Source organism: Anguilla rostrata, chromosome 4 (assembly GCF_018555375.3).
Source record: "Anguilla rostrata isolate EN2019 chromosome 4, ASM1855537v3, whole genome shotgun sequence".
Lineage (NCBI taxonomy): Eukaryota > Metazoa > Chordata > Actinopteri > Anguilliformes > Anguillidae > Anguilla > Anguilla rostrata.
This window is the reverse complement of record NC_057936.1, coordinates 22,626,868-22,744,900: the sequence shown is the minus strand read 5'-3', so window position 1 is coordinate 22,744,900 and position 118,033 is coordinate 22,626,868. Positions and strand designations below refer to the sequence as shown.

The 118,033-nt window shown below is 40.5% G+C and overlaps 7 protein-coding genes across 15 annotated transcripts; 5 read left to right on the top strand and 2 right to left on the bottom strand.

Moving 5' to 3' along the window:
- The first annotated feature begins 9,930 nt into the window (after window positions 1-9,930).
- Window positions 9,931-18,961, top strand: pgpep1 (pyroglutamyl-peptidase I). Its single transcript, XM_064331451.1, has 5 exons — window positions 9,931-10,155; window positions 13,285-13,337; window positions 15,935-16,051; window positions 16,395-16,627; window positions 17,396-18,961. The coding sequence occupies exons 1-5, from the start codon at window positions 10,122-10,124 to the stop codon at window positions 17,580-17,582; spliced, it is 624 nt and encodes a 207-aa protein (XP_064187521.1). The 5' UTR covers window positions 9,931-10,121; the 3' UTR covers window positions 17,583-18,961.
- Window positions 18,962-21,848: 2,887 nt separating this feature from the next.
- On the top strand, window positions 21,849-38,107 carry LOC135252855 (regulator of nonsense transcripts 1). 5 transcript variants are annotated; one of them, XM_064331445.1, is made up of 24 exons: window positions 21,849-22,215; window positions 23,537-23,679; window positions 23,839-23,928; window positions 24,256-24,423; window positions 24,923-25,103; window positions 25,519-25,680; window positions 25,830-25,914; window positions 26,154-26,252; window positions 26,424-26,532; window positions 26,647-26,806; window positions 27,456-27,574; window positions 27,671-27,835; window positions 28,184-28,298; window positions 28,660-28,803; window positions 29,154-29,367; window positions 29,468-29,585; window positions 29,681-29,837; window positions 30,195-30,337; window positions 30,785-30,959; window positions 32,790-32,871; window positions 33,035-33,196; window positions 33,784-34,004; window positions 34,539-34,661; window positions 34,791-38,107. In XM_064331445.1, exons 1-23 carry the CDS (start codon window positions 22,045-22,047, stop codon window positions 34,656-34,658), a joined length of 3,303 nt encoding a protein of 1,100 aa, XP_064187515.1. In that variant the 5' UTR covers window positions 21,849-22,044; the 3' UTR covers window positions 34,659-34,661; window positions 34,791-38,107. The 5 variants fall into 5 exon arrangements, with proteins under 5 accessions (XP_064187515.1, XP_064187514.1, XP_064187513.1 ...); XM_064331444.1 differs by having other exon boundaries at window positions 26,421-26,532; XM_064331443.1 differs by having other exon boundaries at window positions 25,830-25,917.
- Window positions 38,108-38,205: 98 nt separating this feature from the next.
- On the bottom strand, window positions 38,206-44,616 carry ddx49 (DEAD (Asp-Glu-Ala-Asp) box polypeptide 49). Of its 4 annotated transcripts, none has more exons than XM_064331446.1 (14): window positions 44,484-44,616; window positions 43,306-43,389; window positions 42,782-42,905; window positions 42,568-42,653; window positions 42,337-42,458; window positions 41,918-42,105; window positions 41,208-41,348; window positions 40,989-41,064; window positions 40,716-40,792; window positions 40,467-40,564; window positions 40,286-40,360; window positions 39,679-39,767; window positions 39,279-39,350; window positions 38,206-38,514 (listed from the first exon to the last, which is right to left on the bottom strand). In XM_064331446.1, exons 1-14 carry the CDS (start codon window positions 44,581-44,583, stop codon window positions 38,335-38,337), a joined length of 1,512 nt encoding a protein of 503 aa, XP_064187516.1. In that variant the 5' UTR covers window positions 44,584-44,616; the 3' UTR covers window positions 38,206-38,334. The 4 variants fall into 4 exon arrangements, with proteins under 4 accessions (XP_064187516.1, XP_064187520.1, XP_064187518.1 ...); XM_064331450.1 differs by lacking the exon at window positions 44,484-44,616 and adding an exon at window positions 43,761-43,779; XM_064331448.1 differs by lacking the exon at window positions 43,306-43,389.
- A 2,827-nt stretch (window positions 44,617-47,443) lies between these two features.
- homer3b (homer scaffold protein 3b) lies at window positions 47,444-74,488 on the top strand. Its single transcript, XM_064331437.1, has 10 exons — window positions 47,444-48,031; window positions 49,835-49,884; window positions 57,231-57,387; window positions 58,687-58,818; window positions 58,944-59,051; window positions 64,108-64,244; window positions 65,968-66,124; window positions 67,971-68,081; window positions 69,530-69,610; window positions 70,113-74,488. The coding sequence occupies exons 2-10, from the start codon at window positions 49,862-49,864 to the stop codon at window positions 70,296-70,298; spliced, it is 1,092 nt and encodes a 363-aa protein (XP_064187507.1). The 5' UTR covers window positions 47,444-48,031; window positions 49,835-49,861; the 3' UTR covers window positions 70,299-74,488.
- A 365-nt stretch (window positions 74,489-74,853) lies between these two features.
- On the bottom strand, window positions 74,854-76,763 carry LOC135252854 (ubiquitin-ribosomal protein eL40 fusion protein-like). Of its 2 annotated transcripts, none has more exons than XM_064331438.1 (5): window positions 76,568-76,763; window positions 76,096-76,207; window positions 75,699-75,785; window positions 75,451-75,553; window positions 74,854-75,009 (listed from the first exon to the last, which is right to left on the bottom strand). In XM_064331438.1, the coding sequence occupies exons 1-5, from the start codon at window positions 76,661-76,663 to the stop codon at window positions 74,916-74,918; spliced, it is 492 nt and encodes a 163-aa protein (XP_064187508.1). In that variant the 5' UTR covers window positions 76,664-76,763; the 3' UTR covers window positions 74,854-74,915. The 2 variants fall into 2 exon arrangements, with proteins under 2 accessions (XP_064187508.1, XP_064187510.1); XM_064331440.1 differs by having other exon boundaries at window positions 76,595-76,754.
- Window positions 76,764-77,517: 754 nt separating this feature from the next.
- On the top strand, window positions 77,518-81,607 carry LOC135252852 (uncharacterized). Its single transcript, XM_064331436.1, has 8 exons — window positions 77,518-78,079; window positions 78,259-78,362; window positions 78,546-78,634; window positions 78,882-78,988; window positions 79,168-79,286; window positions 79,444-79,633; window positions 79,940-80,028; window positions 81,031-81,607. The coding sequence occupies exons 1-8, from the start codon at window positions 77,761-77,763 to the stop codon at window positions 81,169-81,171; spliced, it is 1,158 nt and encodes a 385-aa protein (XP_064187506.1). The 5' UTR covers window positions 77,518-77,760; the 3' UTR covers window positions 81,172-81,607.
- A 1,797-nt stretch (window positions 81,608-83,404) lies between these two features.
- Window positions 83,405-88,217, top strand: arrdc2 (arrestin domain containing 2). The gene is made up of 8 exons (XM_064331435.1): window positions 83,405-83,842; window positions 84,755-84,824; window positions 85,035-85,182; window positions 85,286-85,388; window positions 85,515-85,771; window positions 86,015-86,177; window positions 86,300-86,454; window positions 86,662-88,217. Exons 1-8 carry the CDS (start codon window positions 83,569-83,571, stop codon window positions 86,713-86,715), a joined length of 1,224 nt encoding a protein of 407 aa, XP_064187505.1. The 5' UTR covers window positions 83,405-83,568; the 3' UTR covers window positions 86,716-88,217.
- The last annotated feature ends 29,816 nt before the right edge of the window (window positions 88,218-118,033 follow it).

Sequence of the window (118,033 nt, the reverse complement as noted above, 5' to 3'; positions counted from 1 at the left end):
TAGTGCAGTCATTTCCGAGATTTTATTGATTATGCAGATGAGAGTGACACCTGTTTAATAATGGAAAAGGCAGGTTTTGTAAATTATTTATTCTGCCTTCTTAAATCAATGCCGGGGATCATTATTGTAACCTACATCAATTACAAAGGGATATGTCATTGCTGAATAAAAAATAATATTGTTTAGACGAACCAATAACCAGTAGTTTCTAAGACAAATCTGAGATGTAAACCCTAGCAACAGCGCGCTCTCCCGTAAGTTGGAGAAAGCGACTCTGCGGCTCGGCAAGGGGTGAGAGCGCGGAGCTGTGCTTGAGCGTGGGAGTGTGCGTCACAGGTAGGACCATCTCTGCAAGGCGCAGCGTGGGCGGAGCGCGTCTGTCTGTGATGTCAGAACACGGAGCTGATTCTTGTGGTGTTTTAGCGGAGGAAGTAACGAGTAAGACGCGGGGGGGGGGGGGGGGGGGGGGGATCAGGAGAGAGACGTATTGTGTGAGAAGCATGAATGAAATTCTGGCGCAGAAGGCGTGTGGTGGGGGAGGTCTGTTCTTGCCACGGAAAATAGGTTGCCACGTTATTCCTGTTTCGTGTTTCCTACTTACAATATAAAATGAATAACAGGCGTATCTGTTAACGTCTGACATATTTGCCATTTGTTTCGCTGTATAAAATACCTATGTTTTCATTTTGGATTATTCAAATGTGCATCTCACTAAAATAATGAAACACCATCAAAAACTTTTTTTGTCTTGTTGCAATGCAAAGAAGGGAGCTTGGTCAATTGATCAGATCAGAAAAGACACATTCAAAAATATATTTATCATAAGTCAAAGCCATGCACCAATGATTTGCTGTGGCAGTGCAGTTGGAAGTGACAAAATCTTTTGTGAAAATAATAGAAGTGAGGTCTAGTGCCATCTCTCTACACCCAAAGATTCCCTGCCAAGTTGGAAGGGTATTTCATTCATTCAGGTGAAAGAAGGCATTGATATTTTATTTTTTTCTCCTATTTAACAATACTTTATGAATCATTTCAGGAATTTATATTGCCTGTACTGTGATTTCATGATACAATATATCTATCTGTATTGTGATTTCAAGTTATATATATTAACCATGGTCATGTCATATTAATCATGGTCATGTTTTTTAAATTGTTTTGACAATCTGAAAAGTTTCCTTCTCAGATAAGTGGAGCATATGATAATTATAAACTGCATGATCATTTCCTATGACAGACTGAAGTAGAGTACATTTTGCTTTAGTGATGTCATACTGTAGATAATAATTTGGGGGATGGTCAGTGTCTGATCTGGGAAAATATGATAAAGATGACCTCAGCAGGCTAGCCAAATGACAGTGAATTATCCCTCTTTCTCTCCAGTTCCATACACCCAACAGTCACATTTCAGGGTCACACTGGCCCTTGGAGAAAAAGTGCTCAATGGTGACTAATAGACTATTTCCCACTTGAGGCCATGGAGTACAACAGAATAGGTAACACTTGGCTGGAGGAGAGGCATTATCTTACAGAAGCTGCAGTGACTACCGTTATACTATACTGTCATTTATGCTATATATCTTACTTTAATTCTGTAAGAAAATGATGTAATGAATTTCATTTTGTATTTTTATTTATGTATTTTACAGATGGGCACTATGGAATAAAATATGTGTTGTCAAGCTGGACTCTATTTTCGTACTCTAGCGCCTTTCTTTAAAGATGTCTGTGACCCCCTCCCCCCAAAACAATAAATAAATCGACAATTACGGCACCAGTAATACCCACAACAGACTTTGTAGGGCATATTACTGAGGTCCCATGACGTAGTTTCAAAGTGTAGGTGAAGTTCTGGTATAGAGTGGAGAGGGGAATTCCTGCCTCTAGGAGATCAGTGCAGGGGCTCACCTGATAGGCCACAGGTATATCACCACAAGGCTAACTGCGACGCATCACTCATTTGCAGAGAGATGCAGCCTACTCTCTTTCCTCCTCCAGTTGTTTTGTTTTAGGTGCTTGAGTGTGGGACTCTGCGATCGAAGAAAAATATAGGACACTACATTTTGCATGAACTCCAAATTTGCATGTGTGCAGTGGAGCATCTAGGATAAGTGGGTGTTCAATTTGTTTTATGTAATGTAGCTGTTAAGCTGCATGTCCAAGGGCCTCTGAAGTGCACACTATAGGTTTTCTCATTTACACTTTATGGAATGCACTCTATTGTCATGCTCATTGGACTCATTGGACACAAATCAAGTTTCACAGAAATCATTAAGACAAGGTTCACTTTTAGCCCCCATTTTATTTTCGATTTTTTTAAAGGACATTGGGAAGGACATACATAAAGCCAAAGTACACCTTCACGCAGATGATGCAATGGTCTTTTCAGTCGCCTCCACTCTAAGTCAGACTGTGAAGGAACTTCAGACTGCATTTCAACAGCTGCAGTCCTCACTGAATGATCTTAAACTGGTTCTTAATGTAAAGAAAACCCAGTTTGTGATCTTTTCTAGAGATTGCTTCCAGACCGTAGATAATGTGAGCATTAATTTAAACAGCATCATCCTTTGAGTATTTTCATTTATATGTGTATGACAAGGTTTCATTCTGAGTCCACATTGATGACATTTGTAGAAATATGGCTTGTTTTACTGAAGAATCTAATAAAAACTTGTACAGGCTATGTTTTTAAATATTTTATACTATGGAGACATTATTTACATGCATGCTGCCTCCTCAACTTTTCATTGTCTAGTCTAGTCTCCTGACATCCTCTACCAACTTATCAATACTCTCGAAGAAGATGATATTTTTGAAAGATTAGACAAGATAAACCCCAATAAGGGTACTGGACTCGACTTCATTCCTGCAAAATTTTTGAAGGATGGTTCATCAGTTTTAAAGATCCCTATTACCAGCATTATTAACATCTCAATTAAGTCCGGGGTTTTCCCCAATGACTTTAAACATGCTAAGGTTAAACCCCTGTACAAAAAGAATAGTAGGAATGAGGTAGGGAGGTTTAGTATTTTACCATGTGTGTCTAAGATCCTCAAATCTGTTGTAAATGATCAACTACAAAACTGAAGTGAGCAAAGGCAATCTCACTGGAATGGTTCTTGTCGGTGTGCGAAAAGCCTTTGATACTGTTAACCATGCTATCGTTTGCGATAAATTTAAAGAAATAGGTGCTAATCCTAATTCAGTTCTGTGGTTTAGATCCTATCTCAGTAACATGAAGCAAGTTGTTGAGGTAAATGGGGTTCACTCGTTGCCACTCGGCATTGATTGCGGTGTTCCCCAAGGAAGCATCTTGGGCCCAACATTATGTCTGTGTTATATAAATGATGTGTCTTCTAGTGTAAATTGTAAAGTTCTGATGTATGCTGATGATACAGTTCTGATTGTTTATGGGAAAGACTCAAAGGTTATTGCCGAAATACTTACTCATAATCTCCAGCTCTGTAACCAATGGTTCATCGACAATAAATTATCCAATCATCCTGATAAAACTGAATCTATTCTCTTTGGAACCCATAAACAACTTTAAATTCACGTTTCAACGACTTGAAACGTGAATTTAAAGTGATGTTCCATGGTAAAGAAATAGCAAACACAACAAATGTTAAATATCTTGGATGCATAGTTGATAACGAACTTAGTGGTAAATTTTTATACCGAAATGCAAGTTTTCTTGATCAAGCTACTAGAAAAACACTCTGTAATGCTCTTATACAAAGCCACCAAGATTATGCTTGTACTTCATGGTTCCCTGGCTTAAGTAAAGAAGTTGCAAATCATCCAGAATAAGACAGTCCGTTTCATTTTGAACCTTAATCCACAATGAGCTTGATAAGGTTAGCTATATTAATGTTGAAAGCAGAGTGAAACTGCTGCAGCTTTCACAAGTTCATAAGATATTCTAAAATAAGTCTGTTCCATACATGCTTAATCACTTTGAACGAATCAGTAGTTACCATCAATACCACACCAGAAATAGTAAATTAAATTTCCGGGTACCATCCGCTACTGGAAAGTGCAATACAACATTTTATTACTGCGGCATCAAATATTGGAACGGCTTGCCAAACGATATCAAGAGTACAAATAACTTGAATTGTTTAAAGTGTAAAGTTAAGAAATATTTTTCTGATCAGATTAATGTTTGAACACAGTGTTTTATCATAGCTATATTTTGGAATTGTTTTTATTTTGGAGTACAGTAGTTTAATTGTGTGCGCAATTTAAGTTTGTAGCTCTATGGTTATGGGACCCCATTGGAAATAACTGATATATTTTTGACTTTATGGGTTATCCTGGTCTCCCTGGTTGCTATGTTCTTAAGTTGATATGATTTAAATTTTGTTTTGTGTTGTGTGATGCATTGTTAATGTTTGTTTTTGAGACCAAATAAACTGAACTGAAAAATGTATTAGCTTTCCAAGAGGCTGCCCACATAAGTGTTGCTATTAGCAAAAGTTGTCTCTTTTGTGCTGACGATTATCTTCAAACTCTCATCTTAATATTTTTATTTGGGCAAGTTCTAAACAGTCAGACTGTGGAACTGAAAAATGTACTTGCTTTTCCTGAGCTGGATCTAGTATTGTATTGTATGTCTGCTTTGTGTATTCCCAATACTTATTTTATTTCATTTTAATAGAATAATAATAAAAAGTGCAGCTGACAGTTTTGTGGAAGCACAAAGACATCAGTCAGGTAGACACCTCTGAGCAGCATAGCAAGTGATGCAAGTGACTGCATAATGTCTGTATCCTAATATGCTTTCATTCCTTATGGAAATAGGTAAGAAAATGAGCAGAAATTAAATGGTCAGAGATGGCAACAATTGCTGTTGGTCAAAGTAATTGGTGCTGACTCCTAATCAAGAGGAAAGGACTAAGAGAGAGAGAGATGCTGGAGAGATGCTGGAGTGCGAGGGAAAATGTGAGGGAAAATGAGAAGCATGTGGAAAAAGCTTTCTTTTGAGGGAAAACTGAACACGCTATAGGTTGCTGATATTTTGAGCAGTTTATCTATAAATACACCAGCCTGCTGGTCAATTTGTGCCGGCCTATTAAAATAACCAAGGAAGTGATGACATCAGCAAGTGGCCAGCATCATCAGCACAGAATTGGATGGGTATCATCAGTGTTGCTATGGTAACACTGACATGGACTGTGACGCAGATGAAGTGCAGGGAGATGGTTGTCGGGGCTACACGGTGCACAGGAGGCAGAGTGTGTGGGTGGCTGAGGCAAATAGTCTTGTGGGTGGAGGGCGGGGGATGGGGGGGGGGGCGGAATCATTGACTCCTGGAAACGACTCAAGTCAAACACCGTTAATTTTCTGGAAAAGCAGCGTATAAAGAGTTTGTGGTTACACCTACCAGGGTTTCATTTAGAGGCATTACTGTGAGAGTTCATTTAAAAATCTTTAACAGTACATTAAACATTCTTTCACAAAGGAGTGTGGTGGTAAAAAACTGGTGTGGTAGTACCGTACAGAACGTGCAGAACATGTTTTCATTCATGAAAGCAGGTAAAGTCAGAACAGATAAGAGGAACATAACTGTCCTCTGAGTAGTTATCTCATGTAACACGTTTTTTCATTTTTAGAAAATGTAATTTTAAATAATATTTATGAAATTTGTATAGGGCGGCAGTGAAATGGTGCAAGTTGGAATCCAAGCTGGAAATGCTTTAACATCACCCGCAAGACAAAATATGTTGCTAGTTAAATATGCAAATAAAGATCAATTACCATCACGCCCCTTCTTACCACCACACCCATCTTCTGTCGCCATAACCCTCTCTTACTTCCTGCTCAGAATTATGCCAAGAAAATGGGGAGTGGGCAAAAGTAAGAGCCCAGCAGGGTAAGGAGGGCAGTGCACCCCTTGTGATTTCACACATGTGAATGAGGCAGCTCTGGCAGCTGGTAGGACAAAGTACCATAGAGCAGCACCTTTCTGCGCTGATGATGATGATTTATTTATCCACTTCTCTTTTATTGTCTTAATCTTTTTATTGTGTTTCTTGTGTTTGTGCCCTTTTTTCAGATTGTGTTAAGCACTAGGGCGTTACGGTGGTGCAGTGGGTAGTACTGTCACCGCACAGCAAGATTAGTGATAGCGTGGCGACTTGTCCAGGATGTATTCCTGCCTCTCACCCAATGTATGCTGGGATAGGCTCCAGCACCATGACCCCCCACCCCCCCCCCCCCAACTGCGACTGTGCTATAGGAATAAGCGGGTATAGATAATGGATAGATGATGGATGGATGTTAAGCACTTTTGAATTGCATCTTTTGGATGAGCTGCACTATATAAATTAAGTTTAATTGGTTGGTTTGATTGATTTATCACCGAGAGCACTCATCACAAAAAATGCAGTACACTACAGGTACATAATTATAACAACATTGTAACTAAATCAGAAGTCCATAATTCCTGTTATGTACCCATTTGCACACACACACACATACACACACACAGAAACAACTTCTTTTCTAATCAAACTTGCTCAGAAATCTCTGTTCTCCCTCCCTCTCCCCCTCAGTATAGTGCATACTTCACATTATAGTAATGTTGTACTCAGTGACTTGGCTCTGACCAGTACAGGGCTATAAAGAACACATCTACTTTAAATTAGCTGCCCATCAAAGCGAAGTTTCATTATCATGTCTCCTACAAAGAGAAATATTGAGCTGATTATTTTGAAAACATCCTCAGGAAATCTTTCACACGGTCTCCAAAGCACTGTTAAAAAAAGAAATAATGTGAGAAAAACTTGGACAAATAACTTTCATGGCAGAGTGCCATGATAGCATGGCTACAGAATTCTAAAAGTTATATACCACTAATGATTTTTTCAGACCACCACAAATGTGGGAATTGTTTGACTACAAATCTAAAATTGTGGAGTACAGAGCCAAATTGAGAAAAAAAATGTCTTTGTCCCAAATATTATGGTCACTGTGTATATTAATGGGGAATATAGACACTACTCAAAATTGAAGAAAAAAACATTTTTTCTGCTGGCAGCATTTTATCATCAAAAAATCCTCTGTTTTACCCCTCCTTAGCAGAATGGGTGAGTCAGACAGTATCACCCCAGGGATTTAAAAAAAAAAGAAAAAAGAATTTTGAATAGACAAGCGCAAGCGCATACGGTCACCTTCAATGTAAATTAGTTGTTCTTATCTGCATCTGGGTTCATCTCAAAGTCAACCAGCCATGTTAAAATGTTCACCATCACATTACTATAGGAGTAGCAGGAACACAAAAGAACCCAAGCTAGTTCCTCACACAGCAAAACATTTAGAGCAGTGGTAACCAACCCTGTTCCTGGAGATCTACCATCCCGTAAGTTTCCATTTAAACTCTAATTTGGCACACCTGACTCCACTAATTTGCAGCTCAATGTAGACCTTTAGCTGTTGAAAGAAGTGTGCTTTGTTAGGGTTGGAGTGAAAACCTACAGGATGGTAGGTCTACAGGAACAGGGTTGGTCACCACTGATTTAGAGGGTGTTTTGCTCTGTATGATTGTTCTAGGACACCACCCTCCCTCCCTCCCCACAGCCCATGACCTCTGGTATGCATATGTACCTCATGGTACTCCTTCTAATGTAGGGCAATGTTGACTATGCAACCCAGAAATTATTGCAGTCTTTGCACAGTGAGGACCACAAATACACTGATGCACCTCAGGCCTTCTTTGTCATGTACATCCCTTTCACACTCATAACCTAGAGTTGACACAGGATATTGAACATGGGTTCAACCTGTGTTTGACCCATTCACACCATACCATGGCCACAGCTTCGGTGTGAAAGGGGTATTGCTGTGGAATATTGGTTTCTTCTACTCTGGATGACTCAATGGTGCCATCTTGTGTATACATACTTCAGCAACTTCCAACGTTTGTATAAGGCTGACTGAAAACAGCATTCAGTCATTTAATTAAGTCCTGTTTTTGAATTTGGGGCATTTGTGACCTTTCTAGTGCAGATTGAATGACATTGAAGCTGTCCTAATTGCACCAAGGTGTGTTGATTCAAATCCTTCTCTTTTTATCTATATATTGTTTCCAAGTGGTGACAACTTGGCAGACCGATTTATATCCTGGCTTTCCCTCTCATACTCTGGGTCAACATCACTGGCTTTGTGTTACTAATAGAACAGACTTCCCCCATGTTTTTGTTAATTGTGCTGTCATCACTTACACTCCTTTAAACTTTACATCTAACATTTTGTCCTACGCTCCTCCAAGCCCAATACCATTTACTAGGAATTTTCAATTTCAGACACTGTAGGTTGCACTCTGGGCTGTGTGTAGTGTGCATGTCACAAGATATTTCATTTACACAGCCTAAATGCCTAAATGAGCCATTCATATTGTCAACACCATTGTCAGAACTGTACAATAAGAAGTCATGTGAAAGTAGTCACAACACATTTTGTCTCAGTAATTTTGGTTCCACCGATGTTTCCAAAATGCCAGATTGTATCATTTAGGCAATCATAATATATATGTTGGATATTTCTAATATTATCCTATTGTTGATGGTTTGACATTCAAGCTCTCAATTCAATGTGCAAACTATTTTGTTTTTACAAATTTTTACAAAATTTATTTGTAATGGTGAGAGGTGCTTGCCATAAAATATATGTGATTTGCACTTTGTTTCAGTATATTTGCTAAGGGAGTTCCTGTCATAATTTCACTTCATTACAGGGCTTGTGATGTGTCAGTCTTACCGATAAGTGATACACAGTCAAGAAGGCCCTAATTGAATTTCAACACTGGCACATTTTAAGTTATGCCTACCTGTTGCACTGTTTATTTTTGCATTTTTTAAAGGAATATTTTCCATAAACTTAAAACTATGAGTGCTAATTTATGGCGAGAGACTTTGGGTTGTTTTTCATCTGTAAACTCAAAAAGAGCCAGGAGGAAGCATGATCAAACCCAACCACCTTTCCTGTGGGTTTTAAATGACAAAAACATTTTTCATGGTTGTAGAAGACATCATTCCAAGAAGAAAAAAAATCCAGTTACACAGTCAGTTTGATTCTATAATCTTTCACATGTGCTTTGTAGCTAGTTAGCTATAAGCACACTGACCAGTAGTGAAAAGTCTTTGTTTTTCTATTTGGTGGAGAGGCTTACCATTGCTTTTGTTGCCACTTGGCAACCTACTCAGGTCTGAGAGAAAGTATCTGGGTCATCCATCTTATTTCTTGTCTTCTGCAGTATTTCTGGCAAACATAGTTGTGCAAAAATTGAATAGCCTACCTCAACACTAATGGCTGCCAGACAAATGTTTAAAAGATTCCACACTTAATCCTGTGTATGTGCCTGTGCTTATGATGGCGCTTTTCAAATACCCGCCACAAGACTCACAATGTAAATAGCCTAAACATCGAAAATATGTTTATTTAATGTTTATATCAATTTATGGTTGACAGATGAATATATTCTCCCATTTATTATTCATTAACTCGGTTCCGTCGGATATCATCGAGGATACGTAAATAGCCTATGAGCGAAAAACGTTATAGGGAAGATTACAAGCACCTGTTGGCAGTCAATTTTTTTTTTTTTTTACTTTGAGTTGAGTCTTATGTTTAATGCTAAATTATATTCCGTTTTTGTGAGCTTGTTTGCGATCATTTGTGCTGCTGCGCTAGTTAGCACACCAACACGACAGAGAAAGTTGTGAAATTGAAAGAGCTGTCAAATATTATGAGTGAGAGTGCAGTTATTTTATAAGAATTGTTCGATGTCATTTTATAGGTCTATTCTTAGCAGATTTCCTGCCAGTGATTGTTGTTAACGGGGTACGCGCTGCGCGTCACAGAATCATTCACGGGCAGTCGAATGTTTACGTATGATCAGCTGATGCAGGTGTTTTACGCGATTACGTCACACGCAGCCTATCAAGGAAAGAGCGAGGAAGACGGAGAAAGAGAAGGGGCAAGTGGAACTAAACCGGTTGCCGTCAGAAAAAGTGAAGAGACAGGGCGAAACCCTTTGCACGGGCGGAAGGACGGGCGGATCTCCTGTTACATTATTGTAGATAACGCAGGTTATTCGAAACAGTTACCACTGGACGACCATGAATAATAGTAAGAGGACTGTTATAGTGACAGGTAAGTGTTGTCAACTTTTCTCGGTTTGCTTTGTATGGTCCGTTGCATATTCTTGCTATCTCTCGAAGTCCTGCGTTGAAACTGGGAGTGACAAACAATGTATCGATGTAGAATCCAAACGTCACATGCTTGACCTACGTATTTTCTTAATTTTCCACACGTCACACTAATAAATACTGAAAAATCTACACCGATTTTTGTTTTGTTTCGCGTATTGGTGAATACAATTGCAACGACAACAACATGTCTCTGAGAGCTGTAGTTGCCTACTTCATGTTTTTATTTAAAGTAACCAGTGGTAGTTTATGTCCATTTAGACTGACAACATGCCTATAGAATAGAATTGTTTTATTTTAATCCAGTTTTTCACTTGAATGATAATCTGTGTTGAACGTAACGAATTCTATATTCTAGGCCTTATGATTGACATAGATTTCTCTTTGTTCACGATAAAGAAAGTAAAGTTACTGAATGTTTAGGTATGACAATAGGCTAACTCATTTCTTCCCATTACGATGGCTCTGTTTCTTCAAGGGAAGTTGGAAAGGTCGTAAATGCACGAGGTCTTGTTAAACCTTTATATTACAGGCATTGTCGCCACAGTTGCGTATTCGTTGGAGCCTGTAATATTTAAAATAAGAACTATTCGACTGTAGTTGAAAATGAGCCAGCTGCCTGCTCTCGAAGTATCTCTTCCAGACACAAAGCCCTGTGGAAATCTCGGGTCAGCCAGATAAAAGATGCAGATTGCCTGGGAACAGCGTTTCACACAAAAGAGAGCTGACAAGCAGCTGCCGACCCTTCTCCCCCTTCTAGCCTCCCCCTCAAACAGATAGTCCCAAGAGAACAGAATGGACGATTAATTCTGGGGCCAGTGTTATGGCATTCTATAAAGACACCGTTCCAATCCGTCTATTATAATAGTTTCACAACTTTTTTGACGGAGTGGAGTGCCAGTGCTTTGGTTATCATTTTTCATCTGAACTATTTTTGGTATTTGCATGCTCTAGGCTATTCTTTGACAAGCTAGAAGCATTTAAATTGCCCATGGAAAGAATACTTTCTGTGTATGTAGTATACTGTATGTTTAGACGTGCCTCTTGGAAAACAATTTGATGTTTTAGTTTTTTATTTTTTTTATTTTATGTGAATGAAATACTAAGGAGATTTGCAGCGGTGTACATCATCATAACTTCCACAGTTGGACTGTTAACCAGGGAACAATTAGATCTGTGCAGACTTTACTTTCGTGCCCTTCTGGAATGTGTAAACAATATTGAACGGTGGCTGTACTAAAGTGACTTCAATAAATTCAAGCAAAAGTCAGATGTTCTAACATGAAATTCACCATGGCTGTGAAGTAGCTTGTGGAGAATGTTCTGGCTTGGATGCAGCAATAGTGCTATACGAGAGTCACTGTTTTGAGACAGAAGCAGGAGCTGTTCAATCTCTTCCCAGTGTTTTGAAAGATGAAGTTCAAAAGGTGAAGTGCAGGCTGTACCACTTGTGATTTTGCAGAATAAGAGAAAATCAGACTTGCATTTTAGATGAATGACAAGTATACTTCTGAGAACATGTCAGTCTACAAAGCCCAAAATTGTTTTGCTACTGTTTCAGGCTCAGTGTGTTTTTCTTAGAATGTTGAATAGAAATCTCCCAATAAAAATGCAATACATGTATGCCATCACTTTAAACAATACAGTCCTTAATAATCAATTCTGTTGATCCTATTATTAGAATCCTTTATGCACCTCATGCATGGGGCCATCTTTATTTCCCTGCAGCTACTATATTTTGTGTAGTCCAGCAGTTTTACAGTTCACTAGAATTATGGTTCTGTGTAATTCAGCTGTTAACTAAATCACCATTAAGATATTGCATTCTACATTACAGAAATTAAAATGTTAGCACAATGTTGTTACACAACCATTGCTCTTTGGTATTCAAGTTAAGAATCTTAACTTAAGATCTAACATGTATGTTTTACTTCTTTGTTCTTTATACTCAAAGCCCAGTGGCCAGAATCTATGATCACTTTTACGATGACTATGGCATTTTAACATTGATGGGGTTCTGTCCTCAGGGAGAGGCAGAATCTTTCACTGCTCTTGAAGGTATGAAGTGAAAGCCAGGAAATGTGCTTGCAGTTGCTGGTGCTCCAGCTGGAAACCGTCAGTGTAAACCGATGGAGATCAAAAATGCTCCCGAAGAAGATGATGGGCATAGCTGTGTTTCTCCGCCCTGTCCTTGTCACAGCGTCATTTGGCTCCTCAGGATGGCAGGACAGAAGCTGTGTTCTGTCTGAACCTCACAGGAAGCACAGTGAGATAAGAAAGTATGCTGATGGAGCACAGTCACTGCTGAGCAATGTTTTGAGGTAGCAAGCAGCATGTGCAAGGTGTAGCTGATGGTGGATATAGGATGACAGTTATATACATACTGTACTTCCCATGGATTGTAGTGTAGTCCATAGTTTTAGAGTTATGGAGATGGTGGTCTCTTATGAAGGAAAAATCCAGAGAAACTCCTTATGGATACAACATAATCTTCTGTTTTTTTCAGATCAATGTTTCATTGGGACATATTGCTGAACCAGATGTGAGGCCATGAATCTATTGAGGTCTTGGGTGCTTCTCCACACTGCTGCTTTACAGCATATAGTGGCTGTCAATTTGAAAGTAGTCCAGGTGGAACAGTGAGGGAGTGTATGCTGGCTTTACTTCCTTTCGAGCTCTCAGTGAATTGGATTGCATGATTGAGCTATTGAATTTAATACTGATCTGAAACTTGACATCCCTTAACTGGAGTGGGGCTAGCATATATGGAGTGCCCTGAGGGCTATGGATGGGAAGCACTGATTTAATTCATGGATGGTAATCTTTAGTCCTTGAGAGATGTAGGACCTGCTCACTTTAAGTCAGGGAACTTGATAGGAAGCCGATTAATATGGGAAAGATGTATCAGTTTTTAGGAACTGCTGCAGTCCATTCCTGCTGACCTGTCCTGATGTGTGCCATCAACTGCACCTGGGTTATCTCTCAAGCTTAGTTCATGGGAAGTCATATAATATGGAGATGGTCATATACCACTCACAAACAAAGTATTATATCTGCTCTGCTTATTTTACAGGTTTTGGGCCCTTTGGAGAACACTCTATCAATGCCAGCTGGGTGGCAGTACAGGTAGGAGTCACCTCAGCACATTTCACCAACTGTAGAGAACCCGCTCTGCAACTCCAATTTCACACATTAGGATGACCGTTTCGCTTCCAGTGCAGCGGTGTCACGGAATCCTTTTTCCGCACCATTCGGAACTCACATGACTGACCCGCACAGAACAGATCAGGGATTTCAGTGCATACATGGTCAACAGTGCTTCCAGAGAATGCCGAGTGACACCCTCTGTGCCACCAGCCCCGGGTCTTGCCTGAAAGAAAGTAGTTCACCTTGCCCTCCTCATCTTCCTCGTCATCCAGTCTATTTCTGAATCGAGTCTTTTCTGTCAAAGCACCTCCTCCATTGACACAAAAGTGTCAAAAGTGAAAAGCTTTTTCAGGGCATGAAGCACACTGATGCAGTTTGTGAAACGTGTGTCAGTGTGGCTCTTGCTCTGATAAATCATCCCCTGCTTATGTATTTCCTGCTGAATGCTAAGGTGAGTGGCAGTCATATAGCAGGCAGGTTGAAGACACTCTGTATCAGGTGAAGCTTTTCCGGTGAAGCGGGCTGGCTATGTTGCTTCCTGCATTTGGGCAGCCTTGTGGCAGTGTTGAGATATGCATGTAGTTCTGTTCTTTTTAAAGGCTCAGGGAATTGCAACACAAACTGAAATCTTTGAGTCTCTTTCCCATCCTCCTTCACTTGTGTGACCTGCATCTCAATGAGGAGAAGGAAAAAATCAATTTAAAGCAACTTAACTAAGTGCCTGCAGTGCTGCTAAGCAGAGGCTGAACGGGCAGTAAATTTAGTTGGAAATTGATAAATGTATTGGTTCTTTCTCTGACCGCCGGTTGTTTCTTTTACATGAGCTAATGCCCAGGCTGTGAATCACCATTTTACTGCTCAAATGTTGGGGAGAGTAACTGGAATTCAGGTGTAGATTCTATCCTTGTTTATGACTGTGTTAATTTGCTGTGTCTCTCATTGACAGTGTGCCGCATAAGTCACAAGGTTAAAGAAAGAGCATCAATTAATTCTCAACCTTGTGACCGCATTTTAGTTGAACGCAGTCTTTATGTCATTCCACTCTTTGAGATGTTGCCTACATTTATTATTTGAAAAAAATAAATGTATCACTTTACTAGTTTAATACTGATATCTTATGCTTCCTACTATTTTATTCTGGTTGCAGCTGGGTGTCATACATCTAAAAATATTAATATTCAAATGGTTGTTAGTCTTGTATCAACAAGCACAATATCTGAAATAGAACCTGGGAACAATTTCTGAAGATGAATGGCTCAATTAATCATATTGTTATTATTTTATTTTTTTATCTGCTTAACAGAGCAACTTAATTAGCCTCTATTTTTATTTTAAAGTTACTGAATTATCATTCAAGACACACATAGAGATGTCATGAATGGCCGGAAATATCATGTGTGCAAACTCTCCAGAGTATCAGAAGAATCATCTCATGGGTCCCTGGGTAATCTCACCAGCAAAGTCCCAGAAATCTTTCCAGAGGAGGAAGAATCTATGCTGGTCTGCCGTTTGATGTTAATTAAAGTGCTTCCTTTTGGTGTGGAGGAAGGCGGTAGTTTTCCTCCTGGGTGGGGGGGGTAAAAGAAGTAGTCCTAATTGAAGCCAAATCTGATTTCATTGGAAACATGTTCTTATCTGAGGTCTGAGTCATGGTGCCTTCGTGAGTTGTGAATTTCAATTGAGGTCCGGAGCAGGAGCGAGGTTAATGTGTGGACTATGCTGGGGGAAGGGCGCTGGGCTTTATTGGGAAATTAGAAGGGGACAATGGTTGTCAGGGTGTCTAGACAGACCTGATAAGGATATTAAATGCAAACAATGGGCTGCTTTGTGTAGGGGTCAGGGACTTGGTCAAACAAGACTCCTTTCAATATTTATGGGGACCGGCGGCCGAGGTCTTTGCCCCCGGTTGTGGGGGGATTAGGATTGGATGTGGGAGAAGTCACACTGAATGGACACTTGGGTACACTCTTCCCATCTCCCCCATTTTCACCCAAAATGGCTGCACCTCTGTTTGTGTAATTATCTGTTATGGCTGTTGTCTGCCTGTTTTTCATTTGTTCTTTCTGGGTGTATAAAATGATTAACAATGTACTGGACAGAGCCAATTCTGGACAGATTTATTTTAATTTCAAAGAACCTGTGCTTTTTCAGTTGGGTCAGCTGTTTTGAATTATTATAATTGTTATAATAATAATAATAATAATAATAATAATAATTATTATTATTATTATTATAAATTATAATTATTAATGGTGGAAAAAAGATTAAATGAGACCAGTGTAGTTGAGGAAAGCACACGCACAGTATCTTAAACCGCATGATAAAGCAACCTTTTCTGTTTTATCTTCAGCCTACCTCTTCCTGTTCTCTCTTGGCTGACATCTGTGTATTTAAAAAAAAAAATTATATAGTTGTGCATTTGTTGAGGAAAAGCTAAATTAAACGCTGATACAATGCTAAAGCAGTTCCCAGTGAATCATACATGTGTTCATAGCTAGAGCTATCTGGCCATGCTGGCAGTTAAAATACAGAAAAGCAGGTGCTGAATGAACCATGTGCACCTGCTCCTCTCCCAGGAACTGAAAAAACTGGGGCTGGGCCATGATGTGGACCTGCACGTGTACGAGGTGCCTGTAGAGTACCAGACCGTCCAGAGCCTGGTGCCATCGCTATGGAAACAGTACCATCCACAGGTATGGTTCATCTCGCGGCTGCTCTTTTCCACACCATTACTGTGTGGGTCAGGGTTCAGTCGTGCACAGACATAGAGCGTTTTACTGCATTCTGGTCCACTTCCACTGTACATTGAAAGTTGAAAAGGGAATCTAAATGATTCTTGATCTGATGGAAGGGCAGGCTCAAACAAACTCCTGCTGATCCAGCCTGACATGATTTCTTAAAGATTATCAAACAAGATGCACCACCTGTACAATGCTGTGCGATTTGCACTGGTGTTTTTTTTTTTTAAAAACCCTAATTGATTAATAACTTTTACCTGTTGTGACACATCATCCTTTAAAATGCCCCATCTCTCAGTTGGTGGTGCACGTAGGGTTGTCAGGGATGGCAACCACCGTCACCTTGGAGAAGTGTGGCCGCAACCACGGTTACAAAGGCCTGGACAACTGCAGCTTCTCCCCCGACACTCAGTGCTGCATCGACGGGGGACCTGACTGCATCGACTCCATTATCGACATGGACTCTGTGTGCAAGAGGGTGACTGCCGCAGGTCTAGGGGTGGCTGTTTCTGTGTCCAAGGATGCTGGCCGGTAAGTATGCACCACCTTCCTGGGAGCGAAGTTAGCATTAGGTATGGTTAGCATTAGATAGCATTAGCATTAGACAGCTTTAGTAGAATTAAACTTTGCTTTACAGTTTGTGCTGGCGATTATAGATTTTCTGTTTATACCATGAACTGGAATTGTCCAGCATGGTATCATTGTCCAGTTCATATCATCATATGAAATCAGTTGATAAGAAGCTGACTGAATATTTTATACGATTATATTATAGTGCATATTGGCTATACAAGTATGCTAAATGAAAGCCTTCATTGCTTATTGCACAATTCTTCTGTCCTGAATTTATTTCCAGTGTACCATAGAATATCCACACTCAACATTTTTAATTTTAGATGAAGCTAGATCACAAAAATTGGCATACTGCTTTCATTAGCGAAATGGTGTTTTATGCTGATGGCAGCCTTCTAACTTTTAAGTAAAAAATTTAAACATCACCAGAGGAGTACAGTCTAATTAGAGAGAAATACATCCTCTTTTTTGCACTAGCTACCATGAGTTAAGTACTCAATAGCTTGAAATAAAATAGAAGCTATTATTCACCAGTCTGTACTCTATACCTGTGATTACATCTGGATATTTTTGGCCTTTATGGAGGGATTTATCTCTCTGTCTCACACTCACACACAGGTGCGCGCACACACACATGCACATACGCACGCATGCACACATACACACACACAGTGTGAGCCTATAAGGATAGCAGTTTCTGAGCCCGTTTCCTGTTTCCCCTGGCAGGTACCTGTGTGACTACACCTACTACACGTCACTGTACCTGAGCCGCGGACGCTCGGCCTTCGTGCACGTGCCCCCGCTGGGGAAGCCGTATAGCGCCGAGGACCTGGGCCGGGCTCTGCAGGCCATTGTCCACGAGATGCTGGACCTGCTGGACCAGGCCGAGAACAAGATCCACTGCCAGCACTGACGCTAAGCCACCTGCAGCCACCACACAGCAAAAGCCAGCTCCCAGACAGACCCACCCCTGGCCCCCCAAGAGGGATTGTACTTAAACACAACCAGCCAGACAGAGCTAATGACTCCCTCCCTCAGGCTCACCCCACCCCCTCCCCCCACACACACACACCTCACCGTCCACACATTCTCAAACAACCCCTCTGAGAGAGAGGACCAATAGGGTTGGAGGACTGGAGTGAGAGAGGGAGGGAGTGATGGGAGAGATTCAGTTTGGTGCGAACGTGCCCGTCGGTGATGAGCGAGGATGCCGCACGGGAGGGGATGGTTAGACCAGCGGGTACCACAGGATGGAGAACAGTTGGAACTCGCGGCAGCATGGTGGGCAGGAGGCCCAGTAGTATATCTGGCGAGAGTGCAGTTGGAGGGACGTCAGTGTGTCAGCATGGTACAGTAACACACTTATCACAGATTCAGGCCCCTCTGAGTCCTCCCATTATTATTCAACCTACAAACCCAATCTTATTTATTTCTCTGTCATTCTTCAAATTATTATCTCATTTATTTACCAGCATTTTCATTTTTTGTCTCATTGAACAGTTTTATCTTCGATTATTTAAAAAAAAATCATTTATTGAAGCCACAAATATAAGGTGCCAATAGAATTATTGTGGAAATACAGTTAACTGTGATATATTGTACGCTCAGATTTGCTGACTTGGTTTTTAATGAGATTTGGATTCAGTGTGGACATGTTCATTTCCCACCTGTGGAAACATTTTAAAGTGGAGGGTAATAGTGAAAGCTCACTACTTTCAGGCCTACGGTGCTCCAAATTTATTTAAAAAAATTCAGAGAACAAGCAAAGTATCTTAATATTAAATACTGCATCTAAAGCCTTTCAACCCTTAACTTCTTTTATTTTGACTAAAACCATGACTGGTTTTGTGAACCCAAGTCCTTTTCTTGATACAAATAGTTGATGTGCTTTTAATGTGAAACCCTAACTTCTGCTGTTTTACATAAGGAATACTGATACTTCTGACATTCTTTTTTTCTTTATAAGAAGCTATGCTGTACCTTCTGTTGCTAAGGTTATTTATGTCATGTCGCTGGTTTGCTCTTTTTGTTTATCGTCTTCTTGATGACCGTTTAGGCTACACAGAGCATTTATTTTTAACCACCATAATGAATTTTGTTTGTGTGTGTCATCACAGTTGTGAATGCTTGTGTCCTATACAAATTTTATCACGGCTCAGCTTCCAGTATTATAAGATGTACTGTAGATATACTGTATGGCCTTTATTCTGGATTCTTCCTGTGATGTTTCTCAAATTTTGGATGACTGTGAGTCATAAATATGCCTGATTTTAATACACTCAGAAAATGCGATACTGTATGCAGCAATGTTCATTTACAATAATCCAGACATGCTTTTTTCAGTGTCTTTCTGGATTCAATTTTTGTTTTACTGTGAATGTGAAGTTTAAAATATTCAACCTAATTTGGTTGTTTTTATCTTCAGTGTTGAGAAGAGTCACTTGGACTTGCAAAATGATTTAATTTAATTTAATTTTTTTCCTTTTCCTTTAATGGGAGAAATTGGATGTGAATTGTGATTTCATGCAAGAACTAGTATGTTTACACACATGGAGCTAACATACTCAATTATTGTCTGTTACCTACTAGTTCTTTTCAGAAGAGTCATAGTCCTTTCCATAGAGTATGTAACTATTATTTTCATGATCACAGTGCACCGGGGGCAAAGCTGTGTCATATTTATGCACTTCAAAATTCCTGATTATACTTGTATACTGTACGAATATATTCAAATGTTTTCTTTCATTGGAGTTGTATACCACCCTCTAGTGGTGCATGTGTATAACACCCTGTAAACCACATATTTCAGCTGTCTGGATTATTCAGATATATTCAAATCCGTTTCAAACGTGTTATCTATTTCAGAGTTTTAGCTTTTAAGTAAGGGTTTTAACTTTAATACCTTATCAATTGTTTGGAACATCGCAGATTTATCTCAGCATAAAATGCTCTATTTCATCTTGGTTTCTGGTGAGTTGACATGAAATAAGCCTGCTCATTCAGCTCCATTGGCCAACACTGACACAAAAGACTCCTCTAAAAAGTTTTTAGTTATTGTCTCTCATAGCAGGAGCCTGTTTGTCCTGACATTTCTGTTCCCAAGCAGCAGCATTTCCACATTGATGAGAAATAGACTCAGTCAGTGACTGAATCTGGAACTGAGGTGTTTAATGAAAAATCAAAATGACACCGAGTTATACAGTGACTAAAAGGTCATTTTGAGTAAATTACTAGTCATTTTCATTATGCCTGTCACCCTTGAAATTATAATTGTGTTATGAATTTAGCTATTGGTGGCATCAAGGAGCAAATACAGAAAACTGATATATTCAGTGTTCAAAAAGGCATATTTATTTCTTGCAAGTTTCTAAATGTAAACTGACCATCCGGTTACGATAAATGTGGTGCCTTTTAAACCAAATTACATAATTGGAAAGGGCTTTGTAAATCATCGTAGATAAATATTTCTCTGAAAAAAATACTCTTGTTAATCTGTCAAGTATCTACAACCTAAGCCCCAATATATGCTCTTTCCAAAATTAATGGTTTTACATTGAGGAAAAAATGTAAAATGTATACCTACCTCTTCTATTGTTCCCTTATTCTAAATGTGATTGTTGTTTATTTTTGTGGTAAACCATATATAATTATGACACCTAGATTTATATCAAAGTCCTCTGTACAGGAAATATATTTTCCCATAAATATTTGGTATAAGGCTTTTAAGCTGAACCATGTCTTTGTAACTTTGTAAATGACAATGATCTTGTCATTGAAAATGGCTGTACCGGCCAAAAATTTCAAAATGTTTTAAAATAAAAAAGATGAATCCTAAAATGAAATTTCCATGGAGTCTTTCTTTATAGTACATCTGTGTTCAGAGTTTATGACTAATTTAAACATCAGTGATGCTATATAGGGGACTTCTTTCATTATTCCTGGTTTCAAATCAAGAAAGTATATCTGATTAAGTTATTATACCATCTAGCGCTGCACATTATTGTGTAATACGTTGTACTGGCAGAATTTTTTTAGTTACAGCAGTGAATTACAATTCTCAAGTTGTTAATGTTACATTTGATGCAGTTGTAGTCTAATGTAAAAACAAAAAAATGATTTTATTTCAAAATAGCAATATATTGTAATAATATATTTCAATATAGCAACACAAATGTTTCCACATGTCGCTATCTTCTAGCATTGAGCTAGATGTTCTGTTCTGTTATCTCTTAGGAGGACTGAGAGATGTCTATGTGTCTGCATCATTGCAGCATCTGCATCTAATGTGATAATGGAATTGAACATAATCAGTAGTTTTACAATAATGGATTTGCAATAATAGAGTAGCAGCCTGGCTCCAAAAATTTTGATCTAAGAGAGTATGTCACAAGCACTGCCTGTGATACCAATTTTGATAAACTACATTTTATTTGTTTTAAACATATACAGCTGTTTATTGAAATGGAAAATTGATTTAAAAAGTTAAAACTGTAGAATTATCTTTTATAGGTTTTTTGTAAATGGCATAAAAGACTACATTTAAATAATACACATATTTGCATTTATGGTTTTGCTTTTTAGAATGTATGGCTTGTGACATTTATGTGGCTAGCAGGTCAACTGCCATTTTAATGTTTCTTAGCCCCCCAAATATAAAATAAATACATAGTGTAAATAAATATAATTCTGTAGCAACTTTTTGTAGCTAAATTTTTTCATCATTTTTATTTATTTATAATAAAAATATTTTTATTTGTATTTAAATTAATTCTTTGTTTTTAATAGTAAGACAAATACATTTTTGAAGAATGCGTTTAAGATTTTGTTTGCTTATTGAAGAGCCATTTCTTCCATCTATAACATCTATACCTCTGGAATGCAATCAGAAATATTTTCATCCAATACATGTGACATTTTTCATTAATTTTGATGACTGTATATGTCAATTTAATTTATTCTTTGAATGATTATTACACCTTAATTTTAGATTATGCAGTCAGTTGCTATTCAACAAAATTGATATTGGAAACTTTAGAACTATAATTTACTTTCGCGCTTAAACTGTAACTGTACATCTCCCAAGACAGAGGGAGCTAGGTACTGTATTTTCTTTGCCCAAGACCATCAATTTCATATTATGTAAAACAAAAAAAAACTTTCTGTGTATACGTCACTGACATTACGTAGTACGCTATGTTTAGCTGAGAATTTCGTCAGTGTTTGGTGTGGGAGTTGAAGCTCTCGAGGTGTTCGAATTCTGTTTTAGTCCAAATTTAGCTCGGAACCAGAGATAGTGTGGGGACTTGACTGTTGGGGCTGCCCATCGATTCTGTCTGTACAATTGGAGCTGTTAAATATCCAACAATAACGAAGAAATGAGCGTGGAGGCGTACGGGCCGAGCTCACAGACTCTAACCTTCCTGGACACCGAGGAAGCGGAGTTGCTTGGAGCCGATACCCAGGGTTCGGAGTTCGAGTTCACCGACTTCACTTTGCCCAGCCAGACGCAAACGCAAGGCCAAACCCAGAGTCAGCTGGACAACCAGGTATGTGCGCATTGCTGGCACAGAATACATGTGAAACATTGGCTAAATGGACAGCGTTAGCTTCGTTTCTAAATATGAAACCAGCGTGCGGGTAGGCTAGCCAGCTACTAGCTGGCTAGCTAGCTATCCCAGTGTGGTGGAAGGAACGGCACTTAGGCCTGACGCATCGATAACGCCAATTTACGAGGTTCAGTGGCAAGCACTTGCTTTTACAGGCTGTATTGTATATTATACAGAAGTTACGTTTTTTAGGTTTATTTGCGAGTTTAGAAGCGAATGACACGTCCGGCTTGTCTTCAATGGAATAACTTACGCGCATATATGGGCAGCTGCAGGCCCCCTTAGCTCCAAGTGGCCAGCTAGCAGGTAACCGGTGGATCCTCATCGTGTCACATTCAGTGTTTTTGGGCGAATGACACACATTTTGGCTAGCTAGTTTGGTTGTTGTCAAATTGGCTGTGCCGCCGGCTATTTCATATATAAGGCCAGCATATATAGTTATAATGTTAGCCACTTATGAAAGTGTCAAGAATGCTGTGGCACTGTAGCTAACTTGTTAGCTAAGGGCTAACGTTACTAGCTGTGTAAACGTAACATGTTAGCTAGCGCTTGTTCTGTGTTGAAATTGGCTACCTCCGGATAGCAAATGTTATGCCGTGGAGTGCAAAGGAGCGGCATGTTTGGCCGAATGTGCCTGAGCTGTTAGCCAGGCGCGAAACCCGGAAAAGCCAACACGCTCGCAAATACCTCTCTAGCTAAGTAAGTTAACGTTACCTTAATTTAACTTATTTTAGTTATGGTTTGATGTGACACGGTCGAACCGAGTTTCGTGGCTTAAGTAACTAGCAAGCTAGATAGTGGGTACCGAAGTTACCGTAACAGCGGAGCTCGGAGCTTGTAGTTTTTCGCGCTAACACTCTTTCGCGGTTCATTGATTCACCGGTGTTATGTTGCATAGCTTTATAGCCCATAGACGAAAATATATTTTCTCGCCAACAGTTCGCACTGAATTTGAAGCTGGCGATAACGAGTAACTTTATTTCTTGCTGGCATTCTACTCTTGTGATGCTTACCCGATAGTCTGCAGTTGCGTGTATATTTGTACTGTTTTCAAATCATGTATGCATCCATGTATGTATATTTGTTTGTTTACTTCTGTCCTGGAATGAAAGCGCTTATGCTGACTAGCAACTTTAAGTCATCCACGGACAGAACCGTCCACATGACAAGCTTAACAACACCAAGTATTTGAACTGGATTGTTCTAGACATTTGAGTGTCTGATTTGTATTTCTTAGAAAGTGTGTTGCTTTTATGCAAAGGTGAACGGGCCTGATGGAGTTTTGCAGAACGGAGGGGTCGATGACGGTGTTGCGAAAACCAGCCAGCTCTTGGCTGAGCTGAATTTTGAGGAAGATGAAGAGGACACCTATTACACCAAAGACCTCCCGGTGCATGCTTGCAGGTATTGTAGGGAAGAGGATGTATGCTGTTGTCCACTGTGTGTCATTAACCAGTGTGTTCTACAGGTTTCTGCATTTTTGCATACCATGCCAACTTTAATTAACGCATGAATTTGAAATGGTCAAACCATCATCTCTGATTAATAATACTGTCATTCCAGCTACTGTGGCATCCATGATCCTGCTTGTGTTGTCTATTGTAACACCAGTAAGAAGTGGTTCTGCAATGGACGTGGCAACACCTCTGGCAGGTTTGTACGATAAGCAATACAACATACATACGGTATATAGAACGTCTTTCAAGCGCTTACATTTTCTGCATTTTCTGTATAAACGGCTGATATTACTAAAGATGGGTTCGACTTGCATGTACAACGGCAGTGTCCTTACCCGGAATCGAACCTGCGACCTTTCGGTTACAAGCGCAGTTCCTTACCCACTGTGCCACACTCGTCCTATAAAACGTGCGTGTATAATGAACTGTTTTCAAAACGGTCTTATGCATGCTCGCATTTTTGTCGGAGAAACGGGCGTATGTTTGTAAATGTGGGTCGATTGGATGTTTGTTGTTCTTCCAGCCACATTGTGAACCACTTGGTGCGAGCCAAGTGCAAAGAAGTGACTCTCCACAAAGACGGGCCTCTGGGGGAGACCGTGCTGGAGTGCTACAACTGCGGCTGTCGCAACGTCTTCCTTCTGGGCTTCATCCCAGCTAAGGCAGATTCTGTGGTGGTGCTTCTCTGCAGGTAAGTACCGTGTGTGAAAGAAACACGGAGGCACAGCACCAGTGCTTCCAGTAGGAGTTTGGGATTTATTTGGCAGTCTCACTTCTGGAATCTAAGGTGTTGGTTGTGAGGCCACCAAGTGTATTAGTGAGTTTTGGACTGCGTAGCAATCTGTGAAAAACATAAATTTCTAAATATATACATTTAGAGCCTTGATTTAACCAGGGGAAACTCAAATAAAACCATGGTCTCTTTTTGAAGGGACTCTACAATAAGAAATTTAAGACATCTAAAAAGCAAAATTACGAAAAATGTGCCTAGAATGCAAAATTATACTCCAAGTAGAATATTAATTGATTAATTACTGATGTTTTTCTGCTTTTCTAATACATTGAATATTATGTGTCTCATAATTTATGATTTTTGTCTTGTGATCACCTTCAGTCATGTGCTGACTGATTGATTGATTGATTGACTGATTGATTTTGACATTGACGTTGGGGCAATGTGTTGGAAACAGGCAGCCATGTGCCAGCCAGAGCAGCCTGAAGGACATCAACTGGGACAGCTCCCAGTGGCAGCCTCTGATCCAGGACCGCTGCTTCCTGTCCTGGCTGGTGAAGATCCCCTCCGAGCAGGAGCAGCTGAGGGCCCGCCAGATCACCGCCCAGCAGATCAACAAGCTGGAGGAGCTCTGGAAGGTACTGCCGGGCACGTCTCCACCTGTGACCTTGTCAGGCGCAAATACGGCCATTACCATGAAATGAGTAGAGCATGAATGACCAGAGAAAGGGTTATATCGGTCCAGTACTCAAGTCCAAACCTCACGTGTAGAGATCCAGGTATCTAGCATACTGACCTGTGACATTCCTCAGTCTATGTTCACAGCAGTGACTTCCCATGTAACTTATTAGTTAATCATGCAGTGGTCTGGCTAAACTGGCTTGAGACCAGCAGTTCTGGTCTGACTGCAAAAGTGAAGTTTGGTGCATCCGAGAGCATTTGTTGAAATGCAGACTTGAGCTTATTCTTGTCGCAAAGTAACAAGCTGTCTAGTGAAGTTTCTGCCTGGCCTTGGTCCTGGTCCTGGTCTACAGCTCTTTTGTATTTTCCCAGGAAAACCCCACGGCCACCCTGGAGGACCTGGAGAAGCCTGGCGTCGATGAGGAGCCTCAGCATGTGCTGCTACGCTATGAGGATGCCTACCAGTACCAGAACATCTTTGGGCCTCTGGTTAAGCTAGAGGCTGATTATGACAAAAAGCTAAAAGAGTCCCAGGTGGGTTTTTTGAGATACCCTTTTGCATGCTATTTTGGCCTCCTTCTGGTTGTAGTAGTTGTTTTAATTTTATATATGTGTATATTTATGAAAATACTTGCTTGTTTCTCATGTCTGCTCTTTTTTTTTTTTCTTTGAATGCTCCACAGACCCAAGATAATATAACGGTCAGGTGGGACCTTGGGCTGAATAAAAAGCGGATTGCTTATTTCACACTTCCCAAGACGGATTCAGGTGGTAATTTTTTTTGTTGATTTTTTTGTGTCTACGAGTGGTCCATACCATAACATGCCGAACCCTGCATCCCACGCAACCCAAACCCGCATCCGCGCGTGTGTGTTTGTGTTGAGTTTGTGTTCCGTGTTTTTTTCCCCCATTTTCATTTTAACTACTGAACTTGGGCCCTTCGCTGTCTGATCCTTTTTTTTCCCTCCCTGTCTTCCTCTTCCGTTTCTTTCTGGTGATGTTTGTAGACATGCGCCTGATGCAGGGAGATGAAATCTGCCTGAGGTACAAGGGAGACCTGGCCCCGCTCTGGAAGGGGATTGGCCACGTCATCAAGGTTCCTGATAGTATCCTTTATTCATAATCTGAGTGAAACAAGCAGAAGGGTGAGGCCTGGTTCCTTCAGGTGGTCCTGTAAGGTCCCTAGGAGCTGGCGTTTCATAAGCTTTGTGGGGCTTTGTTTCAGTGGCTCAAAATGGGGCATTTTTGTGTGGAGATTCCTTAAAGCTGTTTATAAGACTACGGGGATGAGATCGCGATCGAGCTGAGGAGCAGCGTCGGGGCTCCTGTGGAGGTGCCGCACAACTTCCAGGTGGATTTCGTCTGGAAATCCACCTCCTTCGATCGGTAAGAAAAGGCCGATTCGCCGAATTCTCCGCATGTTAATAATGGACATTTTTCTGTTTTTAATGAGTTTGCCTCATTACCTCCGTCAGCACATTAATGTTGCTGTTTTTGTAGGATGCAGAGTGCTCTGAAGACCTTTGCTGTGGACGAGACGTCCGTGTCGGGGTACATCTACCACAAGCTCCTGGGGCATGAGGTTGAGGACGTCATCATCAAATGTCAGCTGCCAAAACGTTTCACTGCACAAGGGCTGCCTGACCTCAACCACTCCCAGGTGCGGCCCCCAGTGCCTTTTTTTTGTTGAACGCATTTGTTTTTTTTTTAACCCCCCCCCCCCCCTTAACACTCTGAAGAAGGCTAACTGAGCTGAAACCTGTGCGTTTCTTGTTGCTTTCTTTTTTTTTTGTTGGTGAACAAAAATTTGCAAGGGGGTTTTTTCGTTTTAGAGGGCTTCCCCTTCTTTCATTTGCAAAAGCTGAGGGAAATCCAGTGGCACACTTTGTTCTGCTTTTGGGCCTGGAACCTTACCAGAAGATTTTGTGCTGCGTGCAGCACTTGCCACAAATTGCAAATAATTTAGGAGCTCCCTTTGGAGAATGAGAATGTCTGTGCTTGTACTCTCACCTCTTCATTGGTGAAGTTGTTCAAGTGTATAATCTTAAATGACAAAGCTCCCAAGTGCTTAAAAACAAGAAAGCATTTTTAAATCAAAAGAAACTGTCTGAATCTGCAGGACTATTTTTGATTCTATTATCTGTTCTATCTATTATTTTGATTATGTATGTATAGTAAGCACTGAGTTTAAATTTCAGTGTTGCATTGATTGAAGGGAGGCATGCATGCTTTATATTTATATTGCAGTGATAGTTCCTAATCTTAACGGGTTAATCTTCATTTGTTTTGCTGTTGACTGTGCCGATCAGGTGTACGCTGTGAAGACTGTGCTGCAGCGACCCCTCAGTCTTATCCAGGGCCCCCCTGGGACCGGTAAGACTGTCACCTCGGCAACCATTGTGTACCACCTGGCCAGGCAAGGCAATGGGTAAGTGCTGGAGGTGCAGGAGGGCGTGTGAAACCGCCCAGCGTGTCCGTGTGAAAGGGCAGCCGCTGATGTCACCCCTGCTTGTGTTGTTTCCAGGCCTGTGCTGGTGTGTGCTCCCAGCAACATCGCCGTGGACCAGCTGACTGAGAAGATCCACCAGACCGGCCTGAAGGTGGTGAGGCTCTGCGCCAAAAGCCGGGAGGCCATCGACTCCCCCGTGTCCTTCCTGGCTCTGCACAACCAGATCCGCAACATGGACAGGTAGGGTCCATGGCTTGGTGTAACGGAGAACTTCTGCCTGGCAGCCCTTAGGCTGTGTCTCTGAAATAATTCATAAAATTCTGAGGTCATTTTGTGTGGAATGATGTGTTAAAATATACAGTGTTTGCTTATTTTTTCCCCCACTTTGCCAAACTCCTTGTGAAGTGCAGTCATCCCTTGTGGATCATTTTTGGCAAATCGTTTATGTATATGAGTGCTACTGTATGGAATAACAAGCAAATTGATTGATTGTATGAGAGATGAAGGCTGGTATGTGTTAAATAAACGTTCAGCCACGGTACAGAAAGTGTCATTTTGTACGTGGTTCTGTCTCATCCGTCCCGTCAGCATGCCGGAGCTCCAGAAGCTGCAGCAGCTGAAGGATGAGACCGGGGAGCTGTCCTCCGCGGACGAGAAGCGCTACCGAGCGCTGAAGCGCACGGCCGAGAGGGAGCTGCTCATGGTACGAGGAGTCCCGGTCTCTCGGCAGTCCGTGTCGGGCGCGCACTGAACCCCGCTGTCACGGTTCGATCTTCACGGCTCTCTCTCTCCCTCTCTCTCTCTCCCTCTCTCTCTCTCCCTCCCCCTCTCTCTCTCCTCTCTCTCTCTCTCTCTCCCTCTCTCTCCCTCTCCCTCTCTCTCTCTCTCTCTCTCTCCCTCTCTCCCTCCCCTCCTCCTCTCTCTCTCTCTCTCTCTCTCTCTCTCTCTCTCTCTCTCTCTCTCTCTCTCTCTCTCTCTCTCCCCCCCTCCCTCTCTCTCTCTCTCTCTCTCCCTCCCCCCCCTCTCTCTCTCTCTCTCTCTCTCTCTCTCTCTTTCTCTCACAGAATGCGGATGTGATCTGCTGCACCTGTGTGGGGGCTGGGGACCCCCGTTTGGCCAAGATGCAGTTCCGCTCCATCCTGATTGATGAGAGCACCCAAGCTACTGAGCCGGAGTGCATGGTGCCCGTTGTGCTGGGGGCAAAGCAGGTAGGGCACTGCTCTCCTACTTCACACAAGTACTGTAAAACTGATTAAGGGCATGTGTTCACTTCTGAAATGTAATAAAATGTAAAACCAAACAATAAGGGGTACAGTAAAATAATTAATCCAATTAATAGTGGGTTAAAATGTATTAAATATATGTACATTGTCATCACTTTCAAAGTTACAAACATTTCAAAGTAGCAGATAACTTCCCCTCCTGATAAGATAGTATCTTGGAGGTTCTGCTGTTTACATTTCTGTTTACTTGCAAGTCATTACATTTGCTGCCTGTTAGGAAATGCTCTCTGCAGGAATGGCTGATGATGTCATGGTTATGTCTTCCCTCCCCACAGCTCATCCTTGTGGGAGACCACTGTCAGCTGGGCCCAGTGGTCATGTGTAAGAAGGCAGCGAAAGCGGGCCTGTCCCAGTCCCTGTTTGAGCGGCTGGTGGTCCTGGGCATCCGACCAATCCGCTTGCAGGTGCAGTACCGCATGCACCCCGCTCTGAGCGCCTTCCCTTCCAACATCTTCTACGAAGGCTCCCTGCAGAACGGAGTCACTGCCGGTAAGCCGCGCTTATGGCTTTCATGTTGAACACGACCCTGCCGCGTTATTGGCTACGTCGTGACAGATGCAGTATGATGACGCCTCACTTTCTTGTGCAGCGGACCGCATCAAGAAGGGCTTCGACTTCCAGTGGCCGCAGCCAGACAAGCCCATGTTCTTCTACGTGACCCAAGGACAGGAGGAAATCGCGAGCTCAGGAACTTCCTATCTGAACAGGTGCGCCGACCTGCGGATCTGTGGACCTGTTTCGCTTTGTTATGCAACGCCCTGTTTGTCTTGAAACTGAACCTCTGAAACCTTTTTTGTCGTAGAACTGAGGCTGCTAACGTGGAGAAGATCACCACCAAGCTGCTGAAGGCCGGGGCCAAGCCGGACCAGATTGGGATCATCACCCCGTATGAGGGCCAGCGTTCCTACCTGGTGCAGTACATGCAGTTCAGTGGGTCCCTGCACACCAAACTTTACCAGGTACGCAGAAACAGTGTTCAGCTACACGTGTTCAACTCTGCTGTGTGCTAAAAAGAAGAATTATTTACTGCCTTCATCGCAATGAGACACACAATTCCTCTGGGTAATTTCGATATCTTGTGTCGTTTCAGGTTGAAACAATCAAATTACCTTGCTTTCACTTACATGACACGATTATCGATTAAAAAATAAATAAATAATAATAATCAATTAAGAATATTAAGTCCTGATTGGACTGGTGGATTGAACATTCTTGCATTTGAGATGTTTCTCAGTCATATCTTGTTCATTTATTAAAGTTGAGTTATATTGTGATTTATAAGGTCATTAACATGTTTGATTGTTCTTGCTTTTCAGGAAGTTGAAATTGCTAGCGTTGATGCCTTCCAAGGCAGAGAGAAGGATTTCATCATCCTGTCGTGTGTCCGAGCCAACGAACATCAGGGCATTGGATTTCTCAATGATCCACGTCGTCTAAACGTGGCTCTTACAAGGGCAAGGTAACGGCAGGCCTACGCCTATAGTGCCTTTATGTTCATGTTTATATCACCTTTGTGAGTTTTTATCTCTTTGACCCTGCAACTGTGAGATTTTTTAGTTAAGTAATTCTAAAATGGACGTAAAATTAGGAAATGCCAGTTTTCAGTCAGGCACAGCCTGTTGTCTCGTCCTGGATTTTCAGTAGTCTTTCGTCAGCAAGACTCACGACCATCTTGCTTTTTGACTGACATTTCTTCCTACAATGTGTATTATAACTCATGCTTTTGGAGGGCAGTATGCAGCCAAGGGAAATGTGCCTTACTATTGCCAGCATTCTATCCTTTAAATAAAGCTGCTTCAAGCAATAATTATAATCGATTATAAATAGCACATCTTTTGGGTGTGAGTGTCATGTTCGGAATAGATGTTTTTCTTGTCCACTGAAATGCGTTTTGGGGTATCTGCAGGTATGGGGTGATCATTGTGGGGAACCCTAAGGCCCTGTCCAAGCAACCACTCTGGAACCACCTGCTAAACTACTACAAAGAGCAGAAGGTTCTGGTGGAGGGTCCTCTCAACAACCTGCGCGAGAGCCTCATGCAGTTCAGCAAGCCTCGCAAGCTGGTCAACACCATCAACCCTGTGAGTACTGACCTCACACTTAAATACACATACCCACACCATCAACCCTGTGAGTACTGACCTCACACTTAAATACACATACCCACACCATCAACCCTGTGAGTACTGACCTCACACTTAAATACACATACCCACACCATCAACCCTGTGAGTACTGACCTCACACTTAAATACACATACCCACACCATCAACCCTGTGAGTACTGACCTGACACTTAAATACACATACCCACACCATCAACCCTGTGAGTACTGACCTCACACTTAAATACACATACCCACACCATCAACTCTGTGAGTACTGACCTCACACTTAAACACACCTACCCACACCATCAACCCTGTGAGTACTGACCTCACACTTAAATACACATACCCACACCATCAACCCTGTGAGTACTGACCTCACACTTAAATACACATACCCACACCATCAACCCTGTGAGTACTGACCTCACACTTAAATACACATACCCACACCATCAACCCTGTGAGTACTGACCTCACACTTAAATACACATACCCACACCATCAACCCTGTGAGTACTGACCTCACACTTAAACACACCTACCCACACCATCAACCCTGTGAGTACTGACCTCACACTTAAATACACATACACACACCATCAACCCTGTGAGTACTGACCTCACACTTAAATACATATACCCACACCATCAACCCTGTGAGTACTGACCTCACACTTAAATACACATACACACACCATCAACCCTGTGAGTACTGACCTCACACTTAAATACACATACACACACAATCAACCCTGTGAGTACTGACCTCACACTTAAATACACATACCCACACCATCAACCCTGTGAGTACTGACCTCACACTTAAATACACATACCACACCATCAACCCTGTGAGTACTGACCTCACACTTAAATACACATACCACACCATCAACCCTGTGAGTACTGACCTCACACTTAAATACACATACACACACCATCAACCCTGTGAGTACTGACCTCACACTTAAATACACATACACACACCATCAACCCTGTGAGTACTGACCTCACACTTAAATACACATACCCACACCATCAACCCTGTGAGTACTGACCTCACACTTAAATACACATACCCACACCATCAACCCTGTGAGTACTGACCTCACACTTAAATACACATTCCCACACCATCAACCCTGTGAGTACTGACCTCACACTTAAATACACATACCCACACCATCAACCCTGTGAGTACTGACCTCACACTTAAATACACATACCCACACCATCAACCCTGTGAGTACTGACCTCACACTTAAATACACATACACACACCATCAACCCTGTGAGTACTGACCTCACACTTAAATACACATACACACACCATCAACCCTGTGAGTACTGACCTCACACTTAAATACACATGCACACACCATCAACCCTGTGAGTACTGACCTCACACTTAAATACACATACACACACCATCAACCCTGTGAGTACTGACCTCACACTTAAATACACATGCCACTAACCCCTTGAGTTCTGGCTTTGTAGTTATATTTACATACACACAACATTAAGCCTGTGAGTACTAGCTTTACACTTGAATACACATAAACACACCAATTAACCTTGTGAGTACATGCACATACACATACAGAGGCTCTGCAGTGCATACATGTATACAGACGCACAAACCCCGCCCAACAGACATGTGGAGACTTATACTTCTCGATACACACGGGCATGTGATATTCTTGTCCAATTAGAGATTCTCAGTTATACTGGGGAACTCTATATCGAGAATGTGATCGTTTGCGACGGGTGTGTAACAGTTAGTTGATATTTTTTTAGGGGGCGCGGTTTATGAGCACAGCCATGTACGATGCTCGTGAGGCTCTAATCCCCGGGTCCGTGTACGACCGCAGCAACACAGGTGAGCTCACCATGGAGTACCGCAGGCCGCCAACCGCCGGTGTCCGTCTCCGCGGAGACGGCGAACGGGCTTATAAATATCAGCAGGAGCCCATGAGAGCACGCACAGATGTCCTCAGAGTGGTCTTTGGGTAAAGTGTGTGTGTGCGTTTCCTTGTCTGCAGGGCGTCCATCAAACATGTACTTTCAGACCCATGACCAGATTGGCATGATTGGGGCTGGCCCCAGCCACGTGGCTGCCATGAACATCCCTATTCCCTTCAACCTGGTCATGCCCCCCATGCCCCCACCAGGATACCTGGGCCAGGCCAACGGTCCTGCAGCAGGTGGGAAAGATTGTAGTCACACCCCTTTTATTCCTCAAGCTTTCTTACGCCACGAAGTGTCTTATCCCGTGAGAACTGAAAAGACAGCACCTCAGACGACTTCAGTCGTTTCGGAGTCAAGACATTGATCGTTTTTGTTCAGTTTGATGTCCATAAACTTGACTACCAGACAAGTCTCCTCGGTAGGTAACAAAAAAAAAAAGTTCTACTGCGTTTTCCAGGTATTTAGGTTTTCACTGGATAAGGTGCATCTTTTGGCACAAAGAGCTTTAGTGAATTGGGCAAAATAGTCTTCATCTCTCAAAGGCTTTGCATTTTCACATATCTGTTTATAGATCACAGGTTGAATTTCTTTTGTATGTTGGCAAGATTACATCCTGACATTTCCAGACACCATCTCACTTGCCATCACACGCTTGTGCTTTTGTGGGCATTTCACCTACAGAAGAATTCTGTGGAACCTGGAGCTGTATTTGATGTTTGCTGTGTGTGCGGGTGTGTGCATGCGTCTTCAGTGCGTCGGTATGCAGTATCTAGCGTACATCTATCTGCTGTGCTGTGACGCGCGTCTGGTCCTGTGCTTGTAGGCCGCGGTGCTCTGAAGGGCAAGGCCGGCCGCGGCGGGAGGCAGAGGAACCGCGGCATGGGTAACCATGGCGGTGGGCAGGCCCACATGCCCAACAGCCAGGCCAGCCAGGACGTGGTCTCCCAGCCCTTCTCCCAGGGGCCCCTCACCCAGGGCTACATCTCCATGAGCCAGCCCTCTCAGATGAGCCAGCCCGGTCTGTCCCAGCCTGAACTGTCTCAAGTGAGTCCACCGCAACCTCAGAAAGACCCGTTTCAGGGCTCAGTCCAGGTCCTGGGCTTCCGTATCTGTACTGCTTGATTACTTAAATGCTATTAGTCGTGTGAAGTGTGTAAATGTTACGCTTGTGGTACTAAAAATATGTTCCTGTAGAGATATGTTAAATATTCACTACCTAAACACATCGATCCGTGGTCTCAGTTGATTAACCAAGATGAATTATTTTGAACATTTTAGCAATTTAGCGGCTACATAATTACATTACCATATTGCTCTTTAATTTGCAAAATATCATTTGTTGTCATTATTTGCATAAATGCCTTTTTCCCCACAATGACATGTATCGGATAACTATCAAAAAGTAATAATTGAAAGATTGAAAGTCGGTTAACGGCTCATACAGCCCCGATTGATTGATTGCATAAGGAACTGAAACCAATCATACTCCGTGGTCGACCGGCACCACGTGGACCATGATTGGAGAAACGGTGATCTGCTCGAATATATTCTGAAAGATGTGACTCTTCCTCTCATCAGGACAGCTATCTGGGTGACGAGTTCAAGTCCCAGATTGATGTGGCCCTGTCCCAGGACTCGACGTACCAGGGCGAACGTGCATACCAACATGGCGGGGTGACTGGACTGTCACAGTACTAGAGCGTGAGAACATATTTATAATATTCTCAGCTTGATCGGTGCCCAGACTTACTTTGCCTTGTAATCGTAAGTTGGATGTAAAAGTACTGCAGCTCGATGGGGTGCATTAACCATTTTCTTTCTCCCAGGTAGTGGGAAGAGGAGCTGGGCTTGAGCTGAGCTTAGTTCATCAGCATTTTAAATCTGGGAAATAATAAAAAACAAAAAATGGATACCTGTTTTCCACTGCTACAACTGAAGCACCACTGTGTGAAAGCAACAGGAGAGAGAGAAACCAACCAATCACAAGAGAGAAAGAACGAGGGACAGAGAGGAAGAAAGAGTGGGAGAGGGAGAGAGAGAGAGAGGCCACTGCTAGCACACTGAGACAGACGTGAAAAGGAGAAGAGATGCTGCATGTGGTAGCGCTGTCGGGGGAAGACAAGGACCTTGGTCTTGCATCGAGAGAAAAAACGAGGCAAATCCCAATGAAAGAAGCCCATCCCCTCCTCAAACCCCTTCACCACGGCCTTCTCTGAAGGAATGACCTGTTGGCTGAGGACCTTGCTCTTCGAGCAGAGAGAGGGAAAAGACAAGTTCTCAAGCAACTCGCAAGCTCATTCTGGTGTCTCCAGAGAAGGAGTATCGGGGGAAGATCGCTTCAAGCAGGCAATATAGAGTCTTAACCTCAAAGTTGACCTGTTCTGAAATTCTGCATTTGAGCCCATTTGATTAAATCCATGTGGCCCAAGAGTGGTGGTGGTAAGCTCTTAAGCCCAAATTATATCAGATGTCCAAAGCAGTAACTCAAGAATACGAATGGATCTAGGTCAACTTTGAGTGGCAAAGGTTTCTGCATTTAGTCTGATTTGAAGAGATTCTGAATTGAAATGCCTTTGATTGCTTTAGACATTCATTGGCTTTTTCAACAGGTCTATTATAAGGTGGTTTACAAAATAAATGTCCCTGGTGGAATAGCAATTGGACTATAACAGAAAGTTTCTCAAGATCTGAGCTGTGGACCTGAAAGATATGTAATCACGAGAATTTTACTGGAGTAACTTTCTTGTAGAACACAAAAGAAAAAAAAGAAAAAAACAAAAATGACCAGCATCGAAGAGAAGTAACTTGGTGTAATTTGAAGTTGCAGCAATGACGCATTGATCTTCTTAAATGAAGGAAAGCAGGGACGGTGAAATGTGGCACTCTGAGCTACGACGAGGAGTTTTCAATGTTTTAAATGCTATGTAAGCTTAGATCAGCTACTGTCTGAACGAAGGGGTTTTACTGCAAAAAAAGGAAAAATAATGACCCAGCTGCCTTTGGCCGTAAGAGTTGCTTGCTGAAAGCAACTTGCCAGACAAAGACGAGAAAGAAACGGAAGCTCCATATATATAAAAACGTGTGAATATACTACATATATATACATACATGTCATTGGAGTCACTGTTTAATTTACAGTAAGCCAGTGGGTAACAAGAAAGGAAGGATGTTATAAAAGGAAGGTGGCTGAAGTCTGAATTCCAGTGCGGAGATACTTTTTTCTCACAAACAGATTTTACGCTGAGTTTGTGGATGCACAGTCATTGATAACCACACGATCACTGCAAAAGAGCAGGAAAGGAGTCTGATCAACCACGTCAGGGTTTCGATGCAGATTGATTGTGGTGCAAGAGTAACGTGCTTGTGCAGTGCATTATTTGCATTTATAATGTTGCATTGATGATTACATCTGCCCCAAATCACCTATGCCCTAATCATTTTAATATTTTATTCGCCACGGTCAGTTTTAGTATACCCTAAACTACTTATTTCATGAAAGGGAACAAAATGACAAATCTTTTAGTGCCTATAATGAAAACATTTACTGGCATGAAGCACCACAAAACTTATATCAGAATGTAGGTAAGAGACTGTACCAGCTGATAACCTACTGCAGCGTGCTAATTTGACTAGCAGCTGTTTTTTTTATAACCTCAACCAAATAGCAATACTGGAACCCATAGAAAATTTGCAGGTTAATTTCTTGTGACTTCTTAAAGAACAGACCGATGTAGGCCACCTTCCTTCTATCAGAGGAGTTGCCACGTAAAACGACTGGCTGATGAGCTTTCCTTTTGTGACTTTAATTATGTACTTGTTTTACTTTTTGTTGTTTTTGTTTTTCCTGTAGTCTCAAGGCTGAGTTTTACCTACTGTAGATGTCTGCATTTATGGCTCCTAAACCCCCATTGCCCCATTTGTGAATTGTGACACAACCTCCCCAACTCCCGTTTCACTCATTGAAAATGATTGCTTTTGGTTTGTACCATTTTAATTTCTCACTTAGCATAAAAAAGCAGGTTTTTGCTACAACCATGAACTGTTTCTAAGCATTCTAAGCAGTAATGGGGCAAGTAATTGGTTTTTTTTTTGTCTTGTCCCTAATTTTAAAGCTGTCCTTAATAAACTATTATAAGTAGTTTTTGCAGTATGAAATAATTATTCTTGACTATTCCTTATCCATTTGTTTTTACACCAGCCCATTTGTTTAAGTGTTCTACTTTGTAATGCTTTACTAGAGCACTATATCAGAATGTAGCCATTACACCAGCTGTTTCTGTTCTTGTGTATTCACAAAACGGTGGATTTTACAAGCCATCACTCAGTTTGAATTTCATCTCCCAATGATTCTGCTTATGACACAGAAGTGTATTCTTAGATGACAATCATGCTAACTTCACTATGAATGTTTTGAAGAGGCAGAGCATGCTTACAAACTGACTGGTGCCCATTGATGACATTTCTTTTGTTGAACTGTGATAACTTTGTTTTCCCTCATGTAACAACTGAGTCAATAAACGGTACCCTCCCTTCAAAAACAGAAATGTAGTCTATGAAATGAGTACTTCACTGTTAGTACCTAGTAAACAGACAGCCATTTAATGGGTATCTTGTTGGCAGTTGGCAGCACTTTGATTTTGCACCTTGATGTCCCTTTTACGAAGATGGCCAGAGTTTATGATTTGGAGTGGCACTTCAGTAGCCCTTAATTCTATAGAATGTAAGGGACAATGGGAACTGCCCAGTGTAACGGTAGACCTGGGAATCAGTAGGAAGTATAGAGTAGCTGATTGGCTGCAGACCTGCCTGAGTATGGAGAGCATTGCCTAACATGCCTCAGACGTGTAAGGTGCTATCTCTGCTGCTGGATTTGAGCAGGACAAGAAAAGCAACCTCATGAAGAACAGGTACAGCACAGGCCCCTTTCTCCGCTTCAATTCTGAGTGAGCTTTAAGAAATTGTTTTGTAGTTCTTGCTTTGAGAGTTATGAAATGAGTGAATATCAGGAATGTGGAGTGTTGTCTTTTTTGCTATGGAATCTTTTTTTTAAAGATCAAAAACAACAGCTCACCGTGTAACACTGATCTCATTCCTGTAAAGTGATTGAAATTCTCAAAATAAAGGTTGCTTCTCTTTGTCTATGTAAACCTTGTGGTTGTGAAAGTCATAATTTAATAACAGCATAACATGATGTCACTGTATGAAGCCACTGATGTCCCCCACCAATATTCCAGTAGACTGAACAAACTGTTTAGCATTTATCTTGTATGAATCAAAGTGTTCTGGAGTTTACAGGACAGACTTCCCACTGACAGTCCTTGAAAACCCAACTCCTAAAAAAATTAGTTGTGCTAATAATCTGCGGGACTAGTCCTCAGGTTGTGTTCTTCATTGCTGCTTTTTTCTTTTGACCCTGTTTTTTCTTCTGCAGTTTCTTTCTGAGCATCACATTCTGCTTCCTCTGGATGCTCTCCTGAATCCTCTCCTTAAACTTCCTCTTCTCACTTCTGATCCGCTCCAGTTCAGCTTTTCTCTTCTGCTCCAGGTCAGGGTCCTGGGGAGAGAATGCTACTTGTGAGTTAATGAATTTTCAAACATCTCTGCATGTTCCATCAATGGATCAGGGTTCACAACCATAACTTCAATCAAAATGCAAAGCGGAATGTACATATTTTATGAAGACCTACATGCTAATAACTGATTTTCTCCCATTTGGAAATCAGCAGTTATGACCTGCTCTCATTTCAGTACTATGCTATTCACATCCACAGAGGGAGTAACTAAAGTACATGCACTTCTCTGATGTACTAGTACTAGCCTGCAAGCCAGTGGCTATTTCCCACACTGAGTCACGCATTGTACAGAATGACAGCTCTAGCCAATTGGAAGAGAGGCACATCTCTCATTGACGAATGATAACTGGTACACCTGGTGGGTAGCTAGAGGGTGTTTATACAGCAGTAATCTGGGAAACACTGGCTGGTGTAAACCAGTTTCATAGCTGTGATCTCCCAATCACCGCAGTCAGCAATGGCTCAGTATAGCAATGCCTAGGCTATAAGGGTTCTGCCTTGGCCTCAGTAGCACATCCAGAAGCACCCAAGACAATGCATTTTAATTCCACAATTTTTTATATTAAAGGGGCTTAATTAAGTGCGCTACATCAAATGTAACACCACACACCGCTGCATTTTACAACCCGTATATAGTTACTATGAACATGCTTGATACTTCCAAGAAATTTTGACCTTTTGTTCAGTTTTGTGGGTAAAAAAAATATGCGCAACCAAGAAACGTGCCAGTTTTGTGTTCACTTACTTTCCCTTCCAAAATCATCTGTTTTCTTTTGTTAATTTCTTTCCTCTCATCGAAATCTGTTGATTCCAGTTTCTATGAAATACAAAATAAAGGTCATACTGAGACATCAAACATGATAATTACAGTCAGCATCAAACAGACTTATCTTCCCTATACAGTAAATAATTTTGCACCAAAATAAGGATCAAGGTTAGGATTTTCTGCATTTTATCCTTGATCATTTTATCACATCACTGATCATTATGTAAAAGTATTTAATCTGAGTAGTTAAAGTGATGCTGTGGGATGTAATTATATTCAGAGCTATAAAATGAAATAAGATTTAAAAAACATTAACCATATGAATTATATGATCAAAGGCAGAGCTGTCTTTCAAGTAAACATAATTTGATGTTCATACAATTTCACACTCCCGTCTGGTCACGTTGACTTGAGTGAGGATCTTCAGAACTTCACTCTCTTCCGCTGGATACTCCTTCAGTTTTGCTTCTAAATAGGAAAATCTCTTTGTTGGTCAGATTACCCTTCACTAATTTGTTAATCTGTAAGTATCAAGCTCATATAGAGTAAATATTTGAACAAAATTTCATTTAATAAAATCATTTGAACATAACGGCTGGGCAGTACAATGACCCTATTCTTCACTTTGTTAAAAGCATATATACTTGTTTATATAAAAAAGAATTGTGGGCAGAATCAAGTCAGTGGTTTTTTGGCAATGATGATATAATCTTGCATATGAATAGCTTGAGGGTATGATTTTAAGTAGATAAAATGTGATGGCCTCTGCTTTGGTTACATGCTACCTGGGAAAAGTCAACTTAGGGCCCTAGACATACTTGTCTGCTTGTAGTTACTAAGTATTAATCTGACACCTAATTTTGGTGAGCTGTTGTGCAACACTCACAGCACTAAACAACCATACTTCCTGAAACAAAGGTAAGGAACAAGGTTTATTATGGTTAGGTGCAGCATGCAACACTGAAGCACACAAATGAAGCTCTTACGGATCTGCTCCTCAATGGAATGGACCAAGTGGATGTCATACTGAGTCACCAGAGTGATAGAAACACCATGACGTCCTGAAAAGAAGTGAACATCATCATGTCAGTTTAGTGGTCATCAGTGTCAGTAATATAGAATTTGGCCCAAATCATAAACAAAGACTAGTCTCAGAAATGACGTTACCTGCTCTGGCAGTTCGCCCAACCCTGTGAATGTATATCTTAGGCAAGCCTGGTGTGTTATGATTGATGACAACCTGGACTGTTGGGATGTCTAGACCCCTGAGAACAGTGAAAGAAATATTTAATTGACTAAACTTCCCATTTTGTGCATGGGGAGAAGATTATTTTAAACAGATCTACTGTTATTACAGCTTCAGTTTCTTGGTAAGTTGTTTAAAATAATGCAGACAAATAGCAACAGGCTTCATACCTTGCGGCGACATCTGTTGCGATCAAAATCTTAAAGACACTGGACTTGAACTTGGCAAGGTTGGAAAAACGTTGTTTCTGGGGGGTAAAAACAAAAACTAAAATAAAGTTTTCTATCCAGTTAATGCACCATTTAAGTCTTCTAGATGTCTTAATGGGTATCTATTGGTGCTCATACAAAGTGCTTATTCTGAAGTTCTCAAATAAATAAAGAAAACAGGCATTGTGAGTGGCATGTCAGACATTCATTCTGATCCACATGGTGTCTGGTTACCTGCTTCATCATCGAGTGAAGGGAGATGGCAGGGAAATTGAATTCACGTAGCATCATTGTAAGAATTTGGCAATTCCTACAGGAAGAACACAGATATAAATTCAAGTGTCCATTACTTTAAAACATTTTTTATACAAGTTTATGTTCTGGGATAATGTACAGATTATATTGGAAATGCTTCTCTGTGAGCTTGGTGGATTCTACCACTCTGGTCCGTACTTGCATGTGTTGGTGAAGATCATGATGGACCAGTCCTCATGCTCATCTTGAAACTTCTGAATCAGATGAACCAGATATGCATCCTTCACTTTTTCAGGGGTAAGGATATATCTTTGGTCCAACTCATCCACAGTGCGTACCCTGTAAGAGAAAACATTACCCCCAGACCAATGGAAAAAGGAATAAAAACACTTTTTTCTTCATAATTGCTTCTGAACGCAGATATGATATGTGCTAGCTCTACTGATCCCTTCCCTCACCACCTACCCCCCTTCCTCAGTTACTCAAACCCAGGCCCTAGTCCAGGTGCTGGTCATTTCACACCCGGACTACAGCAACTTCCTCCTTGCTGGGCTCCGTTCTTCTGATAACAGACCTCTGCAACTTATCTAGAATGCTGCTGCACGCCTGATCTACAACTTCCACAAGTTCAGCCATGTCAGTCATCTTCTCATGGCCCTCCACTGGCTACTTATATAGTTAGCCATCAAATTCACATCCATGGAACTAGTCTGTGAACCAACTAAAGGGTCTGCTCCATTATATCCTCAAAAGATCAATACCCATCACGCAACCGTACCTCTCTGTTCTGCTATGTCTGGGTATCACAAGTATGACTAGGGAAGCAACCTTTCTGTGAAGGCTGACAGAAGACCAATTTGAAACTGCAGATAGAATTGTGAACAAGGCAGTAAAACAGTGGCTCATACTCTGACTTGCTCTCCCAGAAGAATGGTTTGTTCAAAGCGATACTTTTCAACTCCTGGAGGGTGTCTGTGAGTGTGGCACTGAACAGCAGAGTTTGTCTCTTGGCGGGAACTGCACTCAGGATGACCTCCAAGTCTTTTGTAAAATCTGTGCATCCTTGCTCGAGGAGACGATCAGCCTCATCCAAAATCTGATGGAAACAGAAATTATGTACAGAAGCTGAGACAAGCCCCAAACACTTATCTACTATGCTGGTAATGAGTATGCAATCATCACTTTGTCCCTTTCAATGACAACACAGTCAGCTAACTAGATTTTAAAAACACCACATTATATGTTTATGTAATATGTTTATTACCATTAAAAGGTAATAAACATAAGTCAAGAATGACACTATTCTATTCTCCTCATCTGGTCTCACCAAAAATTTGATTTTTTTCATGCTGAAGGTGTTGGAACTGCGAATGTGATCCGCAAGTCTTCCTGGAGTTGCAACTACAACGTGGGGCTTCTTGGAGAGCTCCAAGGCCTGGGTTACCATATCTGTAATAAATGGAGAACAACAGACAAACATTAAATCAAGCTCATTTGTGATGCACACAGCTGTATGCAACCTTAACAAATACATTAATTGTTCATGAGTAAATCTTACCCATTCCCCCTACAACGATGCAATCCCGCAAGCCCAGGGGTTTTCCCAGAACCCTGAACTGCTCCGCGATCTGATAAGCCAGTTCCCTGCATAAGACACCAATTACAATGACAATTAATTAATTGGAAAGCATGCACGTCATTTATTTTTGTACTGTGCAGGTATGTTTCTGTGCACTCTGTGTAATATTTGAGGGTGGGACATAATCACCCACCTGGTAGGTGTCAGCACCAAACAGAAGATTCCGTAAGGATCCTCTGACAGTTTCTGTAAAACTGGCAGGACAAAAGCAGCGGTCTTGCCGCTTCCAGTCTTGGCGCAACCCATGCAATCACGACCTAAGAAATTTTGTTATTTTATTAGAAAAGCTAACAGCTTGCAAGCAATTCAGTGTGATGTCCGTTATACTCGCTACCCATCTTACCTCAGCTACATTAACTAGAGAGCCAACAAATTAAGAAGTTAAATTGTACGCTAACCTAGACATCTAGCTAACTAGCCGGAATTCTATAATTCAAACATTTTTCATTAAGTGCCCGAGTTACAAGCGAGAAAGCTGGCACTCTCTGACAACTCAAATAGCAATCAGCTAACAGTAGTAGTAACATTTTCTAATAGGTTAAATTTGGTACACTGCTATATCATGATGAATTTACTTCGAATAGACCATACAGCGCAGACACCATACACAGAAATATTGTTAGCCAGCGAGCTAATAATAACATTACTTGTTCTTACCTTCTAGAATTGCTGGCATACAGCTCTCCTGGACTGGAGTTGGATTTGTAATGCCCATTTGTTTACATTGTTGAATCAACCAATCTGACAGGCCGAGAGAAGAGAAATTCGACATTCTCCTTTCTTGAGAACACTCCTTTATGAGTTCTGTATGTCTCTAATTTTGATTTTCTATGAGAATACCGAGTTCGAAGACACCACACCGCTGATTAAAACAGCCCGAAAGAACTCGTGGATTTTTCAGGAGGCGCATAAATTCTACGTATTAGATGACGTCACATCACACGCGACACTGAGGGAGGACCTGGGGAAGGCAGTGTTCGTAATGTTTTTTGTGTGTTTTCACTAAATATGAATTGATTTCTTTATTTTTTCCCCCTCTGTACTTGTACTGTCGTGTTCGACTGTTTAAACAACTATTTACCTGCTTGTTATTAGTGTATGATGGTGCTTACCTTTTTCTCAATTAAATCTTTTTTTTTTCCTCATCGGAATGTTCTATTAATTAACAGAACAGTATCTGTGGTTAATCAAGAGAAAAACGTTTCAAAAAGAAAAACTGTTTCAAAAAGTTATGAAGCCCATTATTTGACGGCACTGGTGTGCCTGAGAGCTTGTAGCTTAACAGAGGTGAAATGGTGGCTGAATATGGCCTCCTAGGTTTGACCCCTTCTGAGCAAATAAACAAAGAAAATACTTCTTTTAAAAAACACACATTATTATACATAAAAAATAGATTATCCAACCCATGTCCCTTATTTCAAAAGAGAAAGTGATAAAGAACTGTTGTTGAAATGGGTTGGATGACTTGTCAACATTATAAAGAACATTCTTTTGCACCTCACGTCTCAGTATCCATATAAATCAATGACTTGCCGTTGCTTTACCTCCGTGGCTTGCATAATATGTCCAATTTTCACCAACTTTGAATAATTTTGAAAAAACAGATCTGGTCAACATAAGAATTGAGGTGGTTGAATTACACACTGCTGGTTTGGTTCTGATCCCTTGCAATACAACCAAACACTGTGTGAGGCCTTGTTTTCAAGTCATCTTGACAAAGGCATAGTCTGGGTATGCCCAAATTGTACTCTTAAGGCCAGCTATGCTGGTTTTCGTTTCTATCTCATGATTAATTGATTCAATACTGCCTTTTAATGGTCAGATATTTCACTCACCTGGTATTTCAGGTCTAAAGCTGTCCCTGATTAGAGACAAACAAAGAAAAACAGGAGCACTACTGGCACCACAGGCTAAATTTGACAATCCCTGGTCCATTGCCCACACAGGCAAATTAACATGTGAGTCTGTGTTTATACACTAGAGGGCGGACAAGAACATCAAATATCTTTTGAGTGGTAATCACATGCTTGTATGCAATCAGTCAAAACTGCATCCTCTATTATTACTCCTGACTATAATCAACAGTGGTTGTTTCGGAGGTAAAGATTTATGTTGCCAGAACAGGTTACTGAAGCTTTGGCTCCTTTTCCCCTGAGAAATGAAACATTTATTCTTGTGCAGTATATTATTTTTATCCTGGTGTTTGTAGTTGAGTATGCCCTAATATTGATTAATGTATTTTAAAATGCATATTGGCATTTGTGTACATGTGTGTGCATATTAACCGCCTCATAGGAGCAAGATATGTTACATGGTATGTATGTCCATGAATAAATTACAAATATACTTTTCAATGACACAGCTGTACAGTACCTCTGGAGGAATTCCATGTACCCAGGTTCACTGTAGTTTGTGAACCACAGTCATATGACATTGAAGTTCTGTTAACAACGTGAAAGCACTGGTAAATTATTCTGCAACTTCCCTAAAAGGTGTAGCTCCAGAAATCCCACCTTTCTTTTCCTCTTGGTAGGCAAAAGCTGTTTTTGCTGAATCTGACATGGTTCACAAAATATTTGTTACTTTGAGGTGTTTGTTTTAGCTGGATTGGTTTTGAAGTGTATTGCAGACCATAGCATTGGGGTTTTGATGCAATTCACCCTTGAGAGTGAGCATGGAACATGATGATATTCTAATCTGGGCAAAGTATTAAAACACATAAATTTGCAGATTATGACCTATTGATGTTATACATTTCTGCGAACAAATGAGACAGCAAGTCACAGCATGCTTATTTTGTCCAGTCTCCTTTATGGTGCAAAAAATCATTTTACTGATAAACCACCTATACTGGCCCTTTGTTCTTATTGTTTATTTATTTTCCCTATGCAGAATATTTAACAGATTATATATACTCTTCTTTGATACCTCAAAACCTCTTTGACCGCAGAAGTTAAGAAATCAGATACTGCAGATACATAAATTTGAATGTATCACGATTAGTCATGAATGATCCAAAAGCAAAACATTGCATTATGTATTTATTTAATTAATTTTATTTTTTTACTACTACTACTACTACTACTTACTACAAATAATAATAATAATAATAATAAATGTAACATGCATGCGTAGTGTATTATGTTTCTATTTTCAGTATTATTATCTGGAGGTTGTTTAAGTGTGCATTCAGTGTACATACATACATACATACATGCATACACACATACATACTAATATGCCACTGTACTTTAGCTGTCATTTTATATACTTCAGTGTATGGCTTTGAATTCTGAATTGAGGTCAGGTCAGGCAGACTCTGGGATGGTTCTGCAGAGGGAATACACAGCTGTGGGCCCTGAAATGTCATCTGAGGTTTGTGTCCATGTTTGGCTTTTCCTTGGTTAAGAACACAAATTAATGAGCATTAGATTATGTGAAGGGAATTTAAGAGAAAGGAACTGCAAGAGCATATTTTTGTGCCGAATGGCTTTAATAGCCGATTTAAGTAAACACCAGGCTGTTTTATTTTACAAGGCAATTTATGCTCATTAGTTGATATATACAGTAGAATCTGCCTTTAGTTAGCTTAAATGAAGTGGAATGCTGGTGTTAAACCAAACTAGAGCAGTCTAACCATGTTATTAACACTTATGCAACACACAAACAAGGCTGGTCATTCAACAGTTTTTACAAACTGCAGAGAAAATACAGAGAATAAAATCTGAAAGCGCAGCAGCACTTGCATACTTTCTATGTTTGATGTTTTCATTTATATATTTATTGACAGGAGCTCTGAATCAGACAGTTTAACACAGTGACACCACCTCCAGACTGTTTGTTCTCACCACGCTCAGCGCAAGCCATGTGAAATTGTACAGACCTGATTTCAGTGAGAGTGAACTGCGTGACCATTCACTCTGCGAGAGTTAGTAATTTAACAATTTTACAGGCTTTGCGTCCCTGGAGCATAGGCTTCATTTTAGTTAATCTGTGGTATGTGTTTAATTGAAGTGAAGGCTTCAAATGTGAGTACTGTCTTCTACAGCACGCCAGCCACCCTTAGGATTGCGATTTAAATAGTACTCTTGTAGCTCTGAGCCATGTGTGTGACCTTTGTTTGTGATGGTATGCTGTTTATTATGAGGACAACCAAAATCAATTACTACAAAAGGAAGGGGGGGGGTTACTACAAAAACTACACCTATTGTGGATGTAATTTAACTATGTACGCCAGTATCATACTCTTGTTCTGCTTAAAAATTTTATAGTGTAGCACAAACAAATGTAGCCCCTAGAAAAACACAGAGGCTTTAAAGGTGTAGACCTTCATTTTGGCCATCAGCAATAGGGACTGTTTCCAACACAGCTGGCAGTTACTGTATAGAGGGTGAATGATCTGGTACCTCAAGAGCTTGAAAAGTGCCAGCTTAGTGTGGGCCATGAGTGCAAAAAAGGGGGAGGACATATGCTTACTTCTGAAAGTATTTTGCATGCATGTGTTGGTTTTTCAGACAAGCATCAGATGTTCTGTTCCATCTGTATATGTAAATGCACAACCACCCATTGGGTTATAAGGGTAAAGACAAGATCACTCATACAGCATTAACTGAATAAACTGAAGCAAGGAATATATCCTGTACATAGAGAGAGTATGGCGGCAACTAAATCATTGAAACAACGGACATTGTGTTCGTGGGCACGAAAATTATTCAGTCATTTGATACTCGAAATTGCAACCAGCAGATGGTGTAGTAGAGGGGTTTAAACATAAATGGAGCGAATAATTGCTATCCAGAGTGGGATAGAACAGTCCTGTGCTGTTGTCAGGGCAAGGAAAAGCCGTCGAGCAAAAGTGCAGATTGCCCAAGCGTTTGCCAGTCTTGATCAGACAGTTCCTGACATTAATGAAGGGCTTCAAATGTAGCTCTAGCTCATTTTCAGCCAGTACTATACTTGTGAATAAAAGCTGAACCACGCGAGTCCTCAAGGTTAGTGAAGTAGCCTACAGCCAAAGAGTCAAAGAAAAAGAAAAAAAAAAAACGAAGACAGGAATATCTATGAAAAAAGAACATAGATAAAGCTCCATTTAACTGGTGAAAGAAACAACACGGAGAACTTGGAATATGTCTGATTTTTAACACTGAACTGGAATTCGCACAGGGCCAAAACACTCATTGCTGCGGATCGTGCGTGTATTAACGGCACATCGGGGGTAGAAGTAGCTTTAGTTCGTTTTTCTACATTGAAATTCCGGTGGAAATTTTAGAAGCATCCGGATCCGGAGTCGAAAGAAAGGAAAGGAGATTAACACACATTGTCACTTATCAGGAAGCTATTGCGACCGGATGAAATAACATGGAGCTTTTGTAACAAAAATGGGGTAAGTTCTTTCTTTTTGGCATTCCTTCCGATTAGTTACGTTGCAACTCCACTCCATGAAAAATCCACAATTCGAGAAAAAAAGTTGGGGGTTAGTCATATTGAGGCGTATTTATGGAATTGCGTGACTTTCTAGTCAATTTGTTGCATGTGGACAGAACGATACATATAACTGGTTGAGTAGCCCTACACATATGGACCATGTTAGATGTCCAGATTAAAAAAGTGGAATTGTAATCTTATGAAGTAAATTCAGCACCACCATCAATAAAAAATCAAATGAAAAAATTAAATTATATTTAAAAAAAAAACCCTGCTCACTTATGCTGAAGTGTTTGCAATGGGTCGTACAAATATTTCCTTGATCTAATGTTTTGTAACTGTAATATCTTCCAAATAATGCAAGGTATGTAAAATATGACTGCATGATCATTTGGATAACTGATCTGAACAGTGATCTGTTGCAAAAGCTTTTGTTGTGTTCAGCAAAAAGTATTCAACGGAGATGAATTCATTTAATTTATGTTTTCATTGTCCCGTGTGTCATTATTTAATAGTGAAATTTGTAACTACCCTATATTATGTGACTGTGGAAAGAACTATATCTGAAAAGGAGTACCTCACACACTTTATTGACATTTGACCCAGTCGAATGATGAAATGACAAACATAATGCATGCTGACATGTGTGCTCTTCATAAACTCTGTAGAGTGCATTTAGTTTTTTCTTGGTCCAGAACCACGCCTGGGGAATCCCTCCTTACATTTCGAGATGAATTAAAATATCTATGAGAACACTGAACAAAACAAAGGGCCAATTTGGGTTTTATTATTCTCCGTCAGATTGTTTTAGTGCTCATTTATGATGTTTGGGAAATGTGGGAACCAATGTAATTTGTAGCTAAATGAAAGGCTCTCAGTACTATAGCGTATGTACTGTAGATTAATTTTTTGTTTCACTATATGCAGTGAATGTATTTCACATATTTCTGAATATATATATATTTACACATATATATACACACAAGAGGTACGTGTTCATATACTAGTGGGGTTTAATGCCATATGGGCTCAATATTCTCAAAACGTGGTATTAGTATTTTTTATGATAATGTGACCTATTTCGGTGCCTATATGCTATTTTTGCATTTGTTTTGTTTTGTATTTTGCATTTCCATTCTGTTTAATGAATGTTTCATGCACTAATGAGTTGCTGCTGCTTGATCCATTGCATGTGGCTTTATTAGTTTAGAAATAATAATTAAACAAGCCTATACATTTACATGTTTGCCTATGTAAATGCACAATTCAATCCAATGGCTGTTGTCAAGGTGATTTGGAAATAGACTGATTACTTATAACAGATTGTAGCCTCTTAAGTTATTTAGTATTCTTGGTATTCAAGAGAGGTCCCTTTGAGAATAAAAACATTCCCTTATACTGAAGAAAATGGTGAAAGCCATGATTAATGTTTAATGTGAAATAAAGAACTCTGCAGCACCATAAGAGCAAAAATAAATAAATAAATTGAAAAAAAACCCCTGAAAATATGAACATATGCTGTAAACAGTATTGTGACACATTCTTTGAAAAATGCATCATATAAATATATTTGGATTGATGTGGGTATTCAGTCATTTTAAGGGATACGCTTAATTTGTAACTGGGTTGCAGCAAAATGCAAAGTGATATCAAATCATATTTTCATGGAAATTAATGGCCTGCATTCATAAATATTAGTTGGCAAACTAAGAAGATCTTCTACTCTTTTATACTAACCTTTCTCCATGTTTTTCCACCACAGAAAAGGAGCCTTGCCTGTCCTGCAATAATGTATCCACAACATAGAGAAAGGTATTGACCATGTTTAGTATGTCTGTGTTGCCAACATGTCTGTTTTGAAAAGGACTCTACTCAGCTGCTGAGTTTTTAAAGGCCCTTATATGAGACATTATATGTTGAGACATTATAAGCTTAAGCCTGGGCTGTATTATTATCTGTGACTCCCACAGTCCAAAGACATGCAAGTAGGCCGATTGGAGACCCTAAATTGCCCATAGGTATGAGAGTGTGAGTGAATGGTGTGTGTGCCCTGCGATAGATTGGCGGCCTGTCCTGGGTGTATTCCTGCCTCTCGCCCAATGCACGCTGGGATAGGCTCCAGCACCCCCTGCGACCCTGCTCAGGATAAGCGGGTACAGATAATGGATGGATGGATGGATGGATGGATGGACGGTGGTCCTTAGTGGTGGAACACAACTGGCCTTGTCAGTCCAGGGAGAAGGTGGGTTTAAGGTACCCAAGCTGCCTCAGGTTACTGTTGTATTAGCAAGAGAGATTCAAGAGAATCAACCAAACTCTAGCATAATATAAGGTACTTTTTCAGCACTTGGAATATAAATCGAGGGTTCACATGCATTCCTAATAGCTGTGTTGTGCTTACCAATGGTATAGTGCTGTATATCTACAGTACATATTTCTGATTGTGATGTAGCCTATCTGTACTATGCTCTAAAACCAAAGCTGATCCAATGTGAGACTGAAATGAGAGGTAATTAGAGAATGCAGAGCCTGATTTTCGATAAATTGCTTTTAGAAATATATAATTTTCATTCTCAATGAACTTGTTGGCTTTTTTTATGAACTACATTGTCCCAGGGGGTTGAAACAATTCAATGGCATTTGTTTCAGTAGTTGTGTTTCTGGGGGGTTGCTAATGCTAGATAATAGGTTATCTTCTTCATAGATAATAACCTTGCATCAATGAAAATGTCTGCTTCCTTGAGCACATTACATTATAATAATAGGTAATGTAATTTGTTCATTTGTTCTGTTGATAATCATCCAGCATCCTGGGGAGAGACAATTTAAAGAGCCATGCCTCTGACATTTGGCAGCCTGGATCTGATGGATGACAGATGTATTATATCTTATGGTTGGATATACTACACTAGCTGTAAACTGTGACCAGCCACATTAATCCGAGAATATGTCACATTCCTGGGCTGGTGACTTGACCCAAGGGGAAGTAAACAATGGGGATCAGTTAATGATTTATGTGCTCTAAAGCTTCCAAGTCTCTAGATGTTAGATGCATATTTTGTGTTTTTCCCTCCCAAATTGGGAATGTGATTGAATATTCCATTTCAATTCAGTCAATTGTGAAATTTTATAAATATTCAATTCAGGATTGGACAAGTTTGAAAATGGTGGGCATTTTCCAATTAATTCATTAAATTTCAGTTCATTTCCTGAATTGGCTGAACTGAAAACTGCCGGCTACAGAATTAAAAAGTTCAGCTGTTGGCTCCAACCTTGGTTCCTCCTATATGTCTATGCAAATGCCCCTGCTGTTAAGTGTATTGTGGTCAGTCTCACGAACCAAATAAGAAAATGACAATTTCATGCAAATAAATCAAGCTGCTGTCACAGTTGGAAGGGGTAGGCTCATTGACTCACAGACTGATTTCCTCTATTATCAATTAATTGATTGTCAAGCCAACTATCAAAGTCCTGGCAAACAAATATATCAAAGACATATACAAGATATATACATCTTGGCAGCACTTCCTCTGATTATTGCAATTTAACGTTCAGAATGAAAATGTCTATTAATAATAGAATTTAGAATCCTGTTTTGACAGATTGGGGTAGTTTCCATTACTCTTTTTTGACAGTGGAGGTGATATTTTAAAGTGAGGCTGTGTAAATGTCAACAAAGATGGCAACCATCTATTTAAGTGAATGGTGGGACATTGAGTCTATAAGGTATTTTTCTCGTAAAGGCAAAAATAACTAGGGTTATGTTGCCTTTAGTTAAGTTTTGGGTTGATTTGCAAAAAGGTATAAACCATGCAATGAGAGTATGTGTAAGGTGTCTATTTATTGTTGGATGGTGTTGTGCTTGTGCATGAAAAAAGTCAGTAAGTATTCTACACAGGCACGCAATGAACAAACAATATTAGCTATAACTACTTGTGCTTAGTGCGACTTTCAGTGATGCATTTTGATGCATCGTTGCAGTCAGTCAGTCTTCTTCAGGCAGTGTCACTACAGGTATTTCTATTGGATTCACATGTCATTTTTGTAATTCTTAGTTTCTTGCATAGAGTACTGGCCATAGATTGCTGTTATCCATCAACCTACGTAGACCAAGACCAGTAACTGTGTAACACTGGCAGTTTATGCATATTAATGGATTCTTACTTGACAATGTCTTGTTGTTGAAAATTCGCAAGGATAGAGGTTACTGCGAACTGACAGTAAAACAGCAGGGGAGCATGCATGCAGAGATGTTGTTCCCGGAGTCTATGGTCTCAAGACCATCTTCAGTACACTATACCTGCCCTATATGCTAAAGCTGGTGACAGCCCCAGGTTTCTGACATTGTATTTTACTCTGAGATACACACTGTTGTTATTCAATATGGGACATACAGGCGTTTGGATGCCGTATCGAGGACAGTTATCTCATATCAACACCAGACCCGGCCAGAGTATAGTTAACTCCAGAATTATTGGCAACCTTCATTAAAAATGAGCAAAAATGATTGTATAATGATTCAATTTTTTATCCTCAAAAATTTGGGGAAACAAGATTCTTCTTCTAAAACACTTGTTTTTTGAGTCATAGAGTTTTACTCAAAAACATAGGGGTCAAAATTATTGGCACCCCCTAAAGAATATTTAAAATAAAAAACAAAGTGGCATCTGTGATGAAATTCCAATTATTCCAAGTATTTGATACAGTTTTCTCTACTAGAATATTTGAAGATCTTGAGCTGAATTATACCACCACTTTAATGAATACATTTCACTCTTGAGGTGGTCATAACAGGGGCCTGTATTGCAAAGCAGGATTACTGAGTTAGCTGGATAAGTGCACCGAGTAAAAACCAGAAATCCCAAATATGGAACATGGACTGCAGACAAAAAATTGTTCCGGGTTTTATTCAGTACAGTTATCTAGCTAACCCAGCAATCCTACTTTGTGATACAGGCCCCAGGTGACCATACATCCTAATCTGTTGTTGCTGATTTACCGCAGTTGCTCATCCAATCAGAATGAAGTGCTACTCCAAACTTGGCTTTGCTTCTGTTCAAATGACCCCTTAAGGCTTACTGAATAGTCTTGCAACCATACGGCTTCTAATGATTTATTTATCTATTAAAACATGCTTGCTAATTCCTCTGGGGCCCCAAATTTGCATTTTACATTTTGTGTATTCCGTTTATTGTATGATCAGTTCAACACTCTTAAGATTATCTGACCTCTAGATTTTACTGATGAAATCCTAGCATAATGAGTGCTGTGGAATTTTGTGGGTACTAATTTTGTTTTACTATGTGATGGACCAACATTGTTCTTATCATTTTTTTTTGCCTGTTTCATGTGTACAGAAAAGTAAAGGGAACCTATGTGAAATAGTGAAATTGAGGGTCTGTGCTCCAAAAACACTGCTACTTGTCCAGTAGCCCACAAGTAGGCACCGCCTGGTTGTTTTCAGTGCTCAGTAGGAGAGTGCACTTGTGGTACATTGACAGTGAGTCAGAGTGTAAGCTGCATCTGGCTGGGCTGAGAGTGTTCCTGCGCTGTGGGTGTGGAGAGTGATCTCTGATGTCCATGTAATCAGCTTCAGCTCTCTCTCTGGGAGATGAATTACAGGGGCAGGTTAAGCAGAGGATAAAGAGGTGAGTGAGAGGGATTAGGGGGGAGGGACACGGTGTCTTTCACTGGTCTTTCACCAACCGGGAGCTTATTTGGAAAAAGGAAAGATACTAATACATGACCTGTGCCAATTAAAATGTTGTTGTTGTTTCTCTTTATAAAGCTGACAAAATCGCCTAACTGTCGTACTTAAACAATGATCCAGGCTCAAATGTGACTCTGGACCAGCACTGTGTCCACTTAAGTAGAATTGAATTATAGCCTACCTACATAGTGACAAGGAGGTTGAAACAAAATACTTAAACATAAGGAATAAACTAATAATGGAAATCTTTTATGCTTTTAATTGAAATGTATCTACAATCATGTATATAATCAAGGAAATAATTAACTTATTAATGAGGATAATGTCCATCCATCCATCCATTATCTATACCCACTTAATCCTGGTCGGGGTTGCAAGGGGTGCTAGAGTCTATCCCAGTGTGCATTGGGCGAGAGGCAGGAATACACCCTGGACAGGTCGCCAATCTATCGGAGGGCACGAGGATGATGTAATTATATGATTGTAAATCATTTTTAGAAAATCTCAGCTGGGATGCAGTTTATTGTAAACAGTGCCACAGGTGTCCTGTCCTGGAAGATAGATACCCAGGTGTGTACAAGTGGCTCATTAAGCGCACATTTGCAGTGTAGTGTAATGGGTAAGGAGCTGGTCTTGTTCAATTCCCGTGTAGGACACTGCTGTTGTACCCTTGAGCAAGGTACTTAACCTGCATTGCTTCTGTAGATATCCAGCTGTATAAATGGATGCAATGCAAAAGTTGTGTAAGTCATTCTGGATAAGAGCATCTGCTGAATGCCTGTAGTGTAAATGTATCTGATTCACATACAGAGTATGTCAATAGAGTTCATTCCACTGCCCACATTATCATTGTATTAACTGTGAAAGGTTTCATATCCGGATTACTTTATTAAATGGAAATTGTTTCTGATTCTTTCAACAATGCAGATTCATAAGCTGAAATAGTCTTAAAATAACAGTGTTGGCTAGCATTGCCCTAATGCATTTTTAAGTCCTAAAATTCCCAGACATTTTACTTATCCAGTTATGATACGAGGTCAGCATAAAATAATTCATTATTAATTAATTTTTTGTGCAATATGTATATGAACTTGTAGTGTATCAGTTTTCATGCAGAAAATGTAAAGTGATTAAATATTTATAACTGAAGACGCCAGGTCAGGAATGCTGCTAGGTTGACTTTTCATCTGGGCCAATTTAGAAGTTTGACACTGCAGCAATGCCCTTCTGTCCTGGTCTCCTTTTCCTCGCTGTTGTGTAGACATTGCTTGTTGCTCACATGATTGCCCTTTGCGCGTCAACTTTTGATATGCTTACTATAACTTCAATTAAATATGAATACATGGAGAATACCTGTGTATGTTTCTATGTATGATACTGTCATGGGATTCATTTTATCTGGATAGCTTTGGCCCAGGACTGCTTATGCGGCCACGGCATTTTGTTCTTCACATGTCGTAAGGATATTTACATAGTCTCCAGGACAGCCTTGCATTGTGCGGCTGTGTAGGAAAACACATGGTTTGCAGAGGCTGAGGGAGTGGGCTCAGCTCTGGTTCTTCGTGACATTCTGCTCTGCCTAAGGGTCTCTGACTCTGCAGGGCTGCCTGGAATGTGCCAGCTGGCCTGTTGAGCCCCCTCTCCCACTATGTGTGTCGCCCTCCCCCTTCCCCCCTCCCTCCATAGCTCCCCTCCCCCCTCGGACTCCCTGCTTCTATAACAGACGGAGCTCACGGCCCTTGCTCTCATACATGGGTGCTCACCAGAGGACACTACGCAGAAGACCTCACTGGCATCACAGTATTAGTGGTGGCCGCTTTATGGAAAAGGGAATCTATGTGTAGGATCTCTTGCCTGTGTATCTATGAATATGTCCATCTGTCCAGTCCACTTTGTGTTGTTAGTTTTTTATAGTTTTTTTTTTGAACTGTGAATATATGGTACTGTATTATGAGTAGATTGACTTCCAAATTCCATATTTTATAAAAAACCTTTTTGCTGATCAACATGTTTTGCACAAACTCTGTATGAAGCAATGGACAATGCAATGAATACATTTCTTCCACGTCACGCCTGTAATGGGGGATCACACACATTTGTTCACTTCATGGAGTTCATAAGCTGAATTGAGTTTGTTGTTTTTACGCCCATTCTGAGCTGAGCAGGCATATTGGCTAATGTTTGGGAGCTTGGCAGGCAGTGGGATAAGTAGAACAAAGCAATCGCTTACTCTATCAGAGTAGTTACAGCCAGTAGCCTTAATCCTTGTTAAATCTTTGTGTGTTTGAAGCTTGAGCAAGATTGTTTCTATACATAATAGACAATACTGGACCCAGAATTGAGCCCTGAGGGACCCCTTTTCTAGGAAGGGGGGGTCTATTTATACACAGGGCTGAAGGTTTGTTCAGATTTTTTAAAAGTTTTTTGTTCAAAATTAGTATTACTTTAGGAATAACTTTACAATTTCAGTATCATCCCAACCGTCAATTGTGATGTTATGTGAATGTTTCTGTTCAGCTGGACCTAAGCAGCAGGTGCAGCTTGAGGGGGGAATGGGGGGGTGCAAAATATGACTAATCCTAGTGGAAAACCTGTGTGAGTCAGACTGTGGAAAGCCTGTGTGAGTCAGTCCAAAATGTAATGTTCTGTGGGGAAAATTACATATCGCCAGGCGATAGAAATTGCCTTGAACATCTCCATTGTGGCTTTGGAATAGAGGTGTTCAAGACAATGTGGACAGGAGCAATGGTCAAAAATGACCCCAATGTACAAACCTGGTAGAGGCCAAGACTCACCTGCCACAGGTGCTTTCACCACAGACAGAATGCTTGTGTAAATCCATTTTATGCTTTGCTGACATTCATCTTTCACAAGTAAACATCTGGATTAAATAAACATTTACATATGTACACACGTACATAACTTACTTTTTAATATTTTGTTTCTTCACAGACACAGTTTGGTGAGTTCCAAGATCAAAATGAACCTTTAAAACCTTTTTTGACAAGACAGAAATACATTCTTTCATTTATTTGTTGGACAATTTTAAGAAAATGTAGTATTTGATGTTTCCAAGGCTAGGCTAGTGTTCAGGTTGACAAGAAAAACAAAGTGTATTTAAACAATCCACAAAAGCTAAACTAAGGTATTCACGCTATAATGTTCCGATCATGGTTTTGGCTGAAATACTTTAGCATCTCTGTTTAGTCATCTGGTTTGACTTTGGCACAAAATAAATGCAATGTAACTGGGGTTTGCTCTTTTTTTAAATGAGTGCTACCTTTTTCACAGAAGTGACGTTACACTGAATTATATTTTTTGGTGGTTTGGCACTACAATAGTCTATTTATCACCTTTTCCAGCTATTACTCACATTCAGTATGTGTATCGCTGTTGCTTTTGGAGTTGTGTGTTGAGAGTGGCTGTGTTACCCTCTGTTTTCCCCTAGGGAGCAGCCCATCTTCAGTGCCAGAGCGCACGTCTTTCAGATTGACCCCGCTACCAAGAGGAACTGGATCCCCGCCAGCAAGCATGCCGTTACCGTCTCGTTCTTCTATGATGCCAACAGGAGTGTCTATCGCATCATCAGTGTTGGGGGCACTAAGGTGAGGCTATGGTGGCTGCTGCTTATTGGTGCTTTTGAAGCTTCTTGCTGTTTTGGCCATATCAGATGTCGTTTTTAAAAAAATGAAAACAATATCCCCTTGACTGAAGGTATCAGCAAGATCATATGTGTGTGCTGTTTGGGCAAGCTACTGAACTGCGTGTGTTGTTGAAGGAGTTGGTGTAACGTTCATGATTCTGTGGTGATCATGAAGATGTGTTTGACCATTGTTGTTTTTCAGACATTTCTGAGACACAAAGTTAATCAACCCTGGATTAAAGTTGATCATAAAAAGATGCTGTGGCCCAATAAAGATAAAGATAAAGATGCATACTCCCCTGCATATTTTAACACTCGGGATTCTGATTATGTTGTCTGGATTAGGGATAGATTAATATAGAAAAGATTAAGTGTGTAAGATGGGGTGACCTTTGGGAAGCTGGGTATGAATCACACATTGCTGGCACCAAATGTAATTAGCAGCTACAACATACAACATATCTACTTCAACATGTCAGTATTCCAAAATTTGATCCAGAATACCTTGGTCTTTAAAAAAAATTTTTTTTTACTGCATCTAAGAAGAAATATTACTCTCCATAGACCTGTGCATGATCGGTTCCTACTGAAGAAATAGGATTTCCTCCTATTGTGCCTTTTTTAACAACCAGCCATAAGTGTGGGCACATCCCATCACAGTGACATCCTGGCCCCCTGCTAGCAGGTGCATCCTCCAAAACACATCCAGCCAAACCCACCGCTTCTTTAGCACAGTCTGATGTGCTGCAGTTACTGCGCCGGAGGGCTGTGCAGTTGAAGCAGCTGGCGCAACTGACGCAGCCGAATTGGAGGCGTCTGGCTTTGCTAGTGAGCAACACGGCAGGGGTTACTCCGGCTGAATGAACCCCTTCTCCTTGCATAATGCTATAGCCAATAATGTGGTGCCCTGTGGGACCACTGGCTACAGTCATCACTGGCATTATGGGGGTTTTTATCTAGGCTGCAGGGTTTACCACTGAATTAAGTTAAAAAAATGAAGGTTCATATATTAGACTGCTGAAAGGGTTGTTTCAAACCTGAGTTGTTAATGGACTGAATAGATTCATGGTTAGGAGTCTTTTGTGTCCCTCTAGAATACTATGTATAAAGACTTTCATTAATTTCATTAGAGGTACAGGCATAATGGGTACCTTGATTGTATTTTTGTACTGAAAGGAACTTCATTCAGGACTTGTGTTGAAATGGACAATATCCCCCACCCCCTTCTACCCCCTCCCACACCTCTGTATACACTTTTCAGGCCATTATCAACAGCACCATCACACCCAACATGACCTTCACCAAGACCTCACAGAAGTTTGGCCAATGGGCAGACAGTAGGGCAAACACAGTCTACGGTCTCGGCTTTGCCACCGAGCAGCAGCTGCAGCAGGTAAGCTCATTCAGATGGTCGTAATTGGGCCTCATAGTTCAGATTCTGAAAAGACTGTTTGACATCCAACACCAGTGTAGGCAGTCTGCATTCACCTCTTCCTGTTTTGTACTCCATGCCTGCAGTTTTCAGAGCGGTTCAATGAGGTGAAGGAGGCCGCACGCCTGGCACGGGAGAAATCCCAGGAGAAGTTTGAGCTGACCAACCCAGCCCTTAACATTGCAGCACCACAGGTGAGTTTCGGTTGAGAAAAAGCCCCCATTCTTAAAATACCATTGCAGAAACATTCTACAGCATAGCAGAACCTTAGTGAATTATTGATTTGGTTCTACCTGAGTGCCTTGTGCACATACCTCTGAAACACATTGGTCATGTAAGAGAGTTGTCATTTTACCGTTACATGACCAATGCTGGATCCTTGTCAGAAGCTTCAATGGATTTTAACTGAAATATGGAGAGGCTTCTTTCAAGGTAGATAGGGTTATGATGCACCCTGGAGGAAGGGAAGAGGAGGATGAACATGTAAGGAAAAAGAATAGCTCAGTCGCTAATCTCTAAACAAATGTTAAGAGAAATCTAGGGCACTGCCGCAACAATAACTCCCAGAGCCGTCTGTCCTCCCTGTTAGTGTGACAAATTTCTTGATGAAAATTGCAACCTGTCAGGCCGATTGACAGAGGGAAATTGCATGTCAGAGATCAGCCACTATAGAAAATGTTAATTATAGAATTTGTTTTGGTAGGGAGACATTTTATTCTTTCAATCAACAGCAGCTGGTTTTTAAATAATTAATTAATAGACCTTTCAAATATATCAACTTATGTGTATTCAATGGCATATTAAACAACCTTGGATTCACTTTTCTGCATTTGTTGTAAATATTGTAAGAACTCAGATTTAGACTCTTCCAAAATTGAATTTTGTCACACTTTGTTTACCCCAATCCACTGTAGATCTTCCAATGCTTTGTTTACAGCTGCAATAACAAATCATTATAATTATAATATTCATACAGTATATATAGCAAATTCATTTCAATTTGGTGCACTGCATTGTATGGTGCTTATGCAAAATAGTTGCAGTAAGATGCTACATACTGTGTGTGTGTGTGTACTCTCATTGGCAAATTTCATAATTTACTCATGGGAGTACAAGTACTTCTTAGAATGAGCAAATTGGGAAAAAAACTGTGTGTCCTGTACCTTGGCTTGCATTGAAAAAAAAACTTTACTTGGGGCTGTAATACTAAAGAAATCTTGGTTTTTCAGCATTTAATTCAGAATCAGTGCGTGCGGACAGCACGAGAGTATTTTTGTGATTTCAGCATGTAATTTTTTTGTCCTCGTCTGAGAGCTCTTGAGAAATTCTCAGCTGTTTGTGAGACCCTGTAATAATTTGCCTGAATCTGCAGAGGAAAAGACAAGTAGGGCATTCTGTTGAGAAAAAATTCTGGAATAAAGAGGGTTAAATCATGCAGAAGAAACTAAATGCATTTCAAATATTAACCAGTGTTTTTGGCAAATATTTTTATAAATGTTTTTATAATAGTGAATAATTAACTGCACAATTATAAGATATGAATGTGGAACTCATATTCGGATAAACTTTCTGCTTATTTTGTTTACTGCTCTGTTGTTGAAGGATTGCACATTGTTTTCTCCATTGTTTTGCTGTTGTGTGAATACTGAATGAACCAGGAAGAAACTTGTAGGCAGCCAGCGCTGACGAGATGGCATTCGTTACACGTAATGACTTGTGGGGAAGGAACTGTGTACGCAATATAGTCGATTGGAAGACCCTTTAGCAAAGTGGAAATTTTCTGTTGCGCATTCAGCATTCTAATTCCTAATTCCACTGTATTACGGCATTTCCTAAATGCATTTGCTGTGGCTGGTGGCATGAACTGTAAAACATGACCAGGTGTTGTAAGCTGCAGTTTATGCATAAGAGCTCCGGTTTGCTGTGGTGATATCGTAAAAGTGTAACAGGTCTCTACGGACGCCGAGTGCGGGGCGGTGTGGTTAACGGACCCGTTCTCTCGACTGCAGTCATCTCTCTACCCATCAAGCTGCATGCAAAGGCCAGACAGCTTCGTTTATAGGTGGGGGCAACAGGACTGAGCAACAGGATCCACACCTCTTCCCTCTTAAAATCTGAACAAACACCCACGGGGCGTCTGACACAAGCACAGGGCTTGAGTGTTAAAGTCATCGTTTGCCCCTCTGTGTGTGCAGACCCCGGTGATGCTAATGTTCAGAGCTGGGTTCTGGCCCTTTCCTGTCCTCCCCTCCTCTCCTCCAGGGCTTCTCGTGCCCTAGTGAAGGAAGGAACATTTATTAGTTACACAAGAGTTGGAGATGTGAGCTGCTTCTGTGATCCAGCAGGGTGCAGCTTGGGGCCCCACATGGAAGGGGCATATGGGTCTGGTCGTGTATGACAGTTATCTGTATTTAGAAATCTGACCCAAGTATGAGAAACTTACAATGGCAGCCAGTGTGTAACAAAAAGAAGATAAATAGCCCTCTGTTTCAAAGGCTCATCTATAAATAAAACCTGAAAAACTAACTCATGAACAGGAAAGGGGGAGAAACACAGGAAATAGTCTACAAAAGTTCAAGATAAATAAATAAATAGCTACCTGCCATGCACTGGGACTGCAATGTTGTTGCACTTGAATATTGAATGTTTTGAAATGATTCCATTAATATTTAATATCAATTTGAATTCAATGTGCACATTTTTCTATTTCGTCACAGTGCCTTGCCTTTAACTCCCTCCATTTAAAAACTCATGGGCAAGAAAGTTTACACATTTTGAAGTGGAGCGTGATTTATAACCTGCGATTTTCAAACGAACGGCCTCTATTGCTCATGATTATGGTCAAGTTTGCAGTGAGTGCAGAACAAAGGAAAGCTTCACTAAGCACATTCAGAGAGTTGGATGGTGTCTTGTTTTCATTACTTATATATTTTTTTCATCACTCACTGGAATTTTCCTCCATGCTGTCCAATGCATGAGCTATCTCGCCTCACAGCTCTCTCAGGTGAGTGTTTCTGGCGTCTCTGTTCTCTCTGTCCTCCAGCTGATCCCTCATTCCATTAGTCCAAGTGCTGCAGACATCATCTCAGATTTGCCCTACATTACTGTGGCCTCCCTCCGATGGGGCTGGGGAGCGTTGTGTAACTCCAGCCTGTGGAAGAGTGAGAGCCGTCTCTTATCCTGTATTTCAAATGAACTCTTCATCAGAGACATTTATATGCCTGGCTTAAGAAGGTCGACGTGTCTCCCCCCATGGTAATATTTAATATTGAGCTTGGATTTGTATGATTTTTGTAATCAGGATTATTTAGAAATTGCTCAGACTCCCCCTTTTGATAATATTGCCTTTTCTGAAAGCCTATATCACTGTCTAATGTTTATACTGCCATACATTGATATGCAAGAGGAGATTGCTGAGGAAAAAAAAATACAGAGAAGATGTAATCCATTATTATTTATATATGACCGTTCATATGCATAATTTAACGCTTTCTCCTTCCAGGCCATTGGCTCTCACCCACTTTGATTTTCCTCCCCCTGCCTTTTTATTTTGAACTAAGATTTCTTCTTTTACATATATGTGGAGATATCCATTCAGAGCCACTCTGAGGAGATTTCCATTTGCATGGTTAAAAACACAAGAGGCACAGTGCTTTATACAAGGGTCTGAAACAGGAATCTACAAGGAAGCACATGGGATGAGGTTGAGACGGATAAATAATTGAGGCCTTTCTGAGTGTGGGTGCGCCATGTTTTAAAAAAATACACTCTATGCCTGTAGAATGAGGTCTATGTTTATGGATTTGACCATGAGAAAACAACAGGATTGCTTTGGGGGCTAGAGAATAGTGGGATGGATTATTCAGATATTCTGCCAACCTTCTGAATCAAGCTTCTGTTCATCCATGGTCACAAGGAAGAAGCAGACACATATAAAACAGTTTGAATACTCCACTGAAAATAAGTCTTACACTGTGTAAATGATTACCTATATGTGAATGCTTAATGTTGTTTGTATATGCTTTTCATTGCTTTTCCTTTGAAATAGTCACAATTATTTAGGACACCGTGCTAGAAGCTACTTGTATGGAAATCCTAATTAGACCGTATTCATGTTAGTTCCAAGCAGCAGATGGCATAGTACTTTGAAAAAACACTCCTTACTTCTGTCACTGATTTGCTCGGTCGGTTTACTCTCATGGACGGAGTTGGGAAGCAGTGTACTTGCAGTCTGTAGTCTTTACACGTGGACCTATTTACACAAAGCACTAAAAATAGCAGGGGAACACTCAATTTAGACTGTCAGAAGGAAAGAGGCAGATGAGGCTCGGTTCAATACTGTGACATGTTTGTCAGATCGATCAACTCTGACAGCATGGAGGGAAGTGAGAGACAGAGGTCGGATGGAGGCAGTGGGGTGGGTGTGGGGGGGACTTTTGTGGTAACTCTTGTGGCAACTGTTTGCCCCCTCCTCTTTTTGGCTCCCCATTTAACCATCTGATGTCCTCTGGGATAGCTACAGGATTAGCCATCATTTATTTTTTGTGCCAGTATGTACTGGCTGAATGAAAAATAAACCCAGCTGATGACGGTAATGACAGACGCAAGTGCCATTTCATTAAGTGTCATCTCTGTGCTTAAAGACGTGGTGCCCTTTGTACATGTGCCCTGAAACCCATTGTCTTTTTGTTCTTTTGCCTTGTAGTTCTCTGTCTCACGTGTTTGGTATTGTCAGGGCGACTAACATTCATAAACTGCCGCTAGAAAATAACCCACAAAGAGATTGTTTATATCATGAGGTCCAGCATTACAGTTTACTGTCTTAATAACAAATTTAACATAACTTAAGATTTTTTTCTGGGTGGCAGTGTAGTGGTTACGGAACTGTGCTTAAGGAGCACAGAGGTTCCTGTCATTGCACTCTGGAGAAGGGGATTTAGCCCAGTTGCATCAATAAATAAATACATGTTCAACTGCATAAATGAATAATATGTAAAAAAGTATAAGGGCAACTGCTGAGCAAAAATATATTAACCCTTTAAGGAGTAAGATCTCAAATATGTGATTAGAATGTTCTGATGTAACATTTAGCCCTACTGGTAATTGAAAGTAATGTAGTTCTGGAACATTGACCTTTGACAAACATTTCAAATAAACTAAAACCCTCAGCTCAGGTTGAGGGACCGGGGTTTGCGTAAGGCCAGCTCTGCTGGACATCTTGGTGAAGGTTATCTGCCCTTTATTCCGCAGGAGTTGTCTGAAGACCGACAGTCACCCCCTTTGCTGTGTGTCAACGGCCCTGGCGAGGACAAGCTCTTCCGCAGCCAGAGTGCCGACATTGAGCTGTCCTCTGAGAAGGAGCGCATTAAAAAGATGCTCTCAGAAGGGTAACACATTTATATTTATTTAATATGTATTTCTGGAACAGATGTGTTTTTGGAGCAGAAGTTTCCATCATTACTTATTCATTTCTGTAACTCAGCATTGGGCATCAGGCTGAGGGATACTGGAGACACATTACAGGCATTTATCAGACACTCTTACTCTTACACAGCTTTCTCAGTTTTGCATACATTTATACCTTGCTCAAGGATACAACGACAGTGTCCTACCTGGGGATCGAACCTGCAACCTTTAGGTTAACAGCCCAGTTCCCTAACCTAACTGTGAATCTTGCCAGCTGTCTTTTTTTTTCACTGAGCAGTCAAGTTGCATTCCGTGATAGGCTGTTTTTTCATTTGTTTTCTGGGTCAACGGTGGTGCTAATGAGCCAAAGACTCAATAGATTCATGGAATTATGCGTAACAGGCAGGAATGACATTATAATGGCAGCTTGTGTCCAATAACTCATAATCTAATATCACAAGCATGGAGGCCCCGTGTGACCGTCACAGTCAGCCTTTATTGGATCAGATGTGGATGTAAATTCTGTTAATGGTTTAATCCACTTTAGCATGAAGGCAAAAAATTAGGGATGAGGAAATCGAGAGCTGTGAAAGCTAATATACTTATCACAGCAATAACATAGTGTGTGCAGAGGAGGACTCATTTGGAGTTCTACCAGCTAAGCTGGGTTTCCCTCCACCAAGCTCTTTCTCAAAAAAAATAAGCTCACTCTTCCTCATCTCGCTTCATCATGGTAACCTCTTTCTCTCAATGAGCTTTATCTTTGACGTGCAAAATACATATTTCTGCTAATGTTAACATTGATAAGTAGTACATTAGTACTGTGGTGCATGAGTGGGATGCTAAACCCAGCTGAGGAAGGAAAAGCAATCTCACTTTAATGTGCTGAATCATACTTTAATTAATCACCCCAGTCATTGATATTGTCACAAACATGTTCACCATCATAGCATTAATGTTCCTCATCCTCCACGCACACACGTTTACCTTCTCTTGCATAACAATCTGCTAAGAATTTTACATCGCGTTCCTCCTTCTCCACAAAAGTTGTCCAGAATTTCACATAATGATAGGTTTTATAATCAGGTTGTCATGGTGAGTCAGTAGCTAACCTGTTGTGTTCCTCAAACCCTCACCACACATACCCTCTTTCTCTCTTTGTACACTGCAGCCAAGGAGAGCAGCGCATATGTACTTTTTTACAAATGCAAGAGAAAAAGAATAAAATGGTGACAGGGCTTTTTTGTAAAAAGAAGGGCTGTCTGCACACTGCAAGCTGAGGTTAAGCACGCAGCCATTAGCTTTGTCTTTGGGCACAGATAATAGACTCCTGAGTATGTGTTGCCCCCCCCCCCCATTAGTGGTGTTTCCACAGTGACAGCGGCTCTTGGTACAGGTCTGTTTAGCAGTCACAAATGGATAAATTCTCATGAATGCTACTATCAGCCACTATCAGGTTGAAAGCACAGTAATGTTGTATATATCACTTTACAAATATTGCAGTATTTGCTTTTATCGCAATTTTTTTCAGGAAGTTGAATCGTTGTGCTGATCGGTAGACAGTTATTTAAAAGCTGCACCAGGCTACTGAGAAACCTCACGGCAAAATACCCACGGTGGATGTTGCCTCTAATGCCTGATAATAAAACCAGCACCACCCTCTTACGGAGCGGCCACACCTCACTCTTTATTGCCTGTGTCCAGGTCGATATGCGAGATGAACTTGGAGGCGGAGTTATTCACATTGCAGGACAGCAACGCAAAACTGGTGGCGGCATTGCAGGAGGCCAACGCCAATGTGGAGCAGTGGAAGAAGCAGCTGGCTGCCTACCAGGACGAAACAGACAGACTGCGCGATAAGGTGAGGAACCATCGATCCCTATGAGAATCAACAGGGGGCGCTAAGATGGTTTTCTAACCTGTGTGCATTGGTAGACATAGTTTACATTCTAAAGCGGAGCTGCTGACTGCATCATTTAGCCAGTAAAAAAGGATACATAATGGGGACGTGTAAATACTTATGGAAACGGGGACAATTTGACAGCACAGACTGTAGCAAGGGATCTACCCCCAGGTCTTTCTGGATGTTGACAGATTTGGTTTAGCTATAGTTTACCAGAAGGAAAATGGGGATTTTAACTATATAGAACCGCTTTGTCCTCGGTTTAATTCAAGGGAATTCTTACTTTCAAATAAACCATAGCTTTGATTAATCTGCTTTGGTCTTCTGTCCATTCTCAATCATTTTCTTTACAGCCTTATACCTACTACTCTCCTGGAAACCAGTGGAAACCTTTAACCTTTGAGTTACAGGCCTGGCTCCCTAACCATTAGACTGCACTCCTGCCCAGTGTGACATAATGGTTTATGGACTTCCCTCAATAATGACTCAGTAATTACTGAAACCGATTTAAATGTAATAATATGGCTTCTATATGTACTCTGGTGTCATCATATTTTATCGAAACCCAAAAGGGCATGACATTGATGTCTGGAGGAAGGCTCCCTCTTTGGGAAAAAAAAAGTCGACCAGGTGGTTGGAAGTAGTTCATGTCTCCTGGGGGTGAAAGAGGGAGGGGTATTTAGGACAGCAATATCCTACTTCCGCTGGCCTAGTTAGAAGAAATGAAAAATTACCAAAGAGATCTGGCAGCTATGCGTTTACATAACCTTTATGGTTAAATATAAACCCCATACTTCTCTGGGCTCTTGAAGGGCCGAAAACCTTTAAAAGGATGTTTTTTTACTTTTATTTTGGTCACCTCTTTGACATTGCAGTGTTTTGTTTCAGCCTCCCTGTTGTGATAGGCTCACATATGGCCTTGCACTGTGGATGATATAAGCCCAAAACATTTCGGGTGAGAGTGGAAAGAGACTATTAGCTCTATTAGACCCACGCGCAAAGCCAAATCTAAATCTGTGGGAATGCTGCAGAATGTCATTTTTTAGGCCTGCTTATTTGTACTCATTTGGATTTGGATTTATTTATGGTATCAGTATATATTTTTTTTATTTGTAACGGCTTATTTTCAAATGGCCTGTACATTTCTGTTCTCTCTATGAACTGAATACTGCATGCTAATGAGAACGGGTCTAAGCTGTGGTGAGGTTGTTCTTTACTGCAGAATAGAAACTCCCAAGGGGACTGCTGTCACATGTGGGTTTGATGAGGAGATTCGGCCCGTGGGAAAGCACGGTGCTCTGCATATCAAATGTCCCGAACTCTGATTGGATGACGCAACGGAATCCTAGGGCTATTCTTTGAAATTCCTTCTCAAGATGAGACAGCGCATCGGCACAGACAAATCAGTGTCATCCTGTCCAAGTTCATCTGTCATTCTGGTCTGTGAGAGCCAATAGAGTGGCTGAGGGCCAGGGATGGAGGTATTAGAAAAACTATTGATAGAGAAAGATGGAGGACAGCATGCATGGGCATTGTGCCATAATGCTGGAGTTATCATCTATGGTGGAAACACGTACAGTTTGATAAATAAGCAGAAATGCCTTTTAAAAACAGCAGACCCTCCCCTGGTTTCTTTCCAATTGTTCAGAAGGGGGAGACTCCAACATTTTTTTTTTAATGACTGTACAGTATTTTTTGCACACAGTATCAGTATAGCAAGGCTAGCACAGACAACTCCTTTCTAGGTCTGAAAATTGATTTTTTGGTATGTGAATCATGCTGGGATGTGTTTTTTTAAATCCAGGTGGCAGAGCTAGAGGTTCACGGAACTCGGCAGTGTCCCAGTGACATGGTGAAGGACGAGCTGACTCAGTCCTTGGAGGAGCTGGAGGCACTCCTCAAGGCAAAAGATGAGGTGGGTTGGAAGGTTAACTCCAAACGTTTGTGAACATTCCGATTATATTCCCATTTGGTTGCGAGGTGACATTATGACAAAACCGTTTCCAAACAGTCTTAGAATGCATTTATTGTTTCTAACAAGGAAAAGAACATCTCGGGCATGTCATGTAATCCAACTGGTAGCATCGTCTGATTTAGCCATCATAGAGGATTTGTTTCCATAGCATCTTAATAGTGTGGCAAGTATAAGTATGGAAATGCCAGATTTATGTAACATTGCTGACTTTTAGAAAACATTCATACAAATGACCATCTAGAATTCTAATGATTTTTTAAAACTCAAATAACAACACTAAATAGTTCTACAATTTTACTTGTGATTTCAGAGGACATTAAAGGAACATTTTAATGTGTTAGGAACTTGGGAATTTGGTTGGTTTTGAGTGGCTCTGAAAATTGTGCTGCTCTTTCTTCTGCCAAGAACACATCATTTTTAGTGCGACAGGCTCATTTCAGAACGTCATATGCACTGCATGTTACTTTGACCTGATGTGTATAGCAGAGCTGTGGGAAGATACTGATACATTCAAGTGCACTTTCGAGCCTTCATCGTAGATTTCATGTGATGTCTGAGATCCTGCTTGAGGCCCAATAGGTGTGAGCGCAGGAGATGAGAGCATGAGGGGATGCTGTCTCAGCTGAAGCATTTCAAATGATTTGCACTCATGTCCTAACTAAACCTAAAATCATGAATGTAAGTATACTTCCTTGGAAGAACCTATAGTTATTACATTAAGAATTCATTTTGCTTTTACACAATCAGTTGGCTGGTTGCACTGTGAAAACCAAATATTCTTAATCAGCCACAGAAGTGGCACTGTTCAGTGAAAATTATTGTCCTGATTAATTCATTGTTTGCCAGCGATATACAGTAGCTCTTGTGCACTGTTGGATTGAATCAATGTTTGATTGGAGGGGATGCAAGTAATCAACTTATATGCATATTTAAGGATAGTATACATCAATTATCAAATACTCAATGTATTTTAACAGACATTTGCTGTATTTAAAACTCATTGTTTAACACTCTTGCTGACTTTATAATCTTTAAATTGTATATACTCTGTTCAATGAACTGCACCTGGTAAAGACTGAGTAACAACCTGTGATGCGATGCTCTACTTCCTCCTTAGACAGTATTGCTCAGTGGCTTGTGTGAATGGCTTGTGTGGGACTAAAATATACAAATGGCTAATGACAAGATGAAGATGACTCCCTGAGGTAGAAATAAAAGGGGACCTTCTTTCAGACTGCCATCCAAAAACTTTGGGGGACATGGTGGAGTTTATCAAATCAAATCTCCATTGGCAATCAGTATCTGGACTTGGTGAGTTCTGAAGGTGAGGAAAAGATGCAGCCATATTGCGATCATGTGAGCTGAAGCTCCACATGCTTGTGTTCCAGGAAATCCATGTTCTACAGGCCAAGAAATCAGATTTGCATGAGCTGGAGCAGGAGAGGGAGGAGGCCATGCACAGACTACAGGTGAGCTAAAAGCAGATGTCTTAATAGCCACCTTTTCAGGTGACCAATCTAATGCAGCAATAAGTGAAGCCGTTTTGGGAGGCTTGGTGTCATTGTGGCTGGTAAAGTCTGGACCAAACTGCGCACTCTATTCATGTACTGTAGTTTTTCTAATTTTCCCAGGAAGAATACTAGAAAGTTCTCCACCCTCGATCTGTTCATTGACATAACAGCTGCAACTGACACATAGCAGTGGTAACTGAAAGCAAATAATGATAGTCGCTATTCAAGTGAGGCTCTAACTCCTGGGGGCAGGAGGGAAATCAGCAAATGCTTATTTCCCTCCACAGAAGGGAAATAAGCAAATATCATCCTTGCGGTTGATGGATGTCCTGATGACTTCAGTGCGTGTTCCTGCATGTGTGCGTGTGTGACTGGGACTGGAATGTTGCTGTGTGGCTGCTTTCGTTATTTAAACGATTGGCCAATCAGATGAGATGCCTTCCTCTTCCCTGGTCCCTAGGAGCTGGAGAGGAGGAACGGGGAGCTGGAACAGCGGGTGCAGAATGCCGAACAGACACTGGCCTCCTCCCGGGAAGAGCGGGACCTGGCCAAGCGCGAGGTGCACAGGGTCGTCGAAATCCTGGACGTCAAGATCTTTGACCTGAATGACCTGCGGCAGAGCCTGGCTAAGCTAATCGACAAATAGGTTACAACACTACAACAGAGAGAGAGAAAGAAAGAGAGAGAGAGGAGGAAGGGAGAGATAGCAGGTCCATATCTACTCCAGCACAAGCACATTTCTGCACAAGATGAAAGAGAGAAGGATGGCCTGCCTGTCTCTCTGGAGTCTTTGGCAACAGCACAATACATTGCAAGAAAGTTAGATTCTTTTCAAAGTGGTGAACTTATGGTACGGTAATACTTGCATAGAATTCTTTTTTTCCTGTTCTTTATTGATGAGGGGGTTCTCGTTATCCAGCTGATACATCATAGGTACTTCATAGTATTATCAATAACTCTATTATCAGTATTATCAACAAGGACTAAGGCCAAAGTTTTATATAAGCTTATTTTAGTATTTTGGTTCATTCCTTGCTGTTACTTTGACTACAGTTATTAGTATTGTTACTACAAATGCTGTTTTTACCTTACAAATCAAGTTTTGGAGACTCAGGAATACTATGGGTGGGTGCAGTAAGAATCCCCAAATGGGTAGAAAGAGCTTTTTTTTACTGAAAGCGTTGAAGTGGAAGTGTATACCCCAAACCTACAGCGGGGTTCAACCTCTCAGACACCCTGTCAAAAGCAGAAAATGTGGGAGAATAGGCAAAATGAATGATAAACATTGCTGCTGTGTACTACATATTCTCACAATCAATTTCAGTTGCAACACAACAGTTACATTTACCATTCTGAAGTCTCATGTGTATTTAGGCATGTGCAAACTAAAATCCATCCATCCATTTTCTAAACCGCATACTCCTGGTCATGGTTGCAGGGAGGTTGGAGCCTATCACAGCAGACATTGGGTGAAAGGCAGGAATACACCCTGGACAGGTCACCAATCCGTGGCAGGGCCCATAAACCATTTGCTCACACATTCATACCCCAAGTAGAGTTAACCCAACCCACATGTCTTTAGAATGTGGGAGGAGCACCCAGAGGAAACCCACGCTTACATGAGAACATGCATACTCCACACAGAAAGGGCCTCTCACTAGGATTTGTACTTGGTACATTCACACTATGAGGCGACAGCGGTACTGACTGCGCCACCGTGCTGTCCACGAACTAAAATCTGTTTGCCATATTAACTTTCCTGTTACAGCGTTTCTGATGTATTGGTAGCTATAAGGTCGAAGCAAAAGTGTAGAGTTCACTAACTACTTGCATTGTCTGAGACCAAAAGTTCTTGAGTTAACTCTCTTGTTTGGTATTATGGTACTACCATATGTGGGGCTTAATAGCTTGTTTTATTCTGAAAATTATTCAAACTTTTATCTCTTTAAAATGTAAAAAAAAAAAAAAAAAAGTGTCATTCATTTCTGCAAATATTTTAATGCCAGTTTGTATCTGCAAGACCCTCATGTAGTAGTACATTCTGCGAGTGTGTATATAGTCAAATTGTGGTAAATGATAAACCAGTTCAGAAACTATACAACGGTACTAGAAATGCTGTAACGAATTAAAGGTGTATTTACATACCTGTGAAGATCTACTGGATAAGCAGTCAAGCCTGTACTTTTTGATTTTCTTTAGAAATAAGCAGCAGGCAATCAGACAATGTGGACTAAATTCTTTATTTAGCAAAACCCATCCCCACTGTAAGAATCGGTTATGCAATATTGTTTCATGGTTTCTGTTTAGCATAAAGTACCAGTTTAATATTTGGCATAGATTAAACTGTTGAAAAGAAAAAAAAAGATTTCCCCCTTTTTTATAATGGATTGCTTTCACCTGCAGTACAAGACAAAATGGTATGCACGGCTTGTAGATTTAATTACTGTTATCAAGTCTATGCCACGGTCCTGATGTTAAGATGGAACTGTATTACAACCGATAATTAAAAGGTGTTGCTAGGTGGAGTACAAGGGAAAAGAGAGGTGTTGCTGGTATTAGTGGAGTTACTAGAGTTCTGAACATACCAAAGATGTATGCAGGATGAGACCTTTTCTACTAGCTTACAGAACTGGACCATAAAAGCACATTCTCACCTGTTATCTGCTTCATGTCTGAATGAATGCATATTGTTGAAAATAATTGCACAGAACACTCAGAGCTAATTAAATAATTAAATGAGATTCACACTACAATCTTCAAGGTTCTTACAAAAGATAATTTTAGGGTTCATATTCCGTGGATTATTTGTGGCTTGTAAATGTTTTACTATAGATTTTGCAGTTGCTAGAGCAGGATATACATGTCACTTTAGCAACCACATTTTATCCTCTAAACAAGGAAGCTTTTAGTTTGACAGCGATGAATATGGGATTGCTTCCATTTGCTTTGTGCTCTGCCCTGGTAGCTGTGTAGAACTAAATACAAGACTTTCTATTCTACAAAGTGAAAGTAAAATTGGGACTGTACCGTATTGTGTGAAAATTGTGTGAGTATTATTCAATTCATTTTATTTTGGTGGCTATTACACAGATCTAAAGTTCTTCATTTGGGTTACAGTAAGACAATTTTATGTACTCTTAGCTAGAGTGTCAATGGGCTTCCTTCACGAAACGTGTATGATGACATTTCATCGTAAACTGCGTATAAGAACGTGTCCAAGAACATTTCGGCATTCATTATTTTTTTCTTATCTGTATTGGTTCATGGCTGTTTCCTTATGCAAATCACATGAACAGGATTGTGCATATACAAACAGCCAGTATTCATCATCTCATACACCTGGGATATGCACAAAAACAAAGGTCTGCACATGTGTCATGAATCTCATGTTTTTTCGTCGGAACATTTTTAAGAACAAAAGTAAGAATCATTTTTTAAAAGTTTTGTGAATGTGGTCCACTGATCTTAAATAATGACATTCTAATCTCATATCAGTACAGATCAATATGGTGTCACAGGAGTGTCTATAATGATCAATCCTGTGTGCACAGTTACTGTATTTATATTCTCGTACAATGTAATTACACTGGTAAAAGAACACATTTGGGCATTAGATCTGACCACCGGACTTGGCCTTATTAATATCCCATCAATAATGTCCAACAGTACATGGTAAACAAATGATGCTCTCATTTTTAAATCGTTTCCCCAACTCTTCAAACATATTAATACAATTGTCAGTATTCTCTAACAGTGGTTATTTTAGACCCGCACAATGTGTGTGTGTTTAAGAGGTATTGAGAAAACAGCCATGTCAAAATAATTTGAAATAGCAATTACAATTTGCTCATGAGCTGTTGTCAATGCAGAGCAAGCCCATACAGCAAAAATAAAATTTCTTTAAAGAAAATATATAATTCATAATCATCTTAAAATAATATGACTAAGAATATGGATGTAATATCATCAAAAGCAAGTCTTCTCCTACTCCTACCTTCAAGAAAAATGGAAGCATTATAAATATTTATTGGAATTTTGTTTTGTCAATTACAGTGCGCCAGTGGTGATTCAAAATGAAACATTTAAACCAGAGACATTTTGCGTAGGTTTGTCCTTTGTCCCTCACTACATTCAGATTAGGTTTAGGCTACTTGTGGATGACTTCTGAACTTCTGTCTGTTTGCACCCCCCCCTCCCCCACCGCCCCTCACCCACCCACCCACCCTAAAATGATTTGATTGACTGACACTTTACAAAACTCCATGTGTGTTATTGGGGCTACTGGAAAAAAAACTTTGACATTTTGTATTGGATTAATAGTGTCACAAACATTTTATGTTTTCATGGATTTGATAGATTATGGTGGTTTTGCACAGCAAAACTGTACTCACTTTGCTTGGTGAAGTTCTTCAATGAACACATCATGGGATCTACATGTGTTATACCAGCCAATGGTAACAGCCCTGTGCGTACTAATGTCACATTCAAACGTAAAAATTGATGTTGTGTACTTTTAGTTTACCTAGTTTGAAAAAAACACTTTTAATTTGACTGTGTTTTGAGATTTACAGACCTAGTTTACAGACCTAAGCATGTTGTAGGGAGATGTGAACATTGTATTGAAGTTACACTTTAGAATTGATCACAAGATATATGCAGTCAAAACCATTTAGAAACTATTTTTATGCGCATAAAATTACAGGTTATACACAATGCAGCATTTATAAGGTACAGTTGATTGCTCCCTGGCTATAATGCATAAAATAGCAGCAAACTGAACAGCAGAATGTCTGAATATGCCATAATTTGTTTTAAATAAAAGTGCATACTTCGGTATTGCGGCTTTGCTTGCATTATTTTTCTGTATTTCATAGTTTGTTTCCATGTTATTAAATTTGACCAAAGTGTGAAAAATAGTTTTTTTCCCTTTGCTCTTCTTGGAATAGAAGGTTTAGTCAAATTTACTACATGCTTTTTTTTGTACGGAGCAGGAATTTTAGGAGCGTTGAGAGCATTTATAGTTTGGTAGCACTCAAAATAAATAAAATCAATAAAAACAGACCAAACTTTGGGTTATAAGTGCAGAAGAATCTTCTTAACCTTCCACATCCTTATGCCAGATTCACAGTCAACTCTGAGTTCTGGTTTGAGAGAACTATAGAAGCTAGACCTTAAGGCAAAGAGAACAACAGAACCACCAGTTTACCCCTTTTTACTCACATTTATTGAGTGTTTCTGTGCAGTTACACATCAACTCCACTGCTTACTTCAGCTTCTTCTTGGGGCGCAGGTTGTTGGTGTGCCCACACTTCTTCTTACGACAGTTCACAGCTCGCGGGTGAAGGCGAGCGTAACACCTGCACCGGAGAGAAACCAGTCAGTGCGCAAATAATCAAAAGCAATTTTACACGACTAAACTACAATTATGCCTCCACACAAAAGGACCAACTATTGCAGTTAAAAGTCTGTAATCTACATCTGCCCTCAACCATTATCAGAAGCCCAGTTCACTGCAAGATCAGCCAGGCGATGAAGTGATCCAGCCAGCTGTGTCTCTGTTTAACTCGCAGGCCAATGCACTCTGTGCCCAAGGGAGAGGAGGCACACAACTGCAATTACTCACAAATTGCATATGGCACAGGAACTCTGGTCAGCCCTCTCGGAATGAACAATTAAGTGGGATGGATGTGAGAAACTGAGTCACGGTTTTCAGATGAAAGTACGTTTTTGTCACTCAGTTCAACTGTGCAGCGCAGGTCAGCGTTGCCCACATGTTTTCAGTGCCATGGCGCTCTTACTTTCGGCAGATCATTTTGTCACAGTTGTACTTCTGGGCCAGCTGTCTCAGAGACGGCTCAATGATTCCACCACGCAGGCGTAGTACCAAGTGAAGGGTGGACTCTGAAAGCACATCACGGCATTTTGGCAGGTCAGACAGAACTCAGACAGATCAGACAGCTTTTCAGGGATGGTAGAAGTAGAATTGACATTTTTCTTTCTGTACCACGACTGGAATAATCAATCACAACAACTGGTGCATTCCTACCTTTCTGAATATTGTAGTCTGATAATGTGCGTCCATCTTCAAGCTGTTTGCCAGCAAAAATCAAGCGCTGCTGATCAGGAGGGATTCCTGGAACAGACAAGTTCATAACCGCAGGATTACAGTGGGCCACTACATACATTCACAGCATATTATCTGAGTAGAGAAGTTTGTGCTTCTCATACCTGGTCTTGGGGACCTGTCATGTATGCAGGTTTTTGGTCCAGTTGCACTAAATTTGAGAGCTGATCCCACTAACCAGGTAATGACAAACTGATATACAAAAGTTGCTGACTATCTAGATAAGTGTGGCTCGGTCGTTACAAGGATCAGATTCAGACAAACTGAACTACGTTAAATCGCATAGCCATATAGGTCATATACTGTAAATTAACGTTACCTTCCTTATCTTGAATCTTTGCCTTCACATTCTCGATGGTGTCGCTGGGTTCCACCTCGAGGGTGATGGTTTTCCCTGTCAACGTTTTCACAAATATCTGCATCTTTGTATGCTGTTGTTAAAAATAAGAGTTGTTTAGCACACTTAATAACCTAGATTTGTCTACAAGTCAAAATGACTACCTGGTAATTGTAAGGTGTTAATAATGAAGCTAGTTAAGTTGGCGAGCATACATTAAGCACAGTTACACAACTATACGTCACGCCCGAGCAACGTTTACAGTACATATCATTAGCAGGCAAAACACATGTGCGCTAAGTTTGACAATTGCTATCCTGCTAACGCGGTGTCTCTTCCATCTGCGACGTTAGCTCGCTAGCTAGTAAGCGAGCTCCAAATGGGATAGCTATTTAATTGACCATCCGTGTGTGGCTAGTTGGGATTTATCATACTCAATATATTGGACACAAACCCTGGCTACATAACCAATTCTACCCACCCGGTCGACAGTGTAGCCGGGATGACCAAAAGAGGGAGCGAAAGGAGGCTCTTTAGACCGGAAACGCATATTGTTGCATCACATCCTCAGACGAAAATATTTTTTTTCTCTCGTTGCCTGAAAAGTAACACAATTAATTAGCTAGGTGGTCAGTACAATTTATTTCGATCAGTGTCAAACTAAAGTTCACCAGCGTGAATATTGCTGGAAACATCCTGTTCGTTGTTGCATTTTGGTGAAGACCAACTCTGCCATCTGTATCAGCTAAATAAGAATGGCTCGACAACTATAGAGCAATTTAGGCGTGTATTAGCACCCCCTAGTGCCATGATCCAAGGGCCGCAGTGTGTGAGATTGTTTTTGTGACTTAATACACATAGCCTACTATTGTGAATTAATAAAGAAATATTTAATTAAAAAATAAGTTCTTTTCATAAAGAATGTAAGTGCATCGTTATTTGCCACATGTATGGAGGCTTTAATTCTTGCACGTAATCATCAGTTTCATTGTGAAGGTTACTTGGATCTGAGCCAACATTCTTTTGGGATAAAACGTACTGAAAATGCACATTTGGTTTAAAAAAATGTAACTCTAACTCTTTTCCCAGACATGGCTCGTTCGAGAAGAAGAGATCCAAGAAACGAAAATACTGATTACAACGTCACAACGGGGAGAGTATCGGTCACCAAAACATGAAAAGTACATGAGAATTTGCCACTGTATTTGTCGTCTGCTGAATTGGCATTATTGGGTCATCCTAGTTCTATGACGTCATTTCGAATTGGCTTACGTCAAAAAAATTCTGGAACTGGCATCGTTATAAATACTAGAACAGGGTGATGTAAGGATGCGCGTTAGTTTGCGAATAGCAGTTGTGACAAGTAAAAACGTAAGCAGTGAATATAAGGACCTGCTCGATTTGACATATTCTGAAAATAATCAAACTACTCATAAACAACTTTTCTTTGATGCGTGTTCATACGTGATTATGCTATTTTCCTATCATTATGGATTTTACTGTCAGAACAGGAACACATTTTGCTTAAATAATTAGCATAATATTACTGCGTATCTTTCCTTTTTCTAGATGACGGAGCAGCAGTAAAGGGGTTTCAAGAGTTCTGTCTGGAGCGGGGTGGTTTGACCGCTCGCACTGAACATCGTCATGAACCGAGAAGCAGCTGAAGTGCCTGATGACCCGTTTGCTGCCCTCTCTGAGGAAAAACAAAAATCACATGGCTATCCAGTCTTGGTCCCCTGCTGCATCCAAGACTGGGCCAGCCAAATCATTGATTATCAGCTAAACGGTGACCCACGGCTTGTGAACTACCGCACCACATATGCAGACCACTACCAGCGTCCCACTTCATTTGATGATATCAGCGGCACAATTACACCAGTCAAGGATAGCAAGAACCAAAAAGAGGAGAAACTCCCTGGCTCCTCTGCCAAATCTGTGCTCATCAAGTACACTGCACCCCAAGGTGAGGCAATTTTTGAGACCCTGACTCTTTTTGTGGCAACTTTACAATTTATATTTAATTTGGTTTTCCAACAGTAACAAAATAATTTGCATGCTTTATTGGTGTGGGATACAAGATGGAATCTGTTGGCTGTGTCTGGACTGTAAAGTGGCTTTTATCTGTATGTCCCTCTGGTCTAGATGGTACAAAGATACAACGGTATAGACTCAACCATCCTCTCAGGTCGGCATACAATGACACTTACCAGTTCCGCTGGTGTGCTCCCCCAAAGCCTGTGACGCAGGTAATTCAGACCAAGGCAATTCATTGCCCTAAATGTAATCAATTTACAATAATGTTTATTATATAATAATGTTCTCACCAAAAGGAAGTATCATCCAAAAAGGTTCCTTCTGGTACTGGCAACAAACAGAAATGCATCTGCTTTGAACTCAGATAATAAGCATTATGCACATGATCTCCATAGAGTTCTACATTTACAATGGGAGACCCAGAGACAATTAAGGAGCGTGAAACCACCTACAGTGCTCATTACAAGCAGAAAGGCAGAGTGAGGTATGTCAGTCACACACAGAAGCTCTTCATGAGTTTAAACAGCCTTATAAATCAGTTACTTTTTGGTGGGTGGAGGCAGGAAAAGATCAACTGTTTTGCTGTCCTAGTTAGTTAGCAAAGGGGAACTTACAATCACTAATAGTAAATTTACCATTTTCAACAATCAGATGAATTTTAATAATTTAATCATTTGAATTTGACAAAAAAATGAAAATATTACTTTCTTAACTTTTTACTTGTTTCACAGCTCAGAAGTAATAAACCAGACTCATGAACATCAGCTGATTAATCTTGGGGACTACCCAGAGAAGTGGAAAACCACAACCTCTGATGTCCATCCTGCAATTAAATCAGGTGAGAGCGCATTGCTTTGTGTGGTCTTACACTTAATGTTATCGTAGGAAAACATTCTTTAAACATCGACTGAAATGTGCTGTTAAAATACGCATGGAATGATGGGAGTAGGCCCTGCACTCTTAACCTACGTCTGCAGGTACATTATGGGCTCGCATTTGTCTTACCCTTTTATTCAGATCCTGTCCTCCTGGTGAAGAAAGACAGAAACTTCAGCTCTGTTCCCAGGGGAGACATGGATCCTGAGCGAAACCGTGCAAGGATGACAGCCACTTCATACAAGTTCTTCTTTTCAAAGGTGAGAACGAGGGCCTGCTGATTCTCCCATTGCTGTTTTTTTTTTCATAATATGCCAAAAGTGTAGGAAAACCAAGCCTTAGTCATAGTGATTTGATCCCCTGTGACCTGTGGACGCCTGAGTGCTAAAGAGGCAGAGCTGGTGTTTCCCTTTTCAGAATATCCCCAGGGGGCCCCTGGACCGCGTCGATGGGCCTGCCTCCAGGACAAAGAGCAATGTGGTGCTGGGGCAGGCCGGCAAGGAGGGCCTGTCATACACGTCGAGTTCAAGTGTGGACTATCCTCACAGGACAGCACCCCGTGTTCTGCCCATCACTCCCTCCCCTGGCTATGAGATGCCCAATGAAGGCAAGAGCAAGAAAAGGAAATGGCTTTTGTAGAAGCCTTGCAGATGGGCACACACAACGTGGGCCTTCTTAAGGTGGACACCATTACGAGGGAAATTATTCAACAGGACAGAACACCACCTGATTACCTTTGACCCAAGAGCAAGTGATTGTTATCATCATGAATGATAACTTTAGTCATTTTCAGTCTTGTTTCCTGAAAATGTTTATTAATGGTCTTGCTAAAGGAGACATATACATGCAATTGCGTGAGTAGATAGGCTTTTTAGCAAAATACTGTATTTAATATTTTGTATTTTTCCACCAGAAACTGGACCAAAACTGACTACCATGCAGACAGACTACCCACCAGTGAAGGGCACAAGGCACTCACTTCGCCCAGAACAACTTGAGCTGGTACAGTGCTTACCAAAAGATAATTGTTTTTCTGCTGTTCTTAACTCCTTCCAGTTTGATCACATACTGTATAATAATGGTACAGAACTGTTGATTGGCTCATCCTGTTAAGGCACTGTTCCAGTGCATGGAGGTTGTAATTAATGTTGCATCACAAGCATGATTGGGCATTCCAAGCTGGGTGAGCAATGGGGAGAAAACATTTAAAAAGAAAGTAATTGTACAAGCTCATATCTGTGTACCACTATCTGTGGACATCTGAGGTCAGAAAGCAACAAGTTACATGGGATTGTGTGAGGTAAACCAGTCCTATCAATTCAGGACACTGAAATGAGCAGTACTGTTGTAGGGGTTATAGACTAATTAAGAAATCCGCGTGAACCTCTTCCACGTACTTTCAGTCGACTGAGATGGTCAGAAAAAAGTTTAACGTAACAGCAATTCTCAGAATTACAGCACTGCATGTTTCCCTCTGTCACTACCCCACGCTCAGTGCAGTAAGATATTTGTGTTACTTATTGCACACTCTGGTGCTCCTCTTAAAGTGGCAGTTTGCTTTATTTTGGATTTGGATTTCAGTTTTACTGTATGTGTGCAATTGTCCCAGATTGTTTTTATGTGCACTGCGCTGGTTTGAAATAGTAGGAAATAGTTACTATACAAATTAGATTAAACCTTATTTGTTAAAGAATAATTAGCTGATGTACACACGTACAACCTCTGAACAAGCTGCTTTAGAGTTACTTTGAATGTCTTGTCTTACTTCAGACATCCCAAATTCCAGGTCTATATTTACAGTAGTCCAAGACTACTGTAAATATGCACACAAAAAACCGTCTTGGACTAATGATATCAAAAACCCCAGAAAATGAACTATCACCATGTCTGGATCAACTAACTACATTAGGCTGTGTACTTAATCTGTGAATACTAGCAAGCTGTACTCTACTGATAATGTACCTCTTTTATCTTGTATTCATGAACTTCTTTTGTCATTCACAGCTTAAAGGTAGCCACATTCCTGCTCATTTCAAGAGGGGGTATTTCACAACAGCCTATAAAGAGGATTATACACAAAAGCGTCCCATCAGGAACGTGCTGGCCCATGTGCCTGTGCAAACTGTCAGTCATATGCCCTTTTAAAGAGGAGAGAAGCCACCATTGCTTTGTGCGAGTATCATCACTGCACCACAATCCTTGGACTCATTTGGATCACGGCTTCTCCGTACAGCCAGTTTGGATCATGTACCTTTGCAACATATCAACCATGTGTCCTTTGTGTATTGTTTTATAAAAACAAGAGTTATAATCGAATAAGCCTGTTTTCTCAGGTAGAAACTATTGTTAAAATGTGCACTACGATTTTTGTGTTTAATGTTTTTATTTTAAGTGGCCAGTATTCCAATAATTTGTCTCTATCATGAACATAATGCATTGATTTTTTTAGATTTAGTTTTTTCTTTTTTCCTTTGCTTGCCACACTATTTAGCTGGCACATTAGTGCAAATAAGAGTGCCTGCTAAATTGTGTGATGAAAATTATAATTTATAACCAACTATAAAATGAGCACATATTGGATCCCACTGCACCATATTAACCATGCCACTTTAACATGCATTTTATGCTTCTGATAATAGGGACATATTATGCACAACAATTATAACTAAGACAGATGTGCAATGTCACCTGTTGTCAGATTATATGAAATTACTTAAGTAAACTGACTACCAGTACTAATACCAGATTTCAGTGCAAGTGCTGGACTCAGAGGCGACAAATGAGGCAACAACAAAATAATGACACTAATATATAAAAGCAATGGCCAAGCTAAAGTATTGATACAGTCTGTTTTCAAATCGTTTCTTGTTGACAAGCCGTTGGGGTCATTAAGTACGGTGGCTCTGAAGTGCAAAACACAAAAACAAAAAGAAAATGCAAAAACAAAACTTTCAGCCCTGGAGTGCAAATGCAACATACAAAAACAAAAAGGAACGGCCCTGAGGTGCAAAACACAAACAAACAAAAGCTTTCAGCCCTGAGGTGCAGATGCAACATGCAAAAACAAAAACTAGTAGCCCCGAAGTGCACTGTTGCACTTAAACAAAAAGAAAACGCAAAAACAAAAACTTTCGGCCCTGAGGTGCAGATGCAACATACAAAAACAAAAAGGGGTGGTCCTGAGGTGCAGATGCAACATACAAAAACAAAAACGTGCAGCCCTGAAGTGCAAAACACAAATACAAAAAGAAAATGCAAAAACAAAAAGGATCAGCCCTGACCACCACTGTTGCACTTCGGGGCTACTAGTTTTTGTTTCTGTATGTTGCATCTACACCTCAGGGCTGCTAGTTTTTGTATGTTTGTGTTTTGCACCTCAGGGCTGCTACTTTTTGTTTTTGCATTTTCTTTTTGTATTTGTGTTTTGCACTTCAGGGCTGCACGTTTTTGTTTTTGTATGTTGCATCTGCACCTCAGGACCGAAAGTTTTTGTTTTTGCGTTTTCTTTTTGTTTCAGTGTTTTGCACTTCAGAGCCACCGTAATTAAGCGTTCAACTGCCTTGGTTAGCTACTTCCAGGCAGGGTCTGCCTCCCGAGTGAACTTGACAAAGCCAATAGCGCTGCATTGTATTTGTTCGCCACCAGGGGGCATGCTAGATCAGATGGATGCAGCGTAAATAAGCGAAGGCCCTTCACAGTATAGAAAAAGGCATACGTTTAATTCAACTTTGACAAGCCGTATTTTACCACAGGGAGGCGATATATTACTTTTGGGTACTTTCAGGGAACAAAGAAAGCGAGCAAGTTATTTTTCACTCTTAACAACACGTTTTTGCGGAATTGTATTATTATTTACCATATTGTATACGACTGTGTAAAAACACACATAACACATCTGAAACACAGATTTATAATTAAAGGAATGTAGTAACCTATGTTACTGTCAATTACCCAGAAATATAACTAATTCATTAAAATGATCGTCTTTCTTATTAAGCTGATAATTCAGAAAACCGAACGAATTCCTATAACCAATCGTGTCTTTTAGTTCTTAGAATGTGAAAACCAAATTAAGCTCGTCAACGAGTCAGTTAAATTCGGTATAGATTTGAAAACAAAAAGTTCTAGCAGCGATCAAAAGTTGGGGTAAACAACTGCACTCGAGTACATTACAAATGCCCAATGGGAGGAACTTTCATGTCCTGGGGCATGCTCAGTCAGCTTGTTTTCGTCAGAGAACCTGTAACCATCAATCACCACCGTGAGGAGCTAGTCCCGCTCGCTATCCACACCCAGCGAAGATGTTTATTAGCTAGCAACAATCCATGGCAAGACTCTTACATAATAAATTCATAAGGACCGCCCCTTTGACATCGTGCATAAGGTAGCTCAAGAGAGGCTGCTCTTGCACTTTTGTTTTGCAGCTATTGCGCACAAGAGTACTCGTTAACACTGCTATCATTTTAGAAGTGAGAGCACTTCATTACAAACAGCTAAATATTAATTCCCACTGTTAGCATATCTGAAATATCGGACGTGAAGATGATTTTCGACAAATTGAAAAAGTTTTTCATCATCTTCGACTCTCCTGAAATCGACACCCCTCCCGTATTCAGCAGCGGGGATGTAGTGTCCGGTAAAGTGGTCTTGGATCTTGCAGGGGAGAGCAAAGTGGAGTCGTTGAAGTTGCACGCCGAAGGTTTTGCTAAAGTACATTGGACTGAGTCTAGAAGTGCCGGAGCCAGCACAGCCTACACGCAAAACTACAGCGACGAAGTGGAATACCTCAATCGGAGAGAGGTGCTTCTGCAAGCAGGTCAGTCATTCAGTCTCAATGCCGCAGCTCTAGCCTGTGCTTCCGAGCACCAGAATGAGAATTTTCCTGAACAGCTGAAGTGTTTCTCGAAACAATGGAGGACTTGTTGATGGTTTAAAGATGAGTGAGTAACTACTTTTCCCTTAAAGTTTTTGTTTGGGATTCATATCGACAGATGGAAATTAAAAGTTTAAGAAGTGTGCAATTGATTGTGTTAGATATATAAAATGTAGGCTACGTATCCTGCGGCTCGTGAGAAGTTTATTCCGTGTTTTGCAAATAATTAATTTAGAATCGATTGTCTTTTGTTTCGGTGCATATTCGTACTTGACCAGTTTAGGGCAGACTTATTGACTACAGGTTTTAATAAATCCCATAAATCTACCGTTAAAGTATGACTTAAACATATCCTTAAACCTTTGTTCTCCACTAAGAATGCTTAAAGATCACAGTGCAGCAAATCCGGCAGAACATTTCACTTGCAAACCGTTTAAATGAGTAGCCTATTCAAGTAAATAGGGTTTCGTCTGAAAGCTGACTTAATTTTTAAGACGTAATGACAACTGGGAGATTGCAGAAAAATATCAGGTTGTTTTGAAGATATTTGGTAGCTCTGGACATTGCCTCAGGGCTCAGCAGTGACAAAACAAATTGTTCGGTTTAAAAGGAACTGCCTCTGAATGCAAATATGCTGGCAACAGGAGTCATGTGATTAAGGCCACAATGATACACAAAAAGTGAAACTAAGAAGTATATGATAGGATCGACGTAGTCTGTTATGAATTGTGCATGTAGACCCTCTTTGTGTCTTATTTTTCAATGGGGTAAACCTTTCGTAACACAAAATTTGGTTTCTTTAGGGATCTATGAATGAAGTTGCAAATGGCTGATATCTTTCTTTTTTTTAAATAGACAATGGCGACTTAACTGTTCTACCAGCTGGACGGCATGAATTCCCCTTCAGCTTTCAACTGCCTGAAGAGTAAGTATGCTCTTGCACTTTGTTAAATGATTGCAGAAGAAATTTATTCTAGTCAAAAGCTACTGTACAAAATGAATGTGAACCTTTCTTCCTGTCTTGAAAGCAGTGTAATAATTTTAGATGGCTTTCTTGCATAATGCTTTATAGGAAATGTCAGTCTCTGTATTGTTTTGAAATATGCTGCTAACATTCATTCTGTGATCCCCAAAGGACACTGGTGACCTCATTCGAAGGAAAGCATGGCAGCATTCGTTACTGGGTGAAAGTGAAACTGCACAGACCCTGGACCACAGTAAAGAAAATCAAGAAGGAGTTCACAGTTATTGAGCCCATTGACATCAACACACCAACCCTGCTGGTAAGATTGTTGTGTTTGTGCTTTATTTTCCATACTGTGTTGCCTGCTCACAGGCTGTTTTATAGAATAGTCACTGATGTGCATCTTTTCTTTGCCCTGTTAGGCTCCCCAAGCTGGTACGAAAGACAAGCTGGCACGAGTATGGTATCGCAATTTTGGGCAGGTGTCAGTGACAGCTAAGATTGACCGGCGGGGATACACACCAGGTAAGAACAAACCTTATTTTCTTTCCTGTTCCTCAACAACCTCTGCTGTGTGGACCATAGACATGCCCTCCCTTTGATTCTCCTGCCTCTGACCAAGCGACCCCATTTTTTTTTTCCTTCACACAGGCGAGGTGATCCCCGTTTTTGCCGAGTTTGATAACGCCACCTCTCGGTCAGTGATGCCCAAGGCCTACATCATCCAGACGCAGACCTTCATCGCCAGGGGCACCATGAAGCAGAAGCGCTCTGTGGTGGCCACGCTGTGCGGCGACGCCGTGGGGGCTCGGCGCAGGGAGATCTGGCATGGCCGCGCCATCAAGATCCCTCCCGTCGGACCCTCCATCCTGCACTGCCGCATCATCAAAGTGGAGTACATGCTGAAGGTCAGTCTCAACTCGCTGCCTTTGAGATATCAGTCCACAATCCATGATGGGAAGAGTTTATTTAGGAAGAATATTGTATCGGCTGTTAAATTCTGTAGTCCCAAATCGTCAGCGAAGTCGGGCTGAGTGAGGTTGCGTGTAGTTGTTGCCTTTATGGAGCCATTATGGAGCCATTATGGCTCAGATGAAGGCTCTGTAAGAATTCTGCGTGTTTCTGACCTGCCTTTGTCCTCTCCCTCCCAGGTGTGCGTGGATGTGCCCGGGACATCCAAACTGTGCCTGGAGCTGCCCCTGGTCATGGGCACCATCCCACTCCATCCCTTCGGCAGTCGTACCTCCAGCGTCAGCAGCCAGTACAGCGTCAACCTGGAATGGCTTCGCATGGCCATCCCGGAGCAACCTGAGCGTGAGTATCATCCTTCAGCTTTATATTTTGGTGCGGTTGATGCACGTTATAGGACAGACTTACCGAACAAGGAAAGAAAAGACCCATCTAATTTTTTGAACCCACTCTTCTGTCATGTGCAGCTCCTCCGGATTACAACAGCATTATCACAGAGGAAGAGGCAGAGCAGAACATGAGGCCCCCTGAGGCTGAGGAGGACTTGAGCAGCGTACTGGAGCGCCCCTTCTTTACCTACGTCCAGGAGTTCCGCTTCAGGCCCCCTCCAGTGTATTGTGAGGTGAGTCCACTGCCAGCCACCCATACCTGAATTGTAGGAGCTGACCAAGTTAGCAAAATATGCTTGTGTTTCGATTACTGTAGTTACGTTTTGACATACAGATAAATATCAGGGTACAAGGAGTCAGGAGAAATTGATGCTATCAATACAAAATTTTGATGAATGCTGTCTTCTGGAGTCTTAAGGTCTCTCTTCTTGTGCCTTCAGGTGGACCCACACCCTCAGCCAATCAACATGAGACCACGCTGCATGACATGTTGAACGATTTGCCCCAACAGAGTTGCAAGCGATGACCTGACAGAAATTAAGCAGAGATTAAACCTAAGAGATTAGTTTTCTCCTGGAACTCTCTCCAGACCTGGAACCGAGCCCCAGGAAATTGCCCCAGCTTTGGGTTGGACTGGCACGTGACACAGAGAGGAGTGCGAGAGTGGACAGAACCTGAGCGTGGGAAGTTCCTCTGAAAGGGAAGAAGGACAGGAAACGTGAACATGAACTTTCCCCTCATCCTGTCTTCCTCAGTGATAGGCTCCAGTCAAGGCCTCAAAGCTGCGTTTTGCCCCACCGGTAGTTCACAGACAGTTCTGTGCATGTGTGTGGGGGGGCCAGGAAACATTGGGAGATCATTTCATGGGTGGAGGTGGAAAAAATGCTTTAAAAAAACCTGTGGTCTTCAGTACTTCAGTACTTATTTTAACTGCATAAACCAGTTGCCAGCTTGTCTTTCTGGTCAAAGGAGCCACATGCTATCCAGGGTTTGAAAAAAATTTATCATCCCCTCCACCTTATCCCTCAGCCAAAAAATGCCCGAACCTGCATTTTTTAAAAACGCGCAATGTCTTGAATTGTAGCCCCTCTGAAAGTTTCAATGATGGGTTATGCAAGTAAAGAAATCAAAGAATGGGTCACATATCTAAGCAATGTGATTTTGATTAGATGCAGTGGTTTCAAAGCCGGTCTAATCAGCAGGTTTTAAGGTAGGCTGCGCAGGGGAAAAATGAGAGAAATGGAAAATCTAGAAAAGCTTCTAGTATCTGAAAGTGAATGACAAGCACTGCATGAGATGTGTTCAGAAGCATCGGTCGTCTTGCCCCTCTGGTGAGGAGAGATGGCCTGTAAAGATTTGTGTTTGTAAATCATCATAATGGAAAAGAGAAGTTGAGCGTATGTTGAAATATTGTTCTTGTGTTATAACTTTAACACAAGGCCTATATGCAGAAATGGCCACATGCCATACTTCTTCCTCAGAAAAAGGGGAATCTAGATGTTCTGATTCTCTGTGCTTGGGCATACCAAAGATACTAGCTTTATAAATAGCTGTTTACACCTCTTAACAGTGGAGAGTGTATTAAAATTGCAGTCAATGCTGCAGAAAGCACAAAAGAAAAGCTACTTTTTGGAGAACCAAAAGTGTGGATGTCCGAGCCATGTTATTGGTGCAGTTGATTTGATCCAGGTGCCTTATCAATGTACTACAGTGTGGTTTGACTAGTACAGGAAAGTTGATCAATGGTACATGAAGCTATAACTTGATGATGATGCCACTCTGAAGTATAATGCAATACATTCCAAAACTTGGAGGCTTGTCCTCTTCTCCACATCATCAAGAAATGTGGCTTGCGGTCACTGACATTCACCTGTTGTGATGTGCATGGCATTCATCTTAAACTGAATGTATTTTATATACTTGTTTATGTTGAATTACTGAACTTGCCAAAGATTTGTAATTTTTTAATTTTTTAAAATAAACTATATAAAATATATATAGTTTTTGTCATGAATTGCTTTGTGGTATACAGTTTTCCAGAGATTGAAAAGAAAGTTTGCATGGTGGTGGGGGCCGTCAAAGTTACTTTTTTCTAATCCAGTGCAGATTAATCTGTTTTGGTTGTTGGTCTAGTTTCTACATGTCCATTTTTCTTTTCTCAAGACAGTGCTGATATGCATGCCCTTTAAAAATGCATGCCCCAATTATCTTTGGTTTGTAGAAGCTGAAACAATCCATTCTTTTTTGCTGACTATGAAGAGCTCAAGGCCTTAAGCCAAAATATGCTATAGAAGACCTTCTATTGTTTCTTGCACCACATTGTGGTAACCTAGATCTTTATAATGGAAACCCTTAATGTAATTCAATGAAGCACTCACTTGACATCCAGTCATGAGCAAGTTACGTTTATCACATAAAATCTGATATGCCCCCCATGCCTGGCCTTTGACACTGGCCAGTTATGAAAGCATACGTGGTAAGGCAGAGAATGCTGGGAGGTTGTATGGGACATTTCAAGAAGCCTGTACTCTGGGTTTGGAATAGGAGAGCCTCGGATTTCACTTAAAAGTCAGTGAATGGCCAATATCATCAACACACTGTGTATGAAAGCACAAGCATCTCACTCAGTTCTTGGGTTTTTTTGCTTTTATGTGCAATAGGGAAAATATACTGGTGAAAAACAAGTGTGGTCACACGTAGCACATATGTACCTAACAACTAAGCAATGACTTAAAGCTGTGGATTGATAAGTGCCCTTTTACTGGTCTGATAAAATGATGCATTACTCAGATTAATCCATTTCTTTATTTGAATGCATTGACTTACTGACCAATACAGTCTGAAACGCACACATATCATCACAAAAGCCTTAAGTGTATACATTGGCTGAACTTTTAGAGTACGTGTACTAATAGTTATTCATAACGGGAAACTTATATTTTTTCATCCAGAACTATTGCGTAAGGTGCTATTGCGAATGTCTATCAGAATAGAAAAACAACAGATGTATTTCCAGCACGGTAGTCTCCTGAGTGAATGATACGTACTAGGCAAATTCCATGGGTAGTCACTGGGACAGGAGAAAACGAAAAACATATCAAACAGGCTTGTCCTGTTGTTCAGCTGATTGTCACACAATGAGTGACACCTGTTTGTCTGCGAGAAGACAAAGGAGGGTACTTTGTAATTTGTCAGCAATACGTTTCACAATGTATTGGTGTGGGGAGGGCCTGCTTGGTGTAATCATAGAATGTTGTTATGTTGTAGTTTGGTTGATTTTGTATTATTGGTGATACCCCTAATAATACATGTGTTATAATATAAAGCAGGGGTGATTCATTTAATACCGCTCAGAAAATATAATATTTATTGATGTCAGCACTGCAGTCCTCAACCTGATAAGTTGGATCAGATTTCCATGAAAATAGAGCAAATTAAAATAATGTAGACTTCAGATACCTTTGCCTGTCCACTTTAAGAATGCCAGAGATAATTGTTTCACGGTCATGGGTGTACTGGTGGTAATGGTCCTATGCATTTTGTTATTTACGAAACAACAAAGGACTCGATTGTGTGGGTGTGTGCCAAATTCTTTTCTTTCATTGCTCTCCTGTTTTTGCCAGTTGCTGCGTTGCTGGAGGATTATTCCATATCAAGTATATGTAAAGGAATGACCACTTTGACCTCACGCCTTAATATCTATGGTTACAATGTCCTGGGCCTTCCCAGACCCTTTATGACACTTGTGATTCTTTATCTACAGGAATGTAATTGGGGAAGTGAATGTGCAATCTAAGGTTAAATTAACTACACAGAGCAAAGTGTTTAACATACATTACCAAATACCATGCAAAAGCTGACTTTCTACAAATAGAAAAATGTGTGCTCAGCTTGTGTCACGAGAAAAGAAAATTAATGTAATGCACCCTCTGAGATACTTTAGCATTTATTATTTAATTTATTGATTTATTCACTTGCATTATTTAAATAATATTTCCTCTGGTTGTACTTATTGGGATTATTATTGGGTATTACTATTGGGACAAAACTTTTCATCATATTACAACGCTTCTCTTTCAAGATTGACCGGGCACACTTCATTAAAATCTCTGTTATGCTTCAACGGATAAGAGACAAAGAAAGTGAAAACGTCAAAATTTCTAACAACACTGATAAAATGACTAGACAGTCATTTTATTGAATTATAGACATTAGAACAATATTAATATTGTGTTTCTGTGTGTTTCTCTTCAAGGAGTTCAACGCGGGTCATGTAAACATAATGCCTTACTGGCTTTCAGTAAGGTGAGGGAAAGACATGTTCCTACACATCCTGCGGACACATTTCATGTCGCTCTTGACAAACACCACAATAAAATCCTGGCTATCTGGTGGAGGACCGAAGTGACACATCATAACTCAGGTGACCTAGCTGGATACCCCTGAAATGTGGACGTGGCCACAAGAACCTTTTTTAAAACTTATATAAAACAAAATCCCTCCCATACAACCTGATTTGTGAAACCTGTTTACAATGTGAAAGAAAAAGAGAGAGAGAAAGAGGCAGAGAGTGAGAGAGATTATGTTACCTGCAGGAGGTACCTGCATTACACTATGACGCACGTGTCCGTTAAGGATTTCTCAAGTATACACGGTGTTCTTGTTGACAATCACAAACAAGTCTTCCCTTTAGATTTTCAGTGTTCTGTGGAGTGTGCAGATTGAGCAGCTGCCATGCAGAAATGTACAATATAGGCACACAGAGGCCTGCATACACACATGCTAATGACAAAAGCATGCCTCAAATTTCTACACACAAGCATACGTGTGTCGTGTGTCACATCCCTCACTTTTGTGCTTGGCACATTTGATGAAGTTGTTTTCACCTTGACAATGATGGCCATCTCCATGCACCGATTTTCCTGCAGTTTTCTCTTCATCCCCGCAGACTGAAACAGATAAAAGGGGAAAAACTTTTCAGATCAGCACAAAGACCACAAAGAACTGTGTGCAGCTTCTCAAGGTCGCTGGCAGGAAGTCACTTATCCTGTTTTTTCTCATGTTTATTTTTTTATATCAGCTCTAGACTAAAACCAGAGTTTTGTGAGCTCACTGGAGAGCTGATATAATAATTTGTATAAGGTTAGTTAAGCAATCCCTCAGTATAAATCCCTTAGCTGTCAGTCATATTGCCTTGCTGCAAGTTTTCATTTGTGAATTTTTTTTCCAGTTCTATAGAAATGGCATGACTTGACTGGAATTATGGCATGGGCTTGCAAGGACAAAATCAGTACCAAATTTTAATGTTTCTTCTTCCAATGGAAGCAATTAACTGTTATATCCTCAGGTATATACTGCTGTTTGGTGATTATTTCCCCCCCCCCTTCCCCTGCATTGCTTCTTTGCACACAGGAGATTGCTAGTGGGTTTGTTGCCCTGTGGGAGTGTCAGTATTTGTCTGTGGAAGCCTAATTTCAAGGTCGAAGCATGTCACCACAATCCAGTACTTGAGCTTGATACTGGATATACAGGCTGCCAGTTCACTTAATGTCTGGGCAAATATTGTTTGTTTTGATCATACCACAGACATATGTAAGACACAGATTATATGAACTCATGGAATCACTGAAATAAGAATAACTATAATGAAAAGGAGGAGTCTTTCCGTGGCTGTGTTCTTACCAGAGGGGTTATGTGAACCCTGTGACCCTCCTCTGGATCCACCACTGCCACCAAAGGAAAGTGATCAGGACCAGAACAGCTGTACCTGACAGAAACCTGTAATAAATCTAAGGTCCAGAGGTCTGAAAAACATTTATCAATAGGCCACTGGTCGATTAGAAATGTATCTTTTATTCCAGGCTTTCTAATTACTTCAACGCTGATGTTTCAGAAGTAGAGGAAAGGAAGTTGTGTGGTCAGGTCAGGAGTATGGAAAAAAAAACTATGGTAACTCCCCCACCCCCATGTGCCCTAATCATCTTTTAGCAGCTCCTTGCAGAGTACAGTTTGTCACTTCCGAGCCACTCAGGTTTCATTCTGGTGGACCTGACATTCAAAGCAACGCAAGTGAGTGCTTGTGAGAAGCGTGTTGACTGTACCCAGCGGATCAACTGTCTGCAGCTCCTGAAAGAGTTCCATGGAAATCAGTGTGACTTCAGAGAAAGGCCAGCCAGACAAGGAGACTCTTTTAGCAGCATACAGCAACTATAGCTGAACCTCACCTTCTGAAAAGCAGTACCCAAATATATTTCATGGGGGGTCAGAAAAACAAGCTGAGTTGCATTTTGTAACGAGCAGAACTATTTGATTTAAAAATATATCTTTTTGCTTTCCAATGAATGATGCCATTCTCTCTTTTTATGTTTTGCTGGAAGTGGTTTTCACAAACTACTGCTTCTAGCAAATTAAGGCCAAATGTTTATTTTTTAGAATTAGTACATTTTCATCTTTCATCGAACTACAGAAACTACAGTTTTCAGTGTTCTTGATTAGTTGAGACTAATAGCACACAATATCACAAGTAACATTATGCCTGGAAACAACAGGAGTGAAGATAAGCTCGGATGTGCAGTATGTTAATTTAAATAGAAAATGATATGTAAGTTTACAGAAAAATATTTTGGATACTGTTTACTTTTGCTAGTCTGAGCTTAGGTCAATAATTTTGTCAACTGAACAAAAGTTGTAAAAGTTCCTTTTTTTTTTTTTTAGCATTTGACATTTCCACCTACGCTATTGGATGCACTCGCACAAATAATCAAGCTCAACTGAGTGAAGTTATACTTTACTTGAGTGCCTCAGCTGTAGCTCCTATACCCAAATGTTCACAAATAGTATGTACCATACCAGTATCACCTTCTTACATCATAAACTAAATTCACCCTATGTACCCTGGCACAAGAATTTACATTGACAAATAAATAAGATGGAAGATATAGCCGCAATGGACAACAGGGTCCAAGCAGTATTGGGCGATGGTGCAATATGAATAAATTAAAGAAAACAGAGCTATTGTAATGAATGAAACTATATCCCAGACTTGTTAAACAAAATTTATGTAAAAATACTGAACAAAAAACAGAGTAAAACCGACATTATCAAAACACTAAAATCGGCTCAATTCAGCCTTGCATCAAAGGATTTGCACAAAACCTCCTAGGAATGTTTCAAATAGAGTGTCTGGGGTGCGCAACAAATTTCATAGCAATTGTCCAATCACAATTGTCTTAAAATGTCACAGGCCACACCCATCAAAACCGATTTGGACCAAATCTGGTATTTTAAATAATGCGTGACTCTACAGCATGTGTAAAATTAATGAGATTATATTTATCCAGTTACGAGATATACAATTTTGGGATTTGTGGCACACCCTAAATCGGAGTTACGATGTAGGAGTTACAGCCTTTTAAATATGAAAATTTGAATCTTTAATTATAGCATCACTGTCTGACCACCTAAAAAAATAGTCCTTTTGCATGAGTTTGCACATCATATCTGTTTTGGTGAAAATTACCTGTTTCTAGTATTTACCATTTCACAGGAATTTGCGAAAAGCTGGAGGAAGAACCTGAAGAATAATAATAAACCAGCACAACAACCAAAGGGTCCAGCCCTTTTGTTTTTGTGCTGGTTTTATTTAGATTTCATTTTATAGCAAGAAATACTACTACTAGTACAAATACATTATATTAATTGATAAATATTAATGAGGGCCAAAAACAAATGTAAAGTATCCAGACTTCATCTACACATGTTGTTATTCCTTATGGGTTCTTTGTTGTTCATAAAATCTCAAGATACATATGACTATTTTCCTTCTTGAAGGAACAAAAACAAGAAGTCAATGTCCCGAGCTTCGTACTTGTTCACATTAGTAGTATCCGCATGGTCGTCATTCAACCATGCCCAAAACTTTAAGGTGGAGCTTTGTAGAGCAGGAAAGGCGATGTTTTCCTTGTTTTTTATTTCTCTGGGCAGGCAATTCCATGGCTAACCATTGGGGGGTGCATGTTTTCCCAGGGAATAGGAATACCAGCATGGTTTCACTGGATATGCACTTAAGATTGTCAGGGAAGGTACTGAAACAAATGAATAAAGCATTGAAGTTCATATATTAAACATTGAAACAAATGGATAACACAATCCCTCTCTCTAACACAATAGTCTCTCTGGTGTAAATTTAAAAATGTGCACTATTACTACTGCCTGGGGTGCGCATAGTCATGTCTAACATGCATATCTAACATGAATATTGCAGCAATACCATGGATAGTCCTTCTGAACATTTGTGGAATGACCTTGAGAATTGTGTGGTATCTAGGACACTGAGAAATTCAATAAAAATGGTTCCAGGCATGCATCTGATGTGTCATATGCATTGATTTGTATCAAGTTGTCATGCATGTAACTTGAAAATATCCACATAACGTCAAGTCTATTCAGTAAAATGCAAAGGCAATTTATAGACAATTCAGACGTTTTCCTGATAATAAATATGTGAATTTGTTGAAGGCAATAGTGATGTTTTGACCAAGCCTCTCAAACCACATAGTTCCAAGTGATAATTTTGTCAACGAATCCACCCTGGAAAAATATTATCATTGTCTTGATATAACGGTCCCATACATTCATCACCATGCTTGAATTAATTAGTATTGAGTCTTGTTGGAGAGTGTGTTATGTAACTGTTTGAGCCTGAAACAGGACAAAAACGGTGCTAAAACAGCCCTGGGGTAGAAAAAGGGGAGTTCTATTCTTTTGGCTCAGAGAATTCCTATGTTGACACCAATCCCTGGGGTGGGAGAGCTTTCCTGGTCACTGACGTCTTTCAGCACGGAGAAGTAAACAAAGTGAAGCAGAGGGAGAGGACTGCTGTAAACAAGCATGCCATCGATGTCAACAGGATTTTGGTAACAGTGACAAAAGGGGGGCGGAACATATCTCTTTCTGCGCATGAAAAATGAGAATAGAGCAAGAGATTTAGAAAGGAGATACAGAAATATATATATATATATATATGTATATAGAAAGAGAGAGAGAGAGAGAGAGAGAGAAAGAAAGAAAGCAAAATCAAGATGGAGACAGCGATAGGGTTAGGGGAATAGAGAGAGAAACGGAATCTGAGTTGAACGGCCCTTGTGTGTTGGCTATGAAAGATTGTTTATTCCATCACAGTCATAATGGTTCCTCCGTATGTTTTCTTGCCGTCAGACAGGAGCAGAGAGAGGGTTGCAGTGGAATGACCATTTACAGCAATACAAAAAAGAAAATAATACTGCATCAAGATATAACAAAACACAAACTTCTCTGCTCCCATTCATCCCAAGCTCCCTCAGTACCAACAAACATCTATAATTAGAGTGAAATGTTTTTTTTTTTTTTTACAAAGCTGCTGGTCCTTTAATATACATGTCAACAGAACAAGAGCTGAAGAATGTGCAGCATTTGTATCCATGGGTGGATAAAGATGAACAAAGATGAGTAACATAGAGTGGGAGTGGATTTGCTGAATAAGGCAAATAGAAAGGGAGTGTTTTTGTGTTCATGGAGAGGAATGTGTCCACTAACATGCCTCACTGTGGAGGTCTAACCTGTGTGTTCCACTCCTCCGTGCAGCTCATAATGGTGGGAAATGGATCACAATGTTTCGCAGGTGTGCTCCTGTATTCCCCAGTGACCTTTCAGTTACCAGCTGTTTGGCCTGCCACAGGTCTTCGGGGACAACACAGATATCGGGACGAGGCAGTCTCACCTCATCTAACACCTGGCAGTAGGTTTGCCTTCTTGATCCACAAATTAGAAAATGTTGACAAACAAGTTCTTGCTTTCCTCTTGAATAATAAGGTCATCTGGGCCATGTGCCAGGATGTTGGCAGTGTTGTCAGGGAACATATTTATATAAAGAACAATGGTGTTTTTCAGTGAGCTTGTGCATACAGAAAACAGGTACACCTGTTTTGTTGCATAATGTGCTGCCTAATATGCTTGCAAATTTTCTATTATAATAGTTGGCAGAGTTGCCAAGTCTTGTGCATCTGGTGTGATACTCGCATCATCAACCTTAAAGGACCAGGAAACTGAAATCTCTGAATTCTTTTCTGATTTGTTTTTGCATTCACAAAAGGCTGAGAAATATTTAAAAATGATTCTTGCAATAATAATAAGAATAAGAATAATAATAAGAAATAACTTACAATTGTCTTGCTTTCTTCTTTGTCTAAATGGCAGGTTTTCAGCAGGCAGGGTTAACTGGGTGTTAGTTACATAACAAAAACCTAAAGTCGAGTAAAATCCTTTCTATATGCAATATTATAAATTATGCCATTGCCTCTTTTGTGAAGGTAAGGCAAGTTAAGTTGAAAATATCTAAGCATTGCCCCTTCTCTGGATGTGGGAAAGAAGCAATACATTTTTTTCTTTTCCCAAAAAATGAGGAGACCTACAAGAAAGGGGTTTATTTCTGGAGCCCACGGGCAGTGCAATATTACAATAACTCACACAGTTAGTATTTGCAGTGCCCATTTTTTCCTGGAACTTGTCACGGAATGTGGTGGATTGGTAAGTAGGCCTACTGTTAGCTAGCGACAATTAAATAGCTTTCAAGCTTAGACATGTGGATTCAAAGACTTTCTTTATTCGAGTATCATGTCCGGAGTTTGAGACTGCTATAGAGTCTAATGTTAGTGTACAGTAGCTCAGTGTTACAGCATTATTACACACTCTGTCCTTGTCTACTGAACAGGTTTATTACAATTTAATGGTTATAACTGGGTTAAAAACTAGAAAAGAAATATTAAGAAGACCATAAATGGTCACTTCTGGGGAATATAAGCACAATTTGAATCCAGTTTCCTGGGCCTTAAATATCATGGTCTCACACTCCCTTTAGAAATCTCACCGCACAGCTATTTACAGATTTGAAAAAAAAGACCTTTAGATTCTTTAGATCACATGACAGATTGCCTTGACTTTCCAACACAAAATCACATTTCATATCATATGTCATATCTGCTTCACTTGCATGATTTTCTTTGACTAACCTATGTGACGTCAACACATCATTGATTGTTCATTTCCTAAAAACCTGTGTGTGCGCGATACATATAAGCAAGATACAATGCGATGCTTGGATCTAGAACCATGGAGGACATAACCCCCCCCCCCCCCCTCCCCCAAACCACTGGTGGTAGAACCTACTTGTGTTCTGCTGATGTAAACTCCTGCTCATACTTGGCTATTGAAATAGTCCAGGCTCAAAGTTGTGATGTCTGGGTGACAGGGTTCTAATGGCACTCATCTAAATCACTGAGGATCCCCTTAGCTTTCATAGTTCTAAAAAAGGCCATTTTTGTGGCATGCAAATTGGAAAGGCCTTCCTTTCTGTCACTTAATATTACGTTTACCCTTGTATCCAATGATCACGTTCAGACTTATAGGAAAAGCGAATGTTACGAAAATATGAAAACATCCACGGAAGGAATGCGCAACTTGTCATGCTATATTTGGACATGTCTGCCTGGAAAACAACATTTTCAGCTGCACATACCACCCCATGCATACTGAATATAATGTGTGCACTACAGACAGCAGAGAGATAAGGAGTCCACCATTGAAAAACCTCCATCCATTTTCTCACCACTTGATCCAGATCAGGGTTGCGGTGGCAACAGGGCAAGCAGAGCAGCCCAGACGTCCCTTTCCCCAGCAACTTCCCCCAACTCCCCAAGGTGATCCCAGGCCAGCCGGTGGATGTAATCCCCCAGCGTGTCCTTGGTCTGCCACTGGGTCTCCTCCCTGATGGCCGTGCCCAGAAGGCATCCTTATCAGATGCCTTATTTTTTTTTTTTACAATTTATTAGGCTGAAACTAATAATGTTACGCCCCTCCATTGCACGACCGGTTGACTGACTGAAAAAGTGTGGAAATTTATTTAATTTACAAAAAGAAGGAGACTTCCAATATTAGCGATTGCATATTTAACAACACAAGCTATTCACTTGCTGCTCTAAAAAGTTGCTAACAGAAGATGCACTCCAGCAGCTGTATGATTTTAATGGTTTAGCGTCGCTGTAAAGTGTATGGGGAAATGTAATGCTCAATAATTTAACAGTAAAGGAAGTTATTGGCTGCAATGATAAAATGATTTTGAATTGTACTAAAATGTATTAAATCAAATGAATTTGATTTTTAAAAAGACAAATCAAAAACTGAAAGTTGTAAATGCATATTTATTGTTATGAAACCAGATTCTCTTCATTTGGGTCTCTTGTCTGACTTGGCGTTGGTAGCAGGGTGGAACACCAGCTGAACTAAGCCCCTGTGGTGTGTGAAGGCTGACGGTTGAATGTGGCTGTTGCCTGCAGGGAAGGGTTTCCAGACACGCTGCATCTGTGCTCTGAATCAGAGCTCTCTGCTGACCCTTCGCTCGGCCGGGCGGCCTGGTTTCTCCAGAGACTCTGTGGTCGTGATCTGAAACATCTGTTTCATCACCATGTCGCTTTGCAAACATTTACGTCCAACCGCTTATGCAGAGCAGTGGTTGGCTGCACTGTTTGTTTTCTCCAGGCTGCTCCCCAGACATCTTCCCCTCAAAGGACATGTGCTTAGTTATGTAGGAGCCATTATAAAACATGTCTCTAATTATGGTCCCACCTACCTGCACAAGTTCAGTCATGCATTCAGCCGTCAGTGTGCCCATTTTTGGGTGCCCCTCCACACGTACACGCACTCGTCACTTTTTTATTTTGAGTATTAAAGTCCAGCTTGTGTCACTATGTTCGCTGTTAGGTCTACTTTACATATCAATACAGAAAGCCATCGTGCTGTAGATTATATTCCAGAAAGCACAGTGACTAGGTAAGAGATCATGGTTGACCACCACAGCTGTTTTTGCATTTTTTGTTTTGCTTTATCAGACTAGAATGTTGCAGTGTTCATGTTCCACTCCTGGTATGGGGCACACATAGTAATGTGAAGTCACATAAAAAGTGTAGTTTGATATTTAAACTAAAGACTACTTTGCCAGACGTGGGCTGATTAAAAAGATTTACCATGCATGCAGATCACCATGAAATATTGGCTATGTTCAGACTACAGACCTTAATTCCCAGGCCTGATTTTCTCAAATAACTGTTCATATTCATTTGTGGAAGCAAACCAACAATAGTGGAGGGTGATTTAAAAATCACTTGTGCCTCTGGCTTGGTGGGGAATGATATTCTGTGCCAATTCTGTCTTTGATTGAAAGTATACCCCACCCAGGTGTCATACACTGGCATATTAAACACATGTACATACCAAACCGTTCACATGAGTCCCTGGCCAATCACATGGCTTTGTATCAAATTTATTTCCGATACAGATGTTATTGGAGATTGGAATTGCTTTTCACACTGGTCTAAAAGCATCTAAACTGCATCACATATTAGGGGGAAAAATCTGAATATTGGCTACTTTTAGCTACATTTGAAAAATGTATCCATCAACATATAGACATATAATATTTAAATGGTATTGAACATCAGTTTAATGTGTGCTGGAATAACAAATATTACAGCTTAAGTAAAACTTAACATAAAACAATACAGAAAATTGACAGCAGAATAAATCATAATATGATGGTCTATTGGGATAATCATGAAACATCAGTATTAAGAGAGAGAATGCCTTGAATATCTATGACTCTGGAAAATGCTAAACTTCAAAAAGAAATGGTAGCTATTACCAAGAATATTGTTTTTTTCCCCCTTTTCTTTCACTTTAGAGTCCAAAAGAATGACATATTAAATAAAATAAATAATGCAGGCGAATGCTCAGTTTTATGCCTGCCATACAGATACAGTGCATCATAATCAAGCACATTATTTCACTCAAAAATCATCCAAGAAATTCAACCCAGATGACCAATTCTCCTGAGAGACCGTCTCCCCCCTCTAAATCGGGCCTATACATGTGTGGAAGGTTATGTGAACCTACTTTTTTTTCTGTGAGAAAAAAGGTCTTCCCTTCAACAATGAGAAAAACAAGAAGACTCACTCAGCTCTCTGTCCTGACCCTTACAATGAGCCTGATCTGTTAACAGACCAAACAAAATCAAAACAACACCACCAAAAAAGGCCTTGTTAGCCCAACGCTGTGAACTGTTGGGAAAACCAAGGACCATAGTAGGTCTTTGCTGAAGCTCCAGGGACAGTCTGTCTGACCTGGTCTGAGAGCGGTTCTCAACATCAGGGGACGATCTCAGTTTGGCAGATGATCAATAAACTTTCCATAATAACCAGACATAAGCATACAGCATACCTAGAGCTCCTGCTATGGGAATGAATGGACACATTTAAAATATGAGGGCCCCACTGCCCAGTCTCTCTTTCTCTCTCTCTGTCTCTTGCTCTCTCTCTCTCAAGTGCGCATAAGCATGCCCGCACACACACACACACACACACACACAATAAAAAAACGATATATGTTTACCACAATCCAGAAGACTGCTTAAATTAGGCTTGAAAGTCCCTCCTGGGTCTTTGCCCGATGTAGTTTGGTGGCTTTCACATATGCCGGTCAAAGTTAAACACATTTACAATGGCACGGAAATGAACATTGGGTGGGTTTTGAATTTTAAATTTACAAACAAGACATCAAACAAATAATCCTAAATGCTTGTCAGTATTGATTAGCGACTAAACTTCTTTCAGAAGCACCAGCGTTTGCACCACCTCCAGCATTTGGTGTGTATAAGTGACAAGAATATACAACACTGTATGATACAATTAATTATCCTCTTATTATCTTTCTAGCTTTTAGTCCACTGGAGGTGATTTTATATTTTATATTAATCTGGACAAAACTCAGATGTGAAGGAAGAGAAAGAGTGAGAGATTGAGGAGAGTGAGAGAGATTGGGGTGAGAGAGATTGATAACAGCGACATCTGATTTATTAGTGATGTAAGAAGAGGCTGATTAAAAATGGAGTGAGATGTTTAAACAGAGATGTGATTGAGGCAGAGCCATTTCAGGGGAAGGGAAGCAGACACAAAGATGCCAAACATTGCAGCGCAGCTTGAGCTCCACAGGTTCACAGCAAACAGCCACTTCTGGGAAAGCCTGGCAGAGTCTGGGGCCACGAGACACGGCCCTCCAAACACAGGAATTCCTCCTCCCTGTGCCCGAGGGGGACAATGCACACATCTGTCAAGAGAAACGGAAGCCGAAACTCTCAGAGTTTGGTTTTCCTTCTTGCATGGGTTAAAATAGCTGACACAACCTGGCTGACTGTAACGTCAGAACAAGGAAATGAGAGGGTGCCACATGCCTGACAAATATTAGTCATCGTAAGTGTCCAGCAAAAGAAATGTAACCACCCCTTACATTTATGCCTTCAGATCAGAGTCATACTTGTCTTTAGTCTGGAAAGGGGAATTCAAAGGTTTCACACTATCCTGAAACTCTGACATCAGCTACGTATGTGTTGGCATGTGACACTCCTTTTATCTTCTGGTGACTGGGGATTCCCATCTCCATCTAGTGGGAATGTCACCTGTTCCCTTAAGGCGGATGATGTAATTGTTGCACATATGAGGTTAGTATTACTCAAATGGTGAAATTTGCAATGTGTTCATTCCACACCAAAGAGCAGCTGTTTCATTAATTACTCAGCACTCATATGAACTGTGTGTGTGTGTGTGTGTGTGTGTGTGAGAGAGAGAGAGAGAGAGAGAGAGAGAGAGAGAGAATACATGTGTGAACAAGCTTGATGAATAGGTGCACAAATGACAGAATACTGCAACCTCACAATCTCAGAAAAAAGGGTTCTTTGGCTTGCCTATATAGGGGAACCCACAGATTGAACCTTTTTGCTTGACAAAGAATGCTTGGACTAGATAGGGTTCCTCTATGGAAACAGAGGGGAGCCTTCTCTTCCGATAGTGCACTTGACCTAGAAGGACTTTTCAAAGGAAGCAGATGTGGGTTTGTTGACTAGATGTAGATGGCAGATCATTCAAGGTCAAGTCAGCAGCTTTCAGAGTGCTCAAAATGATTTCTTACTGTCTAGCACATGATTCCCTATAACATGTGTTATATGTCAGTGGTGTAGCCAGGGTTAAGCTATTGGGTATTTCTCTCTACCAGTGCCTCCCATGTGCCTAAGGATCTGTTAACACAACCTGTCCATTCTAGAGAGCCTGCTGGTCTGACGATGGTGAAGAAGGGACCATGCTGGGATTTTGGCAAGGAGCACTGACATCACTGTGACAGCAGTGTGAACATGTGTAAGTTGTGGTAATAGAATGTGACGTGTGAGTGTGTGTGACTAGCTTCTCGACCCTTACCAAAGCAGGGGCAATACAATGCTGAGATTGAGCGTCTGCTGCGATCCATCATTGCCCAAACAGGCCTTTCATTCACAGTCAAATTGATACACTTGACAGCATATTTGACAGAATTTGTTCCAGATTGACTCGATCATTTAATACTTTTGACCGGGGCAATGCCAATGCTTGAATTACTGTACTTCAACTACATGACTTTTTTTGTGATCTTTTAATGAATAATTCTGCTACATGTCTAAAAGATAACCTGATTAACATTTATTAATCTGACAGCATGAGCAATAAGTCTTTCATTCACATAAAACATTTTCATTACATTACATTACATTTGGCAGACCATTTTCCACTCTTTGATGTACAAACAAATGTCTCAGAAAGAAAAATTAAACTTCAAAAAAATTAATAAATATTTACGCAATGCCTCATTATTTCAAAGTGATTTTTATCTCTTGTTAATAAATAGCATTGCTCTCAGCATCCAGTTTTAATAAATACATGGTTTATTTCAGATTTCGAATCATCCGTGAGCAGAAAAGAGAGGTTTGTTGTGCCCCTTTGTCAGCCATCGGATCGTAGATTTTGGCACAGGAAGAGGAAAACAGGGGCTGGGATCAGATAACCAGGCCAGGTGATGAGAGACAGAAGCCAGGTAGGGTGCAGCCAAGGCCAGCGGCGAACTGAGGAAGGACGTGCTAAAGGGTACCTGGAGTGGGAATGCGTGCTACACAGAGGCCCCATTGTGCCCTGTTTCTCTGCCCTGAGCTTGGCATGGCAACATCAGCCTCCTATCTGAAAGCAGAATCTGACAGACGACTGGTCACTCCTGGACACCGCTGGATAGGACTCACCGCGCGACCCTAAGGTCAACAACATCATTCCAAGGACATCTGTTTCAAGTACAACACCCCACCCCCAGCCCCGGCTAGCTCCTGCTAAATGGTCTCCAGGCACAAGGCATAGAGCTCCACTGGGCCAACAACCTCAGCTTTGGAAGGAGGCCGGTTGGGGAGCCAAAACAACATATGGAAAGCATGCACTGTGTGCACGTTAACATGTGCGCGTGCACAAGTGCATGTGTGTGCGTGTCCCCATGTGTGCGACTGTCTGTGCGAATGTGAATGCAACTTCCTGTGTGTGGTAGTTTGGGTCATGAGGAAGGTAGACACTTCACACGATGTCACATGTATTGTATTCTGCGGGCACACATTTGCCTTTGCTCTGATTGGGAGTGAATGAAATGCTGCTGATTTGACAGTCAACTTTGCATCCTACACAGGCCCAAACACTAAGTACAGAGCTGCAGGAGACAAAGGGAGTCAAGGATTTCAACTCATTTTACTGTGTATATAGGCACATTCTGTCTAATGGGAGCCATTTCCTGTGGGAAATGTTGCCTCTGGTTCTGTGAAAGTGCAGCATTCAACGAGGGACTGTTTTATGTTTATACTTACGAAACATTTTATATTTCTCAGCTTCCCAGAACAAACAAACACAAAACAGAAACTTCAAACTGAAAATAAGTACAAAAATGAAGGTTTCCCATTGCACTTTAATATTTTTTTAAATTGAGACACTGATTTACGCTTAAATAGCAGTCTTCTGACTGCACAGAAAACACATTGTGATTAAAGAGCCCAGACAGAGCTCTGTGGTTTCTCAGAAATGGGACACTTTGTTCTCTACAACACCACAATGGCCCCTCCTATGGTCTCTTCTGATTGGCTCTGCTGTCGCCAGGCGTGTCTCAAGAGAGAACAAAGCTATCTACAGCCAATAGGAAAGCACTGGCAATCTTTATGTTGCACCAACACCTATTTTTAAGGCTGAAGTGAAGTGTGTGATGACATCATTAGACTTTTCACCTGAAAGTGTTTAAAAGCCAAGTTGATCAGGATTGGTGACGCTGTTGCTAGGTTTACTGTTGCCCTTTACTGGAGGTTCTGCAGACAATGCTATTTGATCTGTGTAGGAAGTTTTATAGAACACGATGCAGTAACAAATTCTTTAAAAGAGCTATCTCTTCCAGGTATTGAAAAGTTGTAAATCATATTGTAAATCATACAACAGTTTTTGCATTTTCCAAAACTTGCCTTTGAGGCCAGTAACCTTGCAGATCAAGGTATGGTACTTGCATGATATTTGTGCTTTGTAAATATTTGGTTTTGCAACTAATGAAACATGAAATGCCTACAAGAAAACAGAATGCTTCTTACTGAACACAATACATCTAAAATAACAGTAGAACTATATCACTTAACATTCTATCATTTAACTCACTGAACTCTGGTAGTAAGGGTGCAGACTCTAGGGTTATGCATGGTTCTGGCATTGTTATGACACATTTCAGTAAAATTTGAAAGTTTGACAGAGCTGGGAAACACAACACTATCCCTCAGTGAAAATTCCCATGGCAACTGTGCCCCAATTATTTCCTGTTGTTACTCCTAGTGATAATTGGAATTGCCTGGAATTGTTATTTACACTGCGTGGGACTGGGTTGGAAATGTAGGTTGTTTGCATTTGTGTACATTGAGTTGCATGTGCTGAATAACAACTGAACAATGGCCAAATAAACACTCTGTTGATTACTCCAGAAATATTTGAAACAAAGCACAATGTTCTCCTCTGGTATGGACGTGCTCCTCTTTGCAAATGCTGAAGGTTAACTGTGTGCTGCTGGTTCACTGGGAGAGGTGATTTATGCAGAGGTCTCCTTGTTAGTGTCAAATGGATACTTGGAATAGTGGTGTTGCTTCAGTTATTAAAGAAGTTTCTAGAACCTAAATTCTGTTCATAGGACTGCACACCTTGAACACACTCACATCTGTCACAGAGGTGGGGTACAGGATACCAAAATTTTACATTCACAGTTTTCTTTTTTACTGGGTTTGTTCGAACGACTTGTGACAGGGTTAGTAAATACACAAATGTGGGTTTATCATTTTGGTTCATCTGTCATATAAACCCACAGCTCAACAACACAGGAAGCTGTCCTCCCCTCTCTGTGCAGAGTGGGGGTAGCGTGGCCCGTCAATCTTCTTTCTGCCTGACTGTCATTGGCCAGGGCCCCTGCAACTGTTGCTAAGAGCAGAAAAGTGATGGGAGGGTGGCTCAGCACTTCCCTCCCCTGTGTTTTGAGGCTGGTGAGCAGCGCTAACCTCTGCAGATTCGCCTGTTCCCTTGGGCTGTGGGCCTGCATTCATGGCCCATTCATCAGCTCGTTGACAGCAGGTCATCAGAACGGCCACTAGGTCACAGCCTCACTCAGTACAATTCAAATCACACAGCGCAGACTCGGCACACAAAGAGACAGGCTGCAGTTCAGCCCTATGACCTGAGGGAGAGTTGGACAAACTGGAGGAGAAGGGTAGACGGAGTGGACAGGTCTTGAGCAATTGAATTGGGGTGGGACTGCTGTCGGATGGGAGGGAGGGAGTCTCCCTCGAAATGTGGGACACCATTAGGAGAATCCTTGACACATGAATTCATTACAGACTACCGCTAAATTTCTTCCATTAGTTACCATCAGTCAGGAACACAAACTGGACCTGTACAAATAATTTGAAAACTGGAGATTCTGTATTCTGGTTGAAAACTAAAAGTCTAGAAACCCCACAGAGGGCACCTTGGAGGAATAGGTTCACTTACTCTATATCAGGCTTCATTTGAAACAAAAAATACATTTTATAAAAAACAAAAAAATTATTATCATAATTTCTGTAATGTCATCTTGCAGTTTAACAATTTTCATTTGTCTTGAAAGGTCAATCATTATTTAATTCTTTAACTAGGGACATGTACTTTATAAATTGTTTGCAAAAGTTGGCAGTTTTATTGTAGTACAGTGTTAGCTTTGGCATATTTCAGAGGTTTCATTGTCCTTGACAAGAATAGCTTCCCTGAAAATCTGATTCAGCTAATGCTATCTATAAAACTACACTATATGACCAAAAGTATCTGGACACTCCTCAAGCCTAATTTATACTTTATTGCACGACCCTTGCAACAAATGTCGTATTTTCAACTGAAAAAAGAGTCGCACCTCTATAATAAATTGTTGAACCCGCAATGAGTGTCGTGCACCTCTAGAATTTTGTTATGTCGCAGAACTTCATACTTTGTCGTGCAGTGCTGATTGGACAACCAGATGGAACACTGAAATTTATTGTGATGGATATGTGTTATTTCACCAAGCGCTGATTTTTTCAGAAATATAATGTTAAACGGTCAAACAAACTGTCTGGAGTTTGGCGTATTGTCACCATAGAGACAATAGAACCCTCATCAGAGACCTTTGTAGAAGTATAAATGCAAAACGTCTTGTGAGACTTTCACTTTTGTCGCTCGACACTTGTCGCAAGGGTCATGCCACAAAATACAAATTACGCTTTAGTCTGGGGCTATTTCGAATGATTTGGGCTAGGCCCCTTTGTTCCAGTGAAGGCAAATCTTAAAGATACAGCGTACAATCACATTCTAGACGATTATGCGCTTCCCCAACAGTTTGTGCAAAGCCCTATCCTGTTTCAGCGTGACAATGCCCCCGGGCACACAGTGAGGTCCATATAGAAATGGTTTTGTCAAAAACAGTGTGGAAGAACTTGACTGGCCTGCACAGATCCCTGACCTCTACCCCATCCAAAATCTTTGGGATCAATTGGAAAGCGAGCCAACATCTAGTATAAAGGCTTCTCGGAAGAGTAGAGGTTTTTATAGCAGCAAAGGCTGGACCCACTCCATATTAATGTCTGTAATTTTGGATGAGATGTTGGATGTCAAGTGTCCACATGCTTTTAGCCATGTAGCATATCTATCTATATTTCTGAGTGTATATTAACACGGTTCATATGTTTCATTTATAGTATCTGGAGAAAGATTTTTCAACTATTTCATATACAATTCAAAATAAGGCTAAATCAGCAGGTGAAGAGTAAGGCCTTTATTTTTGGAGGCAGTGGAGTTGGCATAGGTGGGACTGGAATCTGTGTTAGTGTATGTGCTGTGTTATCTTGGGACCCCTGAGGAAGAGCTGTGTTGGTGCTGGGGAATTCTGGGAAATGATTTGGGGGCTACTTTCTAATCACTCCAGCTGTGGAACTGATTGAAAGCAGGTGTGCCGTCAAGCTTCTATCCCACTGGGGATTGTATGGAAAAAACAAGAAGAGTGAGGCAACTCTTGGGCTGATGAAAAAAGGCTGTCATAAACAAGTTTTTTCATCAAAGTTTAAAAAAGCTCGGGCAGAAAATCAATTTTATATTTTGGTGGGACTGAAAATGAATGTTAAGTAGTACACTTTGTATGACTCCACTGTCAAAGCAAAGTACGTCAGATGCTTGTTTGGTTCGATTAATGGTAAGTATGAACTCTATCAGCTATGGATGTCTGGACAGATGGAAGGAGTGTTTGTCTACATTGAGATGACTCCAAGGGAATCAGACAGGACAACAACAAATAGCCCTTTAGCTACAGGAAAAAGAATGAGAGCTCTGATTTTATGTACAGCTATAAATAACTTTTCAACTTATATAAATAGAGAATAAATAGTCTGTCCACCTATCCAAAAATGAATTAACTTTTGAATAACCAGGATAAAAAAAAGTTCAAACCAAAGAAAAAGACAGACATTAAAAGCATGAGTGAAAAACAGAGAAAACTGTAAGGAGGAAGTGAGAGTCTGAGAGTGCATGTGCGTGCTTTGGAGTTGTTGAAAGAAGAGGAGGGGGTGGGCAGAGGAGGTTAGTCATCTGTGTTGTACTGGCTTGCTCCGGTTTGTACTGCTTTTACCTGGCATGGTGCCAGTGTGAGTGGGGAAGTTAGCGCTGGGTGGCTCAGGGTTACTAAGCCCCTTGTCTGCCCTTTGCATGTTGACAGTCCTTGTTGCTGCCATTTTTAGGGACAAGCTAGGTGGTCGCACTATTTGTGCTGAAGAGTTTAGGTGCTGGGTCATTGCAGATCTCAAAGGGTCGCCATTCTGTGCCACGAAGGTGACTCTGGTCTGTGAACCATCTCATCAGCCATTATTGTTGGCTCAATAGAAACTGAAGCCAGACCAGGCTGTGAAGATTCCACCCAAACCGAATTGCTATTTAAAGATAGAGCTAGCGGAATATTAAAGGCAAGCAGTAACATGTAGTGGTCCTGATGCTTTTGATTTTGCTTTAACTGAAAATGTGAAAATTGAAAATGTGAAAATATGCAACAACTGATGATTCATAAGTTTGGAGGCTGCCAAGATAACGCAACTGCCAGTGTAAGGATTTATGGGTATCATAGTTAATATCTTGCAGATTTTTTGTTATCACACTGACCTGAGGGTATCTTTTCTGATAATGATTCATAATAGGGCCCAAGTTCTCTCCAGATTTCAGTGACCTACAGTGATGTCACACACAGCTGAGCGTGCGACACTGCTCTGTGAACCCAGAGACAACCAGTGTAGTTCCTAGACAGGAGCGGGACTCCACTGTGCTAAAGACGACTGAGGCCCACTGGATGCTTATTTGTGCTATAGTCAGTCCTGTTTTCTTTGTGAATGCTAGGATTGTGAAAGAGGGTGTTTTGTACAGCTGTTCTGCAGAAGTATGTCTTGGAACAACATTGTGAGCAGTGGTCTGGGACTCCTGTGGGAAGCGGTATTTGTCTTTGAGAAGACTTGTGGACAGGCGAAAGGCATGCACTTCTAGCCCCTCTGTCATATTTGTCCAACAGTATAGATGTTCCTGAAAAGTGGTTCAGTTAAGTATATAACACTGCGTGTGTGTGTCTGTGTGTGTGTGTGTGCGTGCATGCGCGTGTGTGCGATTGTGTGTGTGCATATGTTTGTGTTCGCATGTGTGTGTCTATGTGTAAGGATCAACATTATTGTTTAGCTAAAACATGAAATCCATTACATAATATTATTTTTTTTCTTTTCTCTGTTTAACGTGTTTTGAGTTGAGAAGATGTCATCTGAATAAATTATACTGTATATCAAATTTTGGTCATGTTTGGGTTTCCTAAAGTCATCAATCATCATCATACTACCTGATTGATGCTGGTCAGGCCCTTACATCACCACACTGTCTGCTTGTAGCTCGACTTCCATCCAAGATGAGATGTACTGTACCAAGACAGGCAAATCACTGTGACCATGAACTTCTCTGACTTTTAACTGGGTCAGGGTGAGGAAGCAGACAAGGATTTTTACACCTAATGTAGGCTTGGTATTGTGCATGTGCACAAAATGATATACAGAACTTTTAGTGGATAGCTTTTTATATGTTTAAATCATACATTTTTTTTGTTTTACATACTAAATGCCCACAAAAACATAAAATGTTTCTGGCGATTATTGTGCAGAATTCAGCTGTACAATACCATGTATTTGTTCTGGGTATAAAAACCCCACAATAGGGAGGATGAATAAAACCAATGCAATGGACTGAAACTCATTAATTAGGTATTCCACAAAAGGAAGGTACTTCGAATGGTTTTCCATAAACAAACTGTACCTTGGATCATGTAATGGAAAAACTAAGAGGACTTGTGAAGTTAACATTTTCCAAATGGCTCCTACTAACTATGCAGGTGTTATAGATTTGTTCGTATGAATTTATGCCATAGTTACTTGATGCACACATTATTATTATTATTATTATTATTATTATTATTATTATTATTATTATTATTATTATGTACAAGGCATAAGGCCTTTGTTTTAGGGGTATGCCCAATTTCTTTTAGACTTCAAAACATGAGTTAAATAGTTTTTGAAATTCTGCAGATACTCCAAAACAAGAACATCCCACAGTGCAGATATATGATAAATGCACTCCACCCAAGAAAGCTTGTGTGACTTATGAGATAAGGTCAGAGGTCATGACATTTCTCTCTCGCACACCCTCCCCCCATGTCCAGCTCTGACGGCAGTGTTTTCCACCGGGACCTAAAATGCTAAACTGGAAACAGACATGGCACTAAGCTGCCCCTTCCTCCCGTTCCCTGTTCCAGCATGCTCGCAAAAATACCCGTCTGGCCCTCCACCCAGTCTCCACGGCGGGTTGGCATTTCGTGAGGAGGTGCGGGGTAAGCTTGTGCCATTGTGCGAATTCTAGAGAGAATTTGGATTCTTAAAATTCGCACACACGTGCCCTTGCGGACTTCCTCATTTACCCGCCCGGACTTCACACTTGTTTGACTGGGAGTGCGAAATAACAATAAATCTGATGTGACTACATGTGAGAGGCTGAGGTTGGGCAAAAGGCTAACAGTGCTGTTCCTTTAGGTTGTTATGTCTACTGCTGGCAGGACTGGCACAGGCAATGGGCGCCTAATGGGAGATTTTGGCCTGAGTGCCCTCAGACTCTGGGAATTACAGAGATTTTAAAAATATCCTGTTGGATCTGGTTCTGTTTTGCAGTGTACTACGCTATCTCCAATGTGACCCTCAATTCTCGAAAAGTTTGTACCAATTATTGTTCTATTTATATAACTTAGAGGCCTTTATCTCATATGATTAAATTAAATATCATGGAAAAGATATTAATGTCAGTCTTTGAAAAGCCTTAACCTTGCCTATTTTTTTGGTATGTGCACTTGGCTCTGTATGCACAACCAAACAGCATTTGCTTAGCCTGGGTTTGTTGATTGTATTGTCTGTGTTACAATGGGCTCTTACCTGGAAGCATCTGTTATAGCAATCTGATTGTAATACGCCTGTCCATCACACAGTTTTGACAGAGACAATAGAGGAAAAGAAATCTGCACAAATATTTGGAAAAAGAAACACTTTGAACTGTTTTTTCCCCTTTCCCAAGGAATATACCATGAGAACAATGACTGTGAAATGATCTCATATTGCATGCTTATTTTTAAGACTTCATTAAGTTTTTGGTGTTTATTATGTTTTAAATGGGCTTAAATTGGTATCTCATCTCAGTTATGCATGGAGCTATTGCTATTATGTTTATTTCAGTTTATTTATTTAGTAAAATATGTATATATTCTAGATATATAGATGTATAAGAGCTGGAAGTTACTGATTAGCTTTACACTCTATTGAAACTTGAGTGGCTTGCTAATCTAAATGTCAACCCTAAATGCAAACTCTGTGATCCCACATCTATACCTTATGAGACTGATGCACTGATGTACATCAGATCTGTGTTCATGTCTTAATATCTGACAATCAACACATATAAGTTACTTATTACAACCAGTAAACTTTTATATAACTTTAAAAATCACCTGCCCCAACACACTTTGCTGTGCTTCACGGAATGTCTCCATAAGATAAGGTGTTCGGTTACACTTTCCAGGAATCCAAGACCAGGAGACTTCCAGGAGAATGTGATGGGCCACTTGGGGAATGTTCAGCCAATTCTCGTTTGAATGACGCAGTGGGAGAGGGACAACTTCTGGAATAGCCCTGAGGGTCGGCGTGTGCCGGTTTAGACCGGTTCCTGTTTCCCCTTCGCAGACATGTAAATACAGGCCGGGACTCCAGCCAATATTGGTCACCCTTCAGTCCTGAGAGAGAGAGAGAGAGCAAGAGACTGCCAAGGCTACACCCACACAGACAAACAGCTTCCCAGCGTCTCCAAGAACAGTCTTGGCTGCTAAGCAAGGTAGCAGGGTGATGGCAATGCTTCCAAACGGCGGCAGTTGAGATGTCAGGGCCGTTGTGTCTGTGACTGTCAGCGGAGGGAACAGACGTAAACAGGCAAGAATGCGTAGCTGAGGCAGCAGATACAGGTGGTGAAAATATGGGGTCTGTCCACAGGCCTGGATATAGAAACATTGTGTTCTTCTTAGTGCTGATCTCTGTGGATTTAAATTGAAGTTCCTTCAAAAAGCTGGAAGGAGTTTCTCAAACCCATTAACTACTTTGGCAGGAACAGGGATACTGATGTTTTTGTGTTGGTGTATTTATTTTTTCTTTGGATATGATTAGGGAGACAGTCACTACAAATATAGGTACCCTCTTTTTTCTCTATTGCTAGTTGGGAATTGGCCATAAAATACACATCGGCTGTTTTAAATTCATGTGGATGGTTCATAACAGGCTATGGAGTTTTTTCAACGCACCTAATATGACATTGATGCACCCTCATTATAGTTTCTATTTTTGAAATCTGTTATTGTCTCTTGAGATCCACCATAATGAAATCCACCATTCTGGATTTTCTATAAAATGCTTACATGACATCTCATCATATCATCATGCAACAAATTTTCAGATGTTCATTGGATGACAGAAAGACAAAACAAAAAAAACCAACACATTTATCCAATTAAGATACTTGACTTTTCCATTTTTACATTACAGGCATTTAGCAGACGCTCTTATCCAGAGCGACTTACAACTTTTTTTACATAGCATTTTACATTGTATCCATTTATACAGCTGGATATATACAGAAGCAATGCAGGTTAAGTACCTTGCTCAAGGGTACAACGGCAGTGTCCTTACCCGGGAATCGAACCTGCGACCTTTCGATTACAAGCCCAGCTCCTTACCCACTGTGCTACACTCCGTCCCATTTTGATGGTATTATGTGAACCCCTTACATAATATCTCTTTTTAAGCCATTTACCTTACAGCACAACTTTTTCTGATTTGTTTTCAGGGCACTTCTTCAAAATGTATTAAATGGCAGTAACTATATTACCAATTAAAATATTGTTCTTATACACAGTCAAGTTCTCTAACAATTATACTACATTACCCTCCTCCATGAGCAAATAAAATAGTAAGCATATGACTCTGCATTACTTTTAGGTTTTTGTTAAATTTTGTAATGATTTCAACATCCCTCAAAACTTAACAAAAAACTAAAAGTAATGCAATGAGTAACTACATGGTATGGCCACCATATTTGAGTGTATGATTATGTTATTTGATATTATGTTATAATGCATTATCATTTTTGAAATTATTTTTTTAGAAAAAATGTCATAATTTAAATGCATAAAGTAGTTATTAAATGTCACGCACATTCCTTGTCATTTTCAAATATGATGGATAAAGTCCATCAAATCAGATTTTTGTGATCTAGCCTTTTAGAAGTGCTTTAAAGCAGGGCTGCCCGACTATGTTCCTGGAGACTACCTGCAGGTTTTTATTCCAGCCATAACAAATCACAACAAATAACAAATCTCATATTCAACAGCTAGAGATCTCATTGAGCTACTAATACTAGAGTCAGATGTGCCAAATTAGGATTGAACCCACAGGATGGTAGATTTCCAGGAACAGGATTGGCCAGCCCTGGTTTATAGTATGATAAAAGGTAGGTTGATGACCCATTGTTTCAAGTTGCGCGGTGCCTCGCCCTTTCTTGGAGAGACTAAAAATAAGCATTTTAACCACAGCCATGAAAATAAATTAATTTGTTTGGGCCTTTTGGAGATTTTGTACAATATATGGGGCCATTGGCCACTTGAAGCAAAATCCTGTACCTTATAATGCTTTGGAGCCATGTAAATTATTGGATATAATAATAATAATAATAATAATAATAATAATAATAATAATAATAATCATAATAATAATAATAATAATAATAGCTTATCATATGCAACATATAATAAAATAAGTGTAACAAAACTGGAAAAAAAATATAGCAATAAATAGCATATTACTCATATGGACAGTTAAAATGGCAGTCACATTATATTGCTCAGTATTAAATATATCCATAAGTCCTTCTCATATCACCATATTTATCAAATGCAGCAGACAGATTTCAAAGCAAATATGACCAGCCAGACATGTGCCAGCTTTAATAGAAGCAATTCCAAATTAAGGTCTGCATCCCCAGCATGAACAACATCCAAGCATTTATATTTAGTACATACTCCAATACCATCTGGCATCGTATCTTAGAACTCCCTCTATAAATATAAACTCATACATGTTAGCAAAATCTGAAAATTAATGATCTGGACAGTATTCTTGATGACATCTTTTGGAAATATTTCTGGCTATTTTGTAGCTGTTTAGCTTCTGAGATGGTGAAGTTCCATTTTAAAGCTTTTGCAACAGTGTTAGAAAAACTATGTCTACACTTCTGAAATATTTTGTATGATAAATGATTTGTCTGCTGTAGACTTCTACACTACATCTAAGAGGACATAATGTATTCAGCTTGCAGGGCTCTATAAAACACCTGACCCAACTTTAATTCCAAGAAACACAAAACAACCAAACTGGTTTCTAGCCTCTGGGGCAAGCCTGGGCCTGTCTCTCTGTCTGCCTGGGAGAACAGTTGAGAAAACAACCTGAGTGTGCTGACAGGTGAGACAGGCAGTCTCACTGTAGGAGACAACAGCCATATAGGTGCTTTCCAATGCATTGCTGCATTTCAATGCGGTGACGCTACTTGTTTACATTTAAGACACCATGTTCTTTGTAGCTTTGTTTTTCTGTACGGGGAATATAATGCAAATAGTTTCCTCTTGAAAGACCTGATGGAATACTTTTTTTCGGTTTGTTATCAGGGGAGTGCGAGCTCTCTCTTGGTCTATCTCTGGCTCTTAGTGAGAGGTCAGTTTACTGGCTTTACCCGGGCAGAAAGGAGCTAGGGAATCTGATGATGAGAGCTGAGGAAAGCGATCAAACCAACTTCAAAATAGGGACTCCTGACCACCACAATCCATTCCATTTATGTTAAGTTTAATGCTGAAATATGACTGGCATCTGTTTACCACATTCTCAGGCTTGCTGCACCCTCTCCAGGGTCGGCACTCGGCTGTCAGAGCTCTGGATCTGTCGCATGGGCTGGCTGGAGACAGACATCACTTGAAGTGTGTCCAGCCCTACTCAGATTCTAATGACAGCCACAGCATTTACTTATTCATAGAAGGGTTTTGCTGATGACGCTGCGGCTTGCAAGTCATAGGGGTGAGTGAGAGCGGGTGGTTGTGTGTGTGTGCGTCTGCGTATGCTTGCAGGCGAAGAGAGGGGGGCCGTAAAAGATTGCAGTGTCACAAGGCAGCATAGCCTGCATACCTCCCTGTTTAGAAGGCTCTCTCCCCCCTTCTCGTCGGCAGACCCTTTCCCCTACTGAACCTATTTACAACTGCACTGCATGGGGAAAATAGAAAGGTGTCTGCTGAGTCAGAGCTGGCTGGGCTAGCTGTGACCTCTTCTTTAATTCAGTGCACAGACAGAAAGGTCTGTTAATGCAATTACTGTATATTATTTCTGTGCTGTTTGAGATGTGCTGTGTAGATGCACATTTAACAAGTCATTTTCATTTGTACCTCACTGCACATTTGAGGTAATGATCATGAGCCCTTGAAGGTGGAAAGCACGGAGAACGTGATGGCAATCCTGGTAAATGACTAGACCTTGCAGACACCCAAGAATCTTGTTTTGCTCTAACAGGATTATTTCCTTTTGCTCAGAGTCCCAAAGCTCCTGTTGGCTGTGCATCTAGATTCCCCATCGCCCCCTACCGCTTCCTGTATGAGAACATAGAGTGAACTTGTTTTTCTTCTTTGCCTCGCGTTTCCAGTTGGAAACGTGCCATAGAAACCACACTCTGTGCACACATTTCTCCAACCTCTCACCTCCCCCAACCCCCCGCCTGCCATATCTCAAGTCCTCCTCAACAAGTGGTCCTGATTTGTTTGCTGTGGTAGATACTGACGCAGCAAGGTGTCGGCAGGCACGGAAAGGTCACTTTCTGTTCATGGCTGCTACAGAATTATAGGCTGTCTTTACACAAACACTTTTTATGTCAATTTACATCAAGTTTTTTGTAAAAGTAAAAAAAAGAAGATTTTTTAAAAGTACAACGGGACATTAATGGTTGCACAAATTATACAATTATTTAAAACAGCAACAGAACTCCGACTGACCTGAAGACAAATAAATAGTTGACCCTTTTCATACTGACACTTGTAAACTGAATAACTTGCATGTGTTTGTTTGTGCATATGCTTGTACAATGTAATGCAATGTTTTTTCATCGCAAGGCTGAAACTAGCATTCCAACAAACATTAAGTATACAGAGCTATTGTTGGACCAGTTCTAAGCAATAACACCAACAGTGTGTTAAATACATAACTATTTGTTTCATTTCATTTTTACCGTCACTGTGCAAATTTAATTTGCTGACACAATTTCTGTAGGGTCATTTCTGTTTTAGAAATGCAATTGTTTGCTCAATCAACATGGTCACCCTTGTGTCAATATAGCTACAGCATGTACAAGTTGAGAACACATCTTAAGAACTTGAAATAAATTCAAATATACTGTGAATCTGTCTTATTAATCACCTTACTTTTGACTATGAATGACAAATAATTTTAAACAATAACACATTTAGCAATAGTAGCTCCAACTGTGACATATTTATCTTACTCTTAGGACATATAGGTGGACTTTCAAAAAGAATTTATTGAAAATACTTTTCTTTTAATACAAAACAGCTTGACTGTGTTTCAGAACATTCCTGAAAGACAGGTACATTGCTGTTCTCCCTTCATTTGGTAGGAGTAGAATAGGATGTCCTGCATGTGAACTTCGCAGTCACTCTACACAAACAACACTTCAACACCGATTCTCATGCAAACTGCACCTCCCAGCGACACAATGCAGTAATGCGAAGTATAGACTATTGATTTGTAATATTCGTTGCTTCTTCATAAACCGGTATACTAATGAATTGATATTGTCTATAATATTACGAATTCGGTACACAAGCATAATTTAAGACAGTTTTCCTATTGTTAATAAAGCAAGTTTAATATGCCTATATCGTGACATAGTGGGCATATGTAAAGGCACATGCTGATCGAATAAAAATCAAGGCTTTCCCCATTTATTTATGCCACAAAACGGTCACCATTTCAATAGCAAATTTGCAACGCCTTTCTAATTATCAGTGAATAAACTGATATGTTTTCTATTGTAAATACCAGGCTACTTTGCAACTGCTTTACTGTCTGCACAAATGATCAACATTAATGTGGTGTTGTCAAGAAAGTATACATTCGTACGTCCACAATCTCCACAGAATTAAAATTACAGCAGAAGGAAGCAGCAAATATGAAACAGTGAATCTACACCGGATTTGATGGCGAATCAATGCCAATTTGGTGTTACTGACCATAGAGATGGTAGCTTTTTATGTTAACCATTTGTACAGTGAAGGCCACAGAGTCCCAATCAAATACATATAACTATTCATATACAATTGCTTAAAGAGTGATGAACGTAAACATTTTAGTCTTGGTTTTGACGATTGGTTTTGGTTTCTACTTGTATGTACTCCTTAGTTAACAGCATTAACGCAATTCGATTGTATATAAACTCGTTGTAGCTGGCCTTGCGGTTGTAATCTGTAATACTGTACATCCAGCGTTCGCCTCGGACTTTAGTTCACTAACCGAATTGAATCATAATTCCAAGTGCGGTAAAACAAAAGCTACATGGATAGTTGTGTCTAGCCGATTTAACTAGCGCTAGCCTATGGGTGTTGTATCTGTAA

What these genes read in the sequence shown, in the direction of transcription:
- pgpep1 (XM_064331451.1), top strand. Translation starts at nt 10,122, where the DNA reads ATGAATAATAGTAAGAGGACTGTTATAGTGACAG. An exon ending in CCAGCTGGGTGGCAGTACAG is followed by an intron (nt 13,338 to 15,934) that starts GTAGGAGTCACC and finishes CTCCTCTCCCAG; the next exon opens with GAACTGAAAAAACTGGGGCT. An exon ending in GGAAACAGTACCATCCACAG is followed by an intron (nt 16,052 to 16,394) that starts GTATGGTTCATC and finishes CCCATCTCTCAG; the next exon opens with TTGGTGGTGCACGTAGGGTT.
- LOC135252855 (XM_064331441.1), top strand. Translation starts at nt 22,045, where the DNA reads ATGAGCGTGGAGGCGTACGGGCCGAGCTCACAGACTCTAACCTTCCTG. An exon ending in CAGATCCGCAACATGGACAG is followed by an intron (nt 27,836 to 28,183) that starts GTAGGGTCCATG and finishes CCGTCCCGTCAG; the next exon opens with CATGCCGGAGCTCCAGAAGC. An exon ending in GTACGACCGCAGCAACACAG is followed by an intron (nt 32,872 to 33,034) that starts GTGAGCTCACCA and finishes CCTTGTCTGCAG; the next exon opens with GGCGTCCATCAAACATGTAC.
- ddx49 (XM_064331446.1), bottom strand. Translation starts at nt 44,583, where the DNA reads ATGGACCAGGGATTGTCAAATTTAGCCTGTGGTGCCAGTAGTGCTCCT. An exon ending in ATCTTCACCAACACATGCAA is followed by an intron (nt 41,065 to 41,207) that starts GTACGGACCAGA and finishes TTCTTCCTGTAG; the next exon opens with GAATTGCCAAATTCTTACAA. An exon ending in GCAACAGATGTCGCCGCAAG is followed by an intron (nt 40,565 to 40,715) that starts GTATGAAGCCTG and finishes CACTGTTCTCAG; the next exon opens with GGGTCTAGACATCCCAACAG.
- homer3b (XM_064331437.1), top strand. Translation starts at nt 49,862, where the DNA reads ATGTATCCACAACATAGAGAAAG. An exon ending in TATCCACAACATAGAGAAAG is followed by an intron (nt 49,885 to 57,230) that starts GTATTGACCATG and finishes GTTTTCCCCTAG; the next exon opens with GGAGCAGCCCATCTTCAGTG. An exon ending in TCCTCAAGGCAAAAGATGAG is followed by an intron (nt 68,082 to 69,529) that starts GTGGGTTGGAAG and finishes CTTGTGTTCCAG; the next exon opens with GAAATCCATGTTCTACAGGC.
- LOC135252854 (XM_064331438.1), bottom strand. Translation starts at nt 76,663, where the DNA reads ATGCGTTTCCGGTCTAAAGAGCCTCCTTTCGCTCCCTCTTTTGGTCAT. An exon ending in AAAGATTCAAGATAAGGAAG is followed by an intron (nt 75,786 to 76,095) that starts GTAACGTTAATT and finishes TGTCTGTTCCAG; the next exon opens with GAATCCCTCCTGATCAGCAG. An exon ending in AGACTACAATATTCAGAAAG is followed by an intron (nt 75,554 to 75,698) that starts GTAGGAATGCAC and finishes ATGTGCTTTCAG; the next exon opens with AGTCCACCCTTCACTTGGTA.
- LOC135252852 (XM_064331436.1), top strand. Translation starts at nt 77,761, where the DNA reads ATGAACCGAGAAGCAGCTGAAGTGCCTGATGACCCGTTTGCTGCCCTC. An exon ending in CAAGTACACTGCACCCCAAG is followed by an intron (nt 78,080 to 78,258) that starts GTGAGGCAATTT and finishes CCTCTGGTCTAG; the next exon opens with ATGGTACAAAGATACAACGG. An exon ending in CTATGAGATGCCCAATGAAG is followed by an intron (nt 79,634 to 79,939) that starts GCAAGAGCAAGA and finishes TTTTTCCACCAG; the next exon opens with AAACTGGACCAAAACTGACT.
- arrdc2 (XM_064331435.1), top strand. Translation starts at nt 83,569, where the DNA reads ATGATTTTCGACAAATTGAAAAAGTTTTTCATCATCTTCGACTCTCCT. An exon ending in AGCTTTCAACTGCCTGAAGA is followed by an intron (nt 84,825 to 85,034) that starts GTAAGTATGCTC and finishes TGATCCCCAAAG; the next exon opens with GACACTGGTGACCTCATTCG. An exon ending in CCGGCGGGGATACACACCAG is followed by an intron (nt 85,389 to 85,514) that starts GTAAGAACAAAC and finishes TCCTTCACACAG; the next exon opens with GCGAGGTGATCCCCGTTTTT.